This window comes from Colossoma macropomum, unplaced genomic scaffold (genome assembly GCF_904425465.1).
Source record: "Colossoma macropomum unplaced genomic scaffold, Colossoma_macropomum, whole genome shotgun sequence".
NCBI classification, from domain to species: Eukaryota; Metazoa; Chordata; class Actinopteri; order Characiformes; family Serrasalmidae; genus Colossoma; species Colossoma macropomum.
Genome location: NW_023494801.1, coordinates 19520441 through 19644083, shown reverse-complemented (window position 1 = coordinate 19644083; position 123643 = coordinate 19520441). Strand labels below are relative to the sequence as shown.

At 38.5% G+C, this 123643-nt stretch overlaps 3 protein-coding genes across 5 annotated transcripts; 2 read left to right on the top strand and 1 right to left on the bottom strand.

Moving 5' to 3' along the window:
• Positions 1-8427: 8427 nt before the first annotated feature.
• si:ch73-364h19.1 lies at positions 8428-23143 on the bottom strand. Its single transcript, XM_036590292.1, has 5 exons — positions 23031-23143; positions 21044-21153; positions 14084-14182; positions 11671-11841; positions 8428-10227 (listed from the first exon to the last, which is right to left on the bottom strand). The coding sequence occupies exons 1-5, from the start codon at positions 23104-23106 to the stop codon at positions 10039-10041; spliced, it is 645 nt and encodes a 214-aa protein (XP_036446185.1). The 5' UTR covers positions 23107-23143; the 3' UTR covers positions 8428-10038.
• A 4683-nt stretch (positions 23144-27826) lies between these two features.
• On the top strand, positions 27827-56624 carry xylt2 (xylosyltransferase II). Of its 2 annotated transcripts, none has more exons than XM_036589904.1 (11): positions 27827-27981; positions 38769-39288; positions 40674-40849; positions 42730-42932; positions 43928-44008; positions 45636-45852; positions 46401-46577; positions 48028-48284; positions 49168-49363; positions 49741-50074; positions 52756-56624. In XM_036589904.1, the coding sequence occupies exons 1-11, from the start codon at positions 27850-27852 to the stop codon at positions 53076-53078; spliced, it is 2616 nt and encodes an 871-aa protein (XP_036445797.1). In that variant the 5' UTR covers positions 27827-27849; the 3' UTR covers positions 53079-56624. The 2 variants fall into 2 exon arrangements, with proteins under 2 accessions (XP_036445797.1, XP_036445796.1); XM_036589903.1 differs by having other exon boundaries at positions 38766-39288.
• Positions 56625-62830: 6206 nt separating this feature from the next.
• Positions 62831-121204, top strand: LOC118821554 (ras-related protein Rab-37-like). 2 transcript variants are annotated; one of them, XM_036590226.1, is made up of 9 exons: positions 62831-63082; positions 79341-79451; positions 108792-108833; positions 110298-110364; positions 114633-114685; positions 114878-114943; positions 118608-118664; positions 118844-118920; positions 120945-121204. In XM_036590226.1, exons 1-9 carry the CDS (start codon positions 62930-62932, stop codon positions 121051-121053), a joined length of 735 nt encoding a protein of 244 aa, XP_036446119.1. In that variant the 5' UTR covers positions 62831-62929; the 3' UTR covers positions 121054-121204. The 2 variants fall into 2 exon arrangements, with proteins under 2 accessions (XP_036446119.1, XP_036446120.1); XM_036590227.1 differs by lacking the exons at positions 62831-63082; positions 79341-79451 and adding exons at positions 86752-87221; positions 89747-89857.
• Positions 121205-123643: the final 2439 nt, after the last annotated feature.

Here is a 123643-nt window from a genome sequence, read left to right as displayed (position 1 = left end):
TCCTTTTGCTCTGGTATCGGACGCCCTGAAAAGCAGTTTAGTAGGCCTGCTTATGATCTGAGATACTTTGGTGAAATCACTTATGAAAATTCATTGCAGGCCACAAAATATTTCTTCACCTTTATAGATTAAAGAGTTTAATATGGTGTGTAAACACTGTTTACGTTTCAAAAAAAGGACCTTTTATTCCTCGGTCCATATCCAACTATGGAGGCTAAACTGCTCCGCCCAATTAAGTTATAAGGAGTGTTTCGGCCTGGACTGTTTGAATGAGACACAGCCAATCAGTTATTTAGAAGGATTGTGTAATGGTCTATAAATCCAGGGCATAATTGAAATAATTTATAAACTTTAATAAGCTAAATATATACAAAACCATAATGTATAGGGTATCTTCTATTGGGAGGTGGCTGATCCAGTAGTGGACAGCGCAAAAGTACAGCTGTGAACAGAGTACAGTACATCTTGGAGACACATTGTGATCCAATCACTCAAACCACCTTTGGAGGTGGTGAGGGACATATATGACCAAATATTTACACTGTGAACACTAAAGCGTCTTGATCAGCTGCGTCATCACACCAGAGACGAAAGCAGCTCCTCCTCTACTGAAAGCGCCTCCTCTACTGTTTATTTGAAAACTATGTTATAGCAATCCATATGGTCTAAACATTTGCAACAGCCCTTTCATTTACATGATGGTACATTTTCTATCTAACAACAAACGCAGCGAGAGACTGATGCAGTAAATGTGGGTGGTACCCTTCCTCCAGTCATGAAATCTGATCACTGGAGGTGCATTTTAGACACATAGTGTGAATCACTGCACATCGCGCTGTCCACTTACCAAGTGTGAACAGGGCCTTAGAGGAAGAAGTGAGACTGCATCCCTGTCCCTCATGGCCACATGGTGAGCAGTTACAGATCCCATTGTTTTTGCATAAATGTGTCCCAAAATCTGAAAATCAGTGTGTAACCTTAGGAATTGTCACTACCGAAACACAGATTTTCTGCGATTAAGTAAACATCATTGTGTTGTAATATAAAAAATTATGATTTCGTATGTGTACATCTGTTCAAAGCTGTGTTTGCTAGTCATTTTTGAGGGTTCTTGAGTTCTGCTCAATATTAGCTAAAATTGTCACTACCAAAACAGTCCGTACCATAACATTTGGGATTTTTTTTAGTTTAGGATTAATAATTTGTTAGTGTGAAAATGGAATGTTTAATCATTTATTTTAATAAAATAAACATAATTAAGGCATGTGGTCACTCAAAGCAAAGGAAAAAGTGAACCTTGGGGGGATAAATAAGATACAAGTAAAATATAGTATATTTAAAGTATTTACATTACATCCACTTTATTACAGATACTTTCCACTTGCTGGTCTCTTTAAGGTCTTCATACTCTACAGGTCCACTATAGGTCACCCACCCTCTATCTCAGAGGTGTCAAACTCAACCACTAAAAGGCCCATATTAAAAAATCTCAACAATCCATGGGCCAGAGAAGAACTATATTTCATTTCATTTTTAAACATTTTGTTATTGTTTATTTACCATTGTTTATTCAACTTACGCAAAAACCTCAACATTAAAATATAGGCACTTGTGGTAGACCTTGAAATATTACATGAATACTTGAAATATTCAAAATTTTAAATGTCCCCAGAAGCTCTGTCTTTTAAACCTACCAATTTGCTTAACATAGACACCTGGCATTTTTTCTTTCTTGCAAGCATTTCTGAACTGCTAAGCTGACGTTAGGTGTTTATATTGGCTGAACTGCAGTTAGTTGGTTAGTTTGATGATATGACAGGTGTGGAACTGTGTAGAATTGTATAAAACTAAAGTGTAACCACTGTCCCATAGATTGTTGTTAGGGGAGGAGAGTCGGATCGCACATTATGTTGCAGTGCATGTTGTGGAATGTAGTTCAGTACCCTGTGAAACAAGCTAATATTAATATAAAATTAAAGTACTTTTGCAGGTCGGATAGGCCTTGTGTTTGACACATGGGCTCAATCCCATCCATCGTAGGTCAGTTTTAGCATAAGACACTGCTTATCCACCTTTATTCCTGCACCCCATGATTCTTTGATTGGCGAAGCACAAACACTATACATATGTTAAAGACTATGTTTGTGTTCAATATGTTAAAGGCTAGTAGCATCCTAACATGATAGAAATGTGGGGAATAAATAAAAATGTGAATAATCTTTATTGTCGGGATGCTTGAATGCTTGTGAGCTGATTTGTGTAGTTGATCATTTGGAAATGGAAACCTGAACCTGCGTGAGAGAAACACTTTAGTCAGAGGATTCTATTTATAGCCTATACAACTATCTCACACAAATAAAGTAATTTTATTTCAACTTTTTAATTTTGTTTATCCTGTCAGGTACAGGCATAAACCACAAAACAATGCTATGACGTATCAGCATTTAATGTAAAAATCTGTTAATTCTCTTAAGTCTAGTTTAAATAAAGACATTTTAAGCTTGTAACAGGATGCAAGTAACATATTCTTTACTTCGTATGTCTCAGTTTTCAAGTAACTCCTTCTGTGAAGACTTGAACTTAAGGTCATTATTATAGCATTAGCCTGTGAGCTGGATAGCTTTCTGCTTATCTGCACAGCCTTTTCTAGTGAGGCCAGTTATATCTAGTTAGAAAGAATATAATGTACAAACCAGAGAGTCTGTAGCAGCAACTTGTGATGAACTGGCAGTTCTTCTGGTTGGATTTTATAGGCACAGATATCAACATTAACAACCGGGCTTTTTCAAGCAGTGATTATGAAGCCACATTTATGCTTTGAAGCTCTGCGCTTTCTTAAATGATTATGCTTGTAATTCTGCTGTTCTTGCCATACTATTAGCTTCACTCAGCTGTATTGACAGAAACACCTCAGAGACATTTAATGGGACACAAATGTCTCTATAGCAGAAACCACACTCACATGGCACAGCTGGCAACTTGTCACCAATTTTTTCATTAGGCACAAAGGCATAAAGAAAGGTTGGACAGTGACCATGTGAAAATAGATTGACTGTTTTTGGTACATAAAACCACACATGTTATAAATCATCAGGGAAAATCAGGAAAATCATCAGGGACCTCAGGGAAAAATGTGCAAGATTAATGTAGGATATGGGATATAATGGGATGTAGTGTACATAGGATACAATGTAGGATGAAGGTGATAAGAGCATAAAGTGAGATGAAATCTTATTAACAAATGATTCCAAATATCAGTGCATAGAATGGGAGCTTTCTGTAAGCTACTGTATTTCTTATCACTGTATAAAAGATGCAGTCTTCTTTTAATTTAGTTTGATTGCTCAGAGCAATTTGGATTGGTAAGCGTTGATAACGAAAGCCAAAAGTATAATTTGTGAGACAAACTAAACAAAAATCTAAAAAAAATAAAAATAAAAAACATTTTCGGTTTTGTTAAGTAAAGATCTTTACACACCGAATAAATTCAGCAACACCCCTGCATTAGAACTTTAATCAACTTCCTGTCTTCAGTTGTTTGACAGATCATCCAATTCTCCTAATCTAAAGCAGCCATTATTTTTCTGTTCAACCGCTCTTAAGCGTCTCATTCTGGACACCAAATGAGATGTCAGTGATGAGTAGGCTCTCCCCATGGTTCCTCATTTTAATGGGCTCTGTTTTAGAAGATCAATGACCTGAGCTGTAATGGCACATTGAGGAGGAAGGTTTAGAAGATTACCGAACTGCTACGTTCCCTGTGTCTTCATTTGGGTCAGAGTGACACATGTCGTTCACACAGCAGTGTCCCTCTCCCTGAGGCCTAACTCCAGCTGTGCTCTTCAGTGGAGGATGCTTATGGCCCTTTACGGGTCGAGTCTCATGAGGACGCCAACCATATAGCTGGACAATGAAGGCTTTAAGAGCATTGCTTGAAATGAGCCTCAGTGCTGAAGAGCTGATTTTGAGGGCAGGTAGCCTGAGTGAAATAAGGGATAATCCGCTATGACGAGGGTCAGTGCTTCCGCACATGCCCGCTAGGAGTCGTGGTTGGACAAATGTTGACTCAGCAGCTTCCTGCCTGTGAAGACATCTTCAGACAGGCTTTAGGGAGCTTAACTCCACTCAAGAGAAAGAATGAGTCAGTAAAGGAGTGAGTACCAGACCCAAAGATGTTTTATCACATTTTGTAACACAAAGCATCTCTCAACAGAACACTGCAGCTGCAGTCACTATTGCTATATGGACCATTCTACTGAATAAGTTCAAACTGCAGTCCCACAGTTACATATTTATCATTATTATTTCTTCACTTTTTTAAATCAAAGAGAGAATATGGTATGTAAACACTGTTGAAGGTTCAAAATAGACCTTTTATTCCTCAGTCCATATCCACCTATGGAGATTAAGCTGCTTCGCCCATTCAAGTTATAAGGAGAGTTTTGGCCTGGACTGATTGTTTGAGACGCAGCCCATCAGATATTTACCAGAATTATGTTATGAGCTATTTAAACCTAAGGCATTTATAGAGATAGTAATAAGCTAAATATATACAACATCATTATTTATAGGGTACTTTCTATTGGCAGGTGGCTCTCCCAATCCCTAACCCCTAAATTTTAACTTACATTTTTTTCCAATGTTTGTTTTTTAAGATAATTTTTTATTTATTTTAAAGTTTATTTGAAATATTTAGATTTATCATGAGCTTAATTTTTAAATAAAAAAACTTGCTATCCCACGTTTTCATGTCACTACCGAAACTCAATGAATTTTGGTTCATAGGCAAAGACTTATTTTAGCCACAGCCCTGCATTTTAAGAGCAGGAAGTGAGACTGCATCCCTGTCATGGCCCCATGGTGAGCAGTTAGATCTCAGTGTGTAACATTAAGAACTGTCACTATGGATGCATATTTTCTGCAATGAAACTTTTTTGTAAAAAATGAAATGAAATATATTGTGATTTGTCTATGCAGCTGATTTGACTGTGTTTGCTAGTCACTAAAATAATGGCTCGTCAGATCAACCTAAAAAAATGTCATGATGCAACAAGCAATTGAACTAGTTTTATTCAACTCAAAAAATACTTTAATTGAAAGAATTATTCAAAGTATTTATTTAGATTGAATAAAACTAGTTATTTACTTTTTACCACATTAAGTAAGTTTTTTTTAGGTTTAGGTTTTAGGCATTTTTTCACTCTATGTACAGGCTAGTGTTTTCTGAGTTATGCTCAAAATTAGCTAAAATTGTCACTACCGAAACATTTGCTAAAGTTTTAGTAGTGTTATGATTGTTTTGGTAGTGACAACATGGCATGTTCAATCATTTGTTTTCATAAAATCAACTTAAGTAAAGCATAGGGTCACTCAAAACAAAAGCATTTTAGTCAGTTAAAAGTCCAAAATGTGTTTTGAACTCTATGAACCAGTTCAGTAGAATTATCCATACACAGCGACTGCGAAGTGCCTTGCAATATATCAAAGTCAATCTGATAAATAAACAAATCGTAAATCTCTGAAAATAAAAACTGACCTTTTTTTTTACCTTGTTACATCATGGCCATGGTCATATTAAGCACAAATCATCACATCATTTACAAGACATAATTATTTTTTCCTGCAATCTTCCATCAAAATGTAAAAAAAAACCATAGACTGTGGCAAGTGCAAAAGTCATGGCACATTTTATATTTCATGTTTTATGTTAAACTAAATTGTGCACAAAATTTTTCAGATGAATGTCATATTTAAGTATGTTCCCTGTAGAGAATGTGTTAACTTATTTTTACTTAGTAAATCAACAAAACATTTAATTTGACCAGGGTTGTTGAATTTTTTGCATGCAGCAGTATATGTGCAGTGATTTTTATTGAGTGTTTCATATACGGCATTGCACTAAATCTAATTAAACAGAAGTAATTAGGCTTTATTTGTAATAAAACATTTTGATTCTCAGTGTCTTTATAGTCCGGACAATATCCATGATATGCTCAGAAAGTTACACATTTGCTTTAATTTGAATAGTGACCTAAAATTAGTGAAGAATCTTTCATATTTCTTCTTCATTTTATCCATCATTACTTTCCTTTGTTTTGCAGTTTTCAAAATTCTAAAGCTTTCTGTTGCTTATTTTCAGATTTAAATGAAAAAAAAAACAAGATTTTCAATGTGGTCTCAGACTTTTGGACCCCACTATAATGTGACGTAATTTAAGTTCCTCTTCCCCCCACCTCTTCTTTCATCAGGTGAAAACTCTGAAATATGATTCAGGAAAATGTGGTATGATTTTCCAATTCACATTGACTCGAAAACACCTTAAGTAGTTAAAGATTGATCTGCATTTTTTCATAAAAATGATTCATGTTTGTTGGATCATGTGAAATTTTTTATGTACCTAAACACCAACAGAAACTAATCTGAATCATTTGTCTTTGGTTGCTGACAGCACATAATTACTTAGTCATGATTCCAGAGGGCTCATCTGCATTCATGCATATTGTAGACTAAGCTGATAAGCTATATCAGCTATATCAGTACTATAAATGCCAGTATTCCAATTATGATTTACTAAACCAGTATATTCTGCAGGCCTACACCCCAAACATACTGCACTATATTAACTCTCATTGGGACATATGCTGGATGTAGTTAAATAATAGAAATATGCTTGTACAAGCCATTACTTCTTTCTCTTGTCATTGATTAGGAGGCTTTCAAATTCTGTCCCAACTGTAAAAAGGGTGCAGGCAGTCAAAGTCTACCACTGGCTCTACCATGTCTGCCTGTGAATTCAAATTAGTCGAAAATGGGTCTTTGCAAATGAGGCACTGTTTGCGAATGCAAAGCAAACCAGTGTTCCAAACAGCGAGTGCACTGGTCAGGTCAACAAAAAATCATGTGTCTATACACCAAAAGACACGTAGAAGACAAGTAGAAGATTTGATAGGATGGCCTTAAAGGAGTTCTCCAGTGTTTTTAAACTAATCTGTTTCTGCTGGATCTGTAGCAAATTATCATTGTCCATTATCACTGGCAATACCTTTGAACTGTTTTTCTGAAGTTAGTAAAAGAACAGAAGATCTGCTGATTCAAAACATATTTGTAATAGAAGCTAACGGGCAGGTGCTGAAGAAAGTGTTTTAAGTCATCAGGTTTTCTGTTTATTACTAAGTAGTAGTGGGCAATACACTGGTTCATCTGGTATATTGGTTGAAAGACTTCTAAAGTTTTGAGTTTTGTCATAACCTTTAAACCGGTATGCTACAAATAAGTGCAGATAATGCAACATACAAACACAAGCTTAGCCTGTTTAGCTGACTGGGGTTAGAGACATTTCAGTCACTTTTCACTGAAAAAGGATGGTGTCAATGAAGCAGACATTACAGCTGGTCTCGTCAAAGTTAGCCTTTAGCCTAGTATGGACACTGGCCCATTTGCCTTGCTGTTGTGTCCTCTCGAACTGCCTGCAGCATCGCCTCCCTCAGTCAGCTGCATCAAAGGGTGGATCTGTAATCATTTATCCTCATGTAACTTTTCTTGCCTCCTTCCATGCGTCTTACCGCTGCCCTCTGAGGAAACAAGGAAAAGATGCAAGATGCAAGGATGGAGGAATCCATGCCAAATGTGTTTGCCAAGTGAGACGTCCTTCACGTCCTTTGCTCAGTCATCATTTTCACAGATCTGCCGATACCCACATCAACAATTTAATTAACTTTCATCATCCTTTGGTAATGTCCTGTTGACTTTAATCATCTAATGACAACAAGAGAAGCAGAAATAGTTTGCATCATTTGGCTCAAATAGTGTATCTCCCCAACAATGAAGGGCTTTTCCTGCCTGTGGCTTTACCAGCAAGCCAACTGGCTCTTTTATTGAAAGGAGGGACTTTCCCTGTTTATTCAATTAGGGAAGTGTCTCCTCTTCCTTTATAATGTCTATGGCAGCATTGGACAATGCCGTGTTTTTTGGGCCTGGTCCTCACATCAAGTTGAGAATCCCACAGCTTAGCTGCAACCGATAACATGAATGACTTCACATATTTACCAAATTCCAATAGTGTGTAATAGACAGATTTAATAGATTTGTAGATTTCTTGGCTCAGACAAGCTGCCACGTGTTTTGGTATACATGCCATTTATCTATATATGACTTATGTTTTTCTGTTGATATATAATTTATATATATATATATATATATATATATATATATATATATATATATATATATATATATTGTTCAGCTTTGTTTTTATTAAAAAATACATTTATTTTAGTTGTTAAATATGTTCTTATTAACTGAAGGAACATCTCAGAATAGTAAGCCGCGATTAACCCACAAAAATAGGTAACTACAGCATCTAAGATGGTTTTATTTGATGACACATACCAAAACCATTAAAAAAAAAAAGTTCTACTTTTTGGCCCTATTGCCCACTAGTGTTGGTAAGTATAGGAAAATGATTGTCTGTAATAATAAACCATATGTTACAGATACAACAAATTGGCTTGATAATGGCTGAAGTGTTTGTTTAACCTGAGCATAATTCACAGTGAACGCATTCTTGATTTATTTATGCAAATTATTACAAGTTGTCTCTTCCTGAAGACTTGTAGTTCATATTCAAAAGCACACCCAGTAACACACACAGTAAGCGTGAGTCATTATTGCTGAAGCGGAAAAACTTAAAATGAGGAAAAATGAACAACTAGCACTACCAGGAAAAAAAAAACATTTAGAAAAATGGATGAAAGGGCTGTTTCTATTTTTGGGAGGTCTATTATTGAACAAAATTTAAAATAATATAAAAAAGGAAAAAATTACACAAAATGCTCCTTTGGCAAGAGATTTCAGAATCCCTCTCCATTAGGCCACAAGTCTGTGCAAATCCCGGTGCAAGAGTTCCCTGAGATTACATGGTAATTCAGTCTGTTTAGTCACATATGTCAAGTCTTTTAAAAGTCTGTCTTCAATTGGACATTTTATTTTTGATTATAGTGCAGCAGTTCCAAGATTAGGATGTACACTATATGTCCAAAAGTCTGAAGACCCCTGCTCATCTTATGTTTCTTCTGAAATCATGATATTAATAGACAGTTTTCCTCTCTTTGCTGCAGTAACAGCCTCTACTCTTCTTGGAAGACTTTACACTATATGTTGGAACATTGCTGTAAGGATATGATTGCATTCAGCCTCAAGAGCATTCATAAGGTGAGATACTGTTGTTGGATGATTAGTTCTGGATCACAAACGTCACCCTAACTCATCCCAACACATCCCGGCTCCATCACTCCAGAGAAGTTCCACTGTTCCACAGCCCAATGCTGGGGCGCTTTATACCCCCTCTAGCCAAAGCATGGCATTGGGCATGGTGGCCTTAGCTCATGTGTAGCTGCTCTGTAGTGTCCTATTATATTGTACATGCTTTTCCATAGAGCTTGAACTCTTGTCTCAGCAATTGGTGCACCTCAAATTCACCACTTCAAAGAGGTGTCTGGATACTTTTGGACAAATAGTGTATGTTATATTTGTTGTCACTGTCTTTTTATTGTCACGTGCACACTGTAGCAAATTCCTCAATTGAGTTGATACGGCAATAAATATTGAATTTTGCAGTTGTCTTTTGCTCCTCACACAGCCTCTTTGTGATGTAGGTAAAGGGTTCTAAGCAAAAGGCTGCAGTCAAATCCTCTGTTTTTCCTGTCAACGTGTGAAGAGTCATTGATAAACAAAGTTCCAGTCTGTAGGATTTGCTTCAAACAACCCAGACTTTTAGGATGTGCTTCACATTCCCAGCTTCTGAGTCAGGTAATGCCTAAATACTGGCAGCAGTCTCATTATAGCTTGGTGTTTGCATTACGCCTTTTGGCCTTGAGCACCACCAGCCTGGTTAAATATTGTCTTTGAGAGACAAAGAAAACACCAGAGCAGTGGGTCAGGTTGGAAATTGTCATTTAAACCACCAATAGCACTTCCCTCAGCAAGCTGTGGTGACCTCAGATCAGCGTCCTTCTTCTGAACTCACTGGAAACCCTTATGTTAATCTGGTTGAGCTTGAGTACCAGGAGAGCTTGTATTTTGAGGTAGAGTCTCATACTGAGGCAAGGCATCCATAGGTTGAGGGTTTATGACCTGAGCATCTGGTGTTATCGCTGATGACATGGTGTCAAACGGAACCTCCAGGGACTGAACTGACTGCCGAATGCTTTCTTCATACGTGGGAGGTGGCTGAAGTGACAAACAGAGAAGAAGTCAATCATAATCAAATACAATTCATGAAAGACACCCAATAAATGCCATTTTCCCATTTAGATTTATTGCCTTACTTCAGACACTTCACTGGGACTTGCATCTTGGCAAGGCTTTCATGAATTATTCATAAGATTATGTATATTAGTCTAAGTTGGGCAGGTTTCTAATATTGCTGCTGCCATTTTAGCTTGTGCAAGTATTTACATAGCAAATTTGCCAGAGTAGCTACAGTTCTCCGGGTCACTACTTGGCTCGTGTCTCATCTTGTATCTCCTCTCTCTTTCTCTCTCTCCCTCTTCATTGGGAGATATATATGTTTATCTTTTAATACCTTCAAGCTTAGGGCCCCATGCTTTATAGCAAACCTTGAAAGAAGGCCATTTTAAAAGAATACCCAGAAGTTTTTTATCTAATCTCTAGCCACTGCATCTGTAGCATATCACTGTCCAAATAATAACGTGTATCTCAAAATGCTAACTTTATAGGAGAAGGCAAAACGTTCTTAACTTTTAATGGAAGTTAGAGTAAAGGGTGTTTTTTTTTTCAAGGAAGAGATACAAGGTTTTCGCACAACAGCGACAGTAAGTGAGTTTCGAGCGACTCTGTCTTATTACAAGGCTCAATATAGAGCCCTAAGCTCAAAGGCGTCTGAGCAAAAGGCTGTTATAACACATATGTAGTAAACGCCTATGGGCAGGTGCTGTTTTTTCCATTCTTTTACTAAGTACAGGAAACACAGCGGATTTGCCTTCCATGGTAAAGATGCTACAGATGAAGCAGACAGACATTAGGCCAAGAAACACAGAAGTATTCCTATAAATACATTGACTGGTCTTAGAACAGGTGAGGTAATCAGACTCGACCAATACCCCCCAGCGTGCAAGGGAGACATCCTGTGAGTGACGAGGTGAGGGGGCGGATGGGTCCACCCACTGACAGGGTCACGGAGAGGAAAGGAGGAGAAGAGAAAAGGACAATAAGCCACATTCTCCTCTGGTGTTTACTTTTCGGCAGGCTGGGCTTAATTGTGTTTGACAGGCCTTTTTTTCCCCATTAGTTCGTGAGCTCATGTGGAACTCCCAAGTCATACGGCGCGCCACAAAATCAACATCAAAGGGCAACAAAATGAACGGCCTGGGCGCCATGGCAACAGTGCAGGTGAAGGGCCAAAGCCTGAAGAGCCTCTGCTGCTCTGACGCGCTCATATTAGCGAAATTAGTGTGAGCAAAATTGAGGGTAATTCACCCAATGAAAATCTATTATCATTTACTCCTATTATAGAGCAGATGGAGCTGATAGCTGCAGGCCAGTGTGGGGACACAAACTCAAGTGATTCGATTATCATCGCTGACCTCGGAGGCCAACTGCACTTTTGCAAAACACTAAACTGGCTCGGTTACCATGGCAAAAGGAATTCACCTCAGTCGTCATAGGTCCGTGGAGGCCAAAGCGGTCGGCTATCATCATGTGGATCTGCCGCTGTCGGTCTTTCTTGCGCACGCTCTCATATGAGGGCAGGCGAGGCATCGGCGGCTCCAGGGACGGCAGCCGGTACGTGCTGGGCAGGCCAACGTAGAACAGCTGCCCTGACTGATGAACAGAGAGTCATGATTGGTGGATGAAGGATATTGACCAGCAGACCATAGAATCATAGCAAATGCAAAAGCATGAATGATTGCAATACTTGAGGAAGTGTACCCTTCGAACAGAACAAAAGCATGGTGTCTTTTTTAAATTATATTAATTATTTATCATATTAATTATTTGTCACTCATAGCTTGTTGAAGTAAGTGGGAAATTCTATTAAAAGTGCCTTCTATATTTTCCATCTATGCCACATTTCTGGTACTAGAAAAGACATTTAATTAAGTTTGAATTTGTTGGAAAGTTAATACTGTGTGTACAGTCTTGTTTTGCAGCAAGAAAAAATGTATATTTTTGCCATGTTATTTCTTGACATCAAAACAAACACAAAACCAGTGCAGACCCCAGCCTGTAAATCTAATTTATTACATTTCCAACAGTGTAATCAATAATATAATTACATAATTACATTTAAATAGTAAAGCAAAATGTCTAGGGCTGGTTTCTCAAACATGGACAAAGCCTAATCCATAATTGCAGTGGCAACAGTGCTACAATGTTTTCTATCGGTGTATGAAAGATGCACAAGGCTTCCTCTATTGTTAAATGTACTGTGTTTTTTTCTTGAGTTAGTGTGCAAGCTCAGACTGGTAAGAGATGATTATTAATTTGTTTTGGTAAATGCAGTCAGTCACAACTGATGTGTGACATATACTCCTGTCCATGTGTTGTCTTTTTCAGAAAAAAAGGTATTTGTGAAACAGACTAAATAAAACCTATACAGATTTTTGGCTTTGTTAGATCATGTTCTTTAAAAATATATATCACATTTTCTAGTAGAAGACTTAGGGCTATCAAAGCCAACACAACTAGACATACAAACAGTTTTTTTCTCCAGAGCTGTAGCGTTCCTTAACTGCAGTGAACACCTTGCACTTTAAACTTAAATTGTACCTAACAAACTTCTCTTACTGTATAACTCTATAACTCCTCTGTACTAGGCCTGTGTCAGTAACTTTTATTTTGGTAACTGTGTGGAAAGTAACAGCAGAAAACATTTAAACAAGGTTGGGGGGGTGTATTTCTTTGCTTTGCTTTACCCTGTAATTTTTTTGTTTTGTCCTGTAATTTTTCAGTCCCTTACACTGAGGCAGAAGCGGGAGAAAACAGTGAAACCATTTAAGTTTTTCACCATTTAAAAGAACATAATAAGTGCAAGTTAGTAAATGTTGTGGTTGTAGGATATTGTCATCTTTAATTTGACCACAAAACTGTAATTAATCTAGCAAGAGAGAACAACATTACGAATGTCACAAGCTTTACTGTCTGAGAACTTGTGGCCACTTAGATTAGCTTGCCTTCTTCTCTAATGCAATTTTACCTATGTGTTTTTCCAGAGGCTGAAGTCATTTTTCACTCTGAAACCTGACACTGTGGTGTGAAGACATCCTAAAAGCTACACCACAGCATACAGGGGTCTTTTTGTATAGCTATTATATCTGCCTAGATATCTAGAACAATCTCATTTATGTTAGGTACAATAAATGCGGTATTATTGTAGGATCTCTCATAACCCAATGTTTTAAAGTTCAGTAGCATTTACGTGTGCATATACTGCTGTCTTACTATGGTTTGCACAATGTAATCAATAGATGAACACTTTCTAAAACTGGTAGCAAATGAGTTTTCAACATCAACTGGTGTCTGTTACAATGGTAACTTGACAACGTCAACGGGGACAGGCCTACTCTATGCTATATACTTATTTGCTGTAAAAAATTACAAAAAATGCATCCATTTTTGCCTATGTCCATATCATACTGTATTATGCTATAAATTATAGTTATTATATGTCTCCTCAGACCCTGAACATATGTACATATTCACATATTTATTCTAGCTCCTTTTACAAAGGCTGTTCTACATTTACTCTCTTATTCTTTTTCTATTTACTTTGTTTTCTTTTGAATATCTGTTACAGTCTGTGTACTTGTCTGGTCTGTTGCATGTCATACATACGTGCTCTCACCAACACAAATCTGTATGTGCAACATACATGGCGAAGTAAAGGGATTCTGATTCTGACATCAAATAAATGCAAGAACAGCAATGAGACACCACATGATAAATAGAGAAGCAGATAAAATGGCAGACAATAACCACATTTCTGTGATGGCCTTATGGGTTTTATTTGGGTCTGGAAAAAATATCCCCTAAGGATGAAAAGAATATGCTGTAGTTACCTTACCTGAGTATTTGAGTTATCGAGCCTTGTGTTAGAAGGCATTTCAGCACAAGGTGAGCCCACCAGAGTCTGTCTGCTGCTGTAGTACTGGGAGGGAGCCTCCTGTAGAAAAGTTAAAGAACATTATTATACTTAAACATGAGCAAAACTTTAGACAAAATCGTGCTCTTTTACAGAAAAAATGACAACACAAACTACTAGCGCAATATTTAAAGGGCAACTAAATTTAAACGTCAGACAATGACAGGACATGGATATAAAATCATGTCCTCTTCTTTGTGTTGTCTCCCATTCCCATTACTACAATGTTAAACCCAGACCTTTGGCCGGTCATAAATTATTGGTGGCAATGACTTGGACCACCAAGCGACTTCCTCACAACAACCCACCCCCCTCCCAAACAAGATTAGGGCAGGCGGCCACTGTATGACGCCAGGGAATTCTTCTGGCTCAGCCGGACGCTAGGTGATTACCAAGCACCTAAATGGGGGTCTTTGTGTCCAGAGACAATGCAGTGTCTTACTGTGTCATCCAGGCCCCTAGTAACCAACCCCTGATACTAGTCTTTTAAAGGCCTTCACTGTGTTCCTCTCTTGTCTCTTCGGCAGGTACCACTTAACGAGCGCGCTCCATTTTACGGCCCCATATGTCACCTAAGTAGCAGTACAGCATGGTCGTTTGTCAGCTGATGTGACATGCAGATACACTGAGAATGAGTGTATGTGAGGTTAAGCTTTAGTAGCTTCTCTGAGATATCCTGCCATACTGGCTAAAAGTGGTGGTTTGGCCTAAAATTAAATGTACAGAATTTTCTAGTAGAGCTGCGGGTATTGGTAAAATTTAACATGATATTTTATATATCAAGAGAAATTGTGCACTACGTTTTTTTCATGTGACTGTAGCTTAAAATTAAACTAAAGGGAACCGTACACAGTATTGTGAACACTAAACAATCAGAAACCAGAAAGGATGTTTACCACTTATGTACTTTTCATGTATTTTAAACTGTTCTACTAAAACAATCAGAAATACCCCACACACTATATCTAATGGCAGTTAACTAAAACTACAAATTAATATTGTTCTGTTAGACCAACTCCAAAACACTGATATAGTTTCCCCCCTTACCCCAAATGTAGTCAAACAGCCAAGACATGTTTGGTGTCTGAGGTCTGTTTCTTTCATTTTTCACTGGATCTACAAGGCTAACATAGCTTAGTAAAAGAAGCTTACAGCTGGCTATGTGGTTTCTGACACTTTACGACATACTGTTATCTATAAAAAAAATTATATTTTATTTTCATAAATAGCAGTATGTCATACAGTGTCAGAAACCACGTAAGCAAGTTTTAGCTGATCTACTACTTTTGGATTAAGAGGAAAATTATGTACATTTGATTTTTGGCCAAACATTCTCTGGATGATAATGTATAAAACACACATAACTCCCCATCACACACATATCCCAGCTTCAATGGTGACGTCACTCTCTGTGACGTGTTATGACCTTTCCCACCGCCCCTGCCAGCCAGGGCAGAGAGAGGCCCGTTTGGTAAAAGCAAGGTCAGGGGTCACCTTCCCTCACTGGTTCACACTTTCAACAGTCTTAGCTGTTGTGGAAAAAAAAAAAGAGAGACGTCCTTTTGTTTAGACCCCCCTGATTCAGGCAGTGTGAAAAAGCGCAAGCGTGTAAAATTAGGGCCAAAGTCGGGGGAGGACCTCTTCAGTGGTGTGTCTTTTTCAGTGCCTGACCTAAAAGTAAAGCTTTTGTCTGCTCAGACCTCCCCCCACCAACCACAGAAGGGTTCAGCTACCATTCATGAGAAAAGCCCCTAAGAAAAAGGGAAGGTATAAGTAAGTAAAAAACAAGTCAAGTAGAGTCTTCATGAGACACTTTGACAAAGGGCTATCATTCTAATAGGGTTTCTCTTTCAACTGCTTTAGCGTTTGTAGACTTTCAATAAAATTGCTTTGTGTACAATTAACTAGCAATGAAATTCACCGGAAATCAAACTCTTTTGTCTACAGTGTATGGCTTCATCAACTAAAAATGCTCTCAACAGGGCCTGACCGGTATGAAAATTTTGTGACTGATACTGATTTCAAAAGGCTAAAAATTCCAGTAATATAATTGAAGGGTTCCTTTGCAAAATGCATGATAGACCACTTCTGAAAAAGTTCTTCTTTTTCATGATATACATTGTTGGCAGTGGGCTTTACACACACAAAAAAAATATCAGTGCTATATTATGCATTATACCTCCTATATTAGAGAAATAAAAATGTGTTTTCCATCATACATCAGCTGTTATACCTTTCAGAAACTCTTTATAGGCAAAATTATTACAAATGGATATAAAACATTTTGACATGAAACTCTTCAATTCTATATTCTATATTCTGTGATCGACTTGGCATTTTTGATGTTGTTCGATCAACAAAGAGGGAAAACATTAAATGAAATGGAGTATTATTAGCATCATGCTAGCCAGCTAACATTAGTGATGTGAGCGATAGCTTTAACATTCCTGAGGTATGTACCTTCTCAAAACAGCAAACTTTATGGTCAATGTTATTGATTTAATCAACTAACGGGACTGTATGCCGATCTAAGGCAAATCACTTTTAAAAATAGAGAAATGGTGTTTTATTACTGTTGTTGGTGTGAGCGGCCATGTTGATTTGATGTCATATGCTGAGCTTGGAGTTGAGAAGACCATTATAGGTTCAAATCTATCAGTTCAGCCTGTACAGACAAAAATGAAGTGAAGGAAATTGTCACAGTGTTGTGTTCACATTGTGGGCAAAAGTGATACACACCATTTTGGCACTGATTTGTATTTTGTGTCACAGTGTGAACAGCAAAAATCACACACAATCTGACAGTTTCAATTCTTATTTGGGCTACTTTTGTATGTGGTACCTAAATTTGATACATATGTCGCCTCTGTCTGAACAGTCAGAACAGAATTTATGTATCATGTATGTATCCAATTCCACATTCAGTTGTGTGCAGGTGGGAAAAGCAACCTTACAGCAACGTAATCAAAATGCCTGTTACTATGGTAACTCTTTACATAGTTCATTTTGGAGGCGAGCATGCATAGTGTAAACAAGTAAGCATAGCACTATCTAAAGAAAGTCAAACAACTATTCAAAATCAGGTTTACTTTAAGGGTACTTTGGAAAAAAAGAAGCAAAGGAGGAAAATGATCTTAACAAAGATCAGCTTATTTAGCCTGATATCTAACGCCACTTTAAAAACTGAGTTTGTTTCCATTTGCTAACGTTCGCTCTTAAACACAGAAATTTACCATATTTTACTGCTTCCGTATACTCCATTCAATGCGGCCGCAGAGTTGAGTGATTCAGGGAAAATATCTAATTACGATTTTAATTAATATTGCGATACCAATTTCAATGCAATCTATAAATTAAGCTTTACTTTTTCTTAAGATCTGCATTTTTTCAGGCTTGAATGCTGAATGTAGTGTAACATATGGCCTGTCATCAGCTCTGAATTATTAGGCTAAAATCTTCATTTAAAACTTAACACAACAGTAATGTAATGTAGGATATAATTCAAACTGCAGCTCTTGTCATTTGAACATTGCACCTTCAAATTGTGATTTTGATATAAAAATGATTCATTGTTCCACCCTATTTGAACTCGCTCAGGTGATTCTGACATCTCTCCATCTTAAACGAAGACAGACGACAGGGTGGAGTGTGAACTGTTCAGTCTAATGTTAGACATTGGCCACATTACATAAATAATATGAACAACAAAAATAATATGAACAAACAAAAAAAATAGGAGCACTGCTTACTGTGTGAATGTAGCCTTGCAAACTCTATAAACACTGGGATGTAAGAAACAGTCCAGCTTCTGATGGCTTTGTACTTGTAAGCCTTTCCATTCAACATAAACCATGCCACTATTTATCAGCAGGAATTCTGTCAATATTGATAAGTCTGCGAGACCTCAATGTTGTCTGATGAGCCTTAGTTCTCAATGGCCAAAACCTGATACTGTAACAACAATATTATTTTTTCTTTTCTGTTATAAGGAGAAAGTTGTTACAGTTGTAACCTTTCTTTCCTCCTAACATGTAACATGAATGTCGGCACATTGGTCCCTGAACCAAACATAGCAGCAGGTGGGCATGTGTTTCCCGTGAGTGAGAGAAAGGTTAGGAAAGTGTTGTCCCTGCCTTACCAAGATAAGCTCCAAGTTCCTCTAGGGGCCTGGCTAAGATTGACACTCAGCAGGAAGAGGAAGCTCTGAGGATGTTATTGCTAGAGTGTGGGCTGCAACACAGGGGACACTTCCTGTCCAACATCATTCAGGCTAAAAGCTGCCCTTTGATATTGATCTGGGGCAAGTTTCCTCTAAGCAAATTCTGAGTGTAAAGTTTATATATTAAATGACAGTATTGCTTTGAAACCATAACACTTTTACCAGGACCTGATTAAGGACCAAGACAGGTGCGAAATTAAGAGCATATTTGACTCATAAGGCCTTAATCCAAGTCAGGTGTAGACAGTTCTAGAGCACTATAAAATGTGCGACCCTTCAAACCCTTCAGGGTGTTGTGCTTACGCTCAACAGCCATGGGCTCATCTAAGCAGCTGACTACGGATCTAAAACTAAATAAATTGACTCTAATGAAGTAAGGGAAGACTACAAAAAATATCTGAACACTTTCTTCTTGTCTCTTCCTTTCACTGTCATTAAGAAATTGAAGTTATCAATCAGCTACTTGTTACTATGCTGTTCATGTTGTTTACAATGTTGCTTACAGACTCTATAATTGGTCTAAATCTTTTTTGATGATACATGCAGTTCAGAGTAGAAATACTGACCCGTTATATGCTCAGAAGAGCATATTGTGATGTAATTTATCTAATATATATCATCATATTACCTACCCCTAGAACAAACACTGAAAATGGTTGATCCATTATAAGCTGGTATAACCTAAGTTGCACTGTTAATTAAAACACAGTTCTGGACTGACCTATTCTATCCACATTGCTTGGGGGTCAGAAAGCCCACCTCTGCCAGACCCTCAGTGAGGGCGAGAGAGGTCAGTTGGAATACTCAGGGCTCTGCTCCTGCCAGCAGCGCACTGGGAGTTTCCCTCCTGCTCGGTTACGGATCTGATTACTGTGTAAAGTTTGCCAAGATACAGTATGCTGCTAGTCAATAGACCGGCGGGAACAATCAAGCTATTATGCCCTGCTTAGAGGAAGCTCTATTTGTGGAGATAACTCATGACGTTCACAGCCACAGCGTATCACTTTCACTTGCACATAGTTTCATTGTGTTTATTGGTGTAGTGGATGGTGTTTGCGGTAAGAGATAATAGCACAGCTGGATCAGTTCACAATTTGTGCTTCTGGCACTGTATGAAATAAAGTTTCCCGTTTTTCAGAGCCACACCAGCATACTGAGAAAATTTCAGCCTGTACTGCTTTTTGAATGACATAAAATAAAGAATATGCCTGTCCCAGTGACATATTCCTCATTATAACTGTGATTATTTAGGCTAATTGGAGTTATTTTCCACAGTTGTTAGCTTTCATAATCTATATAAAGATTATGAAACGTATATCTAAATATGTTTATGTCGCAGCAGAATGTGAATCGGGTGAGTCTTTATCACTTGGGTTGAAGCAAATGCATGTAAATAAAAGGAAGTAGAATGCGCATTTATTGAGACACATCATGAGTCTTATGAAAACAACAAAAGGTCTAACTTCTGACTGGTGCTATAACACCGTAGCCTCAGTAATGTTTGTTTATTTGAGTTCAACTTTGTCTATCATTAATTCGGAGCTACTAAATATTGACAGCTAGGAAACAAGAAGGATAATCAGCCAGTTTGGCCACTTTTGATCTGTACTTGTAATAGTTGCTCATACATTAATCCTGATTATTCATAATGCACTTAATTGGAAACTAAAATGTCATGACTGTGACAGGCCTAAAACAGAGCAGCCAATCAGAACTGAGATAATTTACACTTATCAGCCTTAAAGGGACAGTAAAAAAACAGCCTGTTTAAGTCTTAGGAATAAAGAGAGGTTGGAAAATAGTCATGCAAGTGTCTTCTTATATACAATACTACTAAACATTACAAATATTATAGCTAGACCTCAGGGACAAAATAAAATACAAGAAAAATGTAGGATATGGGCCCTTTCAAGGAATCCTCTAGCATTTTTTACATCAAATACCTGTCTGTTGTGTATATAACACAGTCGATTATGACAGACAATAACTTAAAATAAAAAAAAAACAAAACAGAAAACCCATTGACTCTAAAGTCACGTATAATAGAAGCTGATGTGCAGGTGCTTCAGAGAGTTTTCTGTGTATTTCTAAGCACAGGGAAACTACTGTCACATGGTAGTAAATCACACAGATCTGGCAGAGATTAGGTTGAAAACTGCTGTATTCCTTTAAGCCTTATTATTCAGTAACTATTATGAATTATTTGTTAACTACTACAAAACTAACACATAAGCGATTTAGTTAGGAGAATGAAGTATAGCAGTATGGATCCATGTACAGGCTCTTGCAGTATGAGGGGTTAAATTAGCTTTGCTGGATTTGACATATCTAATGCTCCCACTCCCTTATCTGAGCCAAAACACTTGGAACAGTTCCTAATAGCAGCTGTGGGTTAGAGCAGAGATATCTCCAAGAAAGCCAGATATCTCTAGGTTGGGTTCAAGCAGAGATATCTTCAAGAAAAAGGAAGCGTAATCTACACAATGTTTGTGCAGACCACCAAACAGGCTTCTGATAAAACTAACGGCAGAAGATGCTTCCTGTACAAAACAGTCAGAATAGGGCTGACCTGGCTTTTTCACAGCTGGCTAGCTTGTCATTCTCTCAACTGTTTGTGGTCGAAAGGGTGAGATTTGCAAGAGTGTGAATAAGAGGAGGCTCACCAAGTCTCCATGTGAGTTTCGATAAGCTCTGACTTTGCAGCACAGAGGGTCCTTCCGGAAGAGCAGAGACAGCAGCACAGCGATCACCACAAAAAACACCAGACAAGAAACTGCAGAGAAAAGAAAGATGATTCATCAACCAGACTGTTAACCACCATTCATGTTAGAAACCATTCCTCAGACATTTCGCCAACATAGTGAAGTCTGAGCTAATTAACTTGTGAAACAAAGATACCAAAAAAGCTCTGTTGGTTCCTTAAAGAATCCTCCAATAAATGGTTCTTTACAGAAGATGTATGAGTGTGAGGAACCTTTTAAAGCCCTCAAATGTCCAGAACCTAAAGGAAAGGTCCAAACTTTTATTACACATTTCTACAACTGAAAGAGGGATTGCAGAGATTTCTTCATTATTCCATCATTGATAATGAAGGTAACTCTTCTTGACAATGGGAATAGAAACCAGGGCTCATGATGTCAACACCGCAAATATATCCAATTTTATTTACTATACAAAGCAACCAGTGGACCTACATGTGTCTTCTCAGTTTTTCTATGTGATGCTGTTAATGGTAAAATCTGCAAAAAAATATATGTTTTTCTGGGGACTATTTTGCCTTATAACACCCAGCATGTACCTCTTCAGCATGAATGGATTCAAATTAAAACGTTTTAGTCCAAAACTTTAGCATAAAACTACCGTCTTAGGAATCCTGCAGGGTCCTTCTAATCATTTCATGTAGTAACTGTCTGTGAGGTTGCTTTTAGGGGTGTTAAACTCTTTGGACGTCTGGTTCCTATCACCACCACTGTGACATATTAATTCTCTTGAACAGAACATTTAACATCAAAACACTCTGAATTACATTTTAATGATTTAATTTAATTCATGCAGACAATAATGAAAAATCAATGCAATTCCCCTTTAGGAATAACACTGTTGTCCATGTTGTTACTCAGTAATAAGCCTTAGGTTATAATAAGCCTGTAATTTTAAGGGGCTAAAGTTAGAAACACATAATATGAAGGGTGTATAGCAATTTTGAGTACATTAAAGGCAAGAACCTTTTAGGAGCCTTTATTTTTAAGGTTATAGTAACGGCCTACATACAGATACTTAAATATCATTATGTTTTAATAAACACTGATGCTGGATAATATTGTAGGTTTTAGCTCTCATTCGTTTGATGAATGCTTTTTATTAAGATTCCATAAATGTATATTACTATCCCAACTGTATTTTCAAACACATATACATTTGTTGAAGTTTGAGCTGAAATGAGCAATCTACATAGATATTTTAATATCATGAAGTTTTAAAGAACACTGATAAGTATGGCAGACCTTGTTCATTTCATTAAGACACTTCCATACACTCATTTTACTAGATTATCTGAGTATCTGTGATAACAAGATTACAGCAGCATATCAGATTATAGTAGCATATATCATAAACGAATGAACCAAATCATTATTCATAATCATCATAACCATCGCAATAATTTAGTAAAGACAACCATGAGTTCTATATAAGAACCATTTCATGCTTAGTTCTTTGAATTGTTAAATGGTTCTTCAGATTGATGCAATATGTGCTGTATGTGGTTCTATATAGAACCTTTTGGAAAATGGTTCTATACAGCCCCAAGTAATGTTTTTCAATTGTGACAATGTCAAACTTTTAACAACAAAAGACCCCATTCTGGTGCTATACAGAACCATTTTCAGAAAGGTTTAATATATAACCATATACAGCACATTCTCCATCAATCTGAAGAACTATTTAAGCATGAAATGGTTATGTACAGAACTCGTAGTTCTAAATAGAAACATTCCCTTCATTAAAGAACCCTTCAGGAAATCTTTTCTAAGCGTGTACAATAAACTTACTACAGCCAAACATGTAAAGGCAAATGAAAGGACGTTCTGAAGCCCACTTTAAGGTTATGCTAAGCGGAGAAAAACAAACCCGAACAGACTTTACACTTACAGGACGCCACGATGATGGTGAGCTGGTCCGTTGGGAAAACCGTGGAGGAGACGGTTGGAGAAACGGCGGTGGACATCTCTGAGAAACGGCTACATAGGAGCTAAGCAGTGAAGTTTGACTTCCCTCTGTCCCGCTCCATCTCGGACTGAAGGGTGAGAGCCCTCCTCCTCCTCCTCCACCACCTCCACCTCTTCCTCCTCCTCCTCCTTCCGTGAAGAAAAAAGTTCTGAACGTCAGTCACGACTCTCTCGTTCCGTGAGCAGGAAAGCGTGAAGCAATGAGAGTAGTCTAGCCGATTGTGCTAACCGTGAAGAAAAGAAAACACAGAAAACGTAAAGGGGAACTCTACCAATTTTTCAGAATTTCTGCACAATTAAATTGTTAAGATGTAAACAAAGTCATTAGGAGAGGTTTGGTGTGAAATGCTCTGAGGTAGAGAAACTTGAAAGTCAGAATTGTTCACAGTGGTGGTGATAGGAAACAGACGTCTGAGGACTTTAACGTCTCTGAAAGCTCCCTTACAGAAAGGTATTACTTGAAATGGTTATGAATACATTGCCTGATGTCTGAGACATTGTTTTACAGTAGTCTATTTGGTCTAATACGCATTTTAATCCATTTGTTTTAATCAATTCATGGTGGAGGGATACATGAAGGCTGTTCTAAGGCAAAATAGTCCCCAAAGAAACATAATTTTTAATATTTGCCACTATTTTATCATCCTCAACATTACATGTAAAAACTCTGAAGACACCTGTAGGTTCAGAAGGTTTGTGTAGGTTCGCTGGTGGTTTTGAATAGTAAATAAACTGGCTACATCTGTGTTGTTGCCATCGGGAGCCCTGGTTCCTACCACCACTGTAGAGAAATCTGAGTCTCTACAATCAGTCACTTCATATCAAACTCTGAATGACTGTTTACATCTCAAGGACTGAATTATTCAGAAATTTTTAAAAAATGGTGGAATTCTCCTTTATAGTGGGAGAGCACCACAACCCGTTGCTGGTGCTTCTGAGAAAGCCATGGCATGGCATTCCACTAGCATTCACTGGTTGGCCTGGAGATGAGGGGCAACTTGGGGCTTTTTTTAAAAGTGGGCCGCCTGTTGGTAGTGAAATAAAAGTGCCTGCCTTCTGCACGCTGTCCATCTGTGCACGTTCAGCTGCTAAGAAACAGCTTGTTTTGTCTACCAGTTAACCAGCCTAGTCTGTTTGCTAGCCTCATCCTGACCAATGTCCACAGCTAAAGGTAGTTTATGACTGACTTGTGTCATAGGTATACACAGGGCTGGGTTTGAAGGGGGTAGGGAGGGTGTGAGGTGCAAGGGGCTGTCACCCCTTGGTCAAAAACATGACAGAAAACACCCCCTTTCCGACCCCTGTGCATTTATGTCATGATGTTGCTTAAAATTTCTACTTTTGGTATTTGAATTCTCTTCCTATTCTGGATACTCACCTTGCTGCCATGTATCAATGATGTATGCCCGAAAATAAAGGAAAAGTACATAAAAATCAACACAAAGTCACAATTGTCACAAGTGGTTTATACTCACATTCGGCTGCGGCTGCACCCAAAATGGGTTCTAATACCAGGGTATTAAAAAAAACTGTGGTTATTGGTGTCTAGGCAATCTAATTACATGATGAAGTGAGAGACATCTGAAAAGGCATTTTGTATATTGACCATTCTACTGAATTAGATCAAACTTCAGTCCCACAGTAAAAAAAAAAAAATACATTAGATATTTTCAAGGATTATGTTATAATCTATTTAAACCCAATGCATTGATAAAGATAGTATTAAGAAAAATATATATGAAGTCATCATTATAGGGTACTTTGTACTGGGTGGTTTGGGATGTCATCAGTGTGTAACATAACTGTCACTACTGAAACACACATTTTCTGCAATTAAGTAAACTTGGTTTGTGTTTTAATGAAAAATATTAGGATTTTATGTTATGCTAGTCATGTACTAGCTATAATTTTTAAGTTATGCTCAAAATTACCCAATACAGAAACATTTGCTAAAGTTTTGGTACTGTTATTATTGTTTTGGTAGTGATACAGTGGATTGTTCAATATATATCTATTAAATATGTAAAATGTATGTGTATACTTGCATCATCCCCCTAAGTTTTTTTTTTTTTTTTCGATTAGACCATTTACATGTCCTTCGTAATCTTTCCCACTAGAGCCAGGTACAGAATATGGTTAATAGCGTCAGCTATCCTCAGAGGTTCCTCCTCTTGTGTTCAAGTGGTCTAATGTAGAGTTTCACATAGATACCCCTGAAAATGAATGGTACCAGACATCTGCGAGAACTTAGCAGAAACAAATCACCAAAATATCTGTTTTCTTAGGCAGCTGAACTTTGCATTGAAACAGATAATGTCCAGCATCACATAGTTGAATGGAACTTCCTCTCCTATCTGCCTTCCTTGCACTGTAAAGAAAAAACTGTGCTCTTAAAAGTTATACCTTAAAAGGTTTGTCTTCAAATTAATTGAACTTCGTATAGAAATTCAAATAACACATCATTTTAAGGCAGCCCGCTAACTAACTTCTTAAAGTTTCAACCCCAGTTTTGTTTTGTTTGCTTGGGCTCTAGACAGTTATATCCTACAGGCCTCACTAAATATACTGGCAGAGCTGACTAGCATGCGGATCCACATGGCTACCAGATCAGGCAAAACCAAGGGTAGTAGATTGTAGAGTAAATTGTTAATGGAGTCAGTGTGAGAAATTGGACTTCAGAATTAAATAGGAATTCCACCAAAACCTAGCATTTAATATGTTATAGGTCATATGTAATATTCTGTAGCACAGCATTGCATGCCTTAACCTTTTTGTTTGACAGAACTCACGGTTTTGTATCCTTTTTGTGTTTTCATCCATCCATATTCTCTCACTACAATAGCCAGCATGCATTAGGCAATCACTGGGAATCCCATCCACAGTGATGAAGAAAACATTATTGCTCTGATGTTGAGACTTAGAAATGCAGATCTATTTTTTTTTCCTAGTAGTATGTTAGTTATCTGGCTTCCTTCTGCATTCGTCAACTTTTCAAACAGCTCCACCTTCAAGATATATCCTCAAAGTTTTTTTTTCCTTTCTTTAAACCAGAAAATCTTGCGCTAAAGACTAATGTCAGACTACTGTGGCACCACTGTAGTAGGCATGCTTACAACAGATGTCATAATGGGTAAGTTTTTGATTTGGGTCCTGATTTAAGTGTCCTTTTAAGGGATTCACTATTATAGGTAATGATTTGCTGGAGCTGCCTCTTTCCACCTGCATCTAGTCATTCATCCATGAAGAGTTTTGATGCCCCCTCCAGTGTTGTAGCACCATCTACTGTTATTGAAGACTGTCTTTTGATTGATTCTATGAGGAAGTCTACTAACAGCCTAAAGCATTTCACTTGTGCTAGGCTAATCAATGGAGTCCTTGTAATGCTACACGTTTCACAAAAGAGTACCATCAACCTGGGAGAAGCTCGTTCACGCTTCCTTTGAGATGTTTCCCAGCCATGGGCCATCAGTGGCTGATGAAATCTAAAATCTGAATATTGGCCTGTGCTAGGCCAATCAGACTAACATTCATTTGGGATGACTCCAGTTTTTTACAAGAAGATTCCATTGTTGCTTAGGGTTCCATCAAATCCCATCAAATGCAGTGTCTGTGAAGGCTAATTGAATACAGACTTAAAATGGTGCACAGAAACATTTTCCAATATAATAATCTGTGTCATTGCCACCCATTGATTCACCCATACACTTTGGACAGTCATAGTAATACATTTTAGTTAAAGGATGATGGATCTGAAACAATGGGTGATGCTTTCAGAAACAGATATGAAACTAGGTGAACCATTTTTTAATGTGTTTTTTTTTTTTTTGTCTTTTTGCCTTTTTTCAACCTGTTTTTGCCTCTTGAAGAAAAAAGGCCATGTAGGATGTCATAATAATGTCTTACTATCATAAAATTCTCATAATAATGAAAATTTCTCTCTTAATTATTAGATACTAATTCATCATTATGAGATACTAAGTCATGATTATGAGAAGGTAAGTCAAAATAATGAGATGCTGTCATAATAATGAGAGAATGTGATAATAATGAGAAAGTAAGTCATAATGACTTTGAAACTTTCTTGTTATTATGACTTGCTAAATTACTGTATATATTTTTTTCCCTCTGTGATTCCCAAGTCCTCATAATTCTACCCACTGTATGGAACAGTAGTACAAGGCTGGGGAAAGGCTGTTTCTCTGAGCAGTTTTCTTCACTCATTGCAATAAACCACAGGGGAGGCTGATCATCTAATGCCTAGTGTTCAAAATAAACAAGGTGGGATGTTAGCTTTGTTTGCCAGTTTAGAGGATTTTCATTAAAAGCTCTTGTGGAGTAAATGATAAAATATAACGTTGCAGAACATCACATGGAATAATAAGTAAATTCAAAATATCAGTGTGGGACTAATGTTTTGCCAGTTTAGCAGATTTCCGTTGAAGGCACTTACATTAAAACATAAAAAACAATCTCCAGTTTAAACAAGTGTAATGGCCGAACGACTGTATTTGTAGGCCTAAATGTCTCTCGCCGACAAAATCTGAGGATAAAACACTTGAAGTGGAGGACATGGCGAGCATGTCCATCATTCATTTAGACCCACCTCTGATTCGCCGGATTCTGAATCGTTTGGATGACACAGCTCTTTGTATTCACAAGAGATTCGGCGAACCGACTCTTCCAAACGAGTCATTCGCCCAAATACGATTCGTTGCTAAATGTAAACCACGGGGGAAGGAAAAATGGTGGCGAGCACCCGTGTACAGAAGCTTCTCCGACGGTACAAACTCGCTATCGCCGCTGCTTTGACAATCCTTCTGATCCAAGGGTTGGTAGTATGGAGTCTCCGGAGTCTGGAGGACAGAGAGGCGGAGGTGAGGATGTTTTTAAAACGACTCGGCGTTGGCTGAATGAGAAACAGTGCTGCTCTCCGTGGCTAGCGACGCTTCAGTTTGGTTTGTAGTACAGTCAGCTAGCGTGCTAACAGTTTAGAAACCGGACCATAATAATATTATTATAACATTATAAGCTACCACCGTTGTATTTTGTCAAGTCGCCGAATTTTTAATACAGGAAACTACACTAAGTGTGGTTTGCTAGCTAGCTAATTGTCTGTACGAGAACGTTGATGTTGTTTATGTATGCAGATGTGAAGTAGTCGGATTTAAAATGCCGGGGTTTGAGCCATGGCTCCTTAAAACTCCTTCATTTGAGTGGTATTTTATGTGTTTAAAACTGTGAGTGTACGCTTTTCGTCAGTGCTTGTGGCGCCCGGTAACACTTACGTGAACTAGACAGTAATACTGTGGCGTGGCTGAAAAACTAACTTCTGCTTTTACTGGTAGTTATCCAGCTAACCAGAACCGAAAACGTGAATGAAGCAAACGTGGCTGTAGCGGCTAAAACTGTTTCATGTGATGTTTAAGGCAGGCTAGGAACTGAGTCTGACTAGCCACGTTGAATCACAACGTGTAACGACGAGTATAAGGAATGTGCTTTCGTGTCTGCTTGTGGCTCTCCTGATAAAGCCTAATCGCCCTCCCCGCTCTATAACGGGGTCAGACTGTGTGTGATTAAGTCTGAGGACTTGCACTCATTTACATGCTTCACATTTGGAGCCTGATCTTTTGGAGCGAACACTTGATGAGCAAGGGAAGCTTGAAAGCTGAACTACTTGCCAAATGCATTTTAGATCACTGGGATCCCATTAGGTATTAAGTTCTTGCAAAGGCAAGGATATAATGACTGGAAGACTATTTAGTACTTAGTAGACAGACAAGACAGCTGGACTTGTGGTACAATCTTGAAGACGTTTCACCGTTTAAAGATGAGTCACGTAGGTTTTATTCACTACTACCTTAATGATTGAGTAAAAACCTTCACTGAAAGGTTGGTAGACGGGTAAGGTCCTGGTCTTAAAGGGACTCTCTGACCAAAACTGAATTGTAACCATGGCTACATCTGTTGTAAACATACCTACTAGTCTCCTATAGCAGTGCTGTAGTAGTTTTTAGGGTGAGATTTTCTTGTATAAAGACTAGGAAAACCCCCTTTTGATGATTCATCTTGAAGGTGGGAGGGGCTTCAGTCATCAAAGATTTCATATAAGTGAACACTGCATGATTCTCGTAACTGCTGAACATGGTCACAACTGTACTGTGAGTAGATCAGAAGGGTAAGGTTTGAATTTTACACACCCAACACCACAGGATAATCTGGAAAGATAATTGTATATATAACAATATAATATATATATAACATATGTTATATAATATATATATAACATCTCTGTAATGCATGCTGGGTATTGATGAACGTAAACACTAAAGGGTACAAAATCTCAAATTCTTCGACACTAGTTAGGCTAAGGTATGCAATACTACGAAACCAGAATATTACAATGTGGTAAAACATTTCTATGATATTTACTCTGGAATGCTGCTTTAATTCATCACCTGTTTCCAGACTCAACTTGCAAATTTGTCTTTTATTGTGGAAGCAGGTCCAGCGATATAGTAGTTGGTAGTAGAAATATTTAGCTCAAGTGAGATGCCAGAAGCTCATGCCTGTCAGTTAGGCCTGATATATGATACAGTGCTCTCCTAATAAAGTGCCAGGTTCAGCAGAGATTTTGCTGGAGCAATGTGCTGCGTATGGAAGAGAGATGTTATCCTCTCCGAGACACCGAAAGAGCGCATAACCCAAAAATGCTAGCTTTGCTAATAATGGATGAAAGCAGGTGGGAGCCAGCTTTAAACAGACGAGCTCCTGCTAACTGGTCCCCTCTGACTTTCATTCATCACTAGCCCCTGTTGTTATTTTGGGGGTGAGGTATTGCTTTAAGCTGATTGCAAGGCAGTCGAGGCTTGTTTTGTCCCTCCTGAACTGGAGCAGCCTGCATCCTCACTGCAAAGTTTTCCAGAAGCCCCACTCATAATTAGCCCTCATGGGTATGCACCCCCATCTCACCTCTCTCTCGCTCTCTAAGAAGAAGCCTCAGAATGGCAGCTATAGGTAAGGGCTTGGCAATGTTGGACACCTGAGGCAAACATTATTAGGGATTCTGCTCATACACACACTGTTGCGCTGCGTCCTTATTCCTTAAGGAACAAGCCATGGCTTGAGTTGAGGGAGAAGCAGATGCTTCTTCCCATCGGGAGGAATTCTGCTGTATCAAGCAAGTGGCAGTGGCCGAGATGCAGCGAAAACAGCCCTCGGGTACAAGCCCTAGTGCAAACGTGGGCTGCAAACGTGACGTGTCATTTGTGATGAGGAGTAGCTGCAGGGGCTTCGGCGTGACAACTGTTGTCCTCAACCAGACCGGGAGGACGCTGCTGAATGTAATGGTTCTGACAGGGCTTAAGGCCATGGGCCTTGGAGGGAGAGAGCCTCTTTATCATATGCTATCTTTTTTCGCTGTTTGCACAAGAGGCATAAGCAGTATAGTTTACGGGCGAGTGTGACCTCTCTCTGGGCAAATACACTCAGCATGATGGGGAGGTGATGAAAGAGGCCATTGATTCAGAGGCTCTTGCTTCAGAGAAGAGCAAGGGAATGAATTACTGCACAATGCTGTGGTGTCAGTGTGCCCTTTATTACCTGTGTGCTTAAAGATGCATCTGCTGAAAGAGAACATAAGCCTGGGTTATCTGAGAGAATTCCTAGTTCCTGCTGTGCTTGTTTTAAGTTGATGCTGTCAACAGCACGCAGTTGTTGGGCAAGAGATCTTGGAGATGTTACGTTTGAAATCATGCGTTTGTGACAGACTCATGCACTGCACAAGCTCTACATGCAGTGGTAGACATTGTCCACTGCTGAGTGCCCTTGGCCACAAGATGTCATTTTATCCATTAAAAATAGGTAAGAGCTTACCTTGTAATTTTTTTTGTGTTGTTTTTCCCTTTTAACAAACCAATTCATTCACTGTAATCACCTTGATAGCTAACGTGGTAGTGAGGTGACCGTGGTCATCCCCCCTGCCGTGTCTGTCTGGCACCATAGATGCTGTTCCATTGACTAATGTTTGCTTATATCACTCCATAAAATAAGGTCTGAAGTAAGTTGGCGTTACATTGAGAGGCTGTCACTGCAGTAGCTAAAGAGAAACTAATAATGGTGCTTGTTATTCTAGATATATCTATATAAAAATCTATATATGATTTGTTTTTATATATATTATACACCCTGTGTACATAAACTGTGCTTGGTGACATTGTTATTAATGCTCATTGCTGATTTATATATCTACAGTGGCGCAATATAGATTACAAACATAATGCAGTACTTTAATAAACATTTAGTATTTTAGCTCACATCTGAATATCTTCTTCTTCGTTATGTTGATCAGACAGATGTAAACAAACTTCTCCATTTTGATTGGTCCTGGCCATGAAAACACATCACTACAGATTTTAGATTTTTTTAAAGATTTTAAAAGATTTACATCTTAAATTTACATCTGTATCACCGCTGCTATCTAGGAAAGCGAAAATCCAGTCAGATTCATCTGTCTCCTTATCTGATGTTTAGCACATCTGTCTTGCAGCTTTTGTTTCGGATGTCCATCGTAAAACTTTATTACAAACTGAAAACCAGAATATTTTGATTAAGAAACAATCTAAAACAAATGTACTTTTTGGAGAATTATGGTTCATTGTGAAATGTAAAGAGTATTGTTTTTAAAGGAAATATTGCAAACAGGTATTTGAGTACTTGTTCGGAAAAACAGACAAACTTTCGAAGCATGTGTGTTCGGGCCTGGCTTTAAAAAAATGGCCATTTCGGGTAAACTGTGACATGGCTTTTAGTGAAATTCCCTCAAATTGATTAAAAAATTGTGTCTGAGGAAATGACTTCCCAGCTTGTAGCCCATTTTAGACATGGTTAGTGTTTTCGAGTGGGTGTTCAGTGCGTGTCTTGACGCATCAAGAACAACCTCTCTGTACCCCTCTCCACTGCATTCGCTGGGTAAATTTAGTATTGTCTTGTGGGCGAAAGGCCCAGTTTAAAGAAGGCTGCATAATGTAGGGGTTTCTGCTGTAAGTGCCGGTGGTTCGTGCCGTCCGACAGTTGGTCTGGGGCGTGTGGTCTCTGGCTCGCCCCCTGTTCCCACAGTTCTTTGCTGTGCATTGGCCAGTGGCGTGTGGCGAAGGCCCAGACTTGGCTGCACTGTCTTACTGCAGCGGGAACTGGTGGGCCATGCTTATGTTATTCTTCTCTCTTTCTCTCTCTCTCTCTGTCTCTCTTTCTCTCTCTGCATACTTGCAGGCCCACATCAGCATGCCTGTGTGTGCTGTTGTGGGAAGCGTTCTTCGTCCCACCGCAGAATGAGGTGTTTTAAGATGTCATTTTTCTGTTATGCTTTGCATGCTTTCAGAGTTTGGGTTTACATTCCATGCTGTCTGTCTGGCAAGCTGAAAGCGTTCGTCTGTTGTTCTGTCTCTGCAGATGAGGTGCCATGATGTGCTATGAATTCTCCACAGTGTGAATACTAGTTGAAATAAAGCTACTTGATGTTTATAGCAGCCCTTGGTACGTGATTCGACTGTGCTCTAATCCATTGGGAGTAGCTGCATTAAGGTGCCTTTTAGGAGTGGGTGGTATGCTAGCGTTAGGATACTTTCTCCAATATGAGTTTTGTCTTGGTTATTATACTGAGGTGCAACAAATGCGTGCAGATAACCCAACGTACAAGCAGTGCAAACCACTCTAATGTTAGTCCATTTGGCTGAATGGCTAAGACAGGGAGGTTTTAGGCATATTTCAAATGAATGTAAGAAAGAAGCAGTCTCTCGATCACGTCCCACAGTCTGGTCTGTTGCATCTGAAGTAGTCCACTTTGTTTTCAAGACAACAGTCATAAATGAATGACTGACCTTTTGTGGTTAGCCTTAGTCTAATGTGGACACCAGACTGATTACACACACTTTCTGCCTAAGAAACCACCAGACTCGACCAGCTTCATCTGACAATGCTACAGTATCAAAGCCTTGTGCGCAAAACATACTGCGGACCAGCTGGTCCTGACAGCTGTATAATTATGATATTTTTCAAATTCCAGCAGTGCCTGACGGTCGGAGACATAAGTGAGTGGGGCGCTAGAAAACTTTGACGAAGCTGAAGTTGCCTTCTTGTTTAAAATTCCCATTCCACCTTAAATGATGCAGCAGTTACATTCAGGTGCCTACAGGTGCTGGGATGTAACCGCTGCTTTATTTAAGGTGGAATGGAAAATTTCAAAAATGCCCAGTAAGCAGCCAACTTTAGCATGAAATTTAGATGTGATATAACATTTAGCACCATTTTTGTCAAATCAGTATTGACAGTTATATCTACATATTGTTCAGTTTACTTTTTATTATTTTGCACAAAAAAAATCAGATTTACATCAAAATAATAAGCTGCTGTTAACCTACAAAAATAGATTACTTAGATTACTTATTACTTAAGCGTCTGAAATGCTTTTATTTGTGAAATAAATAAACACACTCACACATTATATACTGGAATCGCAAAAAATTGAAATTGTTTATTTAAAATTACTTGCCAACTTTTCTGAAAGATAAACATTTTCTTCCTTCTTGTAGACATATGGGAGCCACGGTTTCAAATAAAGCCTACCTGCTGTTGCATGCTCAGTGAAGGTGCACTGTCCAGCTGTTCCCCTGTCAATAGAGAGAAGCTGTCATAATTTAAAATAACATATTAAAAATTTACCTTCTCAGTGATTCTGCAATGATTAGTTGGCAACTTGCATGATGATAATGCATGTTTTAAATTCATAGCCTGATCCCTGATATACATTAAAGGCTTTGTACTGATGAGACTGTTCACTAGTGAAATATATGGTTAGTTAAAATGTGTACAGTAGAAAATATTGCATTTAGTTATAGGTGATACATACATACTTTAAATGCCACTGCTGGGGAACATGAAACTAAAATATAGAAACTCCAGAACATGAGATCTACTGTCCAGTAGAGCATAAAATTGATAGCTATTGCAGAAAAAAGGCTGTTATTGTTATAAATTATTAAGTAATATTAGAACTTGACTCAGTTGGTAATTAAATGGTAATAATATTGTAATCAGGGGAGATGTGCACTGTAGGGTAAGACTCTGTAATGCGCACACGTGGCACTTTGTAACTTTATTTTAATCACAGTATTGTTTATCACAATTCTTTGGACATAAATCCTTAGTCTAAATTTACATTATCGTCCCATCCTGCTAAAAGCCTATGACAAGTATGCACAAATATACACGTAAAAGAGTAAGCCAGATGCCAGATGGGACTCAGAGGCTTTTGATAAAGTAAGTTAGAAACTGGATTTCTTTGTAGTCTTAAAACAACAAAAATCTTACCCGGTTTCACAAGAACTTCAGGAATGAGTGCAGTTGTGATGCTGGGGTTAATTGGAACTGACATGTAAGGTGACACGTAAGGTGCTATCTATATAGCCCTACCTCAGGTAGGTATGTTGTTGTGCATGACAGAAATTAGACAGGTCATGTTAAATGTGCTTTTGCTGGCTGATCTTTGCAGCAGTTGCTAAAAGGAAGTACTAGAAATAAGCAGCTGTCCTTTGTGTGTGATGATATTCCAGCCAGCGTCAGCTCCTATGCTACATTTTATTCAACTCAATTTCTGGAAGACAATATTAGAACTGAACCTCAGTGCAATGCTGGGTTTCCCAGTAAACTGCGCTCGAGGCCAGGAGTAGTAACAATTATTTGCAGCCCAGCTTTCCCACACCACTATGTTTTCAGTGCGCACAGGAGCTGGAAATACTGACTACTCCTTACCTGTCGTGTCTGCTTAAACCATGGAAAATATACATGCTTTCTGCTCAGAAACTTGGTTCTTTGTCACAAGCTAACTTTTTTTCTTGCTAGAGTTTGGTTGTTCTTGCAGTAATTTGGTAGTTTTTCCTAAAGGTTTAATAAATCATGTGTTTGGCAGTCATAGGTTCCAGCTCCCCCTCGTGACCCAGAAGGATAAGTGGTTTAGATGGTGTGTGTGTGTGTGTGTGTGTGTGTGTGTGTGTGTGTGTGTGTGTGTGTTTGGCAGCCTATAAATTGCTTCTTGTTAGAATAATAAAACAGCTACAGCTTAAACATGTGAAGTAGTCTAAAGGCTACTCTTACCGTAGCTGTGCATTGTAAACATAATGTCTTAAACATAAAAAGTTACAGTCAGTCTTTCTGGTCAGAGAAGCCGTTCGGTGTCCTTCCTTGTCAAAATGTTTTAACATAATGCAAACATATAGGTAGGTCCCTGCGTGACACTATATCTGATAAGATTGTATAAGCTATCAAAATATCCTAAATGACTTTATCAGATGGTAAGTAGTAATATTAAGCTGAGTCTGTATGATACACTTGAAGTAAGGCTGAATCAACATTAAAAACACAATAAAATATTAGACAAAGTTACTGTTCTGTACTAGTGATATACATGTGCGCACTAGGACCACTCGATGGGTAGGACAAACTGCTTCAGAATGTGATCTGACCAAAAATGCATGTTGATGCAAGTTGTAAACAGGCCCTAAAATGCAGTGAGAGGATTTCGAAGTGTTCACGATAACAATATTGCATTTGGTGAACATCACGTGTTATTGAATATGTACTCAAGTCAAGACTGTGGTTGGCTTTGGACTTCAGTGTTTACATTACTGAATTAAATTAAAAAAAAAAAAACTGAAATACGAAAATGGCATCAGAACGCCTCACTGTGAGCTGCTTGTTAGAAAAATAGCTGATATTGCATTAATATATCTAATAGTATGTGCGCTGTAAAGGTAATTTATTAATTAAATACAGGAAGAACATGTCGAACGGGCTGCAAGGAATAATATAAACAAAACAAACTGGCATGGCAGATTTGTTTCTTGCATGCCATCCTCCATCCGTCTTAATTATCAAGCTTGTCGAGCCAACATGACAGACATGGTGCACGTCAGAAATACATGTTACCTGTTCACACATTCAACATGCTTTCCTGGTTTCATCTTAGAACAAATGATTGCATGCAGCATACGTGACCTAACAACAAATGCTCTCTGTGTCACCAGGTCAGAGGTACATGAGTGAAATAGAAGTTGATAGCAGGTGCAGGGGCGGAATCGCTCCTGAAAATGCCACCCCTGCCTGTTCTGTTCTTATCTGTCTCCCTGTCATTGATCCTGCACTGAATGTCTGTTTTTAGAAAGGTCGTTGAAGTATGTTTGAGACACAGGCAGCAGTGTGTTAGCTTTGGTGCTCAGTGCATATGCATGGGTTGCTTTGCATTTACACAGTCAAATAGTGTAGTGAGGTAAATGAAAGCAGGAGTTGTTGGTCCGCCTGTGCTTGTTTTGTTGGTCACTGCAGCGGGATCGTAAATGCCCAGTAGCAGGGAGGGGGTTGGGCCGTGAGCCACAGACCTAATTAATGGGGCAGTGTTACTGGGGCTACTGGAGATTGTGCTGGAGATAAGACCACTCGTTCGCTCTCAGACAGTGATCTTATTGGGGAGCTTAGAGCATGGCAACCCTCCAGCTCCACTTGCCTGCTTCTGTTTACAGTCTCTACCAGCCTACTTCATTAAGCTCTCTCTCTCTCTCTCTCTCTCTCTCTCTCTCTCTCTCTCTCTCTCTCTCTCTCTCTCTCTCTCTCTCTCTCTCTCTCTCTCTCAGTGGCTCTTCCTTGTTAGGATGTGCATGTGCTTGTGCGGACTGAAGCCTGCTCTCCTGTCTGTGCAGGACAGGCTGTAAGATAGGACGATTTGTTATTGTGATAACTGCGACTAACAATTTCCATAATTGATTATCAAAGCCACAATGAACCGATTAGACACTAAGAATAAAAAGCACGGCCAGTGGTCTTTGAAAAAGTACACCATTCACATCATACACAATGTTCCTTTTAGCAATATAAACATACAAGGATTATTTTGTCTATTGGACGCTGCTCTTTCTAACATAAAACACCAACCCAGTCAAGATCAACAGTGCCACAAGATGCCTTCTGCACGACCCGCAAGAATGCTGTTTTACCAGATTCAAGTTCTGTACTTATCAGTGTTATCAATAATGTCAATTGTTGCAGCCTTAGTGATAAAATTACAATACACCATTTTTTTGGAGTATATTATGGTTACAGTCAGTACCTCTAGAACCCTGAACAACAACATCTGTCATAAAAAGACAGATTTTAACCAGTTAGAGTCTATGAACAAGAACAGCCAGAATCTAGTAAAGTGTAAAATAACATGCACCTGAATGATCTTTTGCCTCCTGTTCCTTCTTAAATAGCTTTTTTTGCATATATTGAATTAAAAAAATCTCGTCGATTTTTCATAGCCTGTGGTACTGTTCCAACTTGTATTCCAAAACTCGGAAAACCAAAATATCATGTTATCTTGTCATGAAAATGCCTTTAGGTATTGTAATTTCATATTACCATTTAAACACACCCATGCAATTTTGAGTTGTTCTTGGCTGGAGCCTTCACAGTGTTTGTTTTTCTGGTGAGAGTGGGGTTTTATGCAGCTCCCTTCATTGTGACTCAGTGTCCTCATTAGAAATCTCAGTTTCCTGTAACTTACTTCCTCCCAGATTCCTCCCAAATGAGGTGGCTCTGTTTAAAAATAGCTAAGATTGGATCCGTAAATAAAAAAGCAAGAAACAAGATAACAAAAAGTAAACATGTTGTGCCTCTGGGCCCACATTGTGTCACGTCAGTGGGTTTTTATTGTTCTCCGTGTGTGAATCATCATTAGTTTGGTCTGTTAAAAAATCTCTTCTGTGAATTTTAAAGTTGATGCACTGTTCTGTGAGTGCTTGTCTCTTATCACCAAACTACTTCGTACAGCCATGATATGATTATGTTGGTACAAATAGCAACAAATTACAAACAAACAAAACATATCCTGCAATACATTGAAATCAAAGTTAGGAACATGAATGGGAGATCATTTAACATTGGCTTATGTTCTGACTGTAATATGAGCCTGTAGATGCACAGTATAGCCTGACATCCATCACATTCTGCTTGGATGTATTTATGCACATAATACAGTGTCAGTGTAGTGTTAACCTGTGTAATAAAGAAATAAACACTTTGAACATTGGTATCAAATTGTTACAGTAATAAGTTGTTTACTGTGTGACTTTTGATACATTGTTCATGTCACTGTAATATACTGTAAATTTTGCTGGATTATATGCCTTCTCAGACCCTGCCTATATGCCCATATTCACATATACATATAGCTGTTCAGCAATTTTGAAAAATCGATAAATTATTATCAGTATAAAGCCCGTCTGCTTATTTTCATGATTTTCTTTTAAACCTGTTGCAGGATCGTACTGTAAGAGGAGTAACTTTATTTTTGAGAACGTGATAGCTAGCAGTGCACTTTAACGGTAGGAATAAAATGATACATTACCTCAGTGCTGCATTAGCTAACCTCCCCCCAAACATTGAGGCTTTAACAGGGGCTTTAACTGACTAAGTGCTTCGTACTTTAGGGTTACATACCCTACTTGAGTGTCACCTGCTTGTCTGATCTGTATAGTATGTTATATGTCTGCACTCTCCAAGTTCTTTGTATGTGAAAATAAATTTGGTTCTGATTCTTCTGATTCTTAAGTCATTTTCTGTTTCCTTTCAGCAGATTCACAGGCGGTCTAAGCTGCCTGACCACAACAATCAGGACCTAAAGAGGGACCATGAATCCTCTGAGAGGCAGAATGCGCTCTCTGGGGGCTATCGTGGCCGGTTTAAGGAGGGCCTGGAGCAGGCCGCCGTCACTCGAGCCCTCAGGAAGGGCTCCAAGCGACGATCAAAACCCTCCCTGATAGGCAAGAGCCTAAATATGCAGGGTCCCGGAGCAGCAGCCGACGGCATCGCCCCTTATGACCCATCTAGCAGCCGTAACTTTACAGATATGCGGGCAGGGGAGGGGGGCAAGATTCCACTGGCTGTTCCAGGAGAACCGGGCAGTGTGGAAGGCGCCCCTCAGATCCCAAACAGTGACTTTGTACCCAAATGCGAGATCTCAGGGAAGGACGCCCTCTCTGCTCTGCACCGTGCAAGCTCGCGCCAGTGCCGCCAGGAGCTCGCTAACATCGTGTGCCAGCACCAGTCTGGAGAACTGATGCCGCAGTCTCTGCCTCAGTTCTGCCCACAGCACGGTAAGAGCATTCTTTGATGCAGCTCTGCCTTAAGAGAATCAGATTCACAGACTTTGCCCTTACCACAAATATAGACGATGCGCCAAGACATGTCTGGGGTCTGAAGTTGTCTTCTTTAGTTCTTTACTAAGGCTGCAATAAAGTAATGCAAGACATGGTTTGAAGCAAATATGTGATGATTTAAACATGCAGTTTTCATAGTGGTAAATAGTGGGATTGAAGCTTCCATGACGTTGCAGTTTCAGCTACATTTGGGGTAAGGAAAAAAAAATGTTATTGTTAAATAAACATGGAGTTTAATGCATTAATGTACCTCAGGGCTGGGCCTGGGCAATATGTAGAAGTCATTAGCATAGTATTTTGTCGCACAAAATTGGGCTTTTTGATTGTTTCAAATATGTACGATCCACAGCAGGTTAAACCTACTTTCTGTACTATCTTTAGCATATATTCTTTTTTAACATAATTAAACAAGTTTAATTAAAATCTTTAATAAAATTCACATATTAAATAATATGATATTATATACTTCACCTCTTGTTTTGAAACTTGGAAACACTTGCATTTGTGAGATATTGCTGTGGGTTTGTGACTTTTATTTTTTCTTAAATGACAAACACAAAAGCAACTTATGTGCTAATAGCTCCTCTTCTGGAGAAAAGACACACTACTAAATGTGTGACTTGGTGAGTTTCAGAGCTACGTCTTTGTGCTTTATAAAAAAAAAAAAAAAGTTGTATCTGTTATTGTAACAGAGGTTGTCTGGAATTCGGCTATAGATGCCTGTGGGTAACCACAAAGAGTTCTGTTTTCATAGTTTTATAACTCCTCTAAACCATCGAGACACTTAAGCTGTACACAGAACGTTGAGAATTTTCCTCAGGCAATATCTCGAACTCCAAAAAGTCTGTAGCAGCTACAGTAGACAATGGGCTCTTTCATTGCCTGACAGATAATTAATGCTCTGTAATCATCAATGTTTTAACAGTAGAAGGGGATAAAACATAGAATGTACATACTGTTTATTATGTACCATGCTGCTTGATATTAAATAAGCCCTCTCTAGTTCTCTGTCTGTTGTCTTCCCAGAATGGCAATTATTGCTTTTGAAGCACTGTTAATGGGTTATTTGTCAATCACCACTGATATCTGATTATATAACTCTATCGCAAAGGTCTACTCAGAGTTATAAGTAACAAGAAAGATTTTAAAACATTTGACTGACTCTGATTGTTGTAGACTGAACTTATCATTCAGTGATGTGCTGATGATTGTCTTTGGACCAGGTGTACATTGAAAAACCGAACCTTTTTTAAGGTAGTTTACATACATAGTAATATACATTCTCTGCACTCTTTTTTTTGTTTTTGTTTTTTTTCCTCCAGTTCTCTCCAGTGCTGCTCAGCAGGCTGATATTATAGACAATGATCTGTCTAAGGTGGAGAACCCAGTCAGGGTGGCCTTCGTTCTGATGGTCCATGGCCGAGCTGTCCGGCAGCTGAAACGGCTGCTCAAGGCCATCTACCACAAAGACCATTTCTACTACATCCATGTAGACAAGGTAGGTTGCCAAGTTGAATTCCACTGGTACAGGTTAGATTTTGAACATCTGGAGGACTAGAAAATTGCTGAAAGTGGACAGTAGTGCTGGGCAATGACGCTTCTAAACAGGTACACCAATTGTGGTGTTGTACAGCAGTGTTATGCATGCTGTTATTCAAATTCTGCAATAGTGAGATGAATTTGGAAAACATTCTAATGCTGAATTTTACAAATACCATCCAGCAAAAGTAGATCCCCAGCATGATGCAGTGGCTGCTTGAAAGTTTAATAGCTCAGCAATTCAGCCATTCTGGGATGCTTCTGTAGAAGATGTCGTATAATGAATAGGTCAGTGACACCACTCAGGTGTCCTTGAACAAATATGGTGTGTTGTCACAACACTTTTAAGGTTTGCCTGAAAGGTTGCAATACAAGGTTTAAGGAAATCAGTGGGTTTTTACCCAGAAAAACAGATGTGCATGGAGGACTGGGGGTAGTCAGAATGTGTTCCTGGGAGTATATTTTTCACTCTTTGATATATGGTGCTGTACCACCTGCTCTTTGTTCCCACCTCCTTTGATCTGTTTCTTAGAGCTTCCAAGGTTTCTTGATGTAAATGTTTTAAAAGTAACTTTTCACCAGAGCTCATCTAATTTTCTAACAGTGAATCAGCAAATCAGCATATAAAGCATCAGAAAGCTTTTTTGGCATCTGCTCTTTCTGTTTGAGTACAGCTCAAAGTTCTCATGGATTGCATCCAAACACAGTTGTAGCCATTCCTCCCTCCCCGTATGCGACCCCTTTTAATTACACCAGCACTGAGGAGGCAGGGCAAGGCTCTTCATAGAGAGCGTGCTTTTCTTTTTTCCCCATTTTGTGTTCTGTGGGAATGTGTTTAAAGCATCATTCATGTTTATTATAAACAGAAAACAGAGCTAGAATCTATACTCTATTGCAGCACACCCACATGCAGTAATGCATTTACATCACGTTCCCACAAAGCTGGGCCAGGCTATTGCGAATACCTACAATTTAAATCATTGAAAATGCTGCGAAAATGCGGACATAGTAATAGAATCAACCAATAGCTTGTGGAGTCATGATGTATAATTTTGAGGAGCTTTTATTCTCTCTTAAAGGGGCTTTGTACCCTAAAACTAGATTTTGATGTTATTTGTGATGCGGTGTTCTGTAGCACAGCATTGTATCCCTCAGCCTATTCAGTTTAACAGAATTCACAATTTATATGATTTCCATGTTTTCATTCATCAGTGTACCGTCACTACAATACCCAGCATGCGTTATGCAAATATGCCAAACAACCTAACTTGAGCTTTTAGCTCTTTGTCTTTGTCATCTGAGTCATTTGTCATTTAAGTAATGCATTCTCTCTTTATGATGATTTAAAGGCAGTTACTACAGTTATAAGGCAGCAATGAGATATTCAGGTTCCTAGCAGAAACATTCTCTCTTGTGTATTTCTTCTGCATTCACCAGGTAATAAAGTTAAATATACAAAGTTTACAGCCTGCCCTTCAAAAATAAACCCCAAAGCAGTTGTAGTTTTCTAAAAATTCCTTGAACCTTCAAGATCCATTATCAGAAGTCTTAATTTAGAGACTACTGCAGCACAGCTGTAAGCATGTAAGAGTAAGATTGTGTACGATAGTTGTAGTAATGATTGTATCTTTCTTTTTCCCTTTAATATTTACAGTGAAAAGGTTAAAACATCAGCTCCCTTTTTCAGTGTTGCTCAGTTTTCAGTACTGCAGCAGTGAAAAGCAGTGCCAGTTTGAGATTCCTCTTCTGAAACAGAAGTGGAGATGTGGATGCTGACAGCTGTGCTGTTAAGGCCCATGTGTAAATGCTGTCTGACCTCATTGTGTGGATTCCCTGTAGCGCTCCAACTACCTGCATCGTGAAGTTCTGCAGATGGCTGAGTTGTACCCCAACGTGAGGGCCACACCCTGGCGCATGGTCACTATCTGGGGCGGGGCAAGCCTACTGAAGGCCTACCTGCACAGCATGCAGGACCTGCTGTCCATGCTCGAGTGGAAGTGGGACTTCTTTATCAACCTCAGTGCCACAGACTTCCCCACCAGGTCAGTCACGTCTTCTGTGAAAGCATGGATTTGCTCTGTTTGAAGAGTAACACAGAGGCTCTGTATCCATGCTGTGTTATGATGGTATAGAATCATCCACTCTGTTCACCATTCTGCATGCATTTAAAAGTCTTTAATTAAACAATTTGAAATCTGAGAAGTTGCACAGTACTAGAATTATGGAGCGTAATTTTATCATTTTTATACATACAGATTGGTTTAATATTGAAAACAGTGATTCAAAAGTTTTCAGTAGTGAATCGAAACTTTTGAATGGTAGCATTTATGTATAAGGGAGCATAAGAGGCATATAGTCAAGCATACAGTGATTAAACCGCTCAATAACAGAGCCTTCTAGTGTTGCTGCTGTTGCATATAAAGTGCCTTTATCAAACACAAATAGCTTTCACTCCCTCCTGTGGAATTCGGGGAGAAGAAATCTTCTTCACTCAGGTTAGTTCCAGAGAGACTCAGTCCTGAGCAGTAAAGGTAACCGCTACGTGTGGCTGCAGGTCTTGGCTGTGAGCTGCATGGTGTGAAAGCTCTCTTTGTGCTGGTGTTTGGTGAAGCTGGCACATCTCTCTTTCTCCTCTATCAGTTCAGGGAGCTTTTTTTTCCCTCCCCGACACATCAGAGCCTTTCCTGGCAGTTTATAATCCCCGCAGCCGACCGTGCGGTTCAAAAAAGAAAGGGGAAAAAAAACTAAATCGACATTTGTGGCCCGTTGCACACAGAGACGTTGATGACCACCAAATCCTGTCAGGAGCGGATAATTCCATCTAGAGGAAGTCATCACATTCATTCCTGCTCGCCTCCAGTCAGCTCTTTATATTCTTCATGCATTCTTCTTTTTCTTTTTTGTATCTCTCTCTCTCTCTCTCTCTCTCTCTCTCTCTCTCTCTCGCTTTCGTTCTCTCTCGATCTCTCTCGCTCTCTCTCTCTCTCGCTCTCTCTCGCTCTCTCTCTCTCGCTTTTCTCCTATCGTCCCCAAACAGGACCAACGATGAGCTGGTGGTTTTTCTCTCGCAGAACCGTGACAAAAACTTCCTGAAGTCTCATGGCAGAGAGAACGCCAGGTAGCTTGGTCACCATTTTTTTTGACTTCCTTTTCCCTGACTCATTGACATGCAAATCCAAAAATACATGCTGCGTATTTAATGCTGACTGTTTATTCAGTGGCTCATCTACTGCGAAAACACTTAGGATACTGAGAAAGCGCTCATGATACTGTATTGCTTTGGTTTATGTAAAACTACAGACTATAAAGTGAATCCGTGAAATGCAGTGCAGCATCCGTGAAATGCAGTGCAGCATAGGCTTTTCACACAGTGCATTTATGAGTAGCAGTGCATATAAACCAATGCAGCTGTCAGTACAATATTGTTCAGGAATACCACAAACAAACAGTCTGACTTGAATACATTCATATGTAAAAGTTTGGGTTCCCCTGGTCAAATTACATGTTTTGTTTTTCTAAGGTAAGAATACATCCTTTACAGAGAACACACTTCTGCACATTTTAATGCCCAGTCACTGTTTATTTGCTGAATTTAATATATTGGGGAATAAAAGAAAAACGTCTGTGCAAAGGTTATTGGCACATTTTACATTCTATATTTTAAACACAAACATTTAAATTATAAATGCTGTGCTGCAGTTATCAGAAAAATGCCACTTTTAGGTTCTCTGCAGAAGATGTTTGCTTAGTGTCACTTAGAAAAATAAAAAAGGTAATTTGAACGGAGGTATTCACATTTTGGATATGACTGTAACTCATAAGAAATTAGTCTGATTTTTGTTTTTTCATCATTTATTTTAAAGTTATTTAGAACTGAAAACATGTATTAACTAGTCATTGTGCTTGGACACACATGTAACCTTTTGTCCTTAAACTCAAGCTTATTAAGCATACTTTTTTCCCCAAAATAAATAAACATTATAATAATGACATGTTCATGGTTTTCCTGGGATCATACCACTTTACTTGGTAAACTGCTGTCAGGAGTGACAGGCATCGCTCCACTCTTTCTTAAAATCTTGTCAGGCTCTTGTTGGTTGTGCTGCATGACATTTGAGTAAGTTAGAATTTACAAAAATTTTTTGATCAGTTAAATATTTTTAAAGCTGCCCTGTTTTGCAACATGTTATGACTTTAAAGATTCCAAAAATAAAAACATGTGAAACAATTGTATTTAGGAATTTATATGGCTAAAATGCCAGTTTGAATAGTTTACTTTATCAGCACTGGGAGGCATAAGTGCCTAAAATAAATTTTGATGCACTGAATGTGTTCGGTATAATGACAAGCTGATTGGACGTCAGCATATTAGAGTTTGAATGTGACACTGGGGTTTTACTGGACCATTCTGTCCATTCCAACTTCACACCCCTGAGAAAAACAAAATATCATGACCCTTGTTATTTATTGTGAAAATTCCTCCAAGTGTCTTAAGGTCATAAATTCGACATATCACCCACAGTTAGTTTGCACAATTTGATTGATTAAGGTATGAGCTTCTGTAATTTGTTAGCTACAAATCTCTAGCTTGTAGCTCCAGTGTAAAACTAAAGGACCATACTTAAAATATCAAACATCTCTTGGCTGATCAGCTACATTTAGACTAAGGATGAAATTTGCGTAAATTGGATTTTTTGCTGAATGATTCCTTTTTAATCTTCACCTTCTTCTCTGGTGCTGTGTAGGTTCATAAAGAAGCAGGGGCTTGACCGGCTCTTCCACGAGTGTGACAACCACATGTGGCGCCTGGGCGAGCGCACCATCCCCGAGGGCCTGGAAGTGTCAGGTGGCTCAGACTGGTTCTCACTCACACGCCGCTTTGTGGAGTATGTGGTCACCTCCCAGGACGAGCTGGTGAACGGACTGAAGCAGTTCTACACCTACGCCCTGCTCCCTGCTGAGGTGCCTCCTCACCCTCTAGTGCTGCTGCCGTAGAGATCGCAGCTGTTGCTTTTGTTTAGAGGTCCAGTTTGGGTGACTCAAAGAAAAATGTTATGAATTGGGTGTTTTAATATTTCAACAGTTTGGTTGAGTGCTGAAGTGGCTATTCCATTGATTGTATACTTGTAAAGGGCTGGTGTCCAAATGTTCATACTCCAGTATAGTCTTGAGATAATACACTATTATTTGCTATGAAGGGGGGCAAGGATGAAATCAGTGGTGCGCAGCAGTTTAAATTACAGCACTTTGTGCGTATTTGTGCCATAGCAGAAAAAGAAAGCGCAAAGAACAGTGGAGTAAAGAGGTGACAAAATATTGTATTAGCTTTTTATTGTGTGAGATCAATACACAAGCGCACATTGTACATCAGAGAAAATAATACACCTCTATTACTTCCATTTCCCCCCGTTTCTGGTGCATTGCCCAGGTGTAATCATATAACCATTCTTTTGGGGATAGCAAAACTCTCCAAAATGTTGACTCTGACCAAAGTTTTTTCTGTTTCACAGTCTTTTTTTCACACGGTGTTGGGCAATAGCCACATGTGTGACACGCTAGTGGACAACAACCTGCGCGTGACTAACTGGAACCGCAAGCTGGGCTGCAAATGCCAGTACAAGCACATAGTGGACTGGTGTGGCTGCTCCCCCAACGACTTCAAACCTGCTGACCTTATCCGAATTCAGGTCCGTGTATAGTCCTGAGTCTCATAATGTTTCATACAGCTTAACATACTGAAGCAGCTTTCTGATAAACGATGCATTACTTGTGCTGATGAATATGTACAATATTAATGTGTATCCAATTCCAGTCCAATCAAAGTCATTCAGAGCAGTTTAATGTGCAGTGCGCCATTTTAGAGAAACTTGTGGAGACAGAGTTGTTGAAAGTGGTGGTGATGGGAACCAGACATCTGAAGTATAAATCCTCTAATAGTACATGTCCACTGCAAGCGATGTGTAACTCTTGTGCTTGAGGAGCGTGCCGGTCTACAACACAGGATGTGAATGAACCTGTCAGTCATTGATTTTAAATATATTTTAAGTAGTCTTCTCAAGTAGGCTACTCATATGAACTTCGTTCTAAATAGCGAATTAAATATTTCTGTGAAATATTAACACTGTAGTTAAAAGATTTCTTGTTTACTCTATCTAATTACATCATCCACTGACCTTCCCATTCAAATATGCTGTTGTAAAAAAATACTCTACTACAAATATGGAGAATGCTCTAAATTAGCTACGCTGTACATCAGAAAAAAAAGAGATTTGAGGCAGCTCCCATGCTCTGTATGTGCTGGAAACATTTCTGTTCTTTCTAGCACAGCTGTTATTAACTTTTCGTCCATGTCGCCCTGATGGGACTATATAGGCAAATCCTTGTTGTGCACAGACAATGGAAAATTGCTTTTTCCTAATTCATCAGCACTGCATGTTTAATATGCCTGCTCAATTTTTCTTGCTGCACCGCTAGTCATGTTCATGCTGCTCGCTGTCCCATAGTCCCTCCTGCATTTTTTTATGCTAGAAAATGAATTGGGGTGAAATTTTAGAAGACTAATTCGCAAGCAGTGGACTTGTATGGTTAAAGCTACCTCACAGAAAACATTTACATAAAATGGTTACAAATACACTGCTTGATGCATGAGACATTATTTTATGATTTATTTATTTTATTTTATCATTATCAACATTACAGATAAAAACTCAAACACGTGTAGGTTCTCTAGTCATTTTGGATAGTAAATAAAATTGGCTAGATTTGTGTTGTAGACATAGCAACCCCTTGTTCATTTCACCACCACTGTAGAGGAATCAGAGTCTGCAAATTTCTCTCCGATGAACTTTTTCACATTCAACCACTCTGATCGGCTTTTTTTTATCTCTCAAGGACTGAGCTCTGCAAAAATTTAGAAAAAATTGTGGAATTCTCCTTTGTGTTTTCCAATTAGAAAATCATGTCCGTGGACAATTATGTTGAGAGCTATCTAGTCTCTTCATAATATATTAGAATTTTGAAAGTTGTGTAGTGTCCCTACTTAGTGGCTTTAAATGCTGTCTTAATTATATTATATACCTACAGTTATTCTAAGCTACTGTAGTGAATTTGTGACCCTCCATCATTCTCCCCCAACAGCAACTGACCAGGCCTACATTCTTCGCCCGCAAATTTGAGTCCACCGTGAATCAGGAGGCCATAGACATCCTGGACACCCACCTGTACGGTCACTACCCTCCGGGCACGGCAGCGCTCAAGGCCTACTGGGAGAGTCTTTTCGAGCGTGAGGACGGTGTGGGCATACTCAGTGATGTGGCCCTAACGGCCTACTCCTCCTTCTTCAGACTGGGCCTGCACAGTCAGGAGACCGCACACGCCAGCAGTGAGGCATGCAGGTGAGACACCCCACACCCTCGCCACTGTATAGGGCTAGAGGAGACCCATAACTTCTGTTTTCTGCATGTCTGTGTCTGTAGTTTGAGTGAGAATCTACTAGAACTGTATGACTGTGTTAGTGGTTTCTCAGTGTATCACAGTCTTGATTGTCTTTTCTGTCTCAAGTTGAAAATGAGTATGTGTGAATCACTAATGAAAACCTGCGTAATGTGATTTTCACACTTCATTTTGTCACAGTTGAGTCAGTAGTAGTCACCCATGAGTCAAGGAATGCATGCTGTATTGAACATTTGTTGATGGGTTTTGCATTAATATTTTCCGAGCATTCAGCAGCAGTGCTGATATTTGACTTCTAAATAATGTGTTTGCATGACTGCTGGGTAGGGCTTGATTACTCAATGAAGAATAATTCTAATTTATTCAAATGTATCTTGATGAATCAACAATGATTATTTGCATTACAATAATGCATATTTTAAATTCTCTAACTGTTCCTTTTCGTACTCTTACAGTAAGAAAACCCAGTGGAATTTCTATGCATTTTTGCCACGTAGTGTTTTTATTTGTGTTTTAATGAAATCTTTTTGAAGGCTTTCTGAGTCATCCAGTTTTTGAATCTGAAACAAATCGTTTTGTTATTATTTAGTTAAATTATTTTTTATTGTTTTATTTAAACAATATTAATCTTATTTTTAATTAATCAAATTATTTGATTAATTATTAGAATAATAGCTCTGTTAATAGATGGTCCTACTGCTTTGGTTACATGCTATGAGCACAAGGCTTGCTGGGAGCTGTATTTTGAAACTAGCTTTAATTGCCGTATATATTGGGGCTATTGAAACTGTGGTTCTGCTTTAACGTTGCTGCATTTCCTTGCAGGTTTGAGGCCATTGGCTACCCTGTGTCGGTGTATCTCTATTTCTATGACGACCGTTTCCAGGGCTACCTGGTACGACAGGAGGTGCAGAGTGTAGTGTCTGGAGGCAGGGAGATGCTGGAGGTGTGGGCTGTTCCCCAAGCAACTCTACAACTCGAGAGCAACCTGCATGAGTTTGAGAGGCTTAAGAACCTGGAGGTAAGAGCGTGAAAGAAAGCAAAGCAGCCGTTATGGAGAGGCTGTTTGATAATGGGATTCCCACTTGATGAGTTTTTTTTGTTTTTATTAAAATTAGAAGTTGATCAGAAAGTGGTTAAGAATTTTTTTAAAAAGTAGAATAATAATGAATATCGTATCAAATGTGACAAATTGCAGTGTCTAATATTGATATACGCACATGCATGAGGAAATAACAGTTGGGTGGATAACACATCACTCAAAGGTTGCCCTTTCATGCAGGAAAATTGTGAAAAAAGTGTGTCTGAAATTATGCAAATGTAAACTTTTTCCTCTTAAGGAATTCAAATTTGTCCATGGTCATACCACAAGCATTTTTGCACATTGTCATCCTCCAGGTTGGGACAGAGTGGGACCCCAAAGAGAGAATTTTCCGCAACTTTGGAGGTGTTATGGGCCCTCTGGATGAGCCTGTAGCGGTGCAGAAGTGGGCTCGTGGCCCCAACCTTACAGCCACCATAGTGTGGATCGACCCAGCACAGGTGGTAGCAGCCTCCTATGACATCAGCGTTGACGTGGAGGCAGAATTCACACAGTACAAGCCCCCACTGCAGCGTCCTCTCCGGCCTGGAATTTGGACGGTCCGCGTGTTGAGGCTATGGGAGCGAGTGGCAGAAGCACGCTTCCTGGTCATGCCTCTGGCCTTTAAAGGAAGAGAACCACTTCGCAAAGGTGAGAGAGTTCATGGTTCTGTTGTTACTAAGAGTAAAGAAAGGTTAGCATGTAGGCCTGTGCTGGTAACAGAGTCCTCTTATTTGGGTGTAGAGAGTAACCGGAGTAAACAGTTAAACCAGGCTGGGGGTGATTTTCCTTTACCTTGTTGTCCAGTGATTTTGTAACTGTCCCTTACGTTGAGGTGGACACAGGAGCAAGCACAGTGATGTAAAACTTAATCTTTGTCAAATAAAAGAACATAAAGAGCAGTTTGGTACCCCAAGTAGTGGTAGATGTGGCCACAAAACTGTGATTAACCTAGTAAGGAAAAATTTAATTGCAAATGTCACAGTTTGAAAAGGCCCATTTCGCCTGATGCTGAGAGCAGAGACGTGCCTTTTTTTTACCATGGTTTTACTATGTTTTTCTGTTGAAACCTGACTCTGTGGTCTGAGGATGTACTAAAATGTACGCTTTTTTTGTACAGGCGTGTTATCTGCTTGCAGCTTCAAGCACATGCTCCAGCGCTGCTGCATTTTACATAGCTGGCATTTTCAAATTTGCATCCCTCTAAATTGCTAACCCTAACCACCCATTTTGAATGCTGAGCATCATTTTCTGCTCTCTGGTCATAGCTGATATGGTAAGACGTTTAAAAGTGTGGGCTTACTTTACTAAATTTAATGAAAATGCAGTTCAGTGCAGTATATGTAAAGCAGTAGTTGCCTGTAAAGGTGTAACACCAGCAGTCTCATGAAACACAACATCCTATAAGTCTAAAGCAGTGCAGTGTGTTTTCTTTAGCAAAGCAGCTGCTGCACCTACATCCTCTGTACAGCCTCCCAATGTTCCAACGAATTCAGCTTCCTTGTTGAATTGTCCTACCGTAGTGCATATTTCTTTGTAGCAACTCCTACATAAAACTCTAGGTAGGATATTTTGACAGCTTAAATCACCTTATCAAAAATGCTACCAGAAAGCTGAAGTCAGCTTCATATTCACCAATAAATCAATAAATGAAAATCACTTAAGTTTTTATTTCTTTAAACTGGTGGTTAATACGTTTTTACTGTCACTGGGGACTGCTACCGCAGTAACTCGGTTCACGTTCACTGGGCAAAGGCTTATTAGCAAGATTATCAGTTAGCATGATGCTGCAGAATAGTGTAACATCAACTAGTTAATGCTCTATTAGCATTGGGTTTGTAGTGTTACTGGTTGGTGCGGTATTTGTGCCCATGTTGTCAAATAAGCTTTTCCGATCAAAGAATGTATAACTATAACAGTACATCAGTCTTCAGAGGAGATGGCGGCATTGCCAAAATGAGCTGTGCTCACACTGACTGCTGCTGAAAAGATCCTTTTGAGGGTTTTAGGCTGGCTTTATGTGGTGAAACTTAGACAACTTAGTTGCTTAAAACTCGCATGACACTATACTAATGATATGTAATGATACCCTTGCCGCACGATACAATTCACAGCACTGGGTTCACGATTTCGGTATTTTCATGATATTTTGAACTTGGAATGAAGAAAAATTATAACTACAGTCATATTGTTTCACATATTGTCACAAACTAAAAAAGCTGAGAGTCAGGAGGAGTTTGATTGGCTAAAACAGTGCAGTTGCATTAGATAGCATAATTGTTTTAGAGTGTCGGTTCTCCATGATGCCTTGTCACATCTCCATGATGCACAATGTCACAGTTGTCTACTGCAGTATCCATATCATGTGTCACGATGCATTGTTACAACTAGGGCTGGATATCGAAATTCAATACCTTTACGGTAGCAACCAGATTATTTCAATACAACAGAGTATCAAAAAAGTCTGTGACATTTAGTACCAAATTTGAATACCTTAGTAGTCATTCTTAGTGTCTGTGAGCCAATAGGCATGCTTGATTAGTCTGTCTGCTGATTGGTTGGCTAAATTACATGATGCAAGCACATTATTATCAGTGGCTCTTCTTGATTTGTCTTTAATTCGTTACATTCAGTAAATACGCTCACTTCCAACAACTTATTATTAAAAAGAAGGCATCAAAGAAAGTATCGTTCAGGATTCAGTATTGAAATCAGGGTATTGGTACTGGTATCAATACATTAAAAAAAACATTAATAATACACACCTCTAGTCTCAACATTGTGAAAGTTTTGTGAAAATGCTTTTGAAGTACCATGTGATGATGAGGGTCTCCTTTTTGCTTGTAGTAAGTTGGTTTAATTAGCTAGCTAGATAGTCAAGCTTAGGTTAACTTGTGCCAGTATTTGTTCTGCTTTGTTAACATTTCTAGATTATTCATTTTCTCCTCTCTTGAAGCCCCTCTTTTACACAGGGTAGAGATTCCTTTGGGATCCAAAGCATGACAATTATTACAGAATTATTGCAGAGATGCCGTCCTAGATAAACTTGCTGTAAAATCATGCAAACATGATGTAATGATGCACATGTAAATAACACATTGCAGATAAATTTATGATTTTTACAACAGTACAATGAGTGGAAAATGCTTTCTATTAATCTTTCTAACTAGTGGAATAAACAAAATTTGTTGCATGGTGATTTTTGGATTTCTTTCAGCTCTTACAGCTGTATAAAGATAGCCTTAGGTCTTCATTTGTGTGCTGTTTTTTCCCAGCTTTATGAATGCTAATACTTCCCTCCCTTCTGTCTCATTTCTGTGATGTATTTTCAGAGGAACATAGCTGGCTGCATGCAGGTCCTCCCGGCAACGTGTACATGGAGCAGGGCTTCCAACAACTGACCCACGTGCTGAAGCTGCCCCCCATGGAGCCTGCCCTGGAGGAGGCTCAGAAGAAGGCCTCTTTGGTGGGCAAGGCTCTGGAGTCCTGGGTGGACAGTTTGGTGGGGGGCTTCTGGGTGACAGGAGACATCTGCTCCAGTGAGACCTCCCTCTGCCCCACTGTGGCACTGTGTGCCAAGACCACCTGGAGCTCGCTATCACCAGACCCTAAATCAGAACTGGGGCTGGTCAAAAAGAACGGCCGCATCAGGTAGCCCCGAGATTTGGGGCAAACAAGGGGCAAGAACACTGAAGTGAACTACAGAAGAGGTGGGGGGGTCCACGACCCCTGTGAGTGATGTTTACGGGGTATGGTCTCTCAGACCATCCCACTGCTGGAGGTCCCACAGGGGTGTATTCGAGGCACCTTCTGTTTTGAGGGTTTATGAGTTGTCAGGGAGGATCTAAGAGAGCAGTTATTGATGTTTGCACATGAGGACCGCCGGACATTTTATGACCGTAGTGTATCTTTGTTCGGGTGTGACATAAACGTTACAAAATGTTGAGGTGTCCACATACAGTCTTGATTTGACTGGGTTTGACGATATAAAACCCTCCACCTCAGCACTTTTACTCTTTTTATTTACAGGACAAGTGAAATGAAGTGCACATTTTTCTTCTGTGTAAAGTGTGGCCAAAATCCTTATTTCAAGCTCTACTACCTGGTGAAGGCGAGTGGTTGGAGTCCTCTGGCCTGTATTTCTATGCTTATTTTGAAGCATCAATATCCGAACTTCAGAAGCAGATCGATGAAGTGCACTTTACTGTAAGGCAAAGGTCTTCTCTGTACTGATTGGCAGAGTCGCAAGTCATGAAGCTTATGAAGTCACTGTTGGAGGTCAGTTGATCTCTGGCTCCATGCGATCACATTTCAAATGCTGCTTACAGAGGCGCAGTGTTACCATTGCATGGGTTCATTGTGTACAGTTCAGCAACGAAATGGACAACACCAGTAATGACATCCGTCCATTAGGAGACAAGAATAGGACTGTTTGTGAATTAGAGTTTTGTGATGCTGTGGCTGTCTTTCATGTTCTTTTTGAATGGCTTCAGTTAAAACCATGGCATATTGATGTTTACCACTGCATTGTCCATGACTGCAAATGGTTTAGGGCTACACCACAGTAACAGTGTGAGTGTACATGGATTGTGTGATACAGCATCTATTGAAGCACCAACAAACACAGTCTTCTCTTTGTCTTATGGCTGTAAATGCCATGAATGCAGAACTAATTCATGATCTTTGGCCAATTGACCTATCCATGCTCTGCTCAAAAATGCGTTGTTTTGTAGCAACAAGACCAAGACTGGACAAGTTTTACAGAACATCGACAAGAATCTCTTTCAATTTAATGACTTTAGATTGGAGTTTAGATTCATAACTTTGAGATTCCATACTACGGTAGTAAGCTGGCTAATATTGTAGCATCAAATCAAATTTGGCAGCAAATTTGAGTAATGTTAGCTTGATTGCATGACACAGTCCTTCCAAACAATGTAACGTTGCACCTACACAAGATAAATATAATTGTAATGAAGAACAGACTCTAAATGTCCAAATTTATGCGTTATTTTTTTTAAGTTGATTTAAGGCTGAACAGTTGGTGGAATATGACTGTGTTTTTTCTAACTAATATTGTGCCTGCGATTGGAAATGTGATTATAAATCATTGTAAACTATTTTGGCTAAGAAGGCCAGCATATCTAATTTTTCTGAATTTGAATGCTGACCGAAATGCGACAGATTGCCAGTTAGTTGTGGTTGTGGTGTCATGTTTACAGCGCATGGGTGTTTAGCTGCTTCTGATTGGTCTAACTCATCTATAGGCAGTTCACAAACTCCATGTTATTAGATTACAATTTCACACCTAAAACTTAATCAGAACAGGAATGTACATGGGTACTCAAGTTCTCAGTTAACTGTTTGAGGTGCCAGTATTCAAATACTAAATTCACTTTTCAGGTACTTGTTACGTTACATCCTGGGAAGACGGAGAAAATATATGATCTATTAGTTCTGTGAAGTGCAAAGTTTTCTTTTGTTTACGAGTATGTATGTTACGTTTATACTTTGCTACTTCGAAGCGCAAGTGCCTGAATGTGAGCACACTGCCAAGGACGCATTGTTAATGACATGATTAATGATTCTGTTAATGACCATCACTTACTAGGCTAACTACTCTAGCTGATGTTTGCTAGAGCGGAAACAGTGAAAAAGTATTTCTCTGACAAAATAACATGTTGGCACATCGTTCACTGAGAAGAAAATGCTTTCTGTAGAAGATGATATCCTTATCAGCTTCCAGCGTAACACGTTAGCTCTGTTAGCTCATTAGTTTATCTCAGGCAGTCTCCGCCAGTCACCCAACATGAAAAGCTAGATTTCCCTTGACTGTTTTTGAGTAATGAAACATGCTTTAGTGTAGACGTTTATGCGCTGCTGTATTTTTGGGCAACACCAGTGCCGTCATCTAAAAATGTAAGCCTACACCCCTACATTATTTTCAGGCAAAGTTAATTTATTTGGGTTCGGTTCATTAACTCATACTTGAATATCAAATGTCATTCATAGTTCAGCATTGTTGATAATGCATGTCATAATAAAAATTGCGGCTCTTGTGATTTTCTAATCACAACCACTTTTTCAAATTGCCATTTCAGTAATAAAAAAAATACATTTTAATCGTTCAGCCCTAGGTTGATATATATATATTTTTTTTTTCCCCCAGCATTCTGTAAAGCTTGTCCAGCTTTGCAACAGTTGCTATAAAAGAACATGGTCATAGGAGGAGCATGGATAAGTCAGTTTCATTGGTCATCTGCATGGTCTGGGTGCCAGAAGCCTGGACAATCATGTGGTTTAGGTGAATCGCAAGCTCCTCGGTACTCACCCAGTTTACTGCTGAATTGTAATAGAATGCCCCGTAGTAATGTATTGTGTTACTGTTGATGTAAATGCTTACACTCTGTTACACTCGATCTGGTCTTATTGCATATAAGATTCTATTCCAGTCTACCACTGCAATGCAGTACAGGCTTATGATGTTTTGGCTAAACTTCATCAGTGAAGTACACCATCATCCACTTGTCACTTTGTGTCATACACTATTTCATGAGAAGTGTTTTACATTTTTTCTAATACTTAAACAACCTTTTTCCTCCGGCCTCGGGGACATATCACAGAAAGACTGATGAAGCAAACAAAAAAAAAGTCTGAGAATGAAATGAGCTGCTTTTGCACGGCTAATTCATTATCATTCTTTCATGGGTCTTTTTTTTATTTATTTATTTTTCCAAAAGCCATGTTTCAAAATTGCAGTGACCATGAAAATATCCACCGTTCTTATTTTGTCACAATGAATTGAAGTGACCTTTTTGTCTTCATACTGTTGCTTCAGAGAAGCCTTTTGTTTTAAAACAAAAGAAATGTGTGTATCTATATTTGTGTGCGTGTGTGTGTGAATGAATGGATTATTTTTGTATTTATATCCGTCTTAGCAAGGAAAGTCATATTTTCAGCTGTTAGTCGAGTGGAGAGCGCTGCTTCAGTCTTTACTCATTACCCTCGTCCTGCATTGTCTGTCTCAGTCTGTCATGAAATGGTATCTGGAGCGGTGGTTCCGTTCCTAAACGAGTCTTAAAAGACATGGTGTTGAGGGACGGCCCCCCAGGATTTGAAAGGTGCTGTGAGAAACTTAATGGTGAAGTTGAAAAGCAGAGACTTCAGCCAGAGGCACAATAAACATGTCAAATTAATAGTACACTGATCTGATTACTTGCCATTTTTCTTCCACAGTGTCAGTTTACAACCTACTCTTTTTGTAAAACGTCTGAATGATGTTGCTCCCACCTTCAAGATCATCAGAAGTGGGCTTTCCTAATCTTCTCTAGTCTCACTCTCGAGACAGCTGTGGTACAGATATAGGAGGCTGGTAGGTGTGATTACCCATTGCTACATCTGCTGTAAATTATTCATTTTGGCCAAAATGTTCTTTTGATTATCAAATATTTAACCTCATGCATTATTTTGAGGTTGGTGGCATGTATGGATTCCAGGGGTCTGTCTTACGAAGCATGTTCAGCTTCCACAAGGTTCCTGACTTTCAGTTTCAGAAAACCTAACAAATGGAGGGGAAAAAAGGAGGAAAAACAAAACAAAAGGAAAAAAAGTGTCCTGAAAAGGAAGCAGAAGTGGTCACCTCAATCAGAAGGCTGTCCCTGATTGGACAGAGCTTCGCCCTGATTAGTTTAGGACTGCTTATGATCTGAAATCCCAAGCTTAACCTGTTCTGGAGGTTAGTTGTGCGTCATAAGTTGCTGTGGTGATGTTTATATAGAACCTTTTTGAAAAGGGTTCTGTATAGCACCAACAAGAGTTGCTATTGCTACAAGCTTGTATTGTAACAATAGCAGAACCTTTTTTGGTGCTATATAGAACCATTTTCAAAAAAATGTAATCATGCAAATGGTGCTTTGAGTGTTCATGATTCTATATAGAACCATTTTGAAGAACCATTGTTCTTAAGAGGTTTTGGAACATGTTGGTTAACCACAGGGCACAACAGGGGCTGTTAATTTGCCCTTAATAGACAAAAATAACTGAAACCCAGGGCTAGTGTGGGTGGTAATGGCAAACTATTAAATGACCACACTCAGCGGTCCATTATTTTTATTTATTTTTTTTTTTTTTGAAGCTACACTATATAAGATTAGGGGATTTGAAGACCTCTCTGGTGGAAATTTGTAATTGCAATATGCAGAGGAACATTTGTAATGTCAAGTGTGCTTTGGACCCCTGTCCCTCAGAGGATGAATCTGATGATTGTGAGCGTGTTGAGCATTCAAAGAGAACTTGGTCAAACCTGGTTAAGAACGTGTGTTCTGAGGATGGAAGTGAATGATCTACTATTGTCGTCATATCTTCATCGGTTTAATGTTGATTTTGCATTTGAGATCTAAACATGGAGCTGGATCCTCTTTTTGAGTCTGTGCATGTGGCATTGATATGAAAAGACATATGCTGTGGTCCAAAAAACTCCTGCAGCGTCTGCCCATGCCTCTGACTTTAAATGGTGATTTCAGGCTTTACAGGGCGACTCGCAGCAGACCACAACATACTTTAGCGTGTTTTCTTTCTCCTAACTCAGTAATGCTACTTCATTCAATTTTTCAGTCTTACTTAGTGCAGCTTCAAATAAGAGTTGCAATATGCAAACATTACTTTCAAAATGTACTATTGACTCCCCAGTCCATATGTAGAAACAGCCTGTTTAAAATTCATTGTTTTGTAACATTTACTTATATTCACTTAGCGTACAGCACTTTAGCCCCACCCACATTGAGGTCATAGGATATTGTTTCGGCCCTGACTGCGTTTTGAATGAGGCACGAAAACAGCTTATTAAATTCTAGGGGATAAAGATGTTGGAAATGGTCAAGTAAAATTAAATTATGACCATTTTAGGTAAATAAAACCTCATTCCAGAATGGATGCTATTGGTTAACTATAAAATGACGTTGTGTTGTCAGAAGTCGTTAGGGGGTCCAATGTCCAGCTACACTCTTAAAAAAAAAAGATGGTTCTTTAAAAGTTCTTTAGTTAATGGCAGTGGTACTGTTTATAACCGTGAACACTCAAAGAACCATTTGCATGTTTAAATGATTCGTTGCATGGTGAAATAGTTCTTTTAATTGATGGAGAATGTGTTGTATATGGTTCTACAGAGCAGTGGTTCCCTGGTCCCGGAGGACCCCCTGCCCTGCACATTTTAGTGTTTGATCTGTTCCCAACACACCTGAACCAATGAATCCACTAATTAACACACCCTTCCTGAGTTGAACTGGGTGTGTTTGGTGGAAAACACAAAAATATGCAGAGCAGGGGGTTCTCCAGGACCAGAGTTGGGAACCACTGCTGTGTAGTACCAAAAAGGGTTTATCTATTGTTACAGGGTCACAATATATATGGTGCTATATAGAACTTTTTTCAAAAAGGTTCTATGTAGAATCATTTACAACACTTTCTCCATCAACATAAAGAGCCTAGTTCTATACAGAATTAATGGTTATAAATGGAACCATTCCCTTTATTGAAGAACCCTTGAAGAAGAGTACAGAGAAAACTGATCTGTTGGGATAGTCTTCACAAATACAATGAAATGACTAGTGAAACTGATCCCTTAGACCAATACTGTTTCTCTTAGACACAACATGTATGTGGATCCACGTCTTTCACACTAATCCAATAAAGCCAAGCTAATTTTGATTTATACTCCAAGCCTTACCCAGGCCTCCAAGACATTTATTGAAAAAGATACAGATCTGAAGTCCTCTGATAAAATGTCACTGTCATTGTGTGTGTGTGTGTGTGTGTGTGTGTGGTCAGTAATGGCCTGTGGGGAATAAGCACAAACCATGGTAGCCTTTTTTGTTTAATTTGATCAAAATATCCAATTATAATTGATAAAAAGGCAGCGATTAAAACCTAAGAACTAACCTGAGATTTGAGCATTGCAGCAAGACTATGGAGGCGTATTTAACTGTCTGTCCTTGTGTCTGATGCTACAAGCTGCTCTGTCTTTTATTGATTCACCCACACCACATAAATTTTCTGCCTCATGATGAAAATTCCAGATGGTATAAATCAGGGTCAGCACTTAAAATGCACAGAGGATAAGAAAGAGACTCAAAGAGACTTGAATTATTTGTGGCATAAACTCATGTTAAACACAACATTGAAAGCAAACAGTAAAGGCACACGTTACATTTTCCCTTTGTTTGCGAAATGCGTACTCGAGTATTTCAGCAACTACAGGTACTTTTTTAGTCCTGGCAGTGAATTTCAGGATATATGTTAGCTGTTTTAGCATAACGTGTAGAGAATGGTTTAGTAGTATCATAATGCACTTTCACGTATTAGATTTAATGACCAATTTATAAGTTAAAAGTCATTTATATAATATATTGGCCTAAATATTGCTTTTATTCAAGTCCCACAATTGTAATTTTTCTTCAAATGCATAAATAGAAGTTGTTCAGCTATAAAATGACATCATTTTGATTGAAACTGCACTGTTTGTGTTGAATTAAAAACAAAAATTCTGTAACTGATCATTAGTATCATGTCTGTCCCACATTTATATGTCCTTACTGCAACGATGCCCAAATTACCTCACAGTTTTTTTCAAAGCCAAACAAACTTACTTTTAGTTGAAGTTTAAAAAAATAAAAAAGTAGGAAAACTAATCTATGTGTTCTTGGATTCACAGAGAAACTAAATAAATATAATCTTTTCATCTTCAGTGTTTTCAGCATGTCCTTAATGGCATTTATAACCTTTTTGTTGTATATTAGGCCTTTAAAAAAGTCGAAAACAGTTATCTAATCAGCCAATCGTGTGGCTGCAGTGCAGTGCATAAAATAATGCTGATATGGGTCAGCAGCTTCGTGTAATATTCACATCAACCTAAGGAATGAGGGGAGGATGTGATATCAGTGATTTTGACTGTGGCATGATTGTGCCAGATGGGCTGGTTTGAGTATTTCTATTACTGCTGATCTCCTGGGATTTTCATGCGCAGCAGTCTCTACAGTTTTTAGAGCAATAAAGAGAAAACATCCAGTGAGCAGCAGTTCTGCGGATGGAAATGCCTTGTTGATGAGAGAGGCTAGGTAAGAATGGCCGGGTTTGAGCTGACAAGAAAGGCTACGGTCACTCAGATAACCACCCTGCACAATTGTGGTGAGCAGAAAAGCATCTCACAATGCACAACACGAAGAACCTTGAGGCAGATGGGCTACAACAGCAGAAGACCATGTCAGGTTCCACTGCTGTCAGCTAAGAACAGAAAGCTGAGGCTGCAATGGTCACAAGCTCACCAAAACCAGCAAACTGAAACACATAACCTGGTCTGATGAATCTTGAACCTGCCTTGTGTCAGCAGTCCAAGCTGGTGGAGGTGGTGTAATGGTGTGGGGAATGTTTTCTTAGCACACTTTGGGCCCATTAATACTAATCAATCATCACTTGAATGCCACAACCTGTTTGATTATTGTTGCTGACCATGTCCATCCCTTAATGGCCACAATTTATCATCTTCTAATGGCTACTTCCAGTGTGATAATGTACCATGTCACAAAGCAAAACTCATCTCAAAGTGGTTTCATGAACATGTCCATGAGTTCATTGTTCTTCAGTGGTCTTCCCAGTCATGGGATTTGAATCCAATAAAGCACCTTTGGGATGTGGTAAAACAGGACATTCACAGCATGAAAGTGCGCCTGAGGGAGTTACGTGATGCAATCATGTCAAAATGGACCACATGGTGACACGGTAAAAAAAATAGTCCTTCAACCTTTGCCTCGCCACAACATACTGGTGTATTAAGGACTTGTTGTAATAAAGACAAATTTTACCATTTTTTTTGAAAATTTAGACAGCAAAAACAGCCACTTATGAATTAACATGTAGTGCCAAAAATGACCTTCTATAGACTTTAAGAGGAAGTAAAACAAGGCAGGCATGAAAACTGCTCTATGATGCCAACCTCAGCAAACCAACCACAGTAAAAAAGATATAAGCTAAAAAATTATAAGCTATGAGCTAAAAATAATCAAAATCACCACTTACTAGATGCTCTCTTTTGGGAGGGGGCTGTCCCAAACCATGTCCCCTAAATTCAATTTATGAAAATCATATTTTTTTTTCCTTTTAACCTGAGGTTTTTGAAAGATTTAAGAAAGATTTAGATTTATCATGAGCTTTTAAACCTTTTTTTTTTTTTAAATGCTGTCCCACATTTTATGTCACTTCCAGAACACAAAGTTTTATTCCACAGGTGGAGCCTTAGTTTAACCACACCCCTGCATTTGTGAGACTATATCCCTGTCCATCATGGCCACAAGGTGAGCAGTTAGATCCCATTGTTTTAAAGTAAATGCGTCCTAAAATCAGGGTGTAACATTAAGAACTATCACTACCAAAACACATATTTTCCACAATTAAGTAAACTTTTTAGTGTTTTAATAAAAAAAAAATATTGGCTAGACTTTCTTTATACTGAAACACTCACTACTGCAAATTCTCACTGCAGACACAGTCAAAATGAATGATTGAACATTCCATTTTGTCTCTGCTAAAATAATCATAACACTACTCAAACTTTACCAAATGTTTCAGTAGTGTTATGATTATTTTAGCAGTGACAAAATGGAATGTTCAATCGTTCATTTTTAATACAATAAACATAGTCAAAATCAGTGTGTAACATTAAGAATTATCACTAGCAAAACACATTTTTTGTAATTTAGTAAACTTTTTTGTGTTTTAAAAAGTTAAAAATGGGATTGTGGTCTATTTCTTTAAGGGTCCAGAGAAGCACTTCATAGAGCTAAGGCTAGAAATGTGCAAACACACTCACTGAAATGGGGAAGTATAGTAGATGCAAAGTGCATAACTGGTTTAAAATGCATTATAGTGATTAGTACAGGGACCCCAGCACTGTATGTGTGTAAATAATAACAGTACTTTCAAAATGAATCTATTTTTCTCTTTACATATTTTGTTTTCCTTCCCTTGATTTGAAGTGCTGGAGGAAGTAATATGTCTAAAAGTGTTCCCCTTTGGCAAAATTCACCCTACTCTACACTTTAATTACTGCACTGAAGTAACAGTAGATCTGTTGGAGTGTGGCTTTGTTCTCTCCTCTCCTCTGTGTGAACAGAGGCGGGTGGTGAAAGCGCTCTCCGTGGTGCTGAATGTACCTGATGTTCCTCTAAATCACGGTCAGGATGAGCGCTCCATCCCGGAGGAGGATTCCCCATCCCTGAAAATTTGATAGAGCTCTGCAGAAACTTCCTCCTCCAGGAGGAAGCTGGAGCTTCCAGCCAAGCGCGAGGATTTGTAGAGTCAGCGTTTGAGATGAGGAGAAGCGGCTGCGCTGCACAGAGACAGCGACACAGGGGAGAGAAGGAGGAGGAGGAGGAGGAGGAGGAACAAAGTTGCCACGACGACTATGAAAACCCTTTTAGCTTACTGAGACAGAGAGGAAGGCACTTCACATCAAACATGGAGCACGCGACGGAGTCTGAGGCAGCTGACCACGGAGAGACCCTCTACCCGGACAGCGCCTACGGGTCATCCGCTATGGACACAGACACGGAAGAGAGCCAGACCCAGTCCAGCACCACTCTGACCTACGATGAAGAGCTCATGCATAAGGTCAGTAATGCAGCCTGCATGTATGTAAAGCTTCTTATTCGACTTAATAAATGTGGTAATGTGGTATTCTGGACACAACTGGCCACTTACTGTAACTCTGATTAGAGATAATGAGCTCTTAAGTTAAATTTGAATAGATTTGTACTTTTCTGAGTAGCTTTATAACAATTTTACTCATACACAAGTATATTTATGAGGCATTTTGAACTCGGTTCTACTCAAATTTACTTTCTAATTCCTTTTATTGGGGTTTTATTTCATCCTCTTTGTTGGTGACATCATCTAGATTGCTCTTCTGTTATCACTTTCAGGCTTTAACCCTTTATTAAAGGAAACTCCAGTGTTTTTCAACTTCTATCTGTCATAAGATTGATTACCTGGGACAGTTATTTTGACTCTAGTCCCTTTACTTACAGTAAAAGAAGAGAAAACCTGTTGATTTGAAAAATATAACAACATAACAGAAACCAATGGGCAGACACTGCAGCAACTAGATCATGTTGAGAAACTCTAGAGTAATTATGGTAATATATATGCCAACTTATGTGAAACTACAGAGTACTGTTTTAATGTCCAACCAAATACATGCTTAAAAAATGGTTCCCAAGTGGTTCTTGGATGTACGGTTCTTGGAGAAACCTTAAATTGGAATAACCTTTCCATTATGTGGAGGTTTTCCTACTTCAAAGGTTTTTCACACTTATACATCTCATTTACAATGTTCTGAAGAATCATCCATTGAAAGTTTCTTTAGGAAGCCATCATAGTGGTTCTCGATCCTGGTGCTGGAGAACCTCTGCTCTTCACTTATCAGTGATCTTAAACACCTGCTTTAACAAATGAACTAATCAATAAGCCCTTCCTGAACTTGAGTTGCAGTGGCTGTATTAGATCAGGGAAATCACCACAACAGAACCAGATCCAGGTAATCCAGAAGCAGGACTGAGAACCACTGTTCTGTTGCATCCCTCTGAAGAACCTTTGCAGGCATTTAAGACAATGTAAAACTTTGCATTTTTTTTTCTCTTTAATAACATGAATGGAATTAGTTTAGATGGAAATGTCCATGATTTTAAATCCAGAAGCCAAAAACTAGATTTCTGGCTTCTTATGTGAGCAAGGAAGTCAACAGTTATAAATATTTTTAGTGTGTTTAAAAACTATTTTATTGTGGCAGCTTTTTTCGGTTGTGCTACCCGTTTAAGGCATGGTTGTCTTTGTGGAGAGGTATGAATGTTTTCACAGCAGGAGGTTCTCACCCCTCCTCTTTCACCCTCATTGCTCACTAGCAGCTCAACACAGACTCAGAGAACAGTGTCCTAGTTCATTTGATAATAGAGTTTCAGGGGAAAAGTACTTGATTTGGTTATATTAATTAAAAATATTAAATTTAATGTTTATTCCACTTGCAGAATAGACATATGGGGGCCAATGGAAAGAGGCTACAAAGGTTCTCTCTCTTATTTACAAAAACCATCCTTTGAGTGATTCTTCTGTGTTTTGGGCATAGAACTCTTTTTGGCACTTTGATTTGTACTAGGCAAGTGGTATCTAAGTACGCCTCTACAAGTGCCAAAAAAAGGGATGAGTAAGATGTCACAGAGGATTTTAATGAATGGCTGTGTGAAGTCCCAGCCTTTAGGGATCCCGTTCACTTCCGTCTGCCAGTCTCCGCTCTCAAAGCCCTGAATGGATGGTGCTGTCACAGTGGATACCTGGCAGGCTGATTATAATAGGCAGGAAGCATTACTCATACCTCACAGAACATGCTGGAGACCCACTGCGAGGTGCCCTTCTACCAGAGAGGACAAAAGGTGGAGCTCTACAAGGCATGACTGATCGCTCCTATTATTTCCGTCTTCTCCTTTTAAGAGCGAGCAGAAAAATACCTCAATGACAAACGCAGCAGGGGGTGAAGGAGCAGCAGTGAGAGTGTTGTCATACAGGCTTTACAGCGGCATTATGTTGTGTTCGTCAGACCAGAACCGTGACTCATGCGCTTTTTCTCAATTTGTTGTGACTTTATCGTGCTTTGGTGACTCATGCTTTGGTGAGAATCACACTGAGGTAACATCTATCTCTTTCAAACACACAAACAACCTCCTTTTACATCCACATTCAAGTGTTTTGTCACACTCACACCTTTACTTTCCACTTTGTTGCACTTAAAAATCTCAACGCCCCCAAGTCATAAAGACAGTGTACTGCCAATTACTGAGGAAAGTGAAGATTTGTGGTGAACTGTACATTTGAAGGAAATAAGAAAAAGGTTTCAGTGCTTGAAAAGATAGCAGAACTCAATTTAGTGCCATTCAGTTTTTAGTAGTTCTTTAAAGAACCATATACATTAGGTTCTCAATCAAGGAGATCATATTACACAGTATATACAGTAACACTTACTACTACTACTACTACTAATAATAATAATAATAATAATAATAATAATAATAATAAATGTAATAGAGAGTATAACAACTGACAATTTTGAATCTTTTGGAGCCTTAAGTATGGTTAGAATGTCACACATAAAAAGAACTGCTAAGAACTTTTCTAGCATTCCAATGGTTCTTTTAAGCTAAATCCTAAAGATGTCATAGAATGCATGAATTCAGCATTTTACATTGTTCTCTGATGTCCACATACAACGATCAGGCATAACATTATCAGGACCCCCATGGACCCTCACAGAGCAGGTACTATTTGGGTGGTGGATCATTCTCAGCACTGCAGTAACACTGATGTGGTGGTGGTGTGTTAGTGTGTGTTGCGCTGGTCTGAGTGGATCAGACACAGCAGTGCTGCTACAAGATACCTGTGGTGATACGCACTCGCCGCTCCACTTAGTCATGTCTCCTGCTCATCTGTAGTCAGTATTGGAATGCTACAATATTTAACCCACAAAGATTATATTCACCAGCCGAAATTCTAGACCAGCAGGAAACAACGACAACAGAGCAACAGCAATGAAAATGGTGATCTATTTACAAAAATTGTACCATTTTCCATCTTAAACAGTGCCGCAGTTACGTTCTGGCACCTGTACAAGCTGTAGTATTTAACAGAACAGAACAGAACATTCGATTAAGAAGCTGGTAAATAGGAAGCCAACTTCAGCCTTGTTCAAAGACAAACATCAGCCATACCCATAGTTTGGTCACTTAGAAAGGGTATGAAAAGTGCTGACATCCGCTTCACAGCCTGTAACGGTACAAGTTCTGTAAATAGTCCACCGTTTTCATTGCTGTTGCTCTGTTGTCATTGTTTCCAACTGGTCTAGAATGAGGGCTGGTGTATAAAAATTTTGGGGATTAAATATTGTAATGTCCTGCTACCAACAAGCAGGAGACATGGCTATGCAGAGCGGCAAGCACATATCACCACAGATATTGTTACAAGTGCAGTAAGAAGGACTTCAAAACTTTAAATAGTTGGTCATGTTAGCATAAAACCATGTATATGTGTTGGTGGTGATATTCTGTGCTGTTCATTTTAATGAGTCAAGACTGTCACGTAACAGTTTAGGGTTTTTGAATTGGCCTGTTTTGCTATCCTCTTTTAACAATGCTGGATTTTTATTTGAAGGAGGAGACAAAAGTGTTTGACGTTCACCGTCCGTTAGTTCCATGTACAAACTCTCATTGTTCAACTATGTTAATGTAAACACAGTTTCCCATTCTATGGTGCCTTAAAAACCCAGAGAAAACAGGGCGCCAAACAGCCGTGCAAGACCTGGCAAAACACCAAAACTGTCCCCATCAGATAAACAGCATTTAAAAGCTTTTATCTTTGAGAGAGAGGAGGAAGTCTAGCTGCACTCTTTCTTTCTGAAAAAAATCCACAAATGTTGCTGTTCATGCTTCCCCTGTGAAAAGAAAACAACACTATGAGTCTGAAAGGATGTGTAGTTGTCAAGAAGCCCTTACTGAGAAAAGGAAATAGACAAAACAGAAGAATAGTTGCAAATGCAAAAAAGAAGCTGCTGGGATTCTCAGAAAAATTAACTGACCACCCCAGAGTCCAGACCTCAATATCACTGAATGTGTTTTAGTTGGATTAGCAGAAAATGCAACCAACTTCTAAGACTGAACTTTGAAGTTGGGGCCTGTCAGTTAAACATGTGTTTTCTGTTTATTCCATTGCTTAAAAGTGAAAAACTTGTTCTTAATGGCTGTTTTGGCTGTAAATTAATTAAATGAAGGGTGGTCTTTGACTCTTGCACAGCACTGAATAAACATTCAGCGTACTAAAGAACCCAAGAAGAACCGCATTGTCTAAAAGTGTAGGAATCAAGCTGGAGTAATCTGATCCGCAGAGCTATTTTATCGACGCTGACTAACTGTAGTTCTGGATTACACTCCAAAACGGTAATTGGCTTGGACATACAGTTCTATGAGAAACCTTTAGTTGGTATAGAACCAATTTGGCGCCTTTATTTTTAAGAATGTTCACAGGACTTCCAAAGGATAAATCACCATTACCAGAGTAATTTGCAGGGCTGAATGTAACTAGACTTAATCTGTGTTTGGAAAACTGCTCCTCGGTGTACTATTCTTTATTTAGGTTGGCTCTGACAGTCTGCAAGTTGTTTTCACTCTCCGTAATTTGCACCTTGCTGTCTCCAAGAGCTACATAATTAGTTTGGTGCTGCAGTAAGACAGGTTGGATAAAAATTACTTTTGCATTGTTGGCTGTAAGTGAAGATGCCAGACAAGGACGCTCTAAGCTTGACAGACAGTGAGGGGTTTTATATAAAGAACGATGTGGTTGGCACCACTCCAAACATGAAGTATCATTTTAATGTATAGAGGCAAGAGCAGAGAGAAGTGAACAATGTACAGCGAGCAAAGCTTCACTTTGTTACCAGACAGAAAGAAATCAGCAGAGTCAGCAATACTTCACTGACACTCCAAGCCATTAACACTGCGTTCTTATAAATAAAGGTGCCAAAAGAGGTTGTTTTGAGCATCACAGTAGAAGAATCTTTTAACAGATGCTTTTTGGAAGAATCTCTTTTTTTGGTAAATGAGATGTGAGAGTGAAGAACCTTTTTAAAGTTTAAATATTTACATAATGTTCTAGGTTTTTCTGTTCATCCAAGGCAAAAACACATTTGTTTTTAAAGGTGTTTTTCCACTGCACAAAGTACAAGATAGTGCTTTTTCCAGTGGTCATCAGTCTAGTACCAAAGGTTCCAGCTGGTACCAGCAAGACCTAATAGTACATGAGGGCTCAAATGAGTGGGTGTGGATGGAGCTAAGTTGCAAAACTTGTTTCTAAACGTCTGTGCAGGACTTTCATTTCATTTCAGAAAATAGAAGACTGTATTCCGTTAAAAAAATATAGGAAAACCTCCCAGTATCTTTCCATTATTCTACAGCAAGCAGGTTTTGGGCTTTAGGATGCTAGCATCACTGCTGTTGAGTACTAGTTAGTGAGCTGATCTGCTCATTGGCCGAGCAAAGCCGTTCACGCTTACTGACATCATGAACATACATGAGGCACTGTTAGAAAGCCCTATAACCTGATTACGTATTTACGAACTGTGAAAGGAGCCCATTTATTTTGGACTCGCTTGGGAGCGCCCTCTAGTGTTTGACAAACCCTGAAGACATTATTGAATGGCAATTCTGCTCACTTCACATTCTCTGGTTATGCTTGCAGCTGAAGCCAATGATGAGAGGTAATGACGAAGTCGCCAAGCTGGCTTTACAGTTTCATGCAGCTATAGTTGCTTGAAACTATACTTACATGACCTACATGGAACTAAATTGCACTTGGGTTGCATGATGTAATACCTACTGCAACTCATTTGAAACCATAACAGTCACAAGCATGTCAATCATGAAAGAAGCTTCATGAAACAGCTGATCAAAATGGCAGTAGCGTGCCACATGATCGCATCAAACAACATACTTTCAAACCACTGATTTCACCAGTTCAGTTGACAACAAAATAAAATAGAAGATGGCTTATAGGCTTGCTAAAAAAGAGACCCTATATGAGTGATTGGTAGTTTCCCATTTTGTCAAGTTCCTGAGTTATGACAACAAACAGGAGTTTTTCAATGTTAATATTTCTGTAACCAGCTGTGTTAGCCAGCTAATGCTAACAGCTCATCATATACACACTGATTAGCCATAACATTAAAACCACCTCCTTGAAGCTACAATCATTGTCCACTGCTATATCTGATCCACACGTACCAGCACATCACACACTAACATGCCACCACCAGGTCAGTGTCACTGCAGTGCTGAGAATGATCCACCACCCAAATAATACCTACTCTGTGGTAGTCCTGTGGCGTTCTGACCATTGAAGAACAGGGTAAAAGGGGGCTAACAATGTATGCAGAGAAACAGAAGAACTACAGTCTGTAATTGTAGAAATACAAAGTGCACCTATATGATAAGTGGAGCTGATAAAATAGACAGTGAGTGTAGAAACAAGGAGAACCATAGATAAAATGAAAGACATAAATATAGAAATGAAGAACAGCAATGACAGCTGGAAAAATATACAAAGAGGATAAAAATACTGCAAATGTGTACATTTTATCTTGCAGATGACTTTATAGTGAGAATGATATAGTATATGCATGTTTTTGAATTGCTTTGTCTAATGGTTGCAGCCAACTTACAACATCTGCATGAAAGTTTCACCGTGTAAAGCCATGACAAAGTGCACCAGACTGTAAACTAGAATAGTATGATGTGTCTATTGCTGACTTTAGAACTAATACTTTGTAATGGGTTTGCTAAGGAAACAAAAGCTTGTTTGGTAGCTAACGCTTATGCTATTAGCATTTATGCTAGGGCTCACATGCTGTGTTCCAGTCCTGCTTGGAAGTTCCTACTTACAGCTTCCAAGGTCATAAGTACAAGGTGATTTGTGCTTAAGCGGTTTTGGTTAGAAACAAAATGGACAAGCTGGGAATAATGCTTTATTGTTTAACTTTGTTTTTCTGTCATTAAAGAGAGCACATTTATTTAGCATCACAGCAAAAAATGAAAAGCAGGGGAAGTAATGTTTTTATCCAGTTAGAAGCATCACATGCCCAATGTGTATTTTTGTGTGTGGATGATTTTAGCCTGCAGTGTTCATGTTCATGTTTGGCTCCTGAACAACTGAAACACAACTGGTTTACAGTACAACTATCATTTGCCACCATTGCTTTTTTGTTTACTCTCCCAACTCAGAATCTAGGCCTAGTTGAAAAATTCTAGTTTCCCACCAGTAAATACAGCATTGTAGTTGCATTTATATGGGCTCACATTGTAAATACAATATTTCGGACACCACTTGAAAGCAGCAATGAAATGTTTTTGTTTGACTCTACACGATTCTATGTAACTGTAGACATTTTTGAGACTGAGCACAGAAAAGTGTACTACGTTATTTCCAACTAACTGTTAGTGTTAATTTATAGTGAGCAAGATAATGTGTTAGTTTCTCTAAAGGAGAAACTTGAACAGTGCAGCACATTGTTTCATATCAACTAAAAAGTTAAGCTAACTAGCAAGCAAGATGGCTAATTATCCAGATTAGATGCTAGCGTGGTTATTAAGATGGTTCCAAATGTCTCTCAAACAGGTGGAAAATGAGCTAGAACTAAAACCATAAGTTCCTGTTGGTTCTCGTTTGGGCCAGTTCTCGTTTTAGATGGAAAACAATGGAAAAACGCCTTAGGTGTCCAAAAGTTTGTGGACACTTGCTCATGCAGGTTATTAAGTGAGTTTGTTCCCTTCGTTGTTTCAGTAACAGCATCTAAATTTCTGTGAAGACTTTACTGTAGATGTTGGAACACGTTGGATGATTAGTTCTTTATGTCACCTCATCTCAAAGGTATTGGATAGAGCTCCATCACTCCAGAGAACACAGTTCCTCTACTCAGCCCAGTGCTGGGGGGCTTCATACCCCTCTAGCTGATGGTTGGCATTGAGCATGTTGGCCTTAGGCTCATGCCCGGCTGCTTCACAGCATCCCATTCTATTAGCAATGCTTTTCTATGAAACATATACAAGTGACATGTGCCTGTGGGTGCACCTTAAAGTAGATTCTGATTAGAAGGGGTATCTGAAAACTTGTGGACTTAAAGTGTGTGAAGTATATACACTCAGAACTCCCTCTTGCAGCTGTAGCACTGTAACTGCATTCTGTTGTCTTTCGTTGTGGTAACTTGAGTTCTCTTTTCCTTCCTGTGAACAGTAAAGCAATCAGAGATGTCCTCTGTGGAGAGGCTGCATTAGTGTTGTGGTACACGTTCATGTCTTCCTCTTGTCATTTCCATTTTTAATGGCTGCGTTTCTCCACTTTATTTCCGGATGTTTGTGGAGGCATGGGGAGGACGGAGGAGAGGAAATGAGGTTATTAAAGAAAGATGAGACATGAAACTCTTTATCCTCTCACAGCGAGAGTCATCATCTTTGTTTTTGCGTTTGTTTTATCTTCTGTAAAGGGATGTGGCTCGAGGTCCTTTCATAGAACCTGATACCATGTTACCAGTGAACGTTCTTCAGATGAAGCTATGAATAGTGCTGTGTTAGGCTGAGTAAAGGTCTTCAGAATTTATCAAACTGGGCAGAGGCTGCTTAGTGTCTGCTTTGTTTCTCCAAGGGACAGCCATCCAAAAGTCATTTCCAGTCAGACACAGTTATAGTGTTGGGTTTCCTTTGTCAGTCTGGCACCGTAATTCATTGCTCATTTCAGAAATTGTCTCTTTAGCATTTAGAGCTATTCCAGCTTTATGAACTCATGAAAGAGGTCACAGCAAGTACACTGTCAAAAATAAAGGTGCCAAGTAGTGGTTCTTTGGAGCAATACCATAGAAGAATCATCTTTAGTTCTCTTAAATAACTGTTTTTAGATATGAGCTGTGTGAGTGTGATGAACCTTTTTTTAAATGTAAAAGGCCCATATGGCATATTTGTTTGTTTATTTATTTATTTATTTATTGATCTTTTTAACCTGTTTAAAATATTTTAAATATAAATACAAATAGAATGCAATGATATGCAAATCATGTAAACTGTATATTCAATTGAAAATAGTACAAAGACAACATATCAAATGTTGAGAAATAGAGAAATTTTATTCTTCTTTGAAAAATATATCCAAAAAAAGTTGGGCCGGTCATGTTTACCACTGTGTTTCATCACCTCTTCTTTTAACAACACTCTGTAAGCGTTTCGGAACTCAGGAGACCAGTTTTGAAAGTGAAATGTTTTCCCATTTTTGTTTAACATAGGATTTCAGCTGTTTAACAGTCTGGGGTCTCTTTTGTCATAATTTTCGTTTTCTGAAGTACTAAATGTTTTTAGGGGGTGACCGGTCTGGACTGGCAGGCAGGCCAGTTTAGCACCCAGACTCTTTTACTATGGTGTCATGCTGTTGTAATATGTGCAGATAGTGCTGTGTCATTGTCTTGCTTACATAAGTAAGGCCTTCTCTGAAAAAGACATCATCTGGATGGCAGCATATGTTGCTCCAAAAACTGTATATATTATTCAGCATTATTTCACAGATGTGCATGTCACCCATGCCATGTGCACTAATGCACCCCTGTACCATCACAGGTACTGGCTTTTGAACTGTGCGCTGATAACAAGCCAGATGGTCTCACTCCTCTTAAGCCTAGAGGACTCGGCGTCTATGATTTTCAGAAAGAATTAAAAATTTTGATTAGTTGAATTACATTTTTCCACTTTGCCACTAGTCTGTTTTAAATGAGCACAGGCCCAGAGAAGGTGGCGGTGTTCCTGGATCCTGTTTATATACGGTTTCTTCTTTGCAGAGAGTTTTAACCTGCATTGGTGGATGCAGCGACAAACTGTGTTTGCAGACAATGGTTTTGGCAGTGTTCCTGAGCTCACGCAGTGATTTCCTCTACAGAATTGTGTCTGTTTTTAATGCAGCGCCTCCTGAGGGCTGGAAGATCACAGCCAGCCAATACTGGTTTTCAGCCTTGTCGCTTGCATACTATTTTTCAATGATATTATATACTGTAGATGATGAAATCCCTGATGTATTTACTATCTTATTATTATTATTATTATTATTATGATTATTATTATTATTATTATTCAATTCTTGCACTATTTACAGTCTTTCACAGATTGGTGAACCCCTCCCTATTTTTACTTCTGAAAGATTCAGTCATGTTACTGATCTGTTGCCAATTAACCACAAGTTGTTTTTTTCTGCATTACACAACTTTACCAGTCTTTTGTTGCCCCTGTTCCAACTTTGAATTTTTTAAATTCAAAATGAATATATAAAATATAATCGATTATATTTTTCAGAAAAACAAAAAAAATTCTCAGTTTTAACATTTGATATGTTGTCTTTGTACTATTTTCAATGACAATTTCAATTGGGTTTAAATGATTTGTACATCATTGCATTCTATTTTTATTTACATTTTGTGCAGTGTCCTTTTTTTTGGAAATGAGGTTTTATTTGTTCCTGCATGACTTTCCAACTTCTACCAACCTTAGAATTAAGCAGGCTGTTTTTGTTGCTGTGCCTATAAGATTGAAACATATATTATCTCTGTTCTGACTGGCTGCCCTGTATTCAGCTTGAATCATAAATTCAGTCCAGGCTGAAGCACTTCTTACTTCAGTGTGAGTGGGAGGGGCTAAACTAAGTGGGGAGTGAACTGTACAAGTTTAACACATTTACAGTCATATGCAAAGGTTTGTATGCCCTTGGTCAAACTGTTTTGCTGATTTTCCAAGTGAAAATAAGTGAATACATCTTCTACAGAGAACACACTTCTGCACATTTTAATGCACAATTACTGTTAATATGCTAAATGTAACATATTGAAAAAAATGTAGCCTGTGCAAAAGTTAAGCATTTAATATTTTAGGTAACAAATAAATACAAATTGTGCAGTAAATTGTGCAGTAAAATGCCATATTTATGTTCAGACTTTTGCATATGACTACATCAAGCTCATTTTTTCTTCTATACGGGCAAGTTTTGATATGGGTCGTATGAAGTACCTCCCCATAATGTAAAGTAGGGTTTGACCAAAACCGATTTTAAAGGGGCTAAAAATGTGGACAATATTAGACAATATCATTTTATATTTATATTATTTTATATTTGAACTTTACTCAAATAGTTTCAATTTTACTTCAACTCTGCTTTACTGATGGATTTGATTTTCAGTTCTCAATTGTCACATTTGTTCAACTCAATCTTACAGCTGAGCCTAAACCCATGTTTTCTTTTTAAGTAGGTTAATCTTGTTCTTGTGGGTGGATAATAAATAAAACGTGAATAACTTTCCAACATCCACCAAATGGCCAATGTATTTTGCCAAAGTTCTTCTTTTTCAGTGTAAACTGCGCAGTTCTAATCTTGTAAGCAGTGTCCTTGCCAGTCACAAGGCTGATGTGGTTCGTCCATAGCCAGTATAACTGAGTTATCAAGTTTGTGTGTTCGTCCACTTGTTATAATACTATTATTGTATTTCATTTTCATTTCAATCTTGTTTTTTTTTTTTATTTGCTGGATAATTACATAATGGTCATTTTTAGCATCATTCAAACATTTGTCCTTGGAATAACAATGTTCAAACAATGTTCCTCAGAACTTTGAAGTATTTCTCTTAAAAGAAAAGAGTTTGTGGTACAACATTATTCTCATGCTAGGTATGCACAACAATACTGGAATCATATCAGTATCAGCAGATAACCGCTTACAAAAAAGAAGTAAGGAAACAAATGCTTGATTTCCCTGTAACGTTAATTCAGATAGATTTCTGCATTTTACAAGAGACATTTCAACAAAAAAAACAATACATACAAGGTGTGAAATACAGGGGGTCCATGATTAACCTCTCGGACCCCCTAAATGTCTCAAAATCTACATTTTGGGGGGTCCCTTAAAATAAACTTATTATGACATTATGCTGTCCATTAGGGGAAAATAGACACTCAGATATAAATTGAGGGAGAGGTCATTGTTTAACATGCTTCACCCACAATCAGCCAGTTTCTGTCACTGGCATTCTTAACTAACTAGTGATGCAGCATTGGTCTGCCTGTAGCAAACTAGTTCACCCAGTTTGTCCTTCATTGCCTACACTCTTACAAATAAGGGTTCTTCAGGGGTGCTTTAGTGAAGAAAATGGTTCTATGTAGAACCATGAACACCTTTTCATGATTAAAGGGTTTTTTTTGTCATGAAGTTGTTCTTCAGATTGATGGAGAATGTGTTGTAGATGGTTCTATATATAACCTTTTTGAAAAGACTTCTATATAGCACCAAAAATGGTTCTTCTACTGTTACAATGTCAAGCTTGTAATAATAGAACTTTTTTTGATGCTTTATAGAACCTTTTTTCAAAAAGGTTATGTATAGAACCATCTACAACACATTCTCCATCAATCTGAAGAAGAATTTCCTGATGCCAGGAACTGTTTAATCATGCAAAGGGTTCTTTGAGTGTTAATGGTTCTATATAGAACTACTTTCTTTACTAAAGAACTCTTGAAAAACCATCTTTGAAGTGTGCAGAAACTGTAACTATGCCCAGGAACTTGACATAATTGTAACATATTTGCAAATCTGAAAACTTGCACAAATTTTCCCAAGAGATTGGAGGAAAGTATAAATTGTTACTCAATTCTCAAACCAAAGACAAAAGAGGATCTCAGTTGATGTGTGAAAGACCATGTTACCAAACTAAAACAGAGCATTTCCAAAAGAGTGAGCAGCCAGCCAACACTGGATTAGCGAGCCAACATGGGACCCCCCCGAATGCCAGGGGGTATTTCGTACACACAGTATATGTGTCATTTTTTGGGAAAAATCATATGATCATGGTACGGCATTGTTTGATGCCCTGTATTTAAATATATTGGTCACTATGGGTCATGTAAATAAAGCATTTTTGGCTTTTTAATGTAAAAGATTGTGCCAAGTAAAATAGAAGACAAAATAACTGATCATCCAAAAAAGGGTTGAATGGTTGATATATGGTTTTTCACTGGAAGGGCTCAAATGTGCATCTGCAGCAACAGATACGCACATGAAAAACATTGAATATTGGCATCAGCCCACAGTGACCATACTGGTGCATCCCTTGCACTGTAAAAAAAAATCTGTTAAAATGGTAAGAAGTCTGTCAGCAGGGGTGCAAGACAAAACCTGTTAATTAACAGTAAAAATATGTTTTTCAGTGATAATAAATGACATTCATTTAATGTCTTAGAAATACTGCCTTTTACTGTAATTCATCAGTTTCACTAGTCCAACTTGTTATTCTGACACAGTTTTTTTTCCATAATAAAAACACTAACAAGCATTCAAATAAATGCAATAAATGCTGTGAGATGTCATTTGTTTTTGTAAATGTACATATTATTTCTGTAAATTAACAACAGCAGTGTTAAAATGAAGTATACGTACAGTTTATTTACATGCATTTAAACTTTTTTCAAAAAACGAATAATGAACATTTAATTTTACAGTATTTTAACAGTGAAAATGCAGTGAATCTTATGCTAAAGATTAGGTTTGGAAACATCGCTTGTGTCCTAGGTAAAGGTTCCCTACTAATGAAAGCTTTGTTCTGGAACTGTCCAGCCAAACCGAGAACCATTTAGGAGCCTTTATATTTCAGAGCACTGTAAAGGAAAATGTACATTAATTCTTCTGTAAGCATCTCCATTTGCTTCCACACAACCTTTAAAACAATGCCATTCTATGTGGACTCTTTAGTTCTGCTAGGATGACACAGGAGACCGATGTTCATTAGCTGAAGCTGAAATTTGTGTAGGAGACAGCAGACAAGGGTAATGGTTCCCATCATCTGCGGATCACGTGAGCTTGTTTGTCACGTTTACGTGATGGAGAGCTGAAATTAAGAAATCCCTGTGCTGGAGGTCTTGCCTGGAAACTGTGATGTGCTGCTATGGCAACCATCCACTCTTTCTCCCCCTCCTTCACTCAGTGGTCTCATCCTGTGTTCTCTTTCACCTGCTAAGTGAGTGATGAGGGTTTTAAATGGTATTAAAGTTAGATGATGCTGATATGAAAAAGTAATTGAGTTTGGATGTCTGTGGTCTCATGGTGGGCTCCTGCGACCACAAGGAGCTTGGGACCCATCTCATTTATCGTATTACACGGTGAAGGTGCTTCTGAGGAGCTTAACAGGCGAGGCCCTGCCGTTTACTGCTTTGTGGTATTCCTATCAGTCTTGAAGGTACTTTTATGACAACACTCCAGACACCGCTCTTATTTCTGACACTCCTTCCTGCCACATCAAATATCTATAAACTGCACCCGTAGTGACATGCTACAAAACGGAAGAGATGCCAGAAATAACATCATCTCTGCGTGAGCTGAGAGAGAGAGAGAGAGAGAGAGAGAGAGAGAGAGAGAGAGAGAGAGAGAGAGAGACCAAAGCAATGAAACGCCTACTCTGCATGAGGATTAGGAGTTTTCAGATCTGAGCTCTGAGAGCATGTTGAGTAGTGGGGAGAGAAGGATGCGTTTCGGATGTGGCAGATAAGACTGTGACTGGCTGGAGGTGATAAATGTCAACAAAAGAGCGACGCGTGCGTCTGCAGCCCCACGGCCAGCTGCCGGGGCCAACTGTAGATGGGATAACCATGGCAACGGGAGACGGATGACGCCCACGTAAGGCTTCTGCGCCCCGCGGAGCCAAGGCGTGACCCGGTGTGATGGGGTAGAGATCCTTATCTGGGGAGCCTCTGGCATGGGTGAAGGAGAGGGGCAGAGAGAGAGAGAGAGAGAGAGAGAGAGAGAGAGAGATGTCATTTGTTTGACAAACACTGGCTATGGAGCACGACATAAACATTAACATGTGATTTGCCTAGATTATTTATTATGCTAAAATGAGAGTGCTGTGAGGAACCTGCTTGCAACTTTTATCTACAAATCTGATAAGGCACTGATTCCCAACCCAGGTCCTGACGTTCTAAGGTCATATTGACCCAAAGGGCTACAGCCCAGGACACTGGCCACCAGGGGGCCCACAAACACGGTGAAGCAACAGTACAAACAGGTTTCCCAGGGAGTTTTGACCAACCTCACACTCAAAATAAGAGGCATAGAGTAGTCAAAGACGACGTCATAGTGATGCCATAGAAGCAGTGGCGGTTCTAGAAAATTTTACCAGCAGTGACAGATAGCAAAACAACTCTCCTCTTAAATGTGCAAACACCTGATCCACAGTGAGGCGGAAACCAATGACATGGCAGAAATTTTGGGCTGGCACTGGCCCCTCTGGCCACCCCTTTAAAACTGTGCATGAATGGAAGAGACCACTTTTGATTCCCTAGAACCTTTCAGAGCATGATCTTTCAAGAACTGTTTTCCTACATGAGATGTGCAAGTGTGAACAACTTGAGAACCTCCACATGATGTAAAGGTTCTATACCAATCCAGCCTGAAAGGAAAGCCAAAATAAAAAAAATGTAGCCATGACTACATCTGATGTAAATATGCCTGCTCTCCTCCTGGAGCAGTATAGTAGTCTCTAGAGGAGTTTTTCAAATTAAAATCTAGGAAAACCCCCTTCTGATGATGTACCTTAAAGGTGAGAGGTACTAATAAAAACTGCAGCTGCTTAGAGGTGAGTTTTCTAGGAAAGAGCTGTTTTAAAATGGTTTGTTTTCTTTTTTTAAGCTGGTGAAAATAAAAAGAAGCCAGATAGCTAACATTTTCCAATTTAGGTGACCACATTTTCATTCCAGTAATACAGTAAGAATTGGGTATAAACCTGTAAGTGCTGTTTTTCCAACTTTTCTTCTTACAATCTGTGTACTGTTTTTGGACTAAGTATTTTTTTTTTTGGCAAAATATTGTATTTTGTGATTTTCTCTCTTTAGCCCAACACATAGACAGCCATTGTAAAGCCTTTTTTTACTTGTGCCACCTAATATTTTGTTTTTGTTCATTTCCTTAAAGGAAAAGTAAAGTAAAGGGAGTTGAAAGTGTTTAATTAAATATTTTTCAATTTAAAATTTGACATTTTGCTGTACCATACAGAGATCCAACTGATCTATAGTCTATCTGCATGATGATTCAAGTGCTGAAGTGGCTATTCCCAGACCACTGTTTCAAGATATTAACTGATGAGCTGACTATTCTGACCCTAACACATCCTTTACAGACATTGTGTGCAGTTCTATCAGATATATGCAGATGCCTGAGAGCTGCCTTCTAGGCAAATATAGTATTATTAATTTGACTGGTTTATCTTTGTCCATCACAGACCATACTGGTAGGAGACAGTGGAGTTGGGAAGACCTCACTACTGGTGCAGTTTGACCAAGGCAAATTCATCCCTGGTTCCTTCTCTGCTACTGTTGGCATTGGCTTCACAGTGAGTATCCATCCTGGCAGCAGCAGAACTGCGTGAGCTGCCCTCAAAGCCAAGCACCACTAGATGTCACAACTTCACTCTATGAGGCAGAACTCGGCTCCATCAGAAGTAACAGCGAGACCTCCGTTGGCTCGCGGTGTTCTCTTTGAAAGGGTAGAGCATAAGCGGATGAAGAGCTGAGCTCTGTTGTGTATAATCACTGTGCGGAAAACTGCAATCAAGCACATAACAGAATAATGATGCGTACAGTGATTGCCCTTTGTTGGCGTCAGCATCAAACCACCCTCACATGATTTACAACTTTAAAATAATACTGAGCAACTGCTACAATCCAGTGAAGGCCTCCGTGGGGGCTTTTACAGTTGCTTTATATGCCAATCATCCTCAATTTATATTCATAACACGGACTATGCTCCTCCAGGGGGGTTTAGGATTGAGGTAAGGCTGGTGTCTGATTACGCTAATAGGATAATGATACGGCTACTACTGACTCTGATTGTAATTGCAGAGGCATCCATTTGAGCTCAGCTTGATCGCATGCTTGTTGTTTTGGATAGTGGGTACATGAGTCGCCCCGAATTTTTAGGAGAGTCCCCCAAAATAGCTATTATTATATTCACAACCTGTCTGTTTGTTTATTCTAGTTTCAAGATCTTTTTCATAAATTTGACAATGTGACATGAGACGGATCAGCTATTTTAGAAAGAAGAGCAAGAGCTGTGATAATAAGCGTTACCTAATGTAATGATTCCAACTGAGAGTAGGGCTGGGTGTCAAAATGTAATACATTTATGGTACTAACTCAATTACTTTAATACCATTACACATTGATAACAAATTTCAGTGTGAAATGAGTGCCAATTAGCATGCTTGTTCCAAAATCTAGACTGGTGACTGGCTGTCTAAATTATGTTCCATATGCACAGTATTAACGTCTGCACTTCTTGATCTGTCTGTAATATAGATACAGTACTGAGCAAAAGTCAGAGAACATCCGTCATTTAAATGAGAGTCAAAGCTGTCATTGAGTAAAAGTTACTAATTTGTCTGGAGATATTTTTGAGGAGATCAGACATAAAATGATAATAAATTTCTTTAGGATAAAATTTCAAAACTTAAAAAATCTAGAGTAAATGGGAATCCTAACAACCATACAAGACCTGGTAAACCAACAAAACTGTCACCTTCAGATAAGCAGCACTGAAGACTTTCATCTTAGGGAGAGAGGAGAAAATCAAGCTCCACTCTTGCTTTAGATCTGAAAAAATCTGCAGGTGTTTCTGTCCATCCTTCCACTGTAAGAAGACAACTCAACATTTGAGTCTGAAAGGATGTGTAGCTGATAAGAAGCCTTTACTAAGAAAAGCTGCTGGTGTTCTCAGAAGAGTGAACTGACCACCCCAGAGTCCAGACCTCAACATCACTGAATGTGTTTGGGATTACTTGGATTGTAAGAAGCAGAAAATGCAACCAACTTCTAAGACTGAACTTTGGAGGTGGGGAAAAAATATCTCTGCAGTTTTTAAAAAAACGAAAGCAAGTCTCCCGAAAAGAATGAAAGCTTCATAAAGACAAAGTGTGGACACACTAAATACTGATAAACTATATTATATTTGGTTGTTGAAATTTCAGGATAATTTTCTGTTAAATATACTTTTTCTGCTTTTTCCTGATGCTAAAAATGTAAAAAAAATTTAAATAAAAAATAATAGATAAATGATGAGTTTTGGTTCAGCATACTATATATCCATGTCTTGCAACTTACATTCATCTCTGGTTTAAGCCACACCTCCTCCTCCCTCTTCACTCCTTCCCCTGTTTACTTACCAGTCTAGAAGAAACGTTGCGAGCTCAGCATCAAACCTTTTGCCTTTGCTCACCAAGACCTGTCTCCGGCGGTGGAAAGCAACACCAGTGTTTACTCTTGTTTCGCTTCTATGTTTGTCACTTCTTTTCTTTATGGAAGTGCTACTTCTGTATCCTCTCATGTTGGACACTACAGTGACTCACTATCATCTCTTGAGGTACAAAGTGGTATTACAAGACGGGATGGCCCAGGGCTAGCTGGTCAGCATGCTAACTTCATTAGATATCTCTGCTACACGGTACATAGAGGCCTTTGACATAACGTCAAAACTCTTATTTCTTCATATACTGTTCATAATTTCAGTTAATTTTGGAATGTTTTAAACTAAAAATCTTACAAATTGCTCCTTTAAAGAAGGTATCAGAAAAAAGTTTAGTTCACAAATCAGTATCAAAGTCATGGTATGAGAAGGATTTGGAATGGTACTGAGCCCTGATATGGTCAAATATAGTATCATGATACTATAACACATTTTTATGGTACACGATATGCATCACAATATTTAGTTTTTCTATGATTTGCAAGGGTGGAACAAAACATCAGCAAAATTAGTACCACATTTAAAAGGTTTTTCAAAAACTATGAGTCCTGGCATTTTCCTTTAATTCAACATTTGAAGAATAAACTACTTTAAAAGGAACAGGAAAAAAGGATTAAGCAATGGGTAAAAATAAATGAACACAATAAGATAATGCACTTTATTCAGTTACTATTCACCAGTTGTTATTTACCGGCAGTACATGATTGGTCTACACTCTTACACTGGTTCTTCAATGGTCCTTTAGTAAAGGGAATGATATTTAGAACCATAACTTCTATATAGAACCTTTTCATGCTTTAATGATTCTTTGCATGGTGAAATTGTTCTTCAGATTGATGGTTCTATATAGCATCAAAAAGGGTGCTTCTACTGTTACAAGCTTAACATTGTAACAATAAAAGAACCCTTTTATATAGAACCCTTATGCAGAACTATTTTCAAAAAGGTTCCATATAAAACCATATACAACACATTCTCTATCAATCTGAAGAACCTTTTCACTATGCAAACAACCATTTAAGCATGCAAAGGTTGCCTTGAGTGTTCATGGTTGTATATAGAACCATTGTCTTTACTAAAGATCCTTTGAAGAAAGAGTGTATACTGTACTGTTTTTTATGATGTGTACTTTATGATATACTAAAAAAACATCATTTTTAACTATAGTTATTGTAAAGTCATCATATTAGTAACAATATGATCATATTGGCTATCTTTCATTTCACTCAATTTATCTCTTTAAACTCTCTTAAAGAAAATGTCACCTCTACAAATCTCTAGCAAACAGAAGTGGCACATTTTTGGGGACAGATTAACATTCAAGTCAGTAAGCAGCTCTAGGAATTACTGCTGAGATGATCTGCTGTGTGAAAATGAGAAAGATCTTCCAGAAGGAGGACTGTGGCAACATCTGCCCACTCAGTTCACAAGCTATAGGAAGCAAGGAAGAAAAAGCAAGGCCATATAGATGCCTGTAGCCAAATATGATTGGATTTTCACGCTTTTTTTAAGGAACAGATCTTATGAAAAAACAGTGCTGGCAAAATGACTGAATAGATCTTTTTGCTTGAAGACACGTTATTGAAGGAAGTGCAGAATCAGACTGAATGAGACCTTCTGTGGAGCTGTGAACAAATTCATAACCATTGATGAGTCTATGGACATTGTTCAAAGCCTTGGTCAGATGGGGGAGACAAAGTCTTAGTAAACTAGGGATGACATGGACTTTTTTTGGGTTGTGCTAGAGGTTTTTAGCAGTAGCTATATTTTTGAAGGATGAATAGAAAAAGAATTAAGAAGCAACAATTACAGTTGCTTCACAGATCTAGCTGTGTTTAAAGACATGAATATGTTTCCTTCCTCCATAGAAAGAAGCAGAGAACTATGGGACTTCTTCTTCAATAACTTCCTAAGTTTGTTCTTAAATGTGTTCTTGAGAAAGGTCCTAAGAAAAAGTGTACATCATGACGTGTTCTTAAACCACAGAATTATTCTCACCTCTGTGCTCTTCAGTGTGCGTAGATTCTGTTCTTATCTAAAAGAAAACATTGGTAAATGTCAGAATCTGTGTGAAAACTGCATAATGAGGCCCAATGAGCAGATTTGTGCAAATCTATCTGCAGCTAGACCAAATGGTTAGGCTAATACAGAGCGGTAGTACTCAATAACTACCCATATGGAAACCTGATACATACAATATATGGTTTTATATAACAGTTAGTTCCGGCCACGCAAGCTGATTGGTTGAGAAGCGTTCTAACCGTGCTGTTATTTTGCCATAACATCCCGTTTTTTTCATAAACACTGTATCACTCCGCTGAGACGCCGTTGCTTAGCAACAACTTTGACAGCTGTAGGAGACGCTCAAGCCATTGAACGTTTTTACTTCTTACTTTGCGCACAAACAGAAAATGGATACTTTTAAAATCACATTTGACCGACAGCCGATTTAGTCAGACTCTGAAGATGAGACTACACTAAATTCCCAAACTGTCATTTCCACTGAGGAAGCTTTTCAGTCGGCAAGTGTGAAAGAAGAACACCCAAACAACCTGGAATTAGCCAGAAATGAACCGAATACCATTCGCCAAACAAAATGGGCTGTAAGACGCTTTACAGACTGGCTGGAACAAAACAAAATTAATATTGATCTAACAAAAAAAGACAACACTGAGCTAAAATTGATATCGCGGCAGTTTTATGGCTCAGTCCGTACTTCAGCAGGCGAGGTTTACAGCAGACTGTGCAGCGAGTGAGCAGAGTTCGTTACTCTGACGTAGCAGCAAGCTGCTTGTTAAGGAACTATAATTTGGCAGAAGGAATTAACATTAAAACATATGAAATGCCTCGTTCACGGCACAATTTATTTATTTTTGAGTTTATTTATTTAACTATTGTATAAAAGCAATAGAACACTCGGGGTCATGTGTTATCGCGATAACACACTCCCTCTCATGTTCTATTGCTTAATTCAAATATAAGATACATATTAGCATGTATGGATTTCCCTGTTAGCTAACCTATATTTGTCACACATATGGATGGCATATATTATTAGTTTCATGTTATATAACACACCACCACCACGTCAGTGTCACTGCAGTGCTGAGAATGATCCACCACCCAAATACTACTTGCTCTCTGGTGGTCCTGTGGGGGTTCTGGGGATTGAAGAACAGGGTAACAAAGTATGCAGAGAAACAGATGGACTACAGCCTGTAACTGTAGAACTACAAAGTGCTCCTATATGTTAAGTGGAGCTGATCAAATTAATAAAGAATGTAGAAACAAGGAGATGTATTTAATGAAGTGGCCAGTCGGTGTATCATTCAAATATATGCCTAACCATTTATGATATATGTGTATATATGACCATAAAGCAGATTTTCATGTGGATAGATTTTAAAATATATTTAAATGTACCTTTTTGATAATTGATCAGTCAGTAATTGGCACTGATAATCAGGGTAATCTCATAATTGGAACTGCAGGCTAAAGATTGTAGCTATTAAATCAAGTCATATAAACAAAATCTGCTAATAAAAAAAGGTTTCTGCATTAGAAACAGAATTTTCCACTAATTTAAAAAACATGCATAATTCAATTATTGAGATGAAAATAAAGTCATTCAGGCTGTTTTGATGTGAACTGGTTCACTGTAGAGAGTTCACAGACTCAGATTTCTTTACAATGGTGGTGGTAGGAGCTACTTAAAAAACGTGTTCTCACCAGTGATGTTCCCCTTGAAACAGAAGCTACAGAACATATCAGAAAACATATCAAAAAACAACACACATTTGAAGCACTAGCTGTGTCTCAAAGCCAAGAAAGCAGCTAAGGAAGTCTCCATTTCTCAGCCTTTACGTCAACGAAGGCTGTCTCGTTATGTTCAATCCTTTGAATGTGGGAAATGCGTTCTTCATTTCTGAGTAATAAAAGAAGTGGTTTATCCTTCATGACCTCCAGTTCATGCACAGCACAAAACCTTGAGAAAGACAGCAAAAAACAGCTATGAGTGGTGAGATGATGTGGCGCCGGAGTTTATAATGAAATGTAACATTAACTGAATGTTTTTAAATCTAAGATTTAAACGTGTCACGCTGCTTACATAACATGATGTGATACCTTGAATACGTGTGTGTGGACACTGAAGAGGAGCCTTTGTATACCAGTGCTAACAACGTCTCTCCTTTTTTGGCTGCATCCTTTACTTTGAGATACGCCTACTGTGTTGATGCTTGATTATGAAAGGATAGTTCAAGGACTGAGGCTACTCTGCTAAAAAAAAACAGCTTGGACCAGCATGAATTCCAAGTAGGTTTAAGCCGGTCTAAGCTGGTTTATGTTGGTCTAGTGCTGGGCTGGTGCTGGTTTAGCTGGTCACCCAGCAAGGTCATGCTGGCTGACCAGCATAGCAGCATTCAAAACACTATGTTGGTTTTGCTGGTGAGCAGCTATGCTGGTCAGTGCTGTTTTTACTAGTATGGTAGGTAAATATGAGTAACATTATATGGGTGTTTAGTCAGGAAGCTTCAGCTGGAAACTCTTCTTGATGCATTTTTTTTTCACCAAACAGCATGGCTATATTGCTAATAACCTTTGCTGCTAGAAGGGTACCCTCATGTAGCATACGCCAGGATAGAGCATATTTACAGTTGCTGTTTGTCTTTTTGTCCACCAGGTGTCACTAATGTGCACCGACTTTGAAAGCTTTGAGGAATGAACATATTTTTCCGATACAATTTAAAGGAAAGCTTCAGTGCTTCGGAAAGTTTAGTTTTGCTATATGCTATTATCTATTTATCTATAATATATTTATTTTACGCTATTTAGTTCATTGGAAATGTTAGCTTTTCTTATGTTCTGTTTTGCAGTGAGAGCAAAGCAAAGCAAAGTTTATTAATATAGCGCTTTTTACAACAGTTGTTGTCACAAAGCATAGCAGCTTTACAGAAAATACTAAGCCGAGAGCTAGCAAGAGCTAGCTAGAGCAGTGTATTTTCCCTATAATATATATATATATATATATATATATATATATATATATATGGTACTGTGTTCAATAAATGTTGTTAACATGTGCTGGGCTTTTCTGATAAGGACTCTTATTGTGAAAGCGGGGCTAGCCACCTAGCTAGAGCAAACTGTTAAATAAAATTCTGCTTTTATATATATATATATATATATATATATATATATATATATATATATATATATATGACCCAAGCAGAAGTGAACAAAGATCCGTTTGCACCTCCAGCCCGTCATATTAGTGTTTGTTGAAGGTAACCGTCGTGTTTTCCGACTCCTCCGGTGTGTGGACTCCTCCCTCTGTCCGGCCACTGCTCAGAGCGCCCCCGCGCGGCCCGGAGCCCGGAGAGAGCGCCTGTTGCCTGTGTGCCTGGCTCCTGTTCGCTTCTCCTCTACAGGGACTCCGGTTTTCAGAGTGTGAGGGTGTGTGAGAGAAGCAGCGGGGCCACCGGCGACGAGCGCCGCTTCTGAGGAGCGGAGGATGGGGGCAAGGCGGAGACAGGAGTCGGAGAAGCAGTAACGCCTTCAGGCTCAGGCGGAAAGCACGGCTGCCCAAGTTTGTCTTCTCGGTCACTTCAAACACCGCTGAGACGAGTTCTGAAGACTGAAGCTGGTAGAGCGTGTAGACTCGGGCTTTTCAAGGCGTTTCAGCGGCGGTATGTGAGTGAGTGAGGCAGACGGAGTTTGAGCTGTGTGTGAACGCGGTCAGGCTGCTGTGAGCACTATGTCTTCGAGACAGGCGTCTCTGGATCAGGAGGTTAAAAACGGAACGTCAAGAAATGTGCTGGAGCGATGCGCTTCAGTTAATGAGTATTTTGACATTTCCTTCAAGGTTTGTATTGTTATCATTATCATCGTAATTTTTATTATTTTTTACAATTCATGTTGTCTCTATTATTATTATTAATCTTATTATTATTACATCTGCTTTTTAATAGCATAATTGGTAACCTGTAGCGCGCGTGGGATCCCACTTTTCTCAGACGATATATACTAACGGTCACTCACATTTTCAACTGATACATTTTACTGACATTATCTGCACATTACATAGACAGTATGAAGATATATGTATGTGCAGCAAACATTAAAGTGGGTTTATGGACATTGTATGAATATTCTATGCATTTTATTGAGATGAAGGGACATTATATGCTGTCTTAAAGATGGTTCTTCAATGGTTCTTTAGTAAATAGAGAACCATGAGTTCTATACTGAACCATTTCATGCTTAAATGGTTAACTGCATCATGAGATCGATGGAGAGTGTGTTATATATGATTCTATATAGCACCAAAAAGGGTTCTTTTATTGTTACAAGCTTGACATCCCAACAATAGAAGAACGCTTTTTGGTGTTATATAGAACCCTTTTCAAAAAGGTGCTATATAAAACCATACACAGCACGTTCTCCATCAGTCTGAACCATTTCACCATGCAGTGAACCATTTAAGCATACAAATGGTTCTATGTTGAACTCATTGTTCTAAATAGGATCATTCTCTTTAGTAAAAAACCCTCGAATAACCGTCTTTTTTAAGAGTGTGGGTATTCTTTTTTAAGAGTGTGGTCACTCTTGTTTTACCTGCTTTGGAGAAGCACTTCGGTATCTGATGAAGACACAAAGTTTCAAGGTTTCCTGTGTGATTCATGCTGCAGCACAGCGTGTTTGGTCTAGAATTGAAGCTCAACTCTATCTGTAAATATTTGCTCAGGGAGGGATTCCTTGAGATTCTCTCTGAGCTGTTGAGCTTCAGTTAATGCATAACCTGTTATAGTAACACTATGGCAGCAATACCAAAAGTACATTTTTAAGTTAAATCTATATTCTCTAGAATCTCAATACCAGATTCTGTTTTCCAATACTGATATTGAAACCTTGACTGTTAACCAATATGATTACAATCTGATATTTCTTCTACTAAGCTTTTAAAGGAGCTGTTATTATTGGAAGCACCTCACTTAAGATGAGCATCTAAACTATTTAACTACCCCTTAGTAAGAAATACACTGCTTACAACATAACATCACACATTACAGGTGTGCAATTTCAGGCTAGATTTGTTACAGGATTGGATCAGATTAATTTTCCCTCCAGTATCCAATCTACCATTTTCTGCTGTTATTAGCCTGATACTTGTTATTGGATCTGTGCCATCTTTAATATTTTCATGAGAAACAGAACAGAATCGTTGTTACATAACAATAAACAGACTCGGTGGTAGAGGTGGGTGATATGACAGAAACATCGTACTGTGGAAAAGCCAGAGATGACTTTTCATTCGTTTCATTTCCAGTCAAAACTGCTAAAGTACAAGTTATTCATTTTCTCAGGAGATATTTCTGCAGAGATTAGACAGAATATAATCCACTTGCATAAAGAAAGTGAGAGTCAAAGAATAATAAGTGACAAAAAACACAAGCTTCCAGAACTGGAGTTGAAAAAAATGATTAGAAGATACAGACAGAGAAAATGGGAGTCCTAACAACCATGCAAGACGTGGTAGACCACCAAAACTGTCACCAAAGGTGGTCTGACATTTGAACAGTTCTGTATATTATCATAATACTGGAAGACATATTAATGATACACAGTTTGTATCACAATAATTAGTTTTTCTGAGATTTGATAAGTTGGAGCAGACAAAAGCCCCACTATTGCTACATTAAAAAAAATAAATAAATAATGATGTATAATGACAATTTTACTACACTTCACTAAATCCAAACAAGACTAACTGTGCTCTTTGTAATGAAACATGCGGTTGGTCAGTGTTCATTAAGTACTGGTGAACTCCAAATTGGCACCTTTACAGAAGGCAAAACATTCTTAACTTTAAATGTGAGTTAATGTAAAGATATTTTATTCTAAGCAGTTTTGGAGCATTTCAATTGGTCTGTTCAACATGAAATTCCGTACAATGTAAAGGGCAGCTGCTCTGCCCAAATGATGCAGATTTTTTTTTTGTGCACTGTAACAATATTTATATAGAGTTAATCACAATATGATACAGTATGATCATGTTGCCCACCCCTATTTTGTAGGATCCTGCTATAAACTGCTAGAATATAATACAAAATAATACAAAACAGCCATAAAAAACAAGAACTACATGCAATGCTGCTAACTGACAGAGTTGTGAAATTGCAGTGTATGTTGCCATCAGAGCTTCCGGTGGATTAAACACATGGTCATGACCTCAACGCATAGACGTGTGGTATTTAAGACCACAACGCTGCTGTTTCTATGGGTTAAATGTTTGTCATAAAACTGATCTACAGTGACCTGCAAATGCACTCTGTGAGGGAATTAAATGAATGAAGACCTAACGGCTCTCTCTGACCCTGACACCTGCAGGTGATGCTGCTGGGCGACTCGGCTGTAGGGAAGACTTGCGTCCTGGTGCGCTTTAAGGATGGTGCCTTTCTGGGAGGCAACTTCATTGCCACCGTGGGAATAGACTTTAGGGTGAGCGAGATGTGGTCAGAGCTGGTGTTGAACCAAACACACTAACAATTTGTACACCCCTGGTCGAATGGCATGTTTTGTTGATTTTCTAAGTGAACATAAGTAAACATCCTCTACAGGGAACTTAAATATGCCATTTTCTGCAGATTTTAGTGCATAGTTTCTATTTAGTTGCTGATATCAAGCAGATAAAACATACAGTGTGCCATAACTTTTTCACAGGCCACATTTGATGTTGTATTTTTTCCCCCAGTATGTTGTATTCAGCAAATAAACAGTAATTGTACATTAAAATGTGCAAAAATGTGATCTCTGTAGAGGATGTTGTTATTTTGACTTAGAAAATCAATAAAACATGTAATTTGTATGGGGTGGCCAGACTTTTGCATACGACTGTGTGTATACACATAAGCAATGGGTTGTCAGTTTGTTAGATGCATCATATCTACACTCATTAGCCATTTTATCTGGTACACCTACCATATAAAGACAGTTTATACAGGTTTTTTACAGTTACTGACTGTAGCCCATTGTTGCTGGGGTTTGTAGGTGTACAGTTAGAGACTGTAGCCCATCGTTTCTATGACCAGTATTGTTCCCAAACACCCTAGAAAACCTAGAAATTTAAAGAGCAGTTTTCCAGTTTTGGAAAAAATTAATAAAAATATCTTTGAAATATTATTCATGGAAAAGTGTAAAATTGGGCCATTAGGCCACCATTCTTAGGCTGAAGAATTTGGGCAAAATATCTGTTCGTGATTTATCTGACCATTATTGTGACTGTGATTTAAATTGTAACTGTTTTATAAAATGAGGTCTGTTTTTTTGGCCAAAGAGACCAGAATATCCACTTAGGTTTGCTTATACTTCCAATTTCTGACGCATGCATGTGTGCTATGTCGGCAGTGTGGGACGACAAGCAGTAGTAAAAATACTCATGGCAGAATCTGTAATGGCAGTTTTAGGTTTTAAGAACACGCTAACGGGGCCACTTACCTGAACAGCTGAGCTCCTTCTTTCAGTAATCACTTGTATGCCGCTGTGAGATCACTTTGAGAGAGAGGAAGGAACCGCCGGACTCTCCGTGTAGCCTTTAGCCTCGATTTAGCTTTTAGCATAGCAGCCCGCTAGCACCGCCTGCAGTGCACCTCTGTTGTTCAGCTCTATCACTAAGCAGCGGGTTCTTGCGGTCCGTCACTTAAACCAAGCCAGAAAACACACGGAAAGTCACTAATACTGACAGCGTGAACGACAGTGATATTTACTAAACTGATGCTCACAGATGCAGTGCAAGTGAACAAGATCCACATATGAGACAAATGACTTGAGAAACTTGGATGTAAAACAACATTCAGCTCCGTTTTTGAGCCAGAGAAGCTGCTGTGTGCTGATGTGTAAACACCACAGATTTATCTGTACACTGCTCAGTTCTGTTTTTAACTGTTTTGCACGAAAAATCTCTATTTTGTACTAAACTCTATCTCTATTTTGTACCTTGCTCCTCTGAAACATGAGTGCCTGAACGTGGGCATGTTGTTGTAATGTGACTGAGCAGGCAGATGTAGTGCTGATTTTATCACTTAACAGGCTAGGTCCAGAAGCCTGTTAGATCCAGATACGGTTAAAATATAAGGTTATTTCTCGCACAAACTAACATGTTGGTGCATCGTCCACTGAAGAAGAGAAAACACTTGTAGAAGATGACGAGTCTTCAACTTCCTCCAACTTGTTTGGAAATGTATTGCTCTGCATGATGCTACATTTTTGTGCAACACCAGTGCTGTCGACTAAATAATAAAAGGCATAGCTTATTATCATTCCATTAATTTTGGCCAAAATCTTTTTTTCCCTTCTCTGCAGTTAATCAGATATCTGTGCATGAAGATAGCATGAAGATTCCTACAGAATATGAAAATTTGTCACAATGCACATCCCTAGTTCGCTGCACATTGCTGTTTGGTCTCAGGCAGTTCATGAGCTCTGTGTTATCTGTGTTCAATTTTCCCACTTAAACTTGCTTAAAACAACATTGTTGATAATGGAGGCTATAGTAGAAATTGCAGCTCTTACTCTATGAAAATTGCACTCTTTTAAATATATCAAAGATTTTGATGTAAAAATGATTAATCTTTCAGCGCTAAATCAAGATTGCTTATTTCAGTGCCCAGTTTGAGTGTCCATTTATACTTTTTGTGGTTCGGAGTACTGCTTGCATGTGTACAGATGGGCGCTGTGTCAGAATGCCTGGTAGAGTGAAGCTGCATTAAAACACACCAGCTTCTTGTTCCAGTAATGTTCTTTTCTAATATTTTAGCAAAACAAATTGTGATTGGTGATGTCCACTAGGGCCCATTAGCGGTTATATTGCATATTGTACATTATTGTATTGTATATAATATATGTATATTATAAAAGGGAACACCGATTTTTCAAAATGTCTTAATAATTCTATCTTTGAAATGTAAACAGTCATTCAGTGTGGTTTCATGTGAAATGTGCTGTTGTATAGAATCCTACCGACTTGAATTTCTTTACAGTGGTGGTGATAGGAACCAGGTTTTGCAACGTCTGCAACACAAATACAGCCACTTTATTTACTATCCCAAGCAACCAGTAAATCTATATGTGTCTTCTGAGCTTTGACATGTAATGCTAATAATAGTAAAATCTGAAAAAAGTAAGAAAAAAAATATTTGTGGACTATTTTCCTTACAATACCCTGCATGTACCCCTCCAACATAAATATATTTGAAAATATATATGTTTTTTGCCAAAACTTTGTCACAACCATCGTAAAACAATGCCTTGGGCAACAGGCAGCGTATTAATAATGATTTCATGCAATAGCTTTCTGTAAGGTAGCTTTAGAGGCACAGAACTCTGAACAATTCAGAGTTGCCCTAGAATAGTGCAGTTTACACTAAACCACTCTGAATGACTTTATATCTTAATCATTTAATTATGCAGGGATTTTACCATATCTCCTTTATGGTTAAGGATATCATTAGTTGTCATGAATGTCCTGGAATTTGTCCTGGAATTTGTCCTGGAAAATGATTTCCTAAGAAGAATAGGAACCCTGGTTAGTTGTCCTCTAGCCCTTCATCAGTGATCAGTTTCTGACTGCAGGACCACTCTCGGCTGGATATTTTTGGCTGGCAGATTTTCTCAGCCCAGCAGTGACAGTGAGATGAAGTCCCAGCAACACTGCTCTGCAGGATGGACTCATACCAACGAAACACACACTAAAATGTCACTACCCTGTCAGTGTCACTGCTGTGCTGAGAATTATCCACCACTAAAATAATATCTAATCAGCGGTAGTCCTATAGTGGTCCCTTTCCATTGTTGTGCTTTTTATGGACATATTTTGAAAATACACCTACAAAAATGAACACATAAATAAATATTCATAATTCTTTAAAAACCTCTTTATGAAGACAGTTATGACAGTAACCATTACTGCTTTATACATTCTACCGTACAGTCTATGTGTTTTACATACACTGAGAATGGGAATAATAATCATGTTTTAAGCATTTTTATAGGCTAGCAGTTTAGGATAGAGTAGCTTTTGAGCTGTGCACATGTGTGTTTTGTAACTGGCCGTTAAACTGAATGATTCAAGCCCAGTGCAGTCCAGGAAGCAGTTGTTGGGCTTCTGACGCTACGTTCCTGCCAATGTAATTATGTCACTTTGGCGCTGCATGTGAGACAGTTTGATTCATTCTGTCATTACAGCTGTTAGCCATGCATTTTATCGTGGAAGCTTATATTGTGATAAAGATAAAAATAGGATTTATCGTGCAGCCCTACTGGACAAGGTTAGAGGGTGGCTGACAAAATGTACAGTGACAGATGGGCTACAGTCAGTAAATGTAAATCTACCAAGTGCACCTGAATGGTTGGTGTTTCTGATAAAATGGCCAGTGAGCATAGATACAAGGTAGCAGGGCTGGGCAACATGACACTATTTAATGTTACTGTGATAAATTGCATAGTTTTCTGAGTTTATTATGGACCTAGTCAGTGCTTAAAAAACACTTCCCAGCTGCTTTTTTGATTAAAGGAGAGCATAATAAGGTAATTAAAGCATAATTTAGTGCAGCACAGTGTGTGAAATGTTGAATACAAATCATTGAATCCATGGTTCTGGAAGCATTTTTAAAACGTGGCACTTCTTTGTCTGTTCTAGCTTATCAGATGTTAGAAAAAATAAATATTGTGACATATTGTGTACCTGAAAATTTTTCCACCGATGTAGCTAATAAACTGGCAACTCGTCTAATTTTGGGCAAGTTACTGCAGAAGAGGTCACTGTGTTCTTGTTGCTTTCCATTTCATTTTGACTGCAAGTCTCTGTAGCTTCCACAAGTGGGATCAGCTGGTAGAGAGCACAAAATGTCCACAAACTGTCTGGCAAATGTGTCAAATAGATGGGCCACTTCAGGCTCCTCTGAGTGTGGGGACATAAAAGGCTAGACTGATGCCCGTTCACGTTTCAGTTGGGCTAAATGATTACCAGCGTGCCCGAGGGCACTGACGCACTCACGCTACACCGATCCAAGCGAATGCTCTTTGGGTGCGAGGTTATACATTACTGTACAAGTATAATTCAGTGAATTCAGTGCAGTAGCTGTATTAGAATGCCCTACATCCAGTATGATTTTTTACATAGGGATGCACAGCATGGAACATTGACCTCTCCAGTCCTGATATTGCAGCATCACTCCAATACATCACAGAAATTTGTTTATATTGAATTTTTTTATATGTTTATATTTAGTTCCATGAGCACCATGAACAGTCAGTGGTCCTGATGGCTGCTCTGAAGAATGACAACGTTTACAACATTCCAAAACATGTAAATCATAATATAATCATTATGAACACTGCATCCAGTGTTTGCTTATGTTTTGCCATATCACTGCCATATTTCAATTGCAGCATGTAGTGTAATCGAAATGCACTGAGTTGCCAGTTTATTACACCTAGCTTGTACCTTGTACCTAAATAGACTCAGCTGTGACATTGTGTAAATATCAGTGAGAGTGTGTAAAATTACCAGCAGCGCTGCTCTGCTAGATACACTCCACCATGTCAGTGTCACTGCTGTGCTGCGAATAATATGTGGTCAGCAGTGGTCCCACGTAGGGCTGAAAATGAATCATTGTTATAGGCAATATTTCAGATTGGAGTTTGAAAGAGTGTATTTTTTTTTTAAATTGCATGAGCTCCAGTTTTTATTAAAGCTTACATGTTCTCAGTGGGGAAATATAACCTAATACCACAGACCTTATGAACTGTGTGAAAGAAGTGGATATGCTGGTCTTTTGGCCAAGACAACAGGGCTTGATCTCAATTTATAGAAAATAGTCAAAAAATCACAATAAGAGACTTCACCCAAATTGTTCAGCCCTAGTCCTACGGTGCCCTTTTTCCATTAAAAGGGTAAAAGGTGGCTGAAAAATGAAGCAGCAGCAGATAGTCTATGTAACCGTAACGCAACAAAATGCGCCTACATGGTAGGTATTTCTAATAAAATGGCCTCAAGGCACACAATGAGCATGTTTATATGTCCAGATCATATCTGGGTATACTTTGGCCAGATTCCATTCACTCCATTTACTTTTTTTTTCACTAAAATGAGTGACCAGCGTGACCAGATGACATCTACTTTTACTCTTCTGCATGAAAAGCACATCAACAAAGCTGTTTCCTTCTGTTTTTACTTCCATTTACTTTTTCGTCCTGTTATGATACGGATTGACAAGCTTGGTTTGGACGTTTTCAGCAGCCTAAAGTGCAGGAAGGCTTGGCTTTGGGATAACTCCAGCTTAGCGTATCCTCCATCTTGCGTTTCTTGGTTTGTCCTCACCTGCTATCACTTGGCAGACGCATTTTCGCTTGCAAATGTAGAAGATGCCCTCTGTTTACACTTGTGTTGAATGTGGTCAAGATCCATCTTTGACCAGCTCTGAATATGGGAGTCATCCCATCGTAATCCTATCGCCTGGGTGTGTTTACCGAATGAAACCCAAACGTGATCCGATCACAAAACGCATTTGTAGATCTAAGATATAAACAGCCTCTGTAAGTCCAAGGTTTACCCGTTCTGATTAGTAAATTTAGCTACTTTGAGGTGAGTTTATTGCTGACACAGGCAATCAGTAGCCGTCGTAGAATCTAGAGAAGTATAGACCATCGTAGTTGTGCGTCATTCTCTAGTCCACGTTATGCCCATATTAGAAATTCTGGGTCTAAGCTCGGTTTCTCTGTGGCCAAAATGGATAGGGTTTTGGAGAAATCGCCTCTGTCACACCGTGTTAAATAAAAATGTTCAGAACCCGATACGTTTTGTCCTGTCTACATTTTTCTCCCGAATACCACTGGATCCTCCGAATTACAAGGTCGTTAAAGAGTCTTAATACTAATATCGCTACATGTGAGCTAAAGCTACTGCGCATCAATTTGATGTCACTAAGCTACACGAAACTAAGGCAGGCTGTGGCGGTGCTCTGACGAGTTGTGCTACCTTACCGAAATGTCCTACCGTAGCATATATTTACAGGTGTACCCGTTAACAGAACTTCTAGGTAGGATATTTTGATACACTAAAACTCCTTATCAAAAAATACTACCGGTGTTGAAACTACGAGGCTGAATTTAGCTTTTTCACCAGCTTCTTGTCTGAATTTTCCTGTTCCACCTTATATGGCGCAGTAGTTCAGAATGTAACTGCTGCACCATTTAAGGTGGAATGGGAAAATTTGAGCAAGACACTATCGAATGTCCTGAGAAAATGTCCTCAGAAAATATTAATAGCATTAAAATAATACTTTGAATATTCTGATATCCTAAATCAGCTGATCAGGGGATCAGAAGTAATATTAAGCTGAGTCTGTCCTGAATTAGCCTGAGTGCAGGTACGTTTGTAGAGCTTTTCAAATCAAGCTATGTACAGAACGGTACAGTACAGTACAAAATGACAACAGGACTACAGTGATCTATAAAGCCCCTGGTGTTGAGCTGTGGGGCAGTGGAACTGGAATGAAGGAACTCTATCCAATACCTTTGGGATGAGCTGGAGTGTGATCCAGAACTAATTATCCAGCGACAGTGCCTGACCTCCCTAGAGATGTGCTTTCTGACTAATTTTGACATTCTGTCATTAACCACACTGAAAGAAAGAGCAGCAACAAATGGGGTGAAAATGTCACAGGGCTGTAGGCTTACTTTTTGATGATACAAAAAACTGAACACCTGTTTTATTTTATTATTAAAAACTAGCCATGATAAATCTGTTGGTTTTTGTGTTGGATGAGTAGAGCAAGCTGCCTGTTCAGAGGAGCTAATGAGCTAACACCAGCTGGAACAACACTGAATGCTGATGAGAACTCATCGTCTTTGGGTCTTTTCTCCTCAGTGGATGATGTCCCAGCATGTTACTTTGTCTGAGAAATTTAGCTTTAAATTTGTCTGAGAGTATTTTCTCACTGTTTCTGGACCTAGTTAACATCAGCTAGAGTAGTTAGTGAAAAAGCCACACCAGAGCCATCCACGCTCTCTGCCTTCTCGGTTACATCTTGAATAACATGACCATAGTAACATGCTCACGTTCAGGTGTTCATATTTCGTAGTATCAAAGCCCTCCATTGCATTCCTGTTAAAGCATAAAATCAGCATTTCCCTAAATTGTTAGCCTGTATATTTTCTCTGACTTCCCATAGTAAAATGTAATGAAATGCACTTAAAACAGTTAACCGAGTACTCATGCACATCTCCAGACCTCACTAATGCTCTTGTGGCTGAATGCAATCAAATACTCACAGCAATGTTCCAACATCTAGTGTAAACCCTTCCTAGATAAGTACACTCTTTAAAAAAAAAAAAAAGGTTCTTCAAGGGTTCTTTGTTAAAGACAGTGGTTCTATATAGAACCATGGACACTCAAAGAACAATTTGCATACTTAGGTTCTTTGGTTCTTTAGATTGATGGGGAATGTGTTGTAAATGGCTTTTTTGAAAATTGTTCTGTAAAGCAACAAAAAAGGCTTCTCTATTGTTGAAATATCAAGCTTGTAGCAATAGAAGAACCCTTTTTGTTGGTATATAGAATCATATACAACACATTCTTCATCAGTCTGAAGGACCATTTCACCATGCAAAGAATCCTTTAAGCAAGCACATTGTTCTTCGAGTGTTCAGTGGTTCAAAAAATGTCTTTACTAAAGAACTCTTGAAATTTTTTAAGAGTGTAGAGGCTGTGACTGCAGTAAAAGGGGAACAAACTCCCTATTTACACTTGATTTCAGTGGAAATGTGGGTTAAGCAGGTGTCTACAAACTTTTGGACATATAGGGTAGGTGTACCTAATAATCTGGCGACCCGATGTCTAGCCTTTTGTCCATGTCACACGACTGCAATTCATTAAAATAATATTTTCTAAAATGGCACCTTTTAACTTTGCAGTGCTTTGTTTTAACTGTATTAGCATCAGACACCATATCAGCTCTGTCCTTTGGGAAATTACATTCTGCCTGGTGAAAATGTAGCTGCTGTCTTCTTGCTGTCAGGCATGTTATGCTGGGAAATCCAGCGTTCTTGTTAGCGTACCCCATTTTGCATATGTTGTTATATTAAAATCAAGTTCTCCCAGTTCCGTTTTTGCCTCCAGGGAAAGACAGTTGCTGCCATTGTTTTCAGCCAGGGAGGAGAAGTGGACATGCTCTATTCATTAAACGTATTATTAGCGTGCACTATTCAATTTGGGCTCATTTGCAGTAGTTAGTTTTTCATGGTATGAGGCTGAACAGGTCAAACCAGATGCATTGAACACAACACTTCTATTATCCAGAGCAATATAAATAGAAGCACCCATCTGAGAAATTTAAGAGATCATAATGATCGTACTACATGCCAAATGTGTGTGCCCAGAGCTCTGAACAAGATCTCCAACAGGTTTTAAACATCCTGTTTGCTGAAGCCGATGGAGGCAGCGAGTTGATTTTTTTATTTTTTTTTTTAACTGGTAGTTTCTGAATGGCAAAGCAGCACTGGCGCATTGGAACATGGCAGTTCTATTTTGGGCGCACTTCCTTGTAGCAGTTACTCAGCATGTGGGTGTGTGGGAATCAGCGAGAGCAGGCCTGTCTGACGCCATAATTGGCTGGAAGGGAAAAAATGGAAACCTATTAGAGCTAATTGATGGGCAGGACCAGGTGCAAGGTGGAAAGGTATAAGTCTTAGAAAATGTAAGATCCTGTTTAACAGTACAGTTAGTAGAATGTTCTTTTAATGCCTCATGAAATAGTAAGAAAATGAGGCGCCTAATGGAATGTTGCATGGTGACAAGCAGTGAAGGCTCCTGGTCTGTAAGCCAGGGAAAATGGGTGAAGTTGAAGATTGCTTTCGATGTTAGGACAGGCTTTGTGGCCAGACTTAAGACCAGCAGTGAGACCATAATAGGCAACAGATCACTCACGCAACATGCAACAGTGTTGCTTAATGTACATTTAAAGGGACTGTATTGTGAAAAAAACAGATTTCTTTAGTGAAATAAGTTTAATGTAGTATGTGAATATTGAAGTTTCAAAATCACAATTTATACAGTCAATATGTGGAAACTAAGGCTACGTTCACACAGCAGGTAAAACCTGACAAATCTGATTTTCTCACCAGATCTGATTTTTTTTTTGTTTGGCTGTTCACATTATCGTTTAAAAGTGATCTATATGCAACATCAGTCTGAATAGATCAGCTCCTAAACTGACCCGCATGCACAAAAGAAAACCGCGTCACGTTGCTCCACGTGGCTCATCCAGAGGTAAACAATCATGACTGTCAATGATAATAAAAATAAAAATAGTAGACTTTCAGAATAAAGTCATACTATTTCGAGAAAAATGTCATAATATTTTGAGAAAAAAAAGTCATAGAATTACAACATTAAAGTGGCATTAATACCAGGAAAGGTTGCAATATTGTGGCCAAAGGCTCTGCAAATGGAAGGCAGCACCTCCTCTTGTTAAAATGAGGGGTTTTGAGGAGTTGGTGGAGTTACACTTTCATATTGATTTCACCCATAAAGAAATACTCTGTCTGTCCAGGCACATCAGCACCAGACTGTTATTAGTAACTAATTTGGTCATCGATTTTAGTCGACGAAGTCAAATAATCGTTGCACCCCTAATAAGGAATGGTTCAGCCTGGTGTGCTTTTTGAATGAGGGACATATTTCGGTTTTTGGGTGCAGATTTGGTCTGTCAAGTAGTGGGGACCAGTGTAGGGGCTCTACAGCCTACATACAATAATTTAAAGAGTCCATGTCATGAAAACCACATTTTGGTAGTTTTCTTTAAAATAATAGTTTTATTATTTTTTTGATATACTGCTAAGTTTCAAAACATACCTTTCCCATGACACAAACCCCATGACACAAAAAAGACACTGATGTAGGGGATTTTATGAAAAAAATTCCTTCAAAATAAGAATTACTAGTATTTAGGCTACATGCGTGCTATGACAGTCACTCAGCACCACATCAAAATGAATGTGTTATTTAAAAAATAACCAGATTTTGCGCACAGTAATAAAAACAGCTTGTTTAATGAATTATGAGTTTTTGTGTGTGCAGTTAAATGCAAAAGTTTGGGCCTCCCATTCAAATTACATGTTTTGTTGATTTTCTAAGTCAAAATAAGTTAATGCATCCTCCACAGAGAACATACTTTGCACATTTTGATGCACATTTACTGTTTATTTGCTGAATTTAACATATTGGACAAAAATAAAATATAACATTGTGGCCTGTGCAAAAGTCATGGCACGTTTTATAATTTATTTGTTATATTTTATGTTTATTTGTTTGAGTTTAACATGTTAAACTCAGCAAATAAATAGAAATTGTGGAGAACAAATTGCAATATTGAAGTTTGTTCCCTGTAGAAGATGTTATTCTCCAAAATCAGAAAATCATCAGAACACATATACATATTTTGACCAAGGGGTGTTCAAACTTTTGCATATGAATGTATAAACCCACACAAATGTCACATGTGGACTTCAGAGGGAGAACATAAAATACAAGAAAAATGTAGAATGTGACCCCTTTAAAGTAGGGATTGTTGTCTGTACTGAGTTGGGAACAGTTTTTGTTTTGTTTTTGTTTTTTTTTTTCTAATAACAAAGTTGGTTAGGAACTGGTTAATGAAGCTCATCTGGTGTTGTGTGGACTGGCTAGGAAGAGTTTGCAACACACTGAAAAGAAAAGGTGCAGCCTTGTTGACAGCAGCTCAGAGATGCTGCCTCGGCTGGACACAGTTGCCAAAGAACCCAAAGAACGTCAGAATTCTCTTCCCCCACAGCTGGTTTTCTGCTGCTTCCTACCCCCTGGTTTAATGGTGGATTGCAAACAACCACCAAGCATTTCGATGAATTGCATCATGCTTTCAAACTTGTGCTATAAGAAGAGTGCCGGCTGTTTCAATGGCTGTTCAACTTTTGTAGCTAGCTAGCTTACAAGTGAATTTGCTGACCAACTCCACAGTTACCTAACATGTTACACAGTGATGAATGTGAACAAATTAATGTGACAAATTACAGTTCCTCAACCTTCTTAGCCCACAAAAAAACAGTGCATCCCCCCATCATACATGTAATGGTGGTTTTAACATTGTGGCATGGTTTGCGCTAGGGCTAGTCAACGTATTGAATATATTATATTCAAATAATATACCTTAAGCATTTCGTAACAAAGTGAAGCAATGTAAAACCATGTCTGTGATTAAAGATCTATGTTAGTGCATGTCAGAGCGTTCAGTTTGGTTTTGGGCTTCAATTTCATGCTAGTGCAAATTTCTAGTACTCGCAAATGAGCTGTTTTTGCTGTTTGGGCAATTTTGCCATTGAGGTTTGGGGTGGTTAATATGGCAAAAACATAATATCGCAATACCTGAAGACTCTTTCACGATACAACATGCACCAGCATTACCTCATTTAAAAACTGCTATTAAAAACTATGAATGATGTTTTTGTTTAGCCTTTCACATACTGTGCTGCACTAAATCCAATTAAACAGGACAAATTATGCTCCCATTTCAATGAAATATGCAGTTGGTCAGTGTTCTTTAAGTACTGTTACTATCCACAGTAATGTATCACCATAACGTTAAAAATTGTTATATAGCCCACCCCTAAGTAATGCTTGACATACTGTCCGACTTGTTGCACTTGTGTTCCTACTGGTCTAATTTTTGAATGTTAAGTCTGCATGGGCATGAAATTGAATCCCAACCCATATCTGCTGTCTCATGCGCAGGGCAGTGGTGTAATCCACTGTACTGTCCATTCACTTTACATTATTGCTTCAGTTTATTATTGAGGCTTAACACATTGTCCCAGTTGGCGCATTTGTGGTCCTGTGGTCCTAACTTGCAAGTGGGTTTGGTTTTCAAAATTTGCAGTACTTGTGATTCCTGGTTGTATCAGGTCTCAAAGTCACAGGGTTGGGTTCGGGCCTCAGTTTCTTGCCCATGCAGACTTCTAGCACTCACAAATTAGCACTGCAGGACCACAGATGGGCTAAATGGGACAACGTTTTAAGCCTTAATAGCAAAACTGAACCACTGGATAACATCGTTACCCTGCACACAGAAAAGTGGGATTTGATTCCCTTTTAAGATGGGGGGAAAACAGGCAAAACTCTTATCCATGCACTTATCTAATGTATTAAGCCACTCTGGATAAGAGGAGAGTACGTTACCTCCTAAAACAGAACATCCTGCAGTTACAAAAATGTTTGTATACCATTTGTCCTTGTGTTCTTACTGCAGGACATTTTGAATTTACTTGGCACTGATGATTTTACTTCCACGTCTCACCGTATTTAATAAAGGCTGTTTAGTCCAAATTATGTCCAATTGAACTCCTTTAAGCTATTTCAGAGACCATGCACAAATATTTTTTTTCTCTGGATAAATATCTCAAGATATACATTTTTAACCATATTGCCCAACCTTAGTTCTTTAAGGCAGAGAGTATTCAGCTTTCACCTTCTCAGACTGACAGAAGGCCTCTAGGTGGTGCATACGTTAAATCACACCCGTGGGTGGCTTTAACAGTAGCTCTACATTTTAGAGTTAGACTCGAATCATATATAATCAAAGGAAAATAGATTGAGAGATCATGTTTTATGTAAAAATGCTATTATTTTCTGTTATTTCTGTTATGTTTAGATATTAAGTTGTGTGTCAAGTAATTTGTCATTGGGAAGTCATGATGCTTATTATTTTAAATTGACTAAACTGGGTAAAATTAATAAGGGGTTGATTTGGTTTCCAGAAATGTGGGTGGATGGATGCAAGCTCACAAAAAAGCTGGCCAGTATATTACTATAGGCCATTATGGAGACTGAATTTAATCTAAATGCAATAATGATAATGAATACTGAAAGGGTGTGAGAATATTCCAGTAGGTGTGAAAGAACTATAAGTAGCTCTCAGCTGTGGGTCAGACATGCGGCAGTAACACAAGGCAAGGACATGCAGCGCTAACATGGTTTGCAGATTTTTCAGTCTCAATCAGATGATTTTGTCATACAATACTAAAATACAACTTGTTGTTCTAATTTCATTCATTAAGATGGGAGTCATGGAGATTTTCTCTGTTCTCTGTGAAATGCATGCAATCCTCCTTTCCCCTGTGGTTATGTACAAAAATTACAATCTTTATTACAAGAGCTTTAGAAATAGCTCCAGGGAAATCCAGGGTTTCTTCAGAATAGAACAGTAAGCTATAAGCTGCATAAGATTGCCAAAAACAGCCCCCACATATTGCTAGCAAGAATAGAAAATGAGTGAGGAAGGCCATATAAATGTGCTGCTGCTGGCTGATCTTTGAACTAGCATCCAAAAGACAGCACTAGAAACAACTGAATCTCTTTTAGTTATGAATATAGTGTTACAGGCTACCTAAACCCACATCATCGCAGTCCAAAAAAAAAAAAAACATAAATCTCGATTTTTCTATATCATTTGAGCACAACGACTGACCTTTATATTGTGTGAAAAATTCTTGATGAATATACCAATAGAAATGCTCAAAAATTGCTTGGAATGAAATCTCTTTACATTAACTTGCAGTAAAATGTAATAATGTTTTGCCTTCTCCTGCAAAGTTACCATTTTGGATGTTTTTTGGATGCACAGCAACAACAAGGACTACAGATGCTTCTCAATAAATTAGAATATCATCGAAAAGTTAATTTATTTCAGTAATTCAATTCAAAAAGTGAGACTCATATAGTTTCATTACACACAAAGTGATCTATTTCAAACGTTTATTTCTCTTAATGATGATGATTATGGCCTACAGCCAATGAAAACCCGAAAGTCAGTATCTCAGAAAATTAGAATATTATATAAGACCAATTTAAAAAATGATTTTTAATACGTAAATATTGGCCTACTGAAAAGTATGTACAGTATATGCACTCAATACTTGGTCGGGGCACCTTTTGCATGAATTACTGCATCAATACGGCGTGGCATGGAGGCGATCAGCCTGTGGCACTGTTGAGGTGTTATGGAAGCCCAGGTTGCTTTGATAGCGGCTTTCAGCTCGTCTGCATTGTTGGGTCTAGTGTCTCTCATCTTCCTCTTGACAATATCCCACAGATTCTCTATGGGGTTTAGGTCAGGTGAGTTTGCTGGCCAATCAGTGATACTGTGGTTATTAAACCAGGTTTTGGTACTTTTGGCAGTGTGGGCAGGTGCCAAGTCCTGCTGGAAAATGAAATCTGCATATCCATAAAGCTTGTCAGCAGAGGGAAGAATGAAGTGCTCTAAAATGTCCTGGTAGACAGCTGCGCTGACTTTGGACTTGATGTAACACAGTGGACCAACACCAGCCGATGACATGGCTCCCCAAAGCATGACTGATTGTGGAAACTTCACACTAGACCTCAAGCAGCTTGGATTGTGTGCCTCTCCACTCTTTCTCCAGACTCTGGGACCTTGATTTCCAAATGAAATGCAAAATTTACTTTCATCTGAAAACAGGACTTTGGACCACTGAGCAACAGTCCAGTCCTTTTTCTCCTTGGCCCAGATAAGACGCTTCTGATGTTGTCTCTGGGTCATGAGTGGCCTGACACAAGGAATGTGACAGTTGTAGCCCATGTCCTGGATACGTCTGTGTGTGGTGGCTCTTGTGAATCTCCCCCAAATTCTTGAATCACCTTTTCTTGACAATCCTTTCAAGGCTGCAGTTATCCCTGTTGCTTGTGCACTTTTTTCTACCACACTTTTTCCTTCTACTAGTAAATATAGCCTTTTGATTTTTAGCTAGCTACATTAGCGAGCTAGATAAAATCAAACTGTTAGCAAACTTGCTAGATTAGCAATGAGCTCAGCAGCCTCTGTTTTGTGATTTTACCCAGTCTTAGAGGCTGCATACCACTTTCACACACAGATACATGTTACAGATGGTATTATTAGGACAAAACCTGTCTTGAGCTGACGTGTTTTTCAGAGTTGACAAAAACATCTATAACTGAGTCATAGTGTTAGCATAGAGGCTATATATAAGTTGTCTTTTCAGGAATGGCACTGGTGTCAAGCTTTACAATTTTTACACATTCTAGACTTAATTCTTGTTTTGTAATCCTCATAATCTCCTTTTGTGTGGGATATTAGTTTCCAATAAGCTGGACGTGTCTGCAAGCTGTGTATCAAATTGCGCTGGAGGGGCTGGCGTGTTCTGTTAGCCAATCAGAGAAATGGCTAATGAATATGCATAAGTGCATGTGACACACTCTGAAAACAGCAAAACAGCATTTGCTTTGCAAACAGGCACAAGGCCTCAGAAAATGGATATCTAGATATACAGAGAAGTGGTTATATTGAATAGAAAAAATGCTGTTGAATAGGCCAAAAGAAATGAACAATGAAAACAAGAAACAAAATTCATGCACCGTGGAGGTTGGTGAGTCATAGTGAACAGCAAAGCTGTTTAAAGGAAGATTAAAATAATGGCTCAACTGAAAATATCATTTACACAGTTTTCCTAGTACCTCAAATGTAGTGGATCAGCCAAGACATATTTGGTGTTTGATGTTTGTTTTTTTTAGGCTAATATAATAGAGATCTGCATCACCCAAATGTTTTCTTTAAAGATCAGAATGATTTTTCTGTGAACCATTGTTTATTTTTAAGGTTGAAATGTGTTAGCCAGCTCCAAAAAGGGGCATAATTTAAGGTAACATTGTGTGTTTCCTGATATGTTTATGAATTGTATTGTCTTGAAACTGCAAAAACCTCATGGAACCAGTTCACATTCATAATGATACAGTAATTTTTGCAAGTCATCATAAGCTGACAACCTGCTGTCAGAGCACAGCTTAACGTGCAGTTTAGATCAGGAAGTGATAAAGAGCCGCTCCAACTTCCTTTTTATTCTCCTTTCTCAGAAAGTTATTTTCATGCTGTATGCATTTTAGTCATAGACATCTTCTATTAAAGGAATACTCAAGCTTATTTCAACCTAATGTCTGTCTGCTGCATCTGTAGCATACGGTCGGGTACTGAAGACAGTAATTCTGATGCATTTCCCTGTACTTAGTTATCTGCTGACTCAAAACCTGCAATTGGAACCTATGGGCAGATGCTGGGTTTTCGGTTCTTTTCTAAGTACAGTGAAATTTTTGTCTGTGGTGACTTACTGAATGCTACATAGTGCAGCAGATAGATATTAGGTGGGAAAGTGCTCAAATATTCCTTTAGAGGGGGATTGGACAAAGCCATTCAGAGTAGTTTGGTGTGAAATGTGCCATTCTAAAAAAACTTACCGAGTGGTGGTGATGGGAACCAGACGTCTGAAGAGTTTAACGTTTCTAAAAACTTCACATAAAAAAATCTTAGCCTCAAACTGTTACAACTGCATTACCTGATGTCTTAGACATTGTTTTACTATACTTTGGGCTTATAACATATTTTCTTTAGTCCATACGGAAGGGTACATGTAGCGAGTTAAAGGCAAAATACTTCTTAAACTGTTTTTTTTTACCAATATCAGCATCATATAAGAAAAACTCAGACATGCAGATTTACATTTTGGATAGCAAATAAAATACATTAGCATTGTAGACATCACCACTCCTGGTTCCTATCCCTCAAAGCGGAGTCAGTAGGTTCCTCCACAATGCACAAATGACTTCATTTACATCGGCAGAGTTTCCCTATTAAGCAAATAGTTTGCTTATCACATGACAAAAGCCAAACAAGGAGTATGAAGGCTGCTTCTCTGCATTATCTGCTGTCAACTACTTCTAAATATCATGTACTGTTAAAAAGATCTGTCACGATTACTACATGATCACCTGATTGCAATTATTGAGATGATCGCTCTTACTTTACAATTAGATTTTAAGTAACTTTCACAGTCATGTTTACATCACAACAAACAAAATGTGAATTGGGTGTGTGTTTATCAGTTAGGTTGAGACAACACTAAGTTCTCTATCCTTCTAAGCAGTGTTCCCTCCAAATGTTTAAGTGCGTTCTCTGTAGAGGACGTGTTCAAAATCAACAAAACATGCAGTTTGACGAGGGGTATTCAACATACAGCTGTAGCTTGGATATGAACCTATGTCCTGTATGGTGTCACACAGCACTTTGAGGTTCATGGTCTGTATTTTTTTTATATTGACACGTCTCTGATAGACACTCTGAGTGACAAACCATAGAAGTCTGTAAATATCTTGATGTTGAGGTGAACATGTTTTATGGTTTCTACAACCTCAGTAAGTCTGCATGGTAACAAGCAGGCTGATGCCTTTGCTTTGATCATCATCACTGACAGTGTGTCTCTGCTCTCGGCTGAAAGATCTCACGACTGTCATCGTGAAACATCTCAGTGTTCAATGAGCCATTTGGCTGTGATGTGTGAAAAGATTTGATAAGCGCCATGTTTCCAGGGCAGTAGGTGTAAATTTGAGGCATGTTTTTTTTTTTTCCTTTTCACAAAGGATGCCACATGCTGACCAGCCATGTCATCAGGAAATGAACAGGGAGCTAGTCTGTTATTTCTGATCGCCATCTTCTTCTCTTCTCTGTAATTAAGTCTAATCGGAGAGCTGCACTTCACAAGGCTTTTTCTTTGCCAGGAATTAAATTAGTGTGGGACTTGTGTGTGCGCATTTTCCTTAGATAACAAACTGTGAAGTGTTCTTTATTCTTGTGGCTGTAAAAGGACAAATCAGGGAACATATACAGGGGAACGTATATATATACAGACCACCTTTATTTAAACCCAGTAGACCACCAAAACTGTCATCATCAGATGAACAGTAAATTAAGCTTTCATCTTTAAGTGATGTAATAAGAAGTAAGAAAATCAAGCTTCACTTTTGCTTCAGATCTGAAAATAATCCACAAGTGTTTCTGGACATCCTTCTGTCAAGAAGCCTTAAATGAGAAAATGAAATTTTACAAATCAAACAAAGAAGCTGCTGGCCAGAAAAAGAGCACTAGACTAGCCAGACCTGTTGAGTCCAGACTTCAACATCACTGATCGTGAGAAGCAGAGAATGTAACCAACTTCTAAGACTGAACTTGGGAAATGTGAACAATATATCTCGGCAGATTTTGAACAACTGAGAGCAAGTGTTCTGAAAAGAATGGAAGCTGTAATAAAGGCAAAAAGTGGACACACTAAATACCAAAAGATTTGATTTTTTTTTTTGTTAAGGTGTAATTTTATGTAACTTAATTTTAGCTGCCACTGAAAAAGGAATCATTAAAATAGCTGTTTTTACTTGGTCTCTGTTTTTTGCTCAGCACTGTATAGTTTGCTTCTCCAAGTTTTGTTGGGTTTGTTTTCATGTATCTTTTTAAGGTTGACTCTTCTTTTGTCTCCTCTTTTTTTAATTTCCCAGAACAAGGTGGTGTCAGTGGATAACATGAAGGTCAAACTCCAGGTCAGTGATGACAAGCTACTTCCATTCTACTCCACATACTCCATTCTACTCCACATCTTAAAAATAAAAGTGCCAAAAAGGTTCTTTGGAGCGATGCCATTAGGCCTGGGCCGGGGGCAGTGATAGATGAGTATCCCGATGATGATGCTTCAAAGGTTATAATTGCCATGTTAGAAAAGTGACAAAAAACTGGAGAGGACTAACTTTATCTTGAACAGCCTGTTAAATATTATTAAATAATCTGTACATGTAATGTTTTATTCCCTTTTTACTGTTAAAACAATGGATTATTAAGGGGCATTAATAAATTGTTAGGTCATGGTAGAGTATTTTATTCTGACTTTGGTTTGACATACTGGCTATTTTCTCTACAGCTTAAGTGCCTCAACGTTTTAGATAATTTGCTTCAAGGTGTCCTCACAGGCATGTATCGATTAATTCCAGAACATTTTCACTGCAACAGAAAAGGCCCATTGTTGTTTTTTATTAATTGTATGTAAAACACATGGACATAGTTGTGGAAATCACTCGTTCACTCATTTACTCGCACACGTTCAGCAATTTGAAGTTTCTCCACAAAGGGGAGCTAGTTGCTTTTGTATGACATTTAAAGACAATATAATTGATCATTTCTGTTTTTAACATGAATATATCATGCTAATTAGTTTTAGATGTCGCCCAGGCCTACATGTCATAGAAGAACCACTTTTGGTTCACAAAAGAACCCTTCAATGGATGATTCATCACAGAACCACTGTTGTATGAGATGTGCGAGTGTAAAGGTTCTGTACTGATTCATTTTTTCTTACATTCGTACGACCAAGCCAAGACCCATTTAGGATCCTTCATCTTAGAGAGTGTACCGCAGTGTTCATCCATAATTATGGGTTTCATGCAGCACGATGAGGACAAAACAGTTCGTTTTGTCAGAATTTTTACCTCTGCACTTACGAGACAGCTCTGCAGAAATGTTCAAACATCCACCAAATGTACCTCTGCCATTTTTCTGATCTTTCTCATTCTTTGGATGCCCTTTTGTGGCAGCCCACGCAGCATCCTAGCTCTGCATACTGGGTTCTCACTCACTGAGCACAATTGAGCAGCAAAAATACAGTCTGCTTCCCGGAAGACTAGCTTCAGGTTATTAGTGTGAATTGGTTGTTACATAACATTTGCTATCTTTGGCATAGTTTGTATGGTGGGTTCATAGTCATCCTTAGCTGTCTCTTCATACAGAGATGGGCTTTATCAAGTCTCAGTAGAGTGCAAGCTACATGCCAAGGAGCTCTCATAGTTCATATCTAATTGAAGTTCTGTTTTTCCTCTCTTTTCAAAGAAATTAACCTTGATATTTACCCAACACTTATGAGATTAAAGCACAGTGTTGCTGTATTTTAAGTAGGCTTTGGATCAGATACTGGTATTAATTGACTGGATCGTTTTACTGTGGACCTTTTTCTGCAGATTTGGGACACGGCTGGGCAAGAGAGGTTCCGCAGTGTCACTCATGCGTACTACCGAGATGCACAAGGTAACATAGTTTAAACTTCTGTAATATACACAGAGTTGCCTGAGTTTATTACGTACACCTATCTTACTCCACCTACTCCAATTATCAGACACCTACCATAACCAGAACAATGCAAAAGTCAGAGACCACTCATCAATTATTTAATTTAAAGTTAGTGCAGCCATTGAATCATTCGTTCTTAGGACATATTTCAGAGAAAATTAAATATAAGATAATCCCCTTGCATAAAGAAGGAAAAAAGGACAATAACTGAAAACAGGAGTTTCCAAAACTAGACTTCAAAAATGATTAAAAGAGGCAGAGAAAATGAGACTCTTAACAACCATGCAAGGCCTGATAGACCACCAAAACTGTCACCTTCAGATAAACAGTGCTTAAAGCATTCATCTTTGTGAGAGAGAAGAAAATCAAGCTCCACTCTTGCTTTAGATCTGAAAAAAAATCCAGGTGTTTTTGTCCATCCTTCCACTGTGAGAAGACATCTCAACACTGAGTCTGAAAGGATGTGCAGTTGTCAAGAGTCTATTGAGAGAAGGAAATAGACAAAAAGAATAACATTTGCAAATCAAACAAACAAATTTATGGTCTTCTCAGAAGACCATAAATGACCACCCCACTGACCACCCCAAAGTCCAGTTAAATGTGTTTGGGATTATTTGGATTGTGAGAAGCAGAAAATGCATTGGACTTTAGAGGAGTTGAAAGCAAAGTGAAAAACTGGAAGCAGGCCTCCTGAAAAGAATGAAAACCATAATGCAGGCAAAGTGTGGACACATTAAATACTGAACATAATTAATATTATACTTAGTTGTTCAGGCTTCTGTGTAATTTTCTGTACTTTTTTCTTGATACTGAAAAATGAGTAACTTTTAAACTGGAAATTAAATAATACATTAATAATAATTAAATATTTTTTACACAGTGTTGTAGATGCACTTTGTAGGTTTACAGTTACTGATTGTAGCCCATCTGTCACTGTACAGTTTATCAGCCACCCTTTACCCTGTCCATCACTGGAAAGGGACCATCATAGGGCCAAAGCTGACCAGATATTGTTTAGGTGGTGAACCAATCTCAGCACAGCAGTGACCTGGGGTTTTTAAACACCTGCAGAGTGTCGCTGCAGAGTTAAGAACAGGTTGCCAGCCAAAAATATCCAGCAAAGGTTCTGCTGTCAGAAACTGCCCACTGATGAAGAGCTAGAGGATAACTAACACAAATTGTGTACCAAGAAAGATGAACAGCAGTCTCTAAGTTGCATCAGCAAGACAGTTGTGTCCAATAAAGCTGTCAGTAAACATATACTGTGCTTAAAAGCTCCAGCAACAGTTTTGCACGTTGTACATGTGAAGTTGCAACCCACGCACTACTATGCTACTGCTATGTTAGTGTCACTGCTGTGCTGATAATGATCCACTACTCAAAATAAAAAAATGATGAAGTGAGTATGTTGATTATTTTGGAACAACTGCGCATGTGGAGGTCTGGGATGTATTAGACGGTCAGCGAGCTGGATGCGGAAAATGGGAAGGCATGAAGACCTGAACAACTTGGACAAGGGGCAGATTGTTGTGGTCACACGACTGGGTTGAAGCATCTCTGAAGTGGCAGGACTTGGGGAATGCTCCCGGTCAGCAGTGACAGCAGTCTGAGGAAGGACAAACCATGAAGCAGCAAAAGGGTGTTGGGCGCCCAAGGCTCATCAATGCGCAAGGACAACGAATGCTATTCTGTCTTGTCTAAACTAACAAAAGAGCTGCTGTGGCACAGAAATTTTCAACGATGGTTACAGGAGAAATGTCACAACACACAGTGTGTCCCACCCTGCTGCGTATAGAGCTGCATATTTGCGGATCAGTTGTCCATGCTAACCCCACTCCACCATCTAAAGCGCCTACAATGGCCACGCAAGTATCGGACCTGGACTTTGGAGCAATAGAAGGAGGTAGCCTTCCAGTGAGTCCTGTTTTCTTTTACATCACATGGACAGCCAGGGGAAGTGATGGCACCAAGATGCACTGTAAGAGGAAGAATGGTGGAGGAAGTTTGATGCTCTGGGCAATGTTCTGCTGGGCATGCCTAGGTCTAGACGTTTATGTAGAGGTCAGTTTGGCATGTGCCACTTATCTAAACATCAGTGGGAACCATTGCTATGAAGGGATGTACAACAATAGTATCCCCCGATGGTAAAGGCCTCTTTTAGCAGGATAAGGATAGGAGTTGAAGGCGTTGGCTTGGCCTCCAAATTTCCCAAATCATAATCCAATTATCTGTTGAATGTGCTGGAACAAGAAGTCCAATCCGTGGCAGCTCCACCTTTAACTTACAGTACTTAAAGAATCTGCTAACGTCTTGGCGCCAGATACCACAGGGCACCTTCAGAGGTATTGTAGAGTCCGTGCCATAGTGGGTCAGAGCTGTGTAGGCAGGTGGTCATAATGTTTTAGCTCATACCTTTTAAGTACAACCCCAGTTCCAAAAAAGTTGGGACGCTGTGTAAAATGTAAATTAAAACAAAATGCAATGATGTGCAAATAATTTAAACCTTATATTTAATTACAAATAGTACAAAGACAACATATCAGATGTTAAAACTGAGAAATTTTATTGTTTTTTGAAAAATATATGCGCATTTTGAATTTGATGCCAACAACACGTTCCAAAAAAGTTGGGATGGGGGCAACAAAAGGCTGGTAAAGTTGTGTAATGCTAAAAAAAAAAAACCTGGTGGTTGATTGGCAACAGGCCTGTAACATGATTGGGTATAAAAGAGCATCTCAGAGAGGCTGAGTCTTTCAGAAATAAAGATGAGGAGGGGTTCACCACTCTGTGAAAGACTGCATGAACAAATAGTGCAACAATTCAAGAATAGTTTGTTTCTCAAGGTAAAATAGCAAAAAACTTCATCATCTACTGTACATAATAACAAAAGATTCAGAGAATATGGAGAAATCTCTGTATGGGACAAAGCCAAAAACCAGTATTTGCAGGCCATGATCTTTGGACCCTCAGGTGGCACTGCATTAAAAACAGACATGATTCTGTAGTGGAAATCACTGCATGGGCTCTTCTGAAAACCACTGTCTGTGAACACAGTTCATTACTGCATCCACAAATGCAAGTTAAAACTCTAAAATGCAAAGACGAAACTGTACATGAACAGGATGCAGAAATGCTGCCACTTTCTCTGGGCCCGAGCTCATTTAAAATGGACTGAGGGGAAGTGGAAAAGTGTCCTGTGGTCCGACAAATCAACTTTTGAAATTCTTTTTGGAAAACATGGACGCTGTGCCCTCTGGGCTGAAAACCCCTCAGCTTGTTATCGGCGTACAGTTCAAAAGCCAGTATTCATGATGGTATAGGGGTACATTAGTGCGCATGACATGGGTGACTTGCACATCTGTGAAGGCACCATTAAAGCTGAATGATATATATAGGTTTTGGCAACATATTCTGCCATCCAGACGACGTCTTTTTCAGGGAAGGTCTTGCTTATTTCAGCAAGACAATGCCAAACCACATTCTGCATGTATTACAACAGCATTGCTCTATATTAAAAGAGTCTGGGTGCTAAACTGGCCTGCCTGCAGTCCAGACCTGTCACCCAATGCAACAAATGAGACCCTGACCTGTTGAGCACCTGAAATCCCATATCAAGCAAGAATGGGAAACATTTCTCTTTCAAAACTACAGCAATTGGTCCTCCTCAGTTTCCGAACGCTTACAGTGTGTCGTTAAAAGAAAAGGTGATGAAACACAATGGTAAACATGCCCCCGTCCCAACTTTTTTGGAGTGTCTTGTTGGCATCAAATTCAAAATGGGCATATATTTTTCAAAAAACAATAAAAATTTCTCAGGCTCAACATTTGATATGTTGTCATTGTAGTATTCTCCTTTAAAGTATGGTTTACATGATTTGCGTATCATTGCATCCTATTTTTATTTACATTCTGCACAGCGTCTCAACTTTTTTGGAATTCAGGTTGTAAATTGTGCAGCAACAAATGGGCTTCAGTCAGTCATTTTATACATGCTGAGTGCACCTTTAGCTGTTTATGATAAAATGGCCAGTGAGTGTAGGTACAAAGTAACTAATAAACCAATAACTTGGTGTATAATAATCTATATAGACTTTTGATTTTGGTGTAGTGTTGTCATTCTGATGCTGATGTTTGGCAGTGGTGGATGTTTATACCAGTAAAATCACTGAACTACAGTAGCTACACTTGAGATGTTTGTGGTCAACTTGTTGTTCTCGCCCCTTTAGCTCTCCTACTTCTGTATGACATTACAAGAAAGTCGTCATTTGACAACATCAGGGTAAGAGTTGCAAACCCTGTTTTTTTTCTTCGATTACATGTAGCTTGAGCGAGAAGCGATTTTCTTTTCACAAGCATCGTTCGCCTCAGTTGTGACAAGCATTCATTTTCAAATGGCAACTCAATTTTTTTTTCTTCCTGCAGTGCTCACGCACCATTAATTTTTTTTTCCCTCATGTGTGTCACCATGCAGGCCTGGCTGACTGAAATTCATGAGTATGCACAGAAGGATGTGGTCATCATGTTGCTTGGCAACAAGGTAAGTGGGACTTCCTGGGAGGAGAAAAGAAAGACAGATTAGCAGCCCCCACCCCCCCAACCAACCCCCTGAAAGTAAAGACCTCAAGCGCGTGCTTGTTTTTGACACTTGCTGGGTTTCGTCCTTATTTCCGGAATTTATATTTTAGTGTTTATGCATAAGTAATGCACTGCGTCTGTTAATGCACTCACAAAATATGCAATTGTGACAAAGAATAGCACCTCTGGAGGGATTTACATGCAAAAAAATGCCAATGGAACCAGCTATTGTTGAAGAAGCATTGAATTGCATCCATGCTCTCTTTGAGCAAAACATTAAACAGCTTTTATTTCCACAGTCACAAAGAGAGCAGGTAGAGAAACCCCCAACACAATCTAGATCTGAGCCCTTCATCAGGTTACAGGCTGGGTTTTAACTTGTCCCGTTCTAAGCCATGGAAATAATACTTGTTAAGGATTAGAGCTTTTTTGTATTTTTTTTTCAACTGGCTGACTTATTTAGACTGTACAATATATATATATATATATATATATAAACTTGTGCAAATATAAAGTACAATCAAAATAGCTGCTTCCTGTGTAGTTTGCTTTTGAATCAGAGGTTCAAAGGACTCTGCATGGCTGCTGTTTGCTTGTGATAATGGCAGCAGGCACCGCGTTTAATCCACAATTTCTTAATGAATTTCTTTTGAATGAGTTTTGTTGTTCACATAAATACAGCGTGTCTTGAAAACACAATATCCAGTCAAATCAAAATATTGGAACAAGGGATTTTATAGCTACATTATTATTATTTTACATAATGAAATACCATGTCATGGATTCTTTTGGCTGTCTTTTTTTTTAATAATAACTATTGTATTTTTAGGAGAAATAGTCTGTTCTGACAATACATTTAAATAGGATTTATTCTTAACTGTGAGGAGGAGGGTGTTGCCTATTACTTAATGATAGGGACAACAGTGCCCCCCAGTGGTGCATTCATGCAGGAAAGTGAGATGTCAGGCCCATTTTAGCTTATTTATTTAATTCCATATAAGCACTGTTTAGGTTTTCCATCATGTATATTGCCATTATTTCCATTATATCCAAAAACTGTTTGGATCCATTGGTTAAACTGAGAAACTTGCCCCCCTTAAGAACAGTGTCCTTTTACTGTGAAATTAAACAGTGTCTGTGCACATGTACAGGATGATGTTGCATAAACCTACACACAATTAGGAGAAATAAACTGGAGCTGCAGTCAGTTTTGTCTTTTATAGCACCACAAAGAAAATCTTTAAATTGCCCCCCTTCCTGGGGTCATAACTCCCCTCTAGTGAATTTTAAATCATTTTATCATTTAGGTTTTACAGAGTGTATAACTTATATGTCAGATCATTTGTAGTCTTTGCTTTTCTCAAAAATTGTTTTTAAGCAAAGAAATGCTATATTTAAAAATGAAACGAAGGCTTCTATCAGCTTATGTCCACTTTATTTTAATAAGTTACAACAAATGACAGTAAAATAGAAACCTAATGTCAATTTTGTTATAATTAAATAGGTTTGTATTAACTATAGTTGTGTTTTTATTATTATATGTATGTAAATTCATTAGGTTGCATTATTATTAGTAGTAGTAGTAGTAGATAGGGCTGGGCAATATGGTTAAATTATAATGCACAATAAGCTACTTGATGACATTTTCACAATGGTTTTTCTGAGGTTTGAATAACTGTAACTGGCAAAATCCCAAATAGTTCCACAACTGCTACTAAATTATGTATTTTTAATCATTTGTTTATTCTATGTTTCACACACTGCACTTCATTAAATCCAGTTAAACAAGATGATTTATGTTCTTGTTATATATATAAAATGTGGTTTTAAATACTAATGAAAAGCATATTGTGACATTTTTCACAATAATAATGATTTAAATCATGCATTAGCATTAAACGCTCAGTTTGTAAGTGTAAATGATTATTAGACCTGACAGAACAGATGTGGATGTAACTCTGTTAAGTTGTAAAACTCACATACAAACTCATCTCCAATAAAACATCTATAAAGTTGCCTAATTCTAGATAACGATCACCATAGTTAGCATGTAAAGCTAATGCTAGCTAGTCAGTGAAACTCAAGAGTACAACTTTGTGTTTTTTATGGTGAAAATCTAACTAAACAATATCACTTGGGGGAAATTAAAGACAGCCATGTGCCCCATGTCTCGGGGGACTTCTTACCCAAAATATTTAAGTTTAGACTAAGATCCTTTTGCTTTGAGAGACACTGTACCTTCATTATGTTTGTTGTAGTAAAATAAATGACTGATTATTCCATTTTCTCATTACTAAAACAATCATAATACTGCAGAAACTTTACCGAATGTTTTGGTACTGAAAATTTTAGGTAAGTTTGAGAACTCAAAAACACTGGCAAGTACATGACTAGCTAACACAGCTTTGAACAGTTGTACACACATAAAATCATAATATTTTTCACTAAATTTGACTTATTTGCAGAAAATGTGTGTTTTGGTAGTGACAATTTTAATGTTACACTCTGATTCACATTGCACATTAACTTCAAAACAACAAGATCTAACTGCTCATCATTTGGCCATGAGGGACAGCTCCACCTATGGACTAAAGCTCTTTGTGTTTCAGTGGTGATGGAAACATGGGACAGCATTTTTTGAGTAAAGCTTAATTTTACAAAAAATTATGATAAACATAAAAAATGATAAACATAAATCTGCTAACTTTAAAAGAAATAAAAAGGCTCTCTTTTTTTTATGTAAATATTACTTTTACAAGTTAGGGTTTGAGCCACCTCCCAATAGAAAGTACCCTATCATTGATGATAATGTTATATATATTTAGTTGATCACTATCTCAATGAATGCCTAGAGTTTAAATGGATGATAACATCATAATCTATATCTAAGGTCTGAATACTTTTATATTGTATTTTATTTGTATATTATATTATACATTATAATTGTAATTTTTTTATTTATTTATTTTAGCTTCTTCACCCAAGTTACCCTCTATGTGTTAAATAGTTAAATAGGGCCTTTGGATGAGTTTGAAAAGTTTGTTGACTGTGGCCCTTAAGGCATTGAGGCTTTGTTCCAGCAAGACGTGACATCCAGACAACACTGCACTTTTTCCCATTATAATGCTGGCATAGACGGTTTTATGCGGCGGTTCTGCAGTGGTGCAATAGGTGTAATAGCCTTGAATTCCAGGTCTTATTATCCACTGGATCTGCTGCACCACTGAGCTAGCATCTTCTCTCTCACACTCGAGTGGAGAGCAATGTTCAGTTACAGGCTGACTTGTTTTTTATTGGGAAAAAGTGAATGACATCTCCAAAACAAATTACTGAAATTACTGAAAACTGCATAATGAACAATTCTGTAGGAGTCAGGATTAATACACAACCCTGAAACTTGTGGATTACATCATCTTGACTGTGTTTCTGAGTCCCAGTCATAACTTTGAATTTAATAATAATTTTTCCTTACAAAATGATAGTTATTCCATCATAACTTGATATGGAGTCAGCAGCCTCCAGTCTTTTGCAGAATGTTTGACTGGTGATGCAGTGTCCTGTTTAATGCACTGAGTCAGCTGTAAAATCTGAATGATTCTCATCAACGGCTGTCTGCATTCCTACAGTCAGACATGGCGGCTGAGCGAGTTATCAAGCATGAGGAGGGACAGAAGCTGGCTAAGGTAGGACACCTTTAAGCCCCCCTACACCACTCCATCCTCTTTTTAAAGAATGTCAAAAAACATAAACACTGTTGACTGTTAATATTAGCCATTCCGAAGCAGTGCTAAACTGTTGCACTGCACTGTGTGGCTAGTTATTGCTTAAACAGTCCATGACTTTCTCTTATTTCAAACAAAAGGAGTATGGCGTTCCCTTCATGGAGACAAGTGCCAAGACTGGTCTTAATGTGGAGCTTGCATTCCATGCTATAGCAAGGTAGGCTGCTTTATTAAAGCTATGAGAAGTTCATTTCTGTGGCTTGCTTGTATTTATTGCTAATTCACAACCAGTCCTATAACTTGACCAGAAAATCAAATAATGACACTTTGTGAGCTTAAATAGTATGGAAAATAAAATCATTTCCAAGCAGCAGCCTTCAGTTCATATTATCATGCCATGTTACATGCCTGCTTGGGGAAAAAATGAAAACACGCTGTCAGGATAAGGGGTACAAACCAGGTACATTTTAGTTCCCCAATGTACAAACAATGTAAACGCACCCTCAAAGATGCATTGTCCTTCAAAGGGAAATCCACCAATTTTTTAAAAATTCTGTGTAATTCACTCACTGATATGTAAACAAAGGCATTTAAACTTACAGACTCTTAATTTCTTTACAGTGGTGGTGATAGGAACCAGGGAACGTGATAATTTAGAACACAAATATAGCCATTTTATTTACTGTCCAAAACCACCAGTGAACCTACACATATCATCTGAGGCTTTCTATGTTATGTTGTTAATGATAAAATTTAGGTAAGTCTGACAAATGAAGTTTTCTTTGCGGACTACTTAGCCTCACAACTTTCGACTATGAATGTGTTTTTTTTTTGTTTTTTTTTTTAAACATTTTAAACCAGAATTTTATCTGTTCCATTCATTGTCTTATATTTCTGGATAATTAAATAACTGAGATGTAAACAGTCATTCAAAGTGGTTTGATGTGAAATGCTCTGTTCTAGAGAAACTTGCTGTCAAAATTGTTAATAGTTTTGCTGATAGGAATCAAACGACTGAAGCATTTAATGCCTCTAAAAGCTCCCTCACAGAAAGTTATTAGACAAGTGCTTATGAATGCACTACCTGATGCCTGAGACATTTAGTTTGGGAACACTTTGGTCTGAAATGTATGTTTTTTACAACCCATTAATGGCAGAGAAGTAGGCAGTGAAGTACACACAGAGTGTTATAAGGTTTTATTCCAAGTGGTTTGGAACGTTTCTATTAGTCTATTTATAATAAAATTTTCACACAATGTAAAGGGCAACTGGTGTGCTCAAATGATTTAGAAAAAAAATAAACACTGGAGGCAGGTATAGATTTATTGCCGGATTTAGATAGTAATTAAAGTGGCTATATTTGCATAGCAGACAGTGCAACCCTCTGGTTCCTATCGCCACCACTGCAAAGCAGTCTGAGTTAGTAAGTTTCTCTGGAATGTAGTGTTTCACATTATTTTATAACTTACATTTATGCAGAAATACTGAAATATTGGTGGAATTCCCCTGTGGAAAGGAGCATATTTGTACTTTTTCTTATAACTTGCACCGATCAGGCATAACATTACCTCCTTATTTCTGTGCTCATTGTCCATTTTATCAGCTCCACTTACATATAGGTGCACTTTGTAGTTCTACAATTGCAGACTGTAGTCCATCTGTTTCTCTGCATACTTTGTTAGCCCCCTTTTACTCTGTTCTTCAGTGGTCAGGATCCCCATGGACCCTCACAGAGCAGGTACTATTTGGGTGGTGGATCATTGTCAGCACTGCAGTAACACTGACGTGGTGGTAGTGTGTTAGTGTGTGTTGCGCTGGTCTGAGTGGATCAGACACTGCGTAGAAACAAGGAGGTGGTCATAATGTTATGCCTGATTGGCGCATGTTATTGTTACATAGAAAAATGAAACAAAATGCCTGGAATCAAGATGGGGTGCATGGAGTCAACGCAACCTAAAAAAATATAACTGCAACAGAATATGTACCATAAGTAAAGGTACTGCAGACATACCCTTAAGAGTGCCACCCCAGTCACACTGTTTTTAGCCTGAAAGTTTTTCTGAGTGTATAAAGTAATGCATATGTTTACTTTTTAATAATCTAATGAGTTTTTTGGTCTATGTAATTTACTTGATGTAAGCTTATTTTGTAAATATATTATGAAACAAAACCAAGAAATCATCTGCAATGCTTGTCAGTTTCGAAGATTTCAAGCATCTCTCTGTTTATCCACATATGCAGAGAGCTGACGCAGAGGGCAGCAAGTCAGCCTCATGAGCCCAAGTTCCAGATCCACGACTACATCGAGTCCCAGAAGCAGAAGTCCAGCTGCTGTGGAGGACTTATGTGACCACTCGCTCCTACACTTCAGAGAGCGAGAAAGGAAGGATGTTAGAAAGAGGAACGGTGGACTGATAACAGCAGATAATGTCAGATAAAGAAAGCGAGTAAAATGCTTGTTAGCTGGATGTTTCTGTCTAGCATTAAACCCATCTGCCCTTTACCATCAGGTGTTTACTTCCACAAATTCTTGGTCATTGTTCTCTGGCTGCGGTGAGAGAGAGAAGCTAGAAAACTGAGCCTTGACACAGATTTCTACAAGCACTGAAGGAGAGCCATAATCTCTTGTAATATTTACTGGTAATTATTAGTTAAGTTGTGCATACTTCGTAGTCACCATCTTAACTACCACCATTTGACAGTTAGAGTGATAGTTCGCTGAAAAATTACATTGACATAGTTTTCCACTTATGCCAAATACAGTCAGTTTGGTGCCCCTGGTCAAGTGACATTTTGTTGATTTGTTTGAATTTCTTTTGCACACTTCTGCACATTTTAACTCTCAGTTACTGTGTATTTGCTGAATTTATTAGACAAAAAAGTGGCCTGTGCAAAAGAATGGGACATTTTATGTTTTACTTTTTTCCAGTTTATTAAACTCAGCATATAAATAGAAATTGTGCACTACAATTTGCAGAAAGATGCCATATAATAACTTATTCTCTTAGAAACACATGTAATTTGACCAGGGTTGTGCACACTTTTGCATATGTCTGTATAGGTAATCAGTCAAGACATGTTTATTGTCTGAAGTTTGCTTCTTACGTTTTGCACAGAAGCTATGAGGCTAATGAAGCTGGATAATAAAAGCTTATTAGCAGCATCATACAGTTGTCTTTAAGAGGAAAAACTTGTGGAAATTATTTTTTTGGTCAAACTATCACTTTAATATACACTAGTGTGTAAGGTCTAGGCACTGTTCCCGAATTTAAAATGAATTGACTTATCAAAATGTTGTAAGCCATGCTTTTTGTACATAGAAAGCCATGTTTTTGAGTGACCTGTTGATGATAACTTATTTTTGTGTTTAGTGCTATTGTGGGCCAGAGGCAGAAACATTTTGTTCTGTACCTTTATATGAAGTGAACCCATGAATTTTCACATACTTTTTTTTTTTTACTGTGTAGTCAGAATTGAAAGCAAAGGTGGCTGTTTGGATATCCAGTAGGCTGTTTGTCATTTTATGGTCATGACTGTAGCGCACAGTTCACATCTCCATCTGGTTTGTAAATCAGGTCCGTCAGGTCTTTTCTGACTACTATCAGCTTTTTGCTATTGAATCGCATTGTGGAAAGGAGAGTCTGTTCCTAGATTATTGCTAATGGTCTTATTCAGTTGTTACTTGTTAGCTTTTGATGTCACGCTGATAACTTTCTGTTACAGAGATCACAAAGTGCCAACTTTGTAACTGTATACATTCTGTATAAACCTCTATTTTGTAATGTAGAGGAGTACTGCTGCAATGTGTTCCTTCTTGTGTTCTCATACACAGTGCCTGTCTTTTATAGCAGATGAACTTTCATCACCAAATAATTAGCATTACCGTGTATAGTATCACTACGCTGAGTGACACAAGAGAGTCAATACAAATTCCATACATTACCAGTTAGGAGTTCATACAATTAGAAACTGCACAAAGCAAATAATAAAATAGCACATTACGAGACGCAAATTTAACTGAGACAGCAGCTCCCTCCTCCATTCATTGATGAATCACCTAAATATGATCAATAAGACAGCTATGTGCAAAGATTATTTAACTTGTGTGTTATATATGACTGCCCATTCATGTTGAAGTGATGAAGTGTGTTACTGCAGACACTCTGTAGCAATTATTGCTGCAGAACATGGCAGGACTTGAAACGTGGTGCTGTTCCTGGCTGTCGGGAAGCAAATGTATCATTCCACAGCTGTCTAATGGATCCAGATGTCTTAAAGGAGATGCTTAAGTTTAGTTTTTTTTGATGTGACTGTGATTTCAGTCTAAACTTAAGTTTTTTATGCCCAGACTGCTTTTTGAATGAGGCACAATACAGGACAGCCAGTCAGAACAGAGGCAATGTACATAGATTTGTCTTAAAGACACAATAGAAAATAAACTGTTGAAGGGATAAGGACAGGTTGGAATAATGTCTTGTAAAAATTATGACTTTGGCACATAAACCACAACAAATGTTATAAGGGAAAAAGACCTATATAAAAGACAATACAATCTATAATATGGGGCTCTGTACTACATACCCATTGCAGGTATCCCTTCCTAAAGGACTTTGATGTGTTTTGGACATTTTCCGAATGCACAAAACTTCATATATTAATACATGTAGGTTTAAGATTTTTTTCCATTGTTTTCTCCAGCTGTGACTGGTTTGCACAATAAAGTATGATCAGGTGTATTTGTGTACACTGATTTGTCCGCGATAATTGTCAACATTCATAGAAACGTAATTTTTAGGCCTACTTTTCCTTGCAAAGGTCAGTATATTCCCATTGTACATTGGTTCATTCTCTTTTCGTGCTCTGTTTTCTGGTTTCAATGTAAATTGTGTTCGAGAACACACCCCAAGCCAGGCTTGTTCAGGGAACTGTAGCTGGCTGGC

What these genes read in the sequence shown, in the direction of transcription:
- si:ch73-364h19.1 (XM_036590292.1), bottom strand. Translation starts at nt 23,106, where the DNA reads ATGTCCACCGCCGTTTCTCCAACCGTCTCCTCCACGGTTTTCCCAACG. An exon ending in GAAACTCACATGGAGACTTG is followed by an intron (nt 14,183 to 21,043) that starts GTGAGCCTCCTC and finishes ACTTTTCTACAG; the next exon opens with GAGGCTCCCTCCCAGTACTA. An exon ending in ACGGACCTATGACGACTGAG is followed by an intron (nt 10,228 to 11,670) that starts GTGAATTCCTTT and finishes TTGTCACTTCAG; the next exon opens with CCACCTCCCACGTATGAAGA.
- xylt2 (XM_036589903.1), top strand. Translation starts at nt 27,850, where the DNA reads ATGGTGGCGAGCACCCGTGTACAGAAGCTTCTCCGACGGTACAAACTC. An exon ending in TCAGTTCTGCCCACAGCACG is followed by an intron (nt 39,289 to 40,673) that starts GTAAGAGCATTC and finishes TTTTTCCTCCAG; the next exon opens with TTCTCTCCAGTGCTGCTCAG. An exon ending in AAGAGAACCACTTCGCAAAG is followed by an intron (nt 50,075 to 52,755) that starts GTGAGAGAGTTC and finishes ATGTATTTTCAG; the next exon opens with AGGAACATAGCTGGCTGCAT.
- LOC118821554 (XM_036590226.1), top strand. Translation starts at nt 62,930, where the DNA reads ATGGAGCACGCGACGGAGTCTGAGGCAGCTGACCACGGAGAGACCCTC. An exon ending in CTGTTGGCATTGGCTTCACA is followed by an intron (nt 79,452 to 108,791) that starts GTGAGTATCCAT and finishes TTAATTTCCCAG; the next exon opens with AACAAGGTGGTGTCAGTGGA. An exon ending in TCATGTTGCTTGGCAACAAG is followed by an intron (nt 114,944 to 118,607) that starts GTAAGTGGGACT and finishes GCATTCCTACAG; the next exon opens with TCAGACATGGCGGCTGAGCG.